General features: G+C 37.3%; 2 protein-coding genes across 6 annotated transcripts; one reads left to right on the forward strand and one right to left on the reverse strand.

The window, feature by feature from the left end:
• The first annotated feature begins 10,913 nt into the window (after positions 1–10,913).
• TRMT10A (tRNA methyltransferase 10A) lies at positions 10,914–33,363 on the forward strand. 3 transcript variants are annotated; one of them, XM_042984138.1, is made up of 9 exons: positions 11,058–11,352; positions 13,899–13,960; positions 17,249–17,454; positions 18,293–18,455; positions 19,410–19,481; positions 26,441–26,515; positions 28,446–28,595; positions 30,485–30,590; positions 31,824–33,363. In XM_042984138.1, the coding sequence occupies exons 3-9, from the start codon at positions 17,270–17,272 to the stop codon at positions 32,087–32,089; spliced, it is 1,017 nt and encodes a 338-aa protein (XP_042840072.1). In that variant the 5' UTR covers positions 11,058–11,352; positions 13,899–13,960; positions 17,249–17,269; the 3' UTR covers positions 32,090–33,363. The 3 variants fall into 3 exon arrangements, with proteins under 3 accessions (XP_007081026.1, XP_042840072.1, XP_007081028.1); XM_007080964.3 differs by lacking the exons at positions 11,058–11,352; positions 13,899–13,960 and adding an exon at positions 10,914–11,035; XM_007080966.3 differs by lacking the exon at positions 13,899–13,960.
• A 10,696-nt stretch (positions 33,364–44,059) lies between these two features.
• On the reverse strand, positions 44,060–85,267 carry CB1H4orf17 (chromosome B1 C4orf17 homolog). 3 transcript variants are annotated; one of them, XM_042982706.1, is made up of 10 exons: positions 85,004–85,267; positions 78,832–79,050; positions 71,663–71,872; positions 69,044–69,108; positions 57,439–57,582; positions 56,823–56,879; positions 48,462–48,543; positions 46,879–47,065; positions 45,898–45,941; positions 44,060–44,434 (listed from the first exon to the last, which is right to left on the reverse strand). In XM_042982706.1, the coding sequence occupies exons 2-10, from the start codon at positions 78,956–78,958 to the stop codon at positions 44,232–44,234; spliced, it is 1,119 nt and encodes a 372-aa protein (XP_042838640.1). In that variant the 5' UTR covers positions 78,959–79,050; positions 85,004–85,267; the 3' UTR covers positions 44,060–44,231. The 3 variants fall into 3 exon arrangements, with proteins under 3 accessions (XP_042838640.1, XP_042838638.1, XP_042838639.1); XM_042982704.1 differs by lacking the exon at positions 85,004–85,267 and adding an exon at positions 83,282–83,304; XM_042982705.1 differs by lacking the exons at positions 56,823–56,879; positions 85,004–85,267 and adding an exon at positions 83,282–83,304.
• Positions 85,268–144,179: the final 58,912 nt, after the last annotated feature.

The following is a 144,179-nucleotide window of genomic DNA, read 5'->3' on the forward strand; positions in this document are numbered from 1 at the left end:
TGCTTTGTTGCTTTACATTTAAATGGATTTCTATGTGCTCCACAATTTCTGCATTACATACATAGTGATATGCAGCCTTTAGACTCACCTAAACTTGCTATGCTTATTTATTTAAATAAAAGACTGGTTTAAATCATATGTGATTCTATGATAACTGTCTTTTGTATTTCCATTTGAGGCTCACAGTTACATAGACCTTTAATGTTCGTGGTTAGACTATGTGATGCATGATACGTGTCTCTTTGGGTAAAGTACCATTTGTTGTCAAATGTTTACCAGAGTCCAACCAATAAAAGACACATCACTATTGCCTAATAAAATAAATGCTGTTTCATTTAAGCCTTTGCTTTGGACTAAAACGCTTCTATGAATCACACTATTAAATAGTCATTTCAGCATAGAATGTTCAAAGAAGCCTGTTTCTGTCGGTAATAAATAATATCATCGTTCTATATTTTGCTTAGAACTTTTACTTTGTACAAAGACATTTGAAAGACTTAAGGTTGTTTCACCAAAAATAAAGTAAGAATGACAAACTCTTTCCATATTTGGTGAATTCTGTATACCGAAGAAGAGGCACACTCCTCTATGGCTCGGTTGATCAAGTAAAGCAAACATAGTATAATATATGTGGAAGATATCTCCCCAAACTCATCTCTTATTTTACATGCATGTGAAGCAGGACCAGAGCATAGCACAGTATAAAAATAACAAGAGCTATCATCTATGAAACAATTACTATGTATAATAAACTCTGCTGAGCACTTTAGATTTTTTATTGTACATCCTAACAATCAATTTACATATTAGAAAAATGAGGCTTGGATTAATTTGGTAAAAATGACTTAAAAAATATGGAAAAACAAACCCTAAAACCTAATCATTATTCTCCTTTACTTTAAAAATATTAAAGATAGGATGTAGAAAACTTGATTTCTTGAGAATGACAGAGAATTATTAATTGGGACTGTCACTAACTTTGGTAAATCCACCACAATTTTGTACAGAGGCTAACAGGGCACTTGATTGTTGTGTTTAAATGTTCCAGGCTGAACATACAGGGGAAAAAACTGATCTGTGCTAACAAGGTCAAAAATCAAACAATAGATTTTAAAACAATTCTCTTGCAATGAAATTCTATTGGTAGTGCTTGACACTGGAATATCTGCTATACACCTATTTTGCAGTGATAAATAAGAAACTATGGCATAAAGATGAATTACTAATTCCAAAGTGCAGTTGTGTTTCTGTTGAGTATCAGAGGTTGTTAGGAGTTAACTCATTTTCATAGATTGGAAGATAAATGAACTTCACACGCTAGAGGTTGGAAGGAAATGTATTACCCTACCAGATATAGATACAGTAAGGCAGACTATACGAAAGCTGTTAGAGGGGGGGAAAGTCTTTATAACATTATAACACTTTACTCTGTTCTTAGAAAAAAACCATGGCATTAATGGGAAAAAAACGTAAAAGGACACTTCAAATACCCCAAAGTGGTCACAATAAAGTCTAACAGCATTTTCAATTCAGTGAGGGAGTTAGAATTTTCAAGATCCTGCATAAAATGATTTTGTTAGATTGAGAATACTCTTTTGATGTGATGATCTCTTTTATACCAATGCGAAATTATAGGAGAGTATATAAACTATTTTAAAAGGTATACTTTAAGAATTCTTTGAAAAAATAAAAACCTAAGTGCCTAATACTAAATGCCTTTCTTTAACAAGAATAAACTTGAGACTTAGGTTTGAAACATTTGAAATCTCCAAAAAGGATAGCAATTTTTCCAAAATGAAGTTATTAAACAAACTTTACCTTCACTCCCACCTCCAGACACACACATATTTGACAACAAAAACAAAATCTTTAAGTGTCAATAACAGTCACCCTGAGGGGAATCTAACTTTACATGATCTTTAGCCACAAAACCCCTGAATTTCTAGCATTTAAAGGAGAGAATTGATGACTCTCTTTCAGTAGACTACTATAAAGACAACAAAATTTATTATTATTTTTAACGTTTTTATTTATTTTTGAAAGACAGAGAGAGACAGAGCACAAGTGAGGAAGGAAGAGAGAGAAGGAGACACAGAACCCGAAGGAGGCTCCAGGCTCTGAGCTGTCAGCCCAAAACCCAACATGGGGCTCGAACTTACAAACTGTGAGATCATGACCTGAGCCAAAGTCGGACGCTTAACCGACTGAGCCAGCCAGGCACCCCAAAAGACAACAAAATTTAAATTTGGATCATGATGACTGATTTTAATTACCAAGACAGTCCAGAGATTTCCCATATAGCCTGTACCAAGGCATCCCTATTATTATCTTACGTTATTGTGGTAGATTTGTTAATTAAAAAAACAATATTGATACATTATTATTAAGATACATACAGGCATACCTCGTTCTATTGCACTTCACCTTACTGTGCTTTGAAGATCAAACTGGTGCCATTTTTCCAGTAGCATTTGCTCACTCTGTGACTTTGTGTCACATTTTGGTAATTCTTGCAGTATTTCAAACTTTTTCATTATTATATTTGTTATGGAGATCTGTGACCAGTGATCTTTGATGTTACTCTTGTAATTGTTTTAGGGCACCACAAACCACATCCATATAAGATGGAGAATTTAATAAATATGTGTGTGTGTGTTCTGAATGCTCCACTGGCCATTCCTCCATCTTTTCCATCTCCTTTGGCCTCCTTATTCCTTGAGTCACAATATTGAAATTAGGTCAGATGATAGCCCTACAATAGCCTCTAAATGTTCAAGTGAAAGGAAGGATCACAAGTCTCTCATGTTAAATAAAAAGCTGAAAATGATTAAGCGTAGTGAGAAACGCATGTTGAAAGTCAAGATAGGCCAAAAGCGAGGACTCTGGTGCCAAACAATTAGCCAACTTGTGAATGCAAAGGCAAAGTTCTTGAAGGAAATTAATATTAAAATTATTTCACTGAACACACAAATGGTAAGAAAGTGAAACAGCCTTCTTGCAGATATGAAGAAAGGTTGAGTGTTCTAGATAGAAGATCAAATCAGCCACAACATTCCCTCATGCTAAAGCTTAATCCAGGGCAAGGCCCTCTTTTTAATTCTCTGAAGGGTGAGAAAGGTGAGGAAGCTGCAGAATTTGAAGCTAAAACAGAAAAATATGAAGAAAAGTTTGAAGCTAGCAGAGGTTGGTTCATGAGGTTTAAAGAAAGGAGTCACCTCCATAACATTAGTGCAAGGTGAAGCAGCAAGTGCTCATGTAGAGCTACAGAAAGTTCTCCAGAAGATGTAGCTAAGATAATTCATGAAGGTGGCTACACTAAATAATAGATTCTCAATGAAGAAAAAACAGAATATGCCATATTAATCATCATCTCAAATGTTCAAAGGACAGGCTGACTGTCTTCTTAAGGGCTAATGCAGCTTGTGACTTTAGGTTGAAGCCAGTGCTCATTTACCATTCAAAAGATCCTGGGGCCCTTAAGAATCATGCTAAAAAAATAAAATAAAAATAAAAAATAAAGAATCATGCTAAATCTCCTCTGCCTGTGCTCTATCAATGAAACAACAAAGTCTGGATAATAGCACATCTGTTTAAAACATGGTATACTAAATAATTTAAGCCCACTATTGTGACTTACTGCTCAGAAGACTTCCTTTCAAAATATTATGGCTCACTGACAATGCACCTGGTCACCCAAGAGCTCTGATGGAGCTGTACAATGAGATTCATGTTGTTTTAATGACCACTAACACAATATCTATTCCACAGCCTATGGATCAAGGAGTAATTTCAACTTTCAAGTCTTATTATTTAAGAAATGCATTTCATAAGGGACACTTGGGTGGCTCAGTCAGTTGAGCGTCCAGCTTTGGCTCAGCTCATGATTCATGGGTTCAAACCCCACGTCAGGCTCTGTGTTGACAGCTCAGAGCCTGGAGCCTGCTTCAGGTTCTATGTCTCCCTCTCTTTCTCCCCCTCCCCCACTCTCTCTCTCTCAAAAATAAACATTAAAAAAAAAAGAAATACATTTCATAAGGCTATAGCTGCCATAGCTCTGATGGATCTGAACAAAGCCAATTAAAAACCTTTTGGAAAGTATTCACCAATCTAGATGGCATTAAGAACATCTGTGATTCATGGGAAGAGATCAAAATATCAACATCAAAAGGAGTTTGGAAGAAGTTGACTCCAATCCTCAGGGAGTACTTTGAAGTGTTTAAGACTTCAGTGAAGGAAGTAAATACAGATATGGTAGAAACAGCAAGAGAACTAGAAGTGGAGCCTGAAGATGTAACTGGATTTGTGACTGGATTGTTGCAATGTCATGATAAAACCATAACAGGTGAAAAGTTGCATTTTATGGGTGAGCAAAGAAAGTGGTTTCCTGAAATGGAATCTACTCCTGGTAAAGATTGTTGAAATGACAATAAAAAATTTAGAATATTACATAAACTTAGTTAACAAAGCAGCAGGGTTTGAGAGGATTGACTCCAATTTCGAAAGAAGTGCTATTGTGGGTAAAATGCTATCAAACAGCATTTGTTGTGCATGAGCTGTAAGGCAATATCTCGTTCCAGTTTGGATTTACCTTTCCCTGATGATTAGTGATGAAAAAGGTCTTCTCATGTGTCTGTTGGCCATCTGTATGTTTTCATGGAAAAAAAAAATGTCTACTCAAGTCTTCTGCTCATTTTTAAACAGGCTGGTTGTTGTTTTTTTTTTTTGATATTAATTTGTGTGTGTTCTTTATATATTTTGGGTATTAACCTCTTATTGGATGTTTGACTTGCAAATATCTTCTCCCACTCAGTAGGTTGCCATTTCATTGTGTTGATGGTTTCCTTCACTGTTACAAAGTTTTTAGTTCAATGTAATCCCCCCCCCTTTTTTTTTTAAAGCTTTTGTTGTCCTTGGACCAGGAGATGGTCCAAAAAAAGTATTGGTAAGATTTATGTTTACAAGCTTCTTGCCTATGTTTTCTTTTAGGAGTTCTATGGTTTCAGGGCTTATATTCCAGCTTTTAATCTATTATTAATTTATCTTGTATACAGTGTAAGATAGTGGTCCAGTTTTCCCAACACCATTGATGGAAGAGACTATCTCTTCCCCAGTGAATATTTTTGTCCCCTTTGTTATAAATTAATTGACCATGTATGTGTGGGTTTATCTCTAGGCTGTATATTAAATTCCATTGATCTATACATCTGTTTCCATGTCAATACCATACTGTTTTGAATATTGTAGCTTTGTACTGTAGTATCAGGTAGTGTGATACTTCTGCCTTTGTTCTCCTTTTCAAGATTGCTTTGGCTATTCAGGATCATTTGTGGTTCCATAAAAATTTTAGAATTATTTGTTCTAGTTCTGTGAAAAATGCCATTGATATTTCAGTGGGGACTGCATTGAATCTGTGGACTGTTTTGGGTAGTATGAACATTTTAACAATATTAATTCTTCCATACCATGAGCATGGCATATCACTCCATTTATCCATGTCATCTTCAATTTCTTTCATCAATGTCTTATAGGGTTCAGAGTATAGGTCTTTCACCTCCTTGGTTAAATTTATGCCTAGGTATCTTTTTTTTTTGGATGCAGTTATAATGAGATTTTCTTAATTCCTCTGATAGTTATTAATGTACAAAATGCAACAGGTTTCTGTATATTAATTTTGTATCCTGTAACTTTACTGAATTTATTAGTTTTAAAAGTTTTTTTTGCTCAAAAAAACTTTTAGCATTTTTTTAATATACGAAATTTATTGTCAAATTGGTTTCCATACAACACCCAGTGCTCATCCCAAAAGATGCCCTCTTCAATGCCCATCACCTACCCTTCCCTCCCTCCCACCCCCCCATCAACCCTCAGTTTGTTCTCAGTTTTTAAGAGTCTCTTATGCTTTGGCTCTCTCCCACTCTAACCTCATTTTTTTTCCTTCCCCTCCCCCATGGGTTTCTGTTAAGTTTCTCAGGAGCCACATAAGAGTGAACACATATGGTATCTGTCTTTCTCTGTATGGCTTATTTCACTTAGCATCACACTCTCCAGTTCCATCCACGTTGCTACAAAGGGCCATATTTCATTCTTTCTCATTGCCACATAGTACTCCATTGTGTATATAAACCACAATTTCTTTATCCATTCATCAGTTGATGGACATTTAGGCTTTTTCCACAATTTGGCTATTGTTGAGAGTGCTAGCATTTTCTATATATAGTAACATGACATCTGCAGGTTGTGACAGTTTTACTTCTTCCTTACCAATTTGGATGCCTTTTCTTTCTTTTTCTTGTCTGATTGCTGTGGCTAGGACTTCCAGTATTATGTTGAATAAAAGTGGTGAGAGTGGCCTTCCTTATCTTGTTCTTGATCTTAGAGGGAAAACTTTTAGTTTTTCACACTAAGTATGATGTTAGCTGTGAGTCTGTCATATGTGGCCTTTATTATATTGAGGCATGTTCCTTCTATATCCACTTTGTTAAACATTTTTATCATAAATTGACATTGAATTTTGTTAATTTCTGCATTTACTGGGATGATAGGATTTTATCTTTTGTTTTATTAATCTAGTATATTCCATTGATTTGTTTGTAGATGTTGGATTATCCTTGCATCTCTAGAATAAATTCCACTTGATCATGAATTATGATCCTTTTAATGTATTATTGAATTTGGTTTACTAATACTTTGTTGAGAATTTTTGCATCTGTTTTGATCAGAAATGTTGGCCTGTATTACTATTATTACTATTATTATTATTATTCTTTTTAACAGTGTCTTCAGTTTTGGTATCAAGGTAATGCTGGCATCATAAAATGAGTTTGAAAGTATTCCTCCCTCTTCAATTTTTTTGGAATAACTTGAGAAGGATTGATACTAACTCTTTTTTAAATGTTTGGTAGAATTCAACTGTGAAGCTGCCTGGTCCTTGTTTTTTAAAGATTTTTTAAATTACTGATTCAATTTCATGACTTGTAATTGGTCTATTCAGATTTTTCTATTTCTTCATGATTCAGTTTTACAAGGTTCTATATTTCTGTGAATCTATCAATTTCTTCTAGGTTCTCCAATTTGTTGGTATAATTGTTCTAGTAGTCTCTAAGAAAAGTTTTTTTCTTTTCTTATTGCACTAACTAGGACTTCCAGTAAGATGGTTGAATACATATGCGTACTTTTAATATTCTGTATTCTTTTCTGAGTTCTGTCACTCTTCACATCTCTTCTCCAATCACTTTATTTCTCAGGGTTTTTTGTTTTGTTTTATGTTGTTTTACCTTTTATCTCTAAAATTTTTTTTCCTGTTTTGAAATATTGGGTTATATTTTTCATATGCTTTTTTCTACTTCATATTCTATGATAATAATTTAAAAAGGATTCAATAATAATCCTTTTGTCATATGTTTTTAAGCTAAGTGAATTATTCTTCACCTTTAAGAAAGAGGGGCAGGTATAATAGCTTTTCTAGCCTCATAGTTCTAAAGCTTCCTTTTCTCCTGTTTTCATAAAATGACACTTATACATCATTGTCATTTCTGAGCTCTGTCTCTTCCCTCTACTTTTATTTTGACCTGCATTTTTCTTTTCCTCTATTGTCCCTGTCCTGTTCAATTTGGATTTTACTCCCAGAAATTTCTTACTGTTGGGTTTTGTCCAAGAATGGACCTCAACTTTATTAAGTTTGATGAGTTCATAAGCTCTATACCCCTCCAGCATTCTCAGACTTTCCTGCTCCTCCCTTTGTTACTCACCCTGAAATTACAGTCAACCAGTTTTGCTTCTGATCTCATACTAGTCTCCCTTGCTTTTCAGTAAATAGCTGTTGGTAGTTTGGGGGTCCTCCCACTCTCAGGGCCTTCAGATGCTCTGTGGTCTTCCCACTGTTTCCTCCTACACAGATGCTGATACTAAGTAGATGGTTTGTTCCCACCTGCTCACATTTTGAGCTTTATAAGGATTCTTTTTCACTTAGTTATGTTATTGCCATGACCTGAATTTGTTGTTGTTTTGCTCTCCAAGACATTCTATCTGTTTTTATGAGTAAATTCAGACTACAATGCCTCCATAGTCATCTTCCTAGAGTTTCACTATTCATGTATTACTTGGGGAGAGGGGATAGGTTTTTTTCGTTTGTTTTGTTGTTGTTGTTGTTTTAAATTTTTTCTGTATTTTCAAAATCAATCAAAATACAAGTTGAAATTATTATAATAGGTTGATTCTGATTTTTAGATAGCTTTCAAGTAATTTAAAAATTAATTTGTTTTGCTTTCTTAGCCTGAAATTAACATACTCCAGAGTGTTACTCTATTCCCATACCTTCCCACTTCCAACTTGCTGAAGAATACTCTCAGACTTAGTGAAATACCAGAACTAGGCTTAAAATAATGGAATTTGTGATGACTGCCCAATGTTTTCAGGCCAAACATTTGGAGGAGCTCATAGCTGTATTTATTACCATTTTGTTATTGTTGTTACAAAATTCTATCTGTAGCCCCCCTCTCACTCTATGGTATACAATCCAATTTAACAAACTGCCAATTATCTGATTGTGGTCCACATGTTCTGTTTAGCCTGCTCACTATTTAAAAAATGAACAAACAAAAGAGTTGCCAACACTTAAAAACCAGATTTCACATAAAAATCCAGTTTCCTGGCTGCTCTTTAAAAATTGAGATCTGGTGTAATTAAGCCCATATTCCTACTTAGAACTTGTGCCCTGACTAAACAGAGAATATTGTCTCCAGTTTGTGACACTTTTCTCCCAGATAGTTTCTCTCATTTGCTACCATCCAGTTCTCATAGACATTATAGATTTGCAACGCATGAACTAGCGTCTCTTTGATTTCAAACTCTTATTTTGGCTTAAGCCACCAGATATGTGCTGTTGATTTCTAAATCTGTTTCTACTTAGACATCCTGTATACTCCCCAGAACCCACATATTCAATATCAAACTATTTTTTTTCAAAATGTAATTTCCTTCCACTATTCTTTAAATGACCCAGTTAACATAATTATATTCCTACAGTTGTCCAAATTAAAAAACCCTTAGGGTTATTCTTTCATCCTTTTTCCTCATCCTACCCACAGCTTCTCAATCATATGCCAAATTATGACATATCTTTGCTTTTATAGCTCCCAATATTTTAAATACCTTTCCCTTCTTTATATCTGGGAAAACCACTTACTTTCCAAGACGAAGCAAAATTATCCAATTTCTAAAACTGCATCCCCTGTGTCCAGGAGCATCTAGTTGCTCTTTTCCATGTATAGCCATCTCAAGTACATTATATGTTGTATGGTATTTATTTACTCTCCCAGTAGTCTATGGAGTCCTTACCAGGGCAGCGATTATGATTTAGTTATCTCTGTATCAACAGTACTAAGACAAAAACATGGAACTCAATAAATGTGTCAAAAAACAAATACATGAATCTTACAAATCAATGAAAATGAGATTATTCCATGTCATGAATTTACCTTCCTGTACTTTCTATATTATGTTTCAATCTTTGGTTAAATTGCCCCCTCCCCCCTTTTTCTTGTTGGTACTTTTTTGGGGGCTTGCTTTGGATTAACAGAATCATTTAAAACTGTGCACCATATGATTGTAACGTTAAATGGCTGTATCAAAAGAAAACTTATTGACTCCACCATGACAATATAAGGGATTTTAAGGTAACTTAAAAGTTATGCTTTAAATAGCTAAGGATGCCAGGTATTAACACTGAAAAAAAATATATAATTACTCATAAACAGAATCCTGAGGGGCACTGAACAGCTGTTGAAAAATTTGGCACATCACTATGCCAGCCTGAGTTTAATGACCTACATGTGAAGGGCTACATATCCGATTACTAATCCTTCCTCAGCTACTCTTTGCCCTGATACAGAGGCAGCTGAAAAAAGATGCCCTACTAACATCAGAAATGGATCCAGACTTTGTTGTCAATGTTCAGTTAAAAGATCTTTTCGATTTAAGATGAGGAACAAACAAGGAATGACCCACAACAGTGTTGCAGCTGACATAGTTTTTCAAGTAAAATTTGAAGGTTGAAAGCAAGAATGACTTCAGTTTTGTGACTAGAAAACTCAAATTCTGAATTTAATTTTCTGGTCATTAAAACCTTTAAACATGTTCAAATATGCTTTCAAATATCAAAAATTATTCACTTCACAATTCTTTCCATACCAATTTGGCAGTCTTCTATTCATCAATTCAAACTTCATTCTTATCTTCAAATTCTGCAATTATCACCTATGAGAAGTAGGCCAAAAGCAAAACTAAATAGAAAATGAGTCTATTAGATTATGTTTCAGTTCTCCCTCTGTTGACTGGGTCTATTTATAGCAAAGAAGATCATATAAGGTCACGTATTATAAACAATGAAATGCCACATGTTTTGCAAAATAGCGTAGGAAAAATAGCTCAAGGAATGAATGGAGACTAAGATTTATGGCTACAATGATGAAAAAAAGTTTAAACATTCTAGATTAAACGCATCTTACTGGGAATTTGACTCACTCTTTAAATGTGATTTTCCATGAGTTGTGTGAAATTATGTGATGCAACCTTCTTCCGTACAAATTATGGCTGAGGCGAGCTACGCTTTCCTTTCATCTCCAGCAGAGAATTAAGAGCCCTCCATCAGTGTTTTCGCATTTAAAATTTGTAACACTAGGTATGCCTTAACACCCCTCCTCCATCCCCATAGGAATACATAAATGGATACATGCCCGCCAAGTACACATTTGCCTTGAGGTGGAAAAACAGACACCACTATAAGCATGTCCCTCTCCAAAAACCCTAACTCTAGACCCCGCCCAACATAAAACTCCCTCCCCCTGTCGTCCACTGCGGGTCCAAAATTGGCGCAGTTCGATGACGCTAAAACGTAAGCGCGCAGCCTCCTACGCGTAGCGACCGTCCCTGCCTCTGGGAGTTGAAGTTTCCCGGGGAAGACTCGCGAGCTGTATCAAGATCATTAAGAGAAGGCTTTGTGTTGGTGTTCCCGGTTCCCTGACAACTCCTGAGCTCGGTAAGTCTCCTGGTACTGCGGCTGGCCCTTGCCTCCCCTCTGGTCTCCTTTGGGCGCAAAAGGGGGCTCTGGTAAGTGCCATCCTCGACTAGCATCAGAGCTTCCGGCAGAGAGGGGAGTGGGGCTGTGGAAGCCGCGCCTGGACCCAATTCCCGAAGGAAGTGATGTCAGATAGAGCGCGTCCCCGGCGCCAAGCAGCTCCCTGATTCGCTGGCTGCAGTTTAATCCCTCCTCGAGTGCGGCCGAAGGCGGGTGGTCTAGAGAGGGAGAGTGGGGTGAGGTTCTGCCCACCCCCTGTAGGGCCACCTACGGCCGAGGTTTGTTTGGGGGTCGGGATCGGGTCCTTAGTACGGGAAGAGTGTGAGCTCCCAAAGAATGAAGGGAGAGGGAAATCTGGACTCTGAAGGGCTGGAAAACGAGTTGTGCTTCTGCCACTTGGTGGCTAGAGACCGTGAGCCGTCGCTTTACCTGTTTAAATCGGCTTTACCTCATTTCTCCAGCGAGGGGCTGACGTGGCGGAGCGCTCTGAAATGTAGAGAGCCCAGGACAGAGTTGCTGCAAGTGCTCTTAAGCCCATGGTGGTGGGCCGAGGATGGTTTTTAAGAAGACTGTGTTAGCTTGATTTCAGTGAAATATTTTCAGTGTTAAAATGCGGGAATTTTTCTGGAGATATAAAGAGGATAGCATCAGATGACTTTCTCACTTTTTGTTTGGGTTGTTTTGTAATTTCTTCCCCAGTCCCTATCCCAGCCAAATCCTCCCAAGGGGCCTGAGAGCTGAACCAAGCGCTTTCGATACTGCCCATCAGGCTGGCGCATTTTAAAAAGGGTATTCTTTCTTTCCCTGTCACTGTCAGGTCATTTAATTTCATTTTGCAGTTCTTCCATATCTTTCAGGAAGGGAGGCAGTGTCATAAATTATGAAGATTGTATTTAGCCCAATCCATGAAAGTTGGTGGGGTTTTTTATTTTTTATTTTTATTTTTTATTTTGGCAATTCACTGATGTGTGATATCTGTGTTCCCTGCTGGAAGCCGTGCTAAGAAGTGGAAATACAAGGAAGATTGAGACGTTTTTCTTTTTCTTTCTTTTTTTTTTTTTTTTTTTTTTTTTTTTTGCTTCTTTGTTTCACACCAAATGGGCTTAGTCATCTTTATCCAGTTCTTAGTTTTATCAGATCACCTGGTAACCTATTTCTGTGACTAAATGAACCAACCTTTTACAACTTCTGTGTTAAACTAACGTTCACACAAATATTTCTATAATGGCTACAATATATTCTTACATATTTGTTGAACGTGGTTGAATAAACGAAAATGTGCTGTGAGTGTCACTTCTCTGGAGGGAAGAACACAAAACTGGTGTGAGGCTTCTAAACGAGCAAAAAAACTTTAAAAAGCGGGTATACGTAGTAAAATGCCATATTTTATCAGCTAACCTGAACAAGCTAGTACATAGTGAAATGCTTATTGTATGGGAAGTGGGAGTTGGTACACATCTTTGTATGTAAAGTGTGATGTAAGCAGTAATATATTGGACCTTAAGCTAGCATCATTACTTTTTTATTTTGTGCCTCTCTATATGTAGCTTATCAAAGCTTAAAAAAATTCATTTGCTGCAGTGCATTTTCTTAATTGCGAATAGCTTTAAAAATAATGATGATAAAGTCGACCAGTTCATGACCTTTCTTTGCATATGATAGCCTGTTTAAAAACATTAGTATGCAATGATAGGCCAAGTTAAAATTAACTTAGACTTCTTAGATAGAAAGGGCAAAAGCTCCCCCTGGTGTACGTGCGAGCTGTAAAACATTGTTATCTATATATTGCTTTTTAAAAATTTTCACATTATAGAGCCAATCTACACTTGCAGCTTTTTTTTTTTTTTTTAACGTTTTTATTTTTGAGACAGAGAGAGACAAAGCATGAACGGGGGAGGGTCAGAGAGAGGGAGACACAGAATCCGAAACAGGCTCCAGGCTCTGAGCTGTCAGCACAGAGCCCCACGCGGGGCTCGAACTCAGGGACCGTGAGATCATGACCTGAGCCAAAGTCGGCGCTTAACCGACTGAGCCACCCAGGCGCCCCCACTTGCAGCTTTTTAACAGAATAAAGAACTAGCACAAAACACAATGCCACTATGAACAGAAATGTTCTCCTTTGGAATATTTTTTTTTAAATGTTAATGTTTACTTATTTTTGAGAGCGCGCGCGCGCGCGCGCGCGCGCGAGAGAGAGAGAGAGAGAGAGAGAGAGAGAGAGAGAGACATGGAGTGTGGGTGGGGGAGGGGCAGAGAGAGAGAAGGACACAGAATCTGAAGCAGGCTCCAGGCTCTGAGCTGTCAGCACAGAGCCTGATGCGGGGCTCAAACTCATGAACTGCAAGATCCTGACCTGAGCTGAAGTTAGATGCTTAACCAACCGAGCCACCCATGTGTCCCCTCCTTTGTAATATTAATCATTGTTTCATGAAGAAAGCAATTTGTCTCCTGTGGATTTTAATTGTGCTTTTAAGTTTACAGGTTTAGCTTACTGGGCAGGTCTAGCTTACGTTTTCTCTACCGTGTATTGTTTTGCATATATGCATTGCTGGCTTTTATTTAATGCACTATGTATGGAAAGGAAGTAAAAATGATTCTGGGAATCACAATATATATTCTAAAATTTTCTTCTAATTTTTTTGAGCTTACTGAGTTTCCCCTGTCTCCTGTTTCTTAAGCTGAATGCTTATTTTACAGCTTTTTAAAAACACTTCAATGAACGCACTCAAGGTTATACATTTATTTTCAGTTAACTTTTTGCTTGTATTTCTCTCATCCTGTTATTCAAGTCTTTTAACTGTTCTGACATATTTTGTCATTCTAGTTCTCTGAATTCTGAGATTGTCATGATGTCTTCTAATTCATCCATTACCTCTTGGATTCCAGGTAATCTGGAGTTTATCTCATCTGTTGAAATTTTTATATCTTCATTTCCTAGTTTCCAAATAGGTTCTTTTTCATGGATTTTGGTTTTGATTTTTTTATGCCTGCTTTTGTGTCCCAATTTCCTGTATTGTTTTTATGATTCTTATTCATCTGACCTCTGAAAGATTCCAACCAGACTTATTTTAAAGTCATTTTCATATTGTGCTATTATTTTCAATTTGTGAAGAGTGAATATGTCTCCTGATGTTGATTTTATTGTTTTTTTTCCTCATCATTTCTCTCTTTTTCTAACTTTGCATAGTTCTCTTGAATGGAATTATCACTTCTCTCCCAACCATCTCTCTATCTACTGGTGATTCTGTGGTTGCTTCTACCCATGGCCCTGTTCAGTGCTTCATTCCACAGCACAGCTTACATAGGTGGGTTAGAATTCCGATCCTGTAGTGTTCTGTTTTTTTTATTTATTTATTTAATTTATTGATTTTGAGAGAGAGAGATTAAGTGTGCACTGGGAAGGGGCAGAGAGAGAAGGAGAGAGAGAATCCCAAGCAGGCTCCACACTGTCAGTGTGGAGCCTGATGCGGGCTCGAACTCATGAGCCGTGAGATCATAACCTGAACCAAAGTCAGATGCTTAACCAACTGAGCCACCCAGGCACCCCCTAATCCTGTAGGGTTCTGAGTTTATATGTCATCGCATGGTTTGGCCCTTGTTGTAGCCAAGAAGCCGTGTCTACTTCCGTCAGATTTCCGCCAAGTATTCAGTGTGGTATAAGCCATTAATAGTCTAAATTTCACCTGTTTTCAGACTTTTTCATGGAAAGAGGAACCCCACCCCCGACACTAGTTTAAGGGTTCATCTTCAACTAGCTCCTGTCTTTCTCCCATCTTCTTTAAATCTAGGAAAACTCCCAGTTGCCTTTACACAGCAGACCCAGCAGGAACAGTATCTGTTCTAGTTCTTGTTTTTGGTTTTGAGAGAGGCTATACCTTTTTTGTCTCCCCTTTTTATATTTTATCTAATATTGTCATGTATTTCAAGATTGTGAGACGGGGTATCTTAAAACATGAACTTCTGGCAACTATCTCTAGGAAGTCTGTCCCATTTTTATATTCAGTGGCATAGGAATAGAACTAGAGCTATTTTTTGTCTTCTTTCAGTGACACAGTGTTCTCAGAGCCCTCCCACAGCAGGGTTGAAACAACACAGCTCTTTTACATTCCTCGGAAACCCTCATTTTCTAAATAAGATTTTGGATTTCTGGGAGAGTAGAGTTGGATGTGGGTTTGGATCTTAGCTCCATCATTTCATTTGTCTATTCATTGTCTATTCATTCAGCAAGTATTTTGAGAACATGCTTTGTCCTAGATTTGTTCTAGGTGCCTTATTTCTTGGGAATTATTTAGTAGTTTTGTAATTTGGGGCATTCTTTCTTTGTAATTTGTAATTCTTTCTTTGTAAAGTAGGCATGATACTATCTACTTCACTGGTTTGTTTTAAGGATTAAATTAGATAATACATTCTTTACTTAGCACAGTATTTAATTAATAAATGTTCATCATAACCACTTTCATTAATTTTTAAAATCCTTTGTGATATAGTCACTCATTTATTTATTCCACAAATTTATAATAAGCATCTACTAAGTGCCAGGCACTGTGTTAGTAATGTAATTAATGTGGCAATGTAATGTTAGGTAAAAGCAGACATCATCCATGCCCATAGGCAGTTTCCAGTGTAAAACCGAATTTGGGTTGTCATTTCTAGGAGATACTTCCCCCAAACTAAGGATACTGTTTGGTTCGTGGTATAAGGAAAACTTGTGAACTCTCACTTGGATTACCAGATGATTCTTTACCTTTAGTAATTTGTGACCTAGCAAAATGTTAGGGCTTTTGCTGTAGCCCCTAAAGCACACATCTTAAAATTCATCTTTCAGTCAAAAGTTGGTAAACTTTGTGTTTGCTTAATTATCCCCAGGTATCCTGTTACAACATTGTACTTTTAAAGAAAGCAAGAACCATATAATAAAGCTACTATTCATATTATGTTCTGCAAAGGTTTAGTCCTTTCCATTTTCTGAATTGTCAGGATTTTTCTCTTAGATACTAGCTTTTCTGCACAGACTTGTTAGCTGTCTCTTTAAGAAAGAATAATCATAGAATTTTCTTTAAGGCCAAGAGAACATTTGCAAGCCTCATGCTTAGTCTTTGCTAGGGACAAGTAAATAAACTTTTAAGCTGTGGCGTTCGTAATCTATTAAAGAAAAGAAATCTCAGTACTTTTAGCCCTTTCCTAATCTAAAGGTAAGTTCATTTCTAGACATAAATATAAAGATGTGGGTTGTTAATCCAATTAAAAATGTTTGAGATGGTTCTAAGTATTCCATGACTGATTATAGGATCATCTTACATATTGTTTTAGCCATAACTAATATGGATATCTATAATTACATATTTACAATGAAATATACTGAGAGGCAACCAAATTTGTTTTTTGCACTGTCCAAAGTATATAAATCTATAGCATATCTTTTGTCAAAAATCATGTGAGTGTACACCCAGATAATGAAAGTAACATGTCTCTTGCACTGTAGCATTAATGACAACTAAAAAAAGTGCTTCCAATCTCTTTTTTAAAAACATTTTTTCTTTTATAAAACAATATATTTTTATTATATAAAATACAGAAAATGCAAAAAACCATTGGTAAGAATTAAACATATTTGTGTGTATTCTCTTTAAAACAAAGTTGGACATAATGTACATATTGTTTCTATTTTTTTACTTAGCCATTTCCTTTTATCACTAAATAATTTTGGGAAACATGCTTAGTATTCCCAGCCCATGTTATAGATGAACTGTAATTTATTTACAGCCACCTTTTGCTAACATTGAAGTAATTTCTAGTATTTCATTGTTAAAAATTACATACCCTTTTGCATTAATTTTGTGTATATTTCTGATCTATTTACAGAGATTTATTCTAAGGAAATAAATTACCAGGTCAAAGGGTATCATGGCATTTTAAAGTCAGATCTGTGTACCTTCTGGAAAAATTGTGCTGTGACCACAAATAGTAAATGCAAACACCCCATTTCATCAAATGATCTTTGCCAGTAAATGACATTCAATTGTCTAAATTTATATTTTTATTCACTGTTGATATGACTTAATTTTAATCACATCTATTGGTCATTTTTTTTTTTTACTTTGTGTGTGTGTGTGTGTGTGTGTGTGTGTGTGTGTGTGTGTAAATCACCTATTCATGTCAAAAGTTGCTTTTCAGTTTTTTCAGAGGCATCACATAATGTCCTCTGAAACATTGCCAGCATTTATTGAGTCTTCTAATGTTGAAAGAAAGCAAAGCTTAAGTGAAGAACAAGAGAAGAGCCAGAAGCCAAGATTAGGTGAAGGATTTGAACCAATATCTAAACGACAAATGAAGAAGCTAATTAAACAGAAACAATGGGAAGAGCAACGAGAACTCCGCAAGTATGTTTCAAAATGCACATATGCAACCCCATTCAGGAATGTTGGACTTTGCACAGTCCTGTGACACATCAAAAGTAATTGTGTTAATTAACATTGGGGCTGTGCATGTTGTTACCCAGCACTGTCCACTGGCTGTTAAAACTGTATGTGTTTCAGTCTTGATGAATTTACACTATAATTTTTCTCACCCAGAACCTATTGTGAGTAGCAGCACAGTTTCTGAAATAACTGACTTAGATGAGGGATATAGTTAGCATCCATGTCCCAGATATAGAACAAAAATAGCCACCTCAGAAAGATCAAATTTGGGCCTAACATTGATTTTGCTAGAAAAGCCATTGTAGGTTTGGGTAAGAGCAGTTGAACTGAAGCTGTTATTGTAGAATGCCAAAATTTATTGAGAGAGAATAAACTATAGTTGATATAGATTATAGAAAAAGCTTTGTAAATTTTTTTTTTAAACAATTTTACTTTGCTTTTTTCTCTATATTCTGTTAATGTTCCTTGAAAATTATGTAGGAGAAGAATGATAAAAGTAAAAATTCATTATAGGCCTAAAGTTCAGTATTTTATAAAGTCTTACATAAAAGTCACAATAATAAGTGAATTATTAGTAGTAAGAGTTTGTGTAGAAAATATTACATTGTCTTCGCAAATTCATTTTCTATCTAAAGCTTTTAGATGGACTATGTAAAATTGCGGATATTTGATTCACAGAAATGGCTGTTTCATGTGGTTCAACCTGCTAATTTAAAAAATAGTTGTTTCTTTGTCAGAAGAGTCTTGTAAATGTCTGAATATACGAATAACAACAAAAAGTTTCAATTCCTAATTTTAGACAAAAACGGAAGGAAAAACGCAAGAGAAAACAATTAGAGCGACAATGTCAACTGGAATCAAACTCAGATGGAAACGACAGAAAACGTATTCGAAGAGATGTTGTTCACAGCACACTCCGCCTTATCATTGACTGCAGTTTTGACAGCTTGATGGTATTAAAGGTATCATGAATCATTGTCAGAAAAATCTTGTAGGTAAAGTAGGCTGAATAATTCTTGTTTTAATAGGGCATATCACTTGGCTATAAATTTATATATTAAAATGCATCTTTTTTCTTTTTAAATTTTTTTCTTTTTTTTTAACTTTATTTTGAGAGAGAGAGAGAGAGAGAGAGAGAGAGCGTGAGCAGAGGAGGGAAGAGAGAGAGAGAGAATCCCAGGCAGGCTTTGCACTATCAGCTTAGAGCCTGACATGGGGCCCGGTCCCTCAACTGCAAGATCATGACCTGAGCTGAAATCAAGAGCCGGATGCTTAACTGACTGAGCTACCCAGGCACCCGTTAAAATGCATCTTAAATAAAGTTTTTCAAGATCGTGCCTCCCTAAGTTAAACTAAGCTAATAAAATTATTCTCATTTATATGTATAGAACAGAGACACCATCATTAGATTACAAGACTCACTAACTGCATATAAATCATAGATCCAGGAGTGTTTTTGTTACTTGTAATCAGAAGAAGAAAGTAAGAAATGTGATTGGTAAATAGAATTATTTCTTATATAATAGTTTGAGAAAACTGGTTGTCTGAACAATGCTGGTGAATGCTTTACTTACTTTCCAAACCATTAGTAAGTTATGCAAATAGCAGTAGTATTGCTCTACCAGTTTTTTTTTCCTTTTGTTGTCTCTTAAGAAGAGTAAATGTCATCATGAATTAGCATTTTAAGTGGATACAGAATTGAAATTATTGGTCACTTATAGGGTATTTACTTCATAGTAATTATTTTGTTAGTATATACAGAAATTGAATAGAAAAGATCAGAAAGGACCTGTATTTCAAGAGAAAAAAAACGTACCTATCGAGTCATCTCTTCGGCTTATTCTATTCCACTAAGATTGTGGTGTGGCCATAGATGATTTTCAAAATGCTGCTTTAAAAATGGCACTTTCTTATAGGACATTAAGAAACTTCATAAGCAGATTCAACGGTGTTATGCAGAAAATCGACGAGCACTGCATCCTGTGCAGGTATGTTTGAAGAATTTAAAACAGATTCCAGTTTCCTTTTTTTTTTTTTTTTCAATATATGAAGTTTATTGTCAAATTGGTTTCCATACAACACCCAGTGCTCATCCCAAAAGGTGCCCTCCTCAATACCCATCACCCACCCCCCATCAACCCTCAGTTTGTTCTCAGTTTTTAAGAGTCTCTTATGCTTTGGCTCTCTCCCACTCTAACCTCATTTTTTTTATTTTTTCCTTCCCCTCCCCCATGGGTTTCTGTTAAGTTTCTCAGGATCCACATAAGAGTGAAAACATATGGTATCTGTCTTTCTCTGTATGGCTTATTTCACTTAGCATAACACTCTCTAGTTCCATCCATGTTGCTACAAAAGGCCATATTTCATTCTTTCTCATTGCCACGTAGTACTCCATTGTGTATATAAACCACAATTTCTTTATCCATTCATCAGTTGATGGACATTTAGGCTCTTTCCATAATTTGGCTATTGTTGAGAGTGCTGCTATAAACATTGGGGTACAAGTGCCCCTATGCATCAGCACTCCTGTATCCCTTGGGTAAATTCCTAGCAGTGCTATTGCTGGGTCATAGGGTAGGTCTATTTTTAATTTTTTGAGGAACCTCCACACTGTTTTCCAGAGTGGCTGCACCAATTTGCATTCCCACCAACAGTGCAAGAGGGTTCCCGTTTCTCCACATCCTCTCCAGCATCTATAGTCTCCTGACTTGTTCATTTTGGCCACTCTGACTGGCGTGAGGTGATATCTGAGTGTGGTTTTGATTTGTATTTCCCTGATGAGGAGTGACGTTGAGCATCTTTTCATGTGCCTGTTGGCCATCCGGATGTCTTCTATTGAGAAGTGTCTATTCATGTTTTCTGCCCATTTCTTCACTGGGTTATTTGTTTTTCAGGTGTGGAGTTCAGTGAGCTCTTTATAGATTTTGGATACTAGCCCTTTGTCCGATATGTCATTTGCAAATATCTTTTCCCATTCCGTTGGTTGCCTTTTAGTTTTGTTGGTTGTTTCCTTTGCTGTGCAGAAGCTTTTTATCTTTATAAGGTCCCAGTAGTTCATTTTTGCTTTTAATTCTCTTGCCTTTGGAGATGTGTCAAGTAAGAAATTGCTACGGCTGAGGTCAGAGAGGTCTTTTCCTGCTTTCTCCTCTAGGGTTTTGATGGTTTCCTGTCTCACATTCAGGTCCTTTATCCATTTTGAGTTTATTATTGTGAACGGTGTGAGAAAGTGGTCTAGTTTCAATCTTCTGCATGTTGCTGTCCAGTTCTCCCAGCACCATTTGTTAAAGAGACTGTCTTTTTTCCATTGGATGTTCTTTCCTGCTTTGTCAAAGATTAGTTGGCCATATGTTTGTGAGTCTAATTCTGGGGTTTCTATTCTATTCCATTGGTCTATGTGTCTGTTTTTGTGCCAATACCATGCTGTCTTGATGATGACAGCTTTGTAGTAGAGGCAAAAGTCTGGGATTGTGATGCCTCCTGCTTTGGTCTTCTTCTTCAAAATTACTTTGGCTATTCGGGGCCTTTTGTGGTTCCATATGAATTTTAGGATTGCTTGTTCTAGTTTCGAGAAGAATGCTGGTGCAATTTTGATTGGGATTACATTGAATGTGTAGATAGCTTTGGGTAGTATTAACATTTTGACAATATTTATTCTTCCAATCCATGAGCATGGAATGTTTTTCCATTTCTTTATATCTTCTTCAATTTCCTTCATAAGCTTTCTATAGTTTTTAGCATACAGATTTTTACATCTTTGGTTAGATTTATTCCTAGGTATTTTATGCTTCTTGGTGCAATTGTGAATGGGATCAGTTTCTTTGTCTTTCTGTTGCTTCATTATTAGTGTATAAGAATGCAACTGATTTCTGTACATTGATTTTGTATCCTGCAACTTTGCTAAATTCATGTATCAGTTCTAGCAGACTTTTGGTGGAGTCTATTGGATTTTCCATGTATAATATCATGTCATCTGCAAAGAGTGAAAGCTTAACTTCATCTTTGCCAACTTTGATGCCTTTGATTTCCTTTTGTTGTCTGATGGCTGATGCTAGCACTTCCAACACTATGTTAAACAACAGCGGTGAGAGTGGACATCCCTGTCGTGTTCCTGATCTCAGGGAGAAAGCTCTCAGTTTTTCCCCATGGAGGATGATGTTAGCTGTGGGCTTTTCATAAATGGCTTTTATGATCTTTAAGTATGTTCCTTCTATCCCGACTTTCTTGAGGGTTTCTATTAAGAAAGGTTGCTGAATTTTGTCAAATGCCGTTTTTGCATCGATTGACAGGATCATATGGTTCTTATCTTTTCTTTTATTAATGTGATGTATCACGTTGATTGATTTGTGAATGTTGAACCAGCCCTGCATCCCAGGAATGAATCCCACTTGATCATGGTGAATAATTCTTTTTATATGCTGTTGAATTCGATTTGCTAGTTATCTTATTGAGAATTTTTGCATCCATATTCATCAGGGATATTGGCCTGTAGTTCTCTTTTTTTACTGGGTCTCTGTCTGGTTTAGGAATCAAAGTAATGCTGGCTTCATAGAATGAGGCTGGAAGTTTTCCTTCCCTTTCTATTTTTTGGAATAGCTTGAGAAGGATAGGTATTATCTCTGCTTTAAACGTCTGGTAGAACTCCCCTGGGAAGCTGTCTGGTCCTGGACTCTTATTTGTTGGGAGATTTTTGATGACTGATTCAATTTCTTTTCTGGTTATGGGTCTGTTCCAGCTTTCTATTTCCTGCTGATTGAGTTTTGGAAGCGTGTGGGTGTTTAGGAATTTGTCCATTTCTTCCAGGTTGTCCAGTTTGTTGGCATGTAATTTTTCATAGTATTCCCTGATAATTGTTTGTATCTCTGAGGGATTGGTTGTAATAATTCATTTTCATTCATGATTTTATCTATTTGGGTCATCTCCCTTTTCTTTTTGAGAAACCTGGCTAGAGGTTTATCAATTTTGTTTATTTTTTGAAAAAACCAACTCTTGGTTTCGTTGATCTGCTCTACAGTTTTTTTTTTACATTCTATATTGTTTATTTCTGCTCTGCTCTTTATTATTTCTCTTCTTCTGCTGGGTTTAGGCTGTCTTTGCTGTTCTGCTTCTATTTCCTTTTAGGTGTGTTCTAATTTTTTAGGTATTTGGGATTTTTCTTGTTTCTTGAGATAGGCCTGGATTGCAATGTATTTTCCTCTCAGGACTGCCTTCGCTGCATCCCAAAGCGTTTGGATTGTTGTATTTTCATTTTCGTTTGTTTCCATAAATTTTTTAGTTTCTTCTCTAATTACCTGGTTGACCCGTTCATTCTTTAGTAGGGTGTTCTTTAACCTCCATGCTTTTGGAGGTTTTCCAGACTTTTTCCTGTGGTTGATTTCAAGCTTCATAGCATTGTGGTCTGAAAGTATGCATGGTATGATTTCAATTCTTGTATACTTATGAAGGGCTGTTTTGTGACCCAGTATATGATCTATCCTGGAGAATGTTCCATGTGCACTCGAGAAGAAAGTATATTCTGTTGCTTTGGGATGCAGAGTTCTAAATATATCTGTCAAGTCCATCTGATCCAGTGTATCAATTCAGGGCCCTTGTTTCTTTATTGACCGTGTGTCTAGATGATCTATCCATTTCTGTAAGTGGAGTGTTAAAGTCCCTGGAAATTACCATATTCTTATCAATAAGATTGCTTCTGTGTGTAATTGTTTTATATATTTGGGGGCTCCTGTATTCAGTGCATAGACATTTATAATTGTTAGCTCTTCCTGATGGATAGACCCTGTGATTATTATATAATGCCCTTCTTCATGTCTTGTTACAGCCTTTAATTTAAAGTCTAGTTTGTCTGATATAAGTGTGGCTACTCCAGCTTTCTTTTGACTTCCAGTGGCATGATAAATAGTTCTCCATCCCCTCACTCTCAATCTGAAGGTGTCCTCAGGTCTAAAATGAGTCTCTTGTACACAGCAAATAGATGGGTCTTGTGTTTATCCATTCTGATACCCTATGTCTTTTGGTTGGAGCATTTAGTCCATTTACATTCAGTGTTATTATAGAAAGATATGGGTTTAGAGTCACTGTGATGTCCATAGGTTTCATGCTTATAGCGATGTCTCTGGTACTTTGTCTCATAGGATCCCCCTTAGGATCTCTTGTAGGGCTGGTTTAGTGGTGACGAATTCCTTCAGTTTTTGTTTTTTGGGAAGACCTTTATCTCTCCTATTCTAAATGACAGACTTGCTGGATAAAGGATTCTTGGCTGCATATTTTTTCTGTTTATCACATTGAAGATCTCCTGCCATTCCTTTCTGGCCTGCCAAGTTTCAGTAGAGAGATCGCTCACGAGTCTTATAGGTCTCCCTTTATATGTTAGAGCACGTTTATCTCTAGCTGCTTTCAGAATTTTCTCTTTATCCTTGTATTTTGCCAGTTTCACCATGATATGTCGTGCAGAAGATCGATTCAAGTTACGTCTGAAGGGAGTTCTCTGTGCCTCTTGGATTTCAATGCCTTTTTCCTTCCCCAGATCAGGGAAGTTCTCAGCTATGATTTCTTCAAGTACCCTTCAGCACCTTTCCCTCTCTCTTCCTCCTCTGGAATACCAATTATGCGTAGATTATTTCTCTTTAGTGCATCACTTAGTTCTCTAATTTTCCCCTCATACTCTCACATTTTTTTATCTCTCTTTTTCTCAGCTTCTTCCTTTTCCATAATTTTATCTTCTAGTTCGCCTATTCTCTCCTCTGCCTCTTTAACCTGAGCCGTGGTTGTGTCCATTTTATTTTGCAGCTCATTGATAGCATTTTTTAGCTCCTCCTGGCTGTTCTTAGTCCCTTGATCTCTGTAGCAATAGATTCTCTGCTGTCCTTTATACTGTTTTCAAGCCCAGCGATTAATTTTATGACTATTATTCTAAATTCACTTTCTGTTATATTGTTTAAATCATATTTGATCAGTTCGTTAGCTGTTGTTATTTCCTGGACATTTTTCTGAGGGGAATTCTTCCGTTTCGTCATTTTGGATAGTCCCTGGAGTGGTGTGGGACTGCTGGGCACTTCCCCTGTGGTGTCTTGAATAACTTGCGTTGGTGGACGGGGCCGAAGTCAGACCTGATGTCTGCCCCCAGCCCACCGCTAGGGCCATAGTCAGACTGGTGTGTGCCTTCTCTTCCCCTCTGCTAGGGGCGGGATTCACTGTGGGGTGGCGTGGCCCGTCTGGGCTACTTGCACACTGCCGGGCTTGTGGTGCTGGGGATCTGGTGTATTAGCTGGGGTGGATAGGCAAGGTGCACAGGGGTTGGAGGGGCAGGCTCAGCTTGCTTTTCCTTTGGAGATCCGCTTCTGGAGGGGCCCTGTGGCACCGGGAGGGAGTCAGACCCGCCGGAGGGATGGATCCTCAGAATCACAGCATTGGGTGTTTGTGGGGAGCAAGCAAGTTCCCTGGCAGGAACTGGCTCCCTTTGGGATTTTGGCTGGGGGATGGGCGGGGGAGATGGCGCTGGCGAGCACCTTTGTTTCCCGCCAAGCTGCGCTCTGTCATCCGGGGCTCAACAGCTCTCCCTCCCATTGTCCTCCAGCCCTCCTGTTCTCTGAGCAGAGCTGTTAGCTTATAACCTTCCAGATGTCAAGTCCTGCTTGCTGTCGGAACACACTCCGTCCGGCCCCTCTGCTTTTGCAAGCCAGTCTCGGGGGCTCTGTTTTGCTGGCAGGCTGCCCCTCCGCCCTGGCTCCGTCCGCCAGTCTGTGTAGCGCGCACCGCCTCTCCGCCCTTCCTACCCTCTTCTGTGGGCCTCTCGTATGCGCTTGGCTCCGGAGACTCCGTTCTGCTAGTCTTCTGGTGGTTTTCTGGGTTATTTAGGCAGGTGTAGGTGGAATCTAAGTGATCAGCAGGACACGCAGTGAGCCCAGCGTCCTCCTACACCGCCATCTTCCCAGGATCCCTCCAGTTTCCTTTTATAACGTCTTGGGAAAAGGCATAGATAATCCCAATTGCCTTTTCAAAAAATCTTACAGATACTTTTCATTAGAGAACAAAATGCCTATTTGAAAAATGTTTTAATTTTCTACAAAACTAAAATAGTTTAAACATTTTTCCACATGTCAGTCTTAGTCACACGACGCACAGTGATGGTGTTTTCTACACATTGACCTCATTCCTATGTAGTTGAACATCTTCATTAAAGGATATATATATTTTTTTCATACCTGTTTCTCCACTCTCAATTCCTTCCCTCTCAGGAAGTGAGGGAACTGTCCGGGTTGATGTGTACCATGGTACCTGTTGGGGAAGTTGCTTCTACCTGAAGGATTTTGAGTCAGTGATTGTTTTGAAAGGTACTTCCTTAGGCTAATTGGCTGCTGTTAAGAGTAGATAGGGTCTTTTTCTTACCCTATCTACTCTTGATTTGAACTCCAGGTGACCTAAATATTAACACTGGCTCACTGATATTAAGAACCAGAAACTCTTAATCTATTTTTGGTTAGATATTTTCTTTCTATCAAATGATAGTGTTTTTATATTTTTACATTTTATATTTTTCACACCCTTGATTAGACTTGAAATAGGTGTCAGGGTTTAGAATCAAAGGGAAACTATGAAGACTTTGGACTCATGAAAAAAACAGTGGTGGCAAAAGAAAGTGAATGAAAACTTGACATGGAAACAGGGAGTTTGCAGAAAGGTGATCATTAAGGGAGAGTCCAAAGATAGCGGTTGGAAAATGGGATAAAAATGTAGGTGGAATACTTAAAGTAGTGGGTTATGAGAAACATAAAACATGTCACTTGTAGCAGACATTTATTCTTATATGTTTAAAGCATGTCACGAGCTAATTTTTTTTCTAGAATGAATATATTTTATGTTTCATCGATGATCAGATGGGTATAGAAGAGAAATAAAATATTGGACTTCAATAGTCATTTGCTCTTTCTTTCTGTGTCTACCAATCTATCAGTTTTACTTGACAAGCCATGGAGGCCAGTTGAAAAAGAACATGGATGAAAATGACAAAGGATGGGTCAACTGGAAGGTGATTAAAATAGATTAACATAATTCTAAGTATTTTTATGCTTAAAGGTCTACATTTTTACCTAAATTCTAAATTCTAAATATTATTCAGCAAATATAGGAGTCAACAAGTCTCCAAAAGCTGTATATCACTGTTGCTAAGTCTAATGTTACTAATGAGAGAAGCTAAAGAAACTGAAATGCCTGTTCGTATCTGTTCTCATTAAATCTCACTTATTTTACCGCCAACTTTAAAACGAATTTTTAAAGCAGGAAGAATTTTAAAGGTCTTTGTACAATCTCTACCTAGCAAACTGGCTATACATTATTTATGAGTGAAGTAACTTTAAAATTTGGGAATGTACTTGTATTCTGTTTCTTCTAACTCTGTGCCATCCCATATGGTGTCCACCATCCACATGTGGATATTGAGCTCTTGAAATGTGACTGGTCTGAATTGAGATGTACTGTAAATGTGAAATATACATTGGATTTAAAAGACAGTACAAAAAAGAGAATTAAAATACCTGCTCAAAATTAATATATATATGTATATTATATTTGTATAATTTGTAAATATTATATTATATTTGTATATATATATTTATATCTCGAAGCAATAACATATTGGCTATATTATGTTAGGTGCAATGTATTAAAATTAATTTCACCTATTTTTGTTTTTTTTAATGTGGCTACTAGAAGATTTAAAATTACATATGTGGCTCACATTTGTTTTTTCTATTGGACTAAACCATTCTCATTTGCAAAGATGACTAATAGATTGGCTTTAGTACCAATCCCTGAGGAACCTTGCCCTATTCAGAGAAGTACTAGGTTATTCCTATTTTTTTTTCTTTCTCAAAACCAGTTTTTACTGTGAAAAACTTTCCCTCTCACACTCACTGATCCCATAATGACTATTTATTTTGATAATAGCCTATAGTGTAAAACATTTTCAGAAGCTTTCTTAAGTTTTAAAGTACAATATATTTACCAAGTTTTATTATATTCATGCCTATTTTCCTAAGAAATAAGATAATTGAAATAGGCATACTTTCACTTATTTTGTGGCTTGTTAAGATTATTATATACACCATCGGTTTTCTAGAGACCTGGGAGATCACTGGTCTCTACTGAGGTCTCTCTAGGGGCCCTTATTAAGCATAGCGATCAAATTTATAATACCATTTTCCAGAAAAGTGGCTATTTATTACCTAGCAGGATATAAATTTTAGGTGAGAAGTATCCTTCATTTTTTCTTTAAAAATTTCAAAATGCCATCTGCATCTGAATTTGGTGATGCATCATCCCTTATTCCATGAATGTAGTTCGCAAAATTTTGACTGCCAACTGTAGTTCAGTCTTGTACTTCTGACCTGATAATTTTGGTGAAGAAGATTTCTACTATGTATCTTTGTAGAAACAGATGCATGGAATTTATTAAATCTATTAGCCATTTCCTTTTGATGATTCATGCAGATGGAGAGGAAGTAATTGGAAAAGGCATTTTTTGGTTGGAGAACAGGTTGAGCAGATATGTGACCAAAAAAATGCATTTGTTTTTTTGGAACAGAAATAAATTGAGAAAGCTAGGTTAGTGCCATATTCAGGAAAGCATCACTAGGTAAAGGGATTTAAGTTTTATCCTATAGGTAATGATAAAACATTGAAAGTAGGGTTTTTAGGAAGTGAGTCTGCCATCACTCACTTATGGAAGTGAATCAGAGGGATCTGAAGCTAGAGACAGGGAACAGTAGGAGCCACCTTAAATAATTGAGATGTAAGGTGGTAAGGAATGGAAGTGGTAGGTTTTCAATAATACATTGTAAAATATTGTTTTATACTTCATATGCTTTTGGGTGACTTTGTCTAAGGAAAAGAAAATAATCTCTTTTAGCCCATTTTCACAAAATCCTATTAATTAATATCTTTATCCTTACATCTTAAAGGATATCCACATCAAACCAGAGCATTATAGTGAATTTATAAGGAAAGAAGACCTAATTTATCTTACATCAGACTCACCTAATGTACTGAAGGAATTAGATGAATCAAAGGCCTATGTGATTGGAGGGTTAGTAGATCACAACCATCACAAGGTACTGTTAAGTTTTTATTTTTGTGTTTGCTTATACTTAAAATTGATACACCAATTCTTGATAGTAACAATAGTACTGATGATGACTGATCATTATTGACTGCCTACTATACATTTCAGTCGTCTTTCGCAAAGAAATCATTTCACATATGTGACTAGTTTGTTTAATCCTCCCTGCAACGCAGTGAGGTCAGTGCTATTCTCTACATTTTACAGATAAGGAACTGGAGGCCCAGAGAAACTAAGTCTAAAATCAATAGTAGGTGATAAAGCAGATATTTGAAACCAGACAGATTGTTCCAGAGCCCACATGCTTAAACAATATGTTGTATTGATAGTAGATGCTGCTACTGATCAATTTCTAGGCCACTGGTAAAATTTATAACAATTTACACCAAAATGTATACCAAAATGGTAATACGAGTTTTTTAATATATAATTTTAATGGGCTGTGTTTTCTTTTCTCTTATATTTGTACTTTTGTCTCTTCCACCACCTCCTTACCCTCATTTGGATGAAAAATCAGAAATATACTTTCTAAAAGAAAACATCATGTTGTACTTTGCCAGCTACTTTGCCGCATGCTAAATTCAGCCCATCTCCAGAAAAGACATGTCCACCAAGTGTCAGGTGAAATACTGTCAGCAGGATAATATGAAGTAATTCATCATTCTTCTATAGTATCACTCTGAGGTAGAACTGTCTGCAACGTTGGAATAGTTTATATCATCTTGTCCAGTATGGTAGCTATGTGGCTGTTGAGCAGAGAGCTTGTGCGTAGAATGATTGAGAAACTAATCAATTTAAACTTAAGTAGTCACAGTTGTGGCCACAGCAGGGCAGTGCAGCTCTATAGCATTACAGGGAGTTTTTATCAGAATGATCTTTAGCTTTTTAAATTTTTTTCTTAGTGGAAAAATTCCATTTTGTTATTTGTGTACAACCATATTTTTTTCTTTGATGTTGTATGTTTCTCTGAACTACAATGATTTTGTTTTAAAAAACACCTACCTCAGGTGCTTTTATTTGTCCCAAAATATGCAAACTACTGGTTAAGAAATTTAGCTCTTCTTTCTCCTGTACTTTTGGCTACTTGAGTTCTGTTTAGAACCAAGCTTTTAAGGATTTTAATTTTGAGGAGAAAATTTATATTCAACATTTTTTTAATTGACAGGAAAAATAAAATTTATAGGCAATTAAAATTTTTTTTTCCATTCAGGTTTTCATTTACTTTGTCTTTACCATTTGTACCTCTTCCTTTTTTTAAGTTTACTTATTTGTTTTGAGAGAGATACGTAGTGGCAGAGGGGCAGAGAGAGGAGAGAGAATCCCACAAACCTGGGGCTCGAACTCACAAACCTGTAGGTCATGATGTAAGCTGAAATCAAGAGTCGGATGCTTAACCGACTGAGCCACCCAGGTGCCCCACCGTTTGTGCCCCTTAATGTTATGTAATTGAAACAAAGTTTTATGTTTATATCTTTTCCATTCACAAAGTGATGGTGCTTCTCTAGGAATTCAATTTCAGTATTTTAAACTGAGAGAAAGGCAGTGTGGAATAGTGAAAAGCTATTTGAGTCAGAAAGCATGAGCCAGGTCTTCCTATGGTTCTGCCACTGAGGAGCTTTGTGATGGGCAGGGAATATAATATCTTTGGTTTTCTCATTTGTAAAGTGGTTAAAGCAAATGCCCTAAACATTCCTATTATACTTATTGTCAAAAGAACATTTCCAAATTAGAAGCTAAACACACACACACACACACACACACACACTTCATCAAATAATGTTCACTGACCTAAAGTCTTTTCTAAAAAGTACTTATTTTGTTGTAGACTTTAAGTTATAATAATCTAATGTTCTAGTCCAAGTTATAGTATCTTTGTTTTAGGGACTCACATATAAACAAGCATCAGATCATGGAATTGATCATGCACAGCTCCCCCTTGGAAATTTTGTGAAGATGAATAGTAGAAAAGTTTTGGCAATTAATCATGGTAAGCTATAAGGGAATTATGAAAATATACCTGAGTAAACAATGTGAAGAATAACATTACCTCTGGATGAGTAGAAAATATACACTTTGCTAGAGACAAAACTGTAAAATGTAATCATTTATAATTTGTTTGAATATAGAAATAATACATGCATATTATAGAACTGAATTAATGTGCATTCATATGGAAATGTAGAAAACTAGAAAGAAAAATAAGCTAGAATTTCACTACCCAGAGATACTTAGTATTAACTTTTTGGTGTATTTCCTTCCAGTTCTTTTCCTATGCGTATATAGTATTTATTACATAATTGGATTTTTACTCTGTTGCATAAAATGCTATAAATTTGGGGTGTTCCCTCCCACACACATTTATATTTTTCTATGTCATTGAATCATTGTTCATGTCTATGTAATATTCTGTCATCTGAATATACAATAATGTAACCATTCTATTATTGTTGATTTTTTTTTTTCCTTTTTCCTTTTGTAAATAACATTATAGTAGTCTCGGACCTGAGTCGTTGCCTGGAGTTTTGCTTTGTAAGCTTTGTTTAGTAGAGATTTTTGTTAGTACACAACTACTTACCACGCTCTTTTTATGTGCTAAACACTTTCTCTATAGCAGGCTCTAGGGAATTCTAGAAATGATTCAAGCCTTGTTGATTCAAGGAATGAACTTCTTCTAAGACCTTTGATAGATAGTAGAAATTACTTTTCCATAAAGTAATGCAAATTAAGACCTTCAGCAATATATTAAAGTAAGAGTACCTTGAAGACAGTATTTATATTCTTTACCTTTAACGTGAAATTTTTAAAAAAGGTAAGAAAAAAAGAAAGCAAGTAAGGTGCTCCCCAGAGTGACTGTAGGAAAGACAGAAGAAATTTAGATTAATGCTGACCTTTTCTCGTTGTTGTTTTAGTTTTTATGTTAGTACATAAAGGATAAAGAAGTGAAAGGGATTAAGAAGAATAGGAAGGAAATGAAAATGGCTCCTGCCTATTGATTATAATTGATGAAAGATAATGGTAAATCTTTGAGTGTTCATGAAGTGAATTAATGAAAAGCTAAAGAAGAGCTAACAGGCCTGAGAGACTTGGGGCAAGGAAGTGATACCAACAAAGTAGTTACCAGGACATTTTAATACTCTTAACACAAAAGCAATGTATTTAAAATACAGTATGCAACATTGTGATGCACCTAAGAAACGTATGGAGTTTGTCTTTGTTGCAGTGTTTGAGATTATTCTGGAATATCTGGAAACCAGAGACTGGCAAGAAGCATTTTTTACTATCTTACCCCAACGGAAAGGAGCTGTTCCCACAGACAAAGCCTGTGCAAGTTCTTCGCATGACAAGAATTCTGCCAGTGTTGAAGGTGGATTAGACAGTGATTCTAGTGACGAGGAAAATAGCAGAAATGAACTAGATTCACAATATGAAGAAAAGCAGGATAAAGAAAATAGCAGTGAATCTACAGTAAACTCTATACCACACTAATGTCATCTGTTGTTTTTTGTTTTGTTTTGTTTTGTTTTTTTAGTTTAAGGAAAACTTAGGAAAAAATGAGGTGCTTCATAGAATACTCTAATTGGAAGAAAATTTTATTTCCTCTTATTTCTGTTGTGAATTTTTAAAACGTTCTTTAGAGCTAAATGATAAAAAGCCCTTATAAGAAAGCATTTTTTGTTTTTGCATAAAATTTAAATGTTTAATTTTTAAAATAGTTTTCTAAGCCTCAAATAACAGTTTCTTGAGAATTTTACTTTTTTGGTAAACCTTCATTCTCTTTTATTTACTGGATTATATTCTTTAGAATGTGCCTTCAAACCTTTCAGGTTTTTTTTTTATGTTTATATCAAGTGTCTCTCTGATTTATTGTCTACTTATTTGTGGAGATAGATATTTATAAATCTCCTGTAAATCTACCAAAATGTTCTAAATGGGAGGTTATCTCCTATTTGCAGCTTTTTTATCCAGTTACTTCAAAGGTACTTCAAAAATAACTCAGTTACTTCAAAGGAATACAGTGATTTAGGAAGAACTATTAGATTGATAAACTCAACAGTTTATTTCTTTTGTACTATGGAGTTCCTCCTCTGTGATGCCTTTTTGTGGCTCTAAAGCAATCACTAAAGAAGTAAGAATCTCTTTAATATGTTTTCTTAATTTCAATAATGGTGGTAAATTATTTCAATTGAAAATTTTAATTTTTCAGGCTAGATTATTTTAAAAGGCTGTTGAGTCTCAATTTTGTTTTATATTTAAAAGGAAATAGCTCTTAGTTATCCTTCCCTTCTATATGTACTTTTATTAAATAAAATATTTGTTGTTCTTAAAGTGAAACAAGTTAACTTATATGTGCATCTGTCTACTAGCATATAATATGCAATCTAATGTAACTGTATGTTTCTACATATAAGCATGTATGAAAAAAATATATAATTGTATGTATATGTATCTGTCTACAATCACGTATGATTCTTAGTTATTAATGATAACAGGACTGAGTTGCCAAATATCCATATTAATTGCATGAATGGTTGTGTTGAACAACACTAAGAATTTGAATTTTAGAAAGTGCAAAAATCTGTAACTAAAAATTTGTATGAGGATATTGGCAAGGGAAGATGGGACTATAAGGAGATGTTTTGTTTTCTACCAGCAAATGTAGAGCAGTTATTTTCAAAGTAGTGATTTTTCTTTGTCACAGCTAAAGTAAGATTTTGGAAGCCTTCCCTGAATTTGAATAAATTAAGTTTCTGTTCTTTTCACCCATTGGCATCTTAAATTATAATTGGCATCTTAAATTATATACACATTTGGTAGAAAGTTCATTGGATTTAGTATCGATGTTCACTGTCTCTTTTGGTTGCTTTAGTTTAGTAATCTGTTGTAGTCATCCATTTAAAATAAGATCTGCGAGCAAGGTATGTAAATAAAGAAAACCCCCTACTAGTCTAGAAGAGCAAAGCTATGTCTTAAGTTGTATTTTTCAAAGGCTCATATTCCTGAGGAAATATGGTTTAGTAGCATGAAATCCATTTGACTCTTGAAAAGTGTGGGGGTTAGGGGCACCAACCCCCTCACACAGTTGAAAATCCATGTATAACTTTGCCTCAAAACTTAATAACCTACCGTTGACTAGAAGTCTCACTGATAACAAAGAGTGTATTAACACATATTTTATATGTTATATGTATTTTATACTATATTCTTACAATATAGTGAGCTAGAGAAAAGAAAATGTTAAAATCATAAGAGAAAATACATTTACAGTACTGTCCTATATCAAAAAAAATTCACATATAAAAGGACCCATGCAGTTCAAACCCATGTTGTTCAAGGGTCAACTGTATTATGCCTTTTACTTAAATTATTTGATATGGAATGGGGCACAGGTTAATTCTGAAAGGGGAAGAATCCCTGCAGGCACTATATAACAATCTTCAGTAATTATGAAAGGTCTGTATTAGTTTCCTAGGGCTGCCATAACAAATTATCACAAACCGAGTGCCTCAAGACACAGACACTCTTCTCTTACAATTATGGAGGCGAAAACTGTAGAATCGAGGTGGGTCCCTATAGCTTCCCTCTGGAGGCTATAGGGAAGAATTGTTCTAGCCTCTTGGCTTTTAGTGCTTCCCAGCAATCTTTACTGTTCTTACAGCTGCATCACTCCAGTATCTGCTTTGTCATCACATGGCTTCTAGCCTCAGTCTTCTTTACCTGTGTCTGTATCCCTCTTATAAGGATACAAATCATTGGATTAGTGTTTGTTGTAATCCAATATGACCTCATATTGAGGTCAATTGATTACATTTGCAAAGAACCTATTTCCAAATAAGGTCACACCCACAGGTACAAGATACTAGGACTTGAACATATGTTCAATGTTCACACGTTCAATATATGTTCATATGTACGCACAATTCTATCCTTACAAGTCCATATCAGGCTGTTGATGACAAGAAGGAGATAAAACCTTCTATTTAAAAAGGGTAAGATTACAATTAGAAATAAGTAATTGCTGAGATATTTTAAAATCTTTTTAAAATAATAGTAATCTCTTTTCTTATTTTAATGTATTTTTGTCTCGCAACATTGTTTTGGTTTATGAAGGTGCCTTATTTAAAACTTCAGTAATATTGAAGTCACCTGTATTGGAAAATAATAAGGGTGGGGAATTCAGTTAGTACTTAAATAAACACATCAAAAGAAGATACGTCTCCTAAAATAAAATTTTCTCTCACTTCTTTAAAAACCCTGCAGTATTAATAAATCAAGCTCATTCTTGAAGGAGCATTCTTCAGATTGATTCTCCAGAAATCAGTGTGTTGCCATCTTGGAGCATTTGAAAATACTTGAGATTGGAAAAGAAAAAAGGAAGCAATTCTGAAGAAATGTTAAGGTGAATGAACAATGATGAGACTCATCAATTACTACCAATTACAAAGGAAAGTGAAAGATCATTTCATGTTATAGATAGGGATATAGATGATACAGTTTAAAAGGCAAGAATTGTCCGTGGAGCACTGAGGACATGTACAGACAATAGTTGTAAAAAGAAAATTTAAAAGACAAAAGAGAAAGCAGAGATTAAATGACAGCAGTAGCCTATGGTGCTCATTAAACTTTGATCTCAGTTGACCTAGAGATGTTTATCTGTTTTTCTTTTTTTTTCAATTTTTTTCTTAATGTTTTAATTTCTTTTTGAGACAGAAACAGAGCATGAGCGGGGGAGGGGCAGAGAGAGAGGGAGACACAGAATCTGAAGCAGGCTCCGGGCTCTGAACTGACAGCACAGAGCCCGACGCGGGGCTTGAACTCACAGACCGTGAGATCATGACCTGAGCCGAAGTTGGACGCCCAACCGACTGAGCCACCCCGGCGCCCCTATCTGTTTTTCTGCCTCCTAGCCAGACACATAGAGTAGGCATTTCATAAACATGAAGGGGAGAACCAGCGTCAGAATGAGGAGATAATGCAATCAGTAGGAAGAGTAGGCTTAAATTTTGGCACTGCCACCTGTTGTGACTTTGGGCAACTTAACGAGCCTTCATAGTCCTTGTGTCCTCATTTGTGAAACAGGAGTTTTATCCCTTTTATCCTGTTTCTTAGGGTTGAGCAATCAATTGGTTTGAAACCAAGCAGCAGTTAATTTCATAATCTTTCTCATATTGACATTTCTTCATTACTTGCCTTGTTTCCCTTGGTTTTCATTCTTTTTGTCATTGCCTGCCCCCCCCCCCCAATAATATGTAAGTATTTGCTTCAGACTCTGATAAGGAACCCAGACTTAGATAAGATTTTTTTAAATGTGAACTTTCTAAATAATCAGAATGTATACATATTAGACAAAATATGGATATCACATCATTTAGTGAGATGTTTTAAAAAGCAGTGAAAACACTGCAAACATAAAACAGTAACTACACAAAACCAAATCTATCAGCAAGTATAAATGTCTAAAATCACCCAAATTGAATTTTAAAAAACCCCAAACCTAAATATATGTTGTATTTAAATAATGTTGCTCAGCAGTGTTGAAAATAATAGAGAAAGGCATATTGGGCTAATAATTTTTTTTAAAAAGTCACAATTTTAACATTGAATTAAGTTCAACACATTACAATTAAGGAACAGAAAGTCATGTTGTAATGTTCAAGAATGCAACCCTTAGTGAAGATTTAATGGTTATGAATATGCACTAAGTAGCATAGTATTAAAATTCATTGAGAAAAGACTTGGAGAATTACGTGAAATAGTGAGAAATACATTAGTATAAGGAGACTTTAATTCACGTTTTCCAACCCACAGTAGCTCAAGTGGACAAAAGATAAATATATGGGAGATGTAAATGCTATAATTAATAAACTTATAATTGATACATATCAAGTCCTACAGGCTGAAGGTAGTTTTCCAGTGCCCATGGAATGTTCATAGAAGTATTTATATATGAGGGCACAAAAGAAAATAAGTTCCAAATGTAAGAAATAAGGAACTTCTCTCATAATATATTATAGTAGGAAATAAACTTGTGAGATAGAAGGAATGCCTTACCACCCAGTACCTTTGTCTTCAATGTTAGATGGTTCTTATTGTAAAAATTAGTGTTGGAGATAGTCATGACTTTATTATAAAATTTTAAACTGTGTTAACACATCACTTCAAAATATATGAATCAAAATGGAAAAATTACAAGGACCAATAGAACTACAAAATATACTCTAAAATAGTTGGAAAATTTTATTACACATCTTTATAATTGATAAATGAAACACTAAGAAAAATTAGGGTATATAAAATTTGAACAGCACAAATAACATGTTTGTCCTAATGAATATATCTGTACATTTGTGTTCAACAATTTTAAAATTCTCATTCTTTTAAAGTCTTATGGGATATTTATGGAATTGACCATGTACTAACCCTCAAAACTACCCCCAAGAAAACAAAAAGATTAAGTCATCTTAAAAAAAAATAAAACTGGTCATTTTTACAGATCACATTATCTGACCACAATGCAATTAAATCATTTAAATATGTAACAAGTTTGAAAAACACTGTATGTTTGAGAATTAAAAAAATAAACAACTTGGTTACAGGAGGAAGTGAAAATTAGAAGATATTTAATTAGAAAATATTTAAAAGTAAATGAAACTATGGATTAAAACTTGTGGAATGTAACTAAAGCAACATTTAGAGGAAAAATTATAGCCTAAAATATTTAAGTCAGATAAGGGAAGGCTAGCATTATTGAGCTATGCATTTAACAAGTTTAAAGGAGGACTGCAGCATAAATTCAAAGTTGAAAGAAATAAAGATAGCAGCAATAAACACAGTAAAGAGGCTCCAGGCAAAAATCAACCCTGCAAAGGTTAACCTCTGGCAAAATTGAACCAAAAAAACCCGAATGTTAAGAGGGAGAGCAAGAAGACACATATAAAGAAATTAATGTGGATATTGGAAACGGATATTACAAAATACTAAATGTCAATGCATTTGAAAGTTCATATGAAATAACTAAGTTCTAAATTAAAATTACCAAAATAATCCTAAAAAAAGTAAAGTTCCAAAGAATTTTTTTGTTTTCAGTTTTTCACTTCAATTCTAGTTAACATATAGTGTAAGATTGGTTTCAGGTGTAGAATTCAGTGATTTATCACTTACATACAACACCCAGTGCTCATTACAAGTGCCCTCCTTAATATCCATCATCCATTTAGCTTATCCCCTGCCCATCTCCCTCCATCAACCCTCAGTCTGTTCTCTACAGTTCAGTCTCTTATTGTTTGCTTCCCTCTCTCTCTCTTTTTCCCTTCCCCTATGTACATCTGTTTTAAAACCCCAAAGAATTTTTAACTCAAACTGGCATAGTATTTCATTTTTTAAAGATTTTATTTTTAATTTTTTTTCTTCTAAGTATAATTTATTGTCAAGTTAGCTAACATGTAGTGTATACAGTGTGCTCTTGGTTTCAGAAGTAGATTCCCATGATTCATTGCTTACATACGACACCCAGTGCTCATCCCAACAAGTGCCCTCCTCAATGCTCATCACCCATTTTTGCCCCCCCAACCCGTCATCAACCCTGTTTGGTCTCTGTATTTAAGAGTGTCTTATGGTTTGCCTCCCTCTCTGTTTGAAACTATTGTTTTCCCCTTCCCTTCCTCCATGGTCTTCTTTTGTTTCTCAAATTCCCCATATGAGTGAAAACATATGTCATCTTTCTCTGACTTATTTTACTTAGCATAATACCGTCCAGTTCCATCTACACTGTTGCAAATGGCAAGATTTCATTCTTTCTCATCACCAAGTAGTATTCCACTGTATATATAAACCACATCTTCTTTATCCATTTATCAGTTCATGGACATTTGTGCTCTTTCTATAATTTGGCTATTGTTGATAGTGCTGCTATAAACATTGGGGTACATATGCCCCTATGAATCAGCACTCCTGGTGTAGTATTTTAAAATCTAGGCCTAAATGTTTTATGGGCATATCTGTGAGACATACCAAAAGCAAAGTAGTCATCTTTTTTTTTAAGTTTATTTTTTTTGAAAAAGAGAGAGAGCATGACCAGGAGAGGGGCATAGAGAGAGCGAAAAAAGAGAATCCTAAGCAGGCTCTGTGCTAACAGCACAGAGAGCAACATGGGGCTTAATCCCACAAATGGTGAGATCATAACCTGATCCGAAATCAAGAGTCAGACGCTTAACCAGCTGAGCCACCCAGGATTCCCAGTAAATTGGACATCTCACAGACTCTTTGTAGGTAATTAAAAATGAGGGAATGCTCATTTTATGAAGCTTGTTAACTGTGCTGTTCAAGGCATATATTTTCCATATATATATATATATCTTTTAGTTATGATAAAACATTACATTTACCATCTTAACTCTTTTTAAGTGTACAGTTTAGTAGTGTTCAGTATATTCATTGTTTTGCAACAGCTCTGTAGAACTTATTTATCATGAAGCGTTGAAATTCTATATCCATTAAAAACCAATTACACCTTCATCCTCCCAGCAGCCCTTGGTAAATACCTTTCTACTTTTGTGATTTTGACTACTTTAGATACTTCATATGGTGGAATTATACAGTATTTGTCCTTTTATGACTGGCTAACTTTCCTTAGCATAATGTCCTCAAGGCTTATCTATGTTGTAGCATGTGACAGGATCTCCCTTTTTTAAGACTGCGTAATATTCCACTGTATGTATGTTCCATATTTTCTTTATCCAGTCATCTGTCAATTGCCATTTGGATTACCTCTACCTCTTGGGTATTTTGAATAATGCTATGAACACAGGTATGCAAATATCTCTTTGAGATTCTGCTTTCCATTCTTTTGGATATATAGACAGAAGTGGGATTGCTGGGTCATACGGTAATTCTATTTTAAAGTTTTTGAGTAGTTTCTGGCGTTTTCCATAATGGCTGTACTATTTTACATTCCCATCAACAATGTCTAAGGGTCCAACTTCTCCACATCCTTGCCAACATTTATTTTCTCTTTTAATAGTAGCCATCCTGATGGATGTGAGGTGGTATCTCATTATGGATTTGATAGCATTTCCTTAATGACTAATGATGTTGAACATGTTTTCATGTGCTTCTTGGCAATTTGCATATCTTCATTAGAGAAATGTCTATTCAAGTCCTTTGCCCATTTTTAAATTGGGTTGTCTTCTGTTATTGATTTATAGAAGTTCCTTATATATTTTAGATATTAACCACTTATCAAATATATGATTTGCAAATATTTTCCCTAATTCCATAGGTTGCCTTTTCACTATATTGTTTCTTTTGACACAAAGTTTTAAAGTTTAGTGAAGTCCTATTTATCTTTTTTTTTTTTGTTTATTTTGTTGCTTGTGTTTTTGGTATCATATCCAAGAAATCATTGCCCAATCCAATGTTCTTAAGTTTTCCCCCTGTATTTTCTTCTAAGAGTTTAATAGTTTTAGGTCTTACATTTATGTCTTTAATCAAATTTGAGTTAATTTTGTATATGGTATACAGTAACTTTATTCTTTTGTATGTGGAATCCAGTTTTCCTAACACCCTTTGTTGAAGACAGTACTTTCCCAATTGTGTAGTCTTGACATATGTGTTGAGAATCACTTGGTCATAAACGCAAGGGTTTATTTCTGAGCTCTCTATTCTGTTCCATTGGCCTATATTTCTGTCTTTATTTCAGAACCTATCTTAATTGCTGTTGCTTTGTAGCATGTTTTGAAATCTGGGAATATGAGGCTTACAACTTTTTTCTTTTTCAAGATTGTTTTGGTTATTTAAGGTCCCTTGAGATTCCATATGAATTTTAGGATTTTTTTTTTCTATTTCTGCAAGAATTGTCTTTGGTATTTTGATAGCAATTGCATTGAATCTGTAGATATTTTTGGATAGTGTGGACTTTTTAGCAATATTGTTTTTCAATCCAATTTCAATTGGATTGAAATTGGATAGTAAATAGGTTTTTTAAATTTTCTTTTTGAATTGGTCATTATTGGTGTACAGGAATGCAATTGATTTTTGTATCATCAACTTTGCTGAATTTGTTTATTAGCTCTAATAGGTGTGTGTGTGTGTGTGTGTGTGTGTGTATATAATCTTTAGTTTTCTACGAATAATAGCATGTCATGTGCAAACAGAGATCATTTTAATTTTCTTCTTTTCCATTTCTTTTTTTTTTTTTTTTGCCTTTCATTTCTTTTTCTTATCTGATTGCTCTGACTAGAAGTGCCAATACTATATTGAATAGAAGTATGGTGAGAGTGGGCATCCCTGACTTATTTCTGATCATATAGCAAAATATTTCAGTGTTTCCCCTATTGAATACAATGTTAGCTGTGGGCTTTTAATATATGGCTCTTTTTATGTCGAGGTAGTTTCCTTCTGTTCCTGGTTTGTTCATTATTTTAATCATGAAGGGTGTTGAGTTTTGTCATCTTAAAAACTTATGCTAATACATGAGAATGAATGAATATACCTATATTAATAACATCCCACTCAAGACATTAGAGTAGTAATTAACCTAAAGAAACTAAAAGAATGAAAGGAGATATTAATGAAATAGATATAGGAACATTGTGAAACAAAGCACTAAATTCATCTGATTTTTTTTGAAAATGACAATAAAATGTGAAAAGTCATTAGCTAACTGAATAAAAAATACAAATACATAAAAGTGAGATTTCAGGGGCGCCTGGGTGGCTCAGTCGGTTAAGCGTCCGACTTCAGCTCAGGTCATGATCTCATGGTCCGTGAGTTCGAGCCCCACGTCAGGCTCTGTGCTGACCGCTCAGAGCCTGGAGCCTGTTTCAGATTCTGTGTCTCCCTCTCTCTCTGCCCCTCCCCTGTTCATGCTCTGTCTCTCTGTCTCAAAAATAAATAAATGTTAAAAAAAAATTTTTTTTTTTTAAAAATGAGATTTCAGAATAAACACAGCAAGGAATTTAGAATTAGGACAAATCTGCCTCAATTCTATGAAGATAAATTTGGAAATGTGGACGAAATGCTTAATTTTCTAAGAAAATTAAAATTTCCAAAACTGGTCCTCCAAAATACAGAAAATATAAACAGACCAGTTACCATAGAAGGAATAAAATTATTAAAGGGCTACCATCCCCCAACACCTGATAGGTCCAATAGGAGAATTTCACTACGTTTTCAAGGAAAAGGAATGTGCAGTGCTATTGAAACCTCTCTATAACAAGAAAAAGAGAAAAAGCTTTGATATTAATTTTATGAAGTGAGTATGGTTTTGATACATATCAGTAGTGCCTAGTGGTTAAGCATACAAGTTCCAGCCACACTCTCAGTCACTAAACCTTTGTGTCAGAGATTTAACTGTCCACCAAAATTCAACTTTCCTTTCCATAGAATATAGTTGTAACTAGACTAGGATTCCTGCTTAAGAATTTTATCAGCCCTCTTTCAGCTAGACTGTTTTCCAACCATGGGATGTGACTAGAAGTGATGTTTGCCATTTCAAGGCCAACACTTTAAGCAGTTGTACTCTCCTTGTGCAAGGCAGAATAATGTCCCGTCACGATCCTAATCCCTGGAACCTACGAAGTTACACGGTAAGGGGAAATTAAATTGCTAATCATTTGACCTTAAATTAAGATTATCTTGGATAAGTTGGATAACTGGCAGGCCCAATGTAATCACAGGGTCCTTAACAGTAGAAGAAGGGGGCGGAAAATCAGTGTCAGAGAGATGTATTGTGAGAAAGACTCAACTGGCCATTGCTGGTGCTAAAGATAGAAGGGATTCAGGAGTCAAGGAATGTTGATAACCTCTAGAAGTTGAAAAACAAAGAAAGAGATTCTCCCCAGGGCGCCTAGGTGGCTCAGTTGGTTGAGCATCTGACTTCAGCTCAGATCAGGCTCTCATGGCTGGTGGGTTTGAGCCCCACACTGGGCTCTGTGCTGACGGCTCAGAACCTGGAGCCTGCTTCAGATTCTGTTTTCCCTCTCTGCTCCTCCCCTGCTCGCATTCTGTCTCTCTCTCTGTCAAAAATAAACAAACACTAAAAAAGTTGAAAAAAAGAAACAGACTCTTCTTAAAGCCTCCAAAAGGAATATAGCCCTGCCAACACCTTGATTTCAGCCCAGTGAGATTCATTTCCGACCTGTGCCCCCAGATTTGTAAGAGATTAAATTTGTATTGATTTAAGCCACGAAGTTTGTGGTAATTTATTTAGTTAGCTAGTTAGTTTAATATGAAATTTATTGTCAAATTGGTTTCCATACAACACCCAGTGCTCATCCCAACAGGTGCCCTCCTCAATGCCCATCACCCACCCTCCCCTGCCTCCCACCCCCCATCAACCCTCAGGTTGTTCTCAGTTTTTAAGAGTCTCTTATGGTTTGGCTCCCTCCCTTTCTCTTTTTTTCTCCCCCTCACCCATGGTCTTCTGTTAAGTTTCTCAGGATCCACATAAGAGTGAAAACCTACAGAGAAAGACAGATACCATATGTGATAATTTATTAAAGCAGCCATAGGAAATTAAAATTCTCCTCCACTCTCCTTTTCCTCCTTTGCTAGTAGGATGCATTTGGCAGTGAAACCCTGGGTGATGGTTGAGCCAAGATGGAAGGATCCTGGGCCCTTGAATCACCAAGTAAAGCAGTCACCTAACAACACACACTTTGAACTCTTATGTGAGAAATAATCCTCTTCTGTATTTTAAAGATGACAATTATTACAACTGTTTACCCTATCCCAATGAGTACAACTCTGCACCTCAGTTTTCTTGTAAAAAAAGAGAGAGAACAGCAATAGTAGCTATCTCAAATAGTTATTGTGAAAAGTAAATGTTACTGTATCTACAGTGTTTAGAATAATTCCTGACACACAATAAATGTGATATAAATGTTGTCATTAAGATTGCACAACACATGCACACATACACAAAATTTATAGTATCTCTTGAATATCTATGCAGCATTCTAAAAGATTGGCTAACTGGTAGATAGAATCCAGTAATACACTGAAAGAATAATAGCTATGGCCCAGGAGTGGTTTATTTTAAAAATGTAAAAAAGTTAAATATTAGTAAATTTGTTAACGTCATTCACAATTAGCAATGAGTAGAAACTAGTTCCTTTCTGGCTCATAAATTAGTGATAATTTTTATGTCTTTTTTGGGAGAAGGTCATTATTTTTTCATAATCACTGTGGAATTCATTCAGTGCTCCAACAACAATGAAACACTATAGATTGTGAAAACTAGCTCAGATGTTAAAATTCTGTTTTTGTTTTTGTTTTTCCTCTATCAAGAGTTCGGAGAATGTGTCAAATTGGAGCTGCCTAATTCTGTTATGGATGTTTTTTTCTAGCATCAGGGCCCTGAGCATATGTATTAATGCAATTAGTGTAAGACTAGAAATATGGTATATAAATAAACATACTTCTTTTACAGATCATGCTAAAATTAACCACAAATAGAAATACTGTCTCCATTAATATTTATTTAGTAGCATTATATACAGGTGCTTTGAACATGTGCCACCAAATAGAGGAGTTATTGATTCTTTGATACCAAAATATTTTTAAAAAATAATTTGATGTTGTAATGGAGTGAAGATCATGTTTGTGAAAGAAATAGCGCAGTCCAGAATTTCTACCTTTGGAATGTTAAAGGATACAATGCTCTCTGGGGAGAGAGAGTGCATCCTTGTTGTATACTTCTTGCTGACATTGGTTTTGTTGATATGCTTTCCTGAGTTTTAGGCCTGGGAGGAGACTTCGGTCTGCTGAAATATTCTGCAATGGGCATTTTCATCTTATTTCTTCTTATAAAAAATGGAGGCCTGTGTTCAGCCTCTGAAATAGAAAAAGTCTAAATAAGGCCAAAATTGAGACATAAATATAGCTTCTGCCATGTTTTAGTAGCAAATGACATAAAAAAAAAAAAAACTATATGAAGTTTAGGCGAATCAAATATACCCAACATTCATAAAAGAACCCAGTCTCATCTTTCTTACTACCTGCTCATTTTTAATGAGTAATATTTTTTGTAACATGCAGGATATGTTATATCCTCTTAAAATCAAACATTATTTTGGTAGGAATTAATTAGAATTAGTGATCTGTAGAGGTGATAGGTAAGAATGGGAACAGCGAGAGGAAGGAAAAGGATCTATGGTTTTGAAAGACAAAAAAGAAAATAGATAAGCAGATTAAAACAAGTCAATTGTATTCATAAGAGCTTCCCAAGACCTATATGGTCAAACCCAAGCCAGAATAAGGATTTGGGGAGATGCTGACTATCACCCCTGGAGACAAGTATGATTGGGGCTTCTATACAAAAGTTTTCCAAATATCTAGATAGGGTAAAATATATTTGGGGCCAACAGGTAAGACGTAAAGCTGAGTAATAGAAACCATCACTGTCATGACTTTGTGGTCTTAGGGTGAGGAGTTTGGTAGGAATCAGATACAATAGACCATCCTTGGCATGTCAGTATAAGGGAGTATTTTCTAACTTCTAAGTTTTATTTCTTATTGCCTATTAACACATTGGCCCTCTTTGGTGTTAACCCTAACAAAAGCTGCTGGGGTTTAGAGTGACCTCAAAGAACTCTGATTACCATATCATTCTTGGTATAAGGGAAACTTGTAGATATAACAGGACAGACTTTTGTTCGAGGCTTATAGACATACTCCTCCTGGTCTTTGCTCTATAGTCATCGTTGCTACACTTGTTTTAAATTAGGAGCTGCCAAACCCACAGGGATGTTTCAGTTGGGCTATTCTGAACCGAAGTAGGACATTCTACAACTCTTGATTCTTGTTGGTCCAAACTGTAGGGTGTGGCTGGGACAGAGAACTACTCCTCTCTATTGTTTTTTAGCTGTCTCATAAAGCATCTGCTTGTGGCTGATTGCCATTTTACTGTTTTCTATGGTTGACTTGGTTTCTAGTTAAAATCACTTAGCTTCACAGTTAACCTATGAAGAAGTAAAACCCTGAGATCATTGTCCTTTTGTTAGGTCAGTGCAGGGCCTCTCCTGGATTGGCCAGACCAAACCTATGTATCCTGCTGTCTTGTTTCTTAGAGTGTCTGTCCCTGATGAGGCACTTTGCCTTTCAAAACAAAGTTAAGTTTATGTCAAATTTATCTCAATGAGAAATTCAGCACACACTGTCCCTTAAGAGTAATTGGAAATCATTATGGTATTGCACTGCTTTTAAAACCATAGGTCCCTGTCCTTGTCTGTGTCCCTAAATAGATAGATACTTATTGGTTTCTCTATACCAACTGAGTATCACAAACTGTACTTAACCTTTTGGTACTTCCTTATTTCCTTCAGATCCTTGACTTGACACTCTAAATCAAATGGAGAAATAGAAAATGAAATTCACAGATACAAACAAGTATTTTCTATAGACTGCACTATGATCAGTAAGCTAAGTATATATGTATCTTAAATATTTTATCCCAATTCTTTGTTTTTCAATGGAGACAGTATTAAAGGTACTTTCCAATGAGAAATTCTTCTGACTTTGAGTCATATCTAAACAGTACATCATATATTATTCACTAAGTTAGAAAGACTGACCCTATTTCCCAGTTTCCAACTCTATGGAAACTTTAAAGTGGAGACAACTTGCAATACAGAACTTTCCCCTGTCTCAAACATTTTTAAAGTGACTTGGGTTTTGAATATTTATTTTTTCTCAGTTTAAGTTTTACCCAACTTTTAATTTTAAAGTAACAAGACTTTCTCTCCCGACTTAAATAACATCTTACCACATTCTTTCACCATGGTATTACACATAAATATGTATTTTCTTCTGTCATTGAAATTATAAGGTTTAAGAAAAATTTCTACTAAAATAATTTACAGTTGCTGTAGTAGTTATTTTTCCCTCTAGTAGCCTCCAGGAGTGTGCCAGAGAAATTAATTGAAGCAATTTATTTTAATCTAGCATTGTTCTACACACACACACAAAAAGTGATACTTGTGTGATATGCATTCAACAAAATATACAATAATAATACAATTTCTGTTTTCTTTATTGCTTCCATTTTTAGGGCAAATAAAAAAACTACATTTTCTTAGATGTCTGGGTGGCTAAAATAGGATTTAGAATAATTCTCATATTACATTTATGAAAATGAAAGAAAATAAATACACATGGTGGTCCCCTGCTGAATAAAGAGGAGACTTAAAACATCAGAATGTTTAGTGTTTTGAAAGGTAACAAAAAGAAAACTGAAAGTCTTTCTGTACCATATCTACTTAGCCATTATATCTAATTACCTGGTTGGTTGCTGTCTTTCCCTCGATTTGGTCAGTACTTTAGATTTTGCAGGTGAATTTGGGGGCGATTTAACTTTGGGTGGCTTCCTACTCTCTGTTGCTAGTTCTGCTGAGATGTTTCTTCGTTGAGTCAACAAATTTATCTCAGCCATTTCAGCATGAATCAAAGCTGAGATCCACTCTTTTTCTGATTTAAAGAACAGGGGTGGGCATAAAGGTTATAATTATCATGTTGACTAGAAACGCAGGATTGGTTCTTTTATCCAGCACTCTAGTGTGAAAGGCTGGTATGGTAATCTGTTTTCCAAGTAGGCATTTATTCATGAGTCAAGGTTTCTGCAGAAAAATTGGTTCACATCAACCTGATTTCTATTGACCTGTGATACTATAGAGTGCCCCGAGCTGTTAGTTCACTGAGGCACTTGTCCCTGAATGGCAGTGGAATTCTTTTTAAATATTGAGTACAAAACCCAGCCTTTCAGGCTGCTGCCAAATAAAAGAAAGCATATCTACACAAAATAATAAGTACAATATAATCTCATTAATGACAGACTAATAGTTAAGTAGTAAATAGTTATGTCTATAAAGATATTTACCAAAGTAGTCACTGAAATAATGTCTGTGATGATTTTATTGATTATTATTCTTCCTTTCTCATATTTTTTTTTTCTGGTTCATTTGGGTTTTTCCCCTCAACAATAAGTACTTAATTACTTGTGTATATTTTTAAGTTACATTCTTAAAAAGAAAAAATAATAATCAAAGACTCCTTGCCCCCAAATACTTCTTAATTGCTTGCCAAGTAGTCTTGAATTCCTGGGTAAAGTACTATTGCCAAAATTCTCCCCATTTAAGGATATTAGTCTATCTCTAACACATCCATATTTCCTAACTTTTATTGGTGCAGATTCTCAAAAAGTAGCCCCCAGACCAGCATTATCAGCACCTAGGAACTTGTTAGAAATGCAAATTCTCAGGCTCTGCCCACCTCAGAAGTTTTGCCTCAATCTGATGACGAGCTAGGTCTGAGGGAAGCCACTCTATGCTATTTATGGCTGGCCCACATGGGACTGGTATATGTTTTCATGGAACAGGCCACACAGGCCCAAAAGGAGGCTGAGAGATGACTGAGTTGATGATTTGGGTGGGGAACTGGCAGAGCTGTTAGAATCTAGAACTTGGAAGGCTGTGCAATAGCCACCCATACCAGAGAAAGGAAACAGGCTCTGTGTTCACGGTTCATGGTAGGCCAGAAAATATACTCAGGGAGACACCTGGGTGTATGGACTTAGGAGAAGAAGCACAAGCCAGCCCTGGACACACGTGTTTCATACCACCCAAAGCAGCTTAATGTGGGGCATACCAAATTTGGGGTCACTGAGTGACCAGTTGCATACAGTCAGTATAGAGGACTGTTATAGAGTTATAGAGGACTACAGAGACTCTGATACCGAAGTACTAGGGAAATAATATTGCAACATTATCTTTGCAAATCCCAGGTAGAACACTTCACATATTGGCACATTCACACTTTCTGACAATAAACTGAGCCCAGTGTTTTCAAATGCTTATTTTAATCTCACCTTTTGTGCTGGCATGAACCAGCCACTGTAGAACTTCCGCCAGGGAATCAGTACGTAAAACGTTACAGAGCTTTGCCAGAATCTGACAGAGAATATTAGAATTACAGAGTGAGCAAATAAATGGTGTAAGTGTTACAAGATTTCCTTTACTGTCTCCACAGTCTTATCACCCAAATGTCACTCTGTACCCACTGCTCAATTAAGTCCATTGGGATTTTAGCCCGGGAACCAGATTTCAAAGAGAAAACAAACAAAAAATCAATACAAGTAATAGTTTGGGTTAGGTAATACAGTGTTCCTTTTGTTTTGTCTGCTCAGTATCCACATCTTCCGGAGGGGCAATTCACTTTCCTTCTTTTTGGGGAATGGATCCTTTCCCACTGCACCATGGGGTTCTAATTGGGATTTTCCAGTCACACAACTGTATCCCTGCTGTACCGTAGTGGGTGAATCTAGCTGGAGTCATTTTTCCTCAGTTCCCTGAACACAGTGGTTGGTCCAATGGGCTAGGAATATAATTCACTTTTGGCAGTCAGTATCCTTCCTTGACGTGTGTGTGTGTGTGTGTGTGTGTGTGTGTGTTTTAAATTCGGAGCTAGGGTCTGAAATGTGGAAGATAGAGGAGATAAATATATGAAATAATTCTAATAAAAATGGACTATAATAAGCATTAAAGTACAAAACTTTAAACACAAGTAATGATGTTTCCAGTTTGATTCTAAATTGTGTCTGTTCTTAGAATTAGACATATCTGAAATTCAGTCCTATGTATCCAGCTGCCTACCAAATGTATCCACCTAGATATACTATAGATACTTTGAACCCAAATTATCTAAAACTAAACCCATCTTCTTCTTTCTAAAACCTGCTCCACACTTGGTTCCTCCTGGTTCCCTTACCTCGATGGACAGCTCTGGCATACACTGAATATATGTCCAAGCCAGACCCTGAGATTCATCCTGGATGACTCCCTTGCATCTACAGTATGCTGCCAGACAACAAGTTCAGTAAATTCTTTCTTCTAAATATTTCTCAAATCTCTCCATTTCTTTTTATCTCCACACCCTTGGCCCAGTCTAAACTATCATCGATTCTTGCTTGAGCTTCTGCAACATCCTTTTCCCTAGCGTGCCTGAAATCTTTCCTTTTTTTAAAATTTATTATTGAAGTATAGTTTACATACAATACAACATGGTGTACAACATAGTGATTTGACAGTTCTATACATTACTCGATGCTCACCAAATTAATGTAGGCACCATGCAACATTATTATAATATTGTTGGCTACAATCCCTATGCTGTACTTTTTATCTCCATGACTTATTTATTTTATAACTGGAAGTCTGTGTTTCTTAATCGTCTTCACCTATTTTGCCCATCCCCTTACCCACTTACCCCCTGGCAACTACTAGTTCTCTGTATTTCAGAGTCTGTTTGGGGGCACCTGGGTGGCTCAGTCAGTTGAGCGTCCGACTTCAGCTCAGGTCATGATCTCACGGTTCCTGAGTTTGAGCCCCGAGTCAGGCTCTGTGCTGACAGCTCAGAGCCTGGAGCCTGATTCAGATTCTGTGTTTCCCCCTCTCTCTGCCCCTCCCCCACTCACACTCCGTCTGTCTCTCTCTCTTAAAAGTAAATAAACATTAAAACATGTTTAACCAAAAAAGAGTCTGTTTTGTTTGTTCATTTGTTTTGTTTTTCATATTCCATATGTAAGTGAAATCATATGGTATTTTCTTTCTTTGTCTGATTTATTCACTTAGCATAATACCGTCTGGGTCCATCCATGTTGTCACAAATGGCACAATCTCACACTTTTTTATGATGAAACAACAGTCCATTGTATATATGTATGTGTATGTACGTATAAGATATGGTGTGTATGTATGTATATATGTATCTTCTTCATCCATTTATCTATCAATGGACACTGGAGTGGCTTCCATATCTTTGTTATGGTGAATAATGCTGCAATGAACATAGGGGTGCGTACATCTTTTTGAATTACTGTTTTCATTTTCTTTGGGTAATGGAATTACTGGATCATATGGTATTTCCAATTTTTAATTTTTTGAGGAAACTCCATACTGTTCTTCACAGTAGCTGCACCAATTTGCATTCCCACTAACAGTGTACAGGCATTCTCTTTTCTCCACATCCTCACCAGCACTTGTTATTATTGCCTTTTTGATACCAGCCATTCTGACAGGTGTGAGGTGATATCTCATTGTGGTTTTGATTTGCATTTCACTGATGATGAGTGATACTGAGCACATTTCCATGTGTCTATTGGCCATCTTTGGAAAAATGTCAATTCAGATCCTCTGACATTTTTTTAAATGTTTATTTATTTTTGAGAGAGAGAGAGAGAGAGAGAGAGTAGGGGAGGGGCAGAGAGAGAGGGAGACAGAATCTGAAGCAGGCTCCAGGCTCTGAGCTGTCAGCACAGAGCCCGATGGGGGGGCTCGAACTCATGAATGTGAGATCATGACCTGAGCTGAAGTCGGATGCTTAAGCAACTGAGCCACCCAGGCACCTCCCTCTGCACATTTTTTTAATAATATATTGTTACCAAATATGTGCCTGACACATTTACATAATACTTTTTCTCCAACATTTTTAAGCCATGTGCTCTTTGTTTTTTTGTTCATTTGTTTTTAATGTTTATTTATTTTTGAGAGAGAGGGAAAGAGAAAGTGGGGGAATGACAGAGACAGACACACACACAACAAACAGAGAGAGAGAGAGAGAGAGAGAGAGAATATCACAAGCAGGCTTCACATGGAGCCTGACATGGGGCTCGATCTCACAACTGTGAGATCTTGACCTGAGCCAAAATCAAGAGTTGGATGATTAACACGTGCCCCTCCTCTGTCAGTTTTGTAACTGCATTGTTTGGCTTTTTGGTGTTGAGTTGTATATGTTCTCTATATATTTTGGATATTAACCCTTTATTGGATATACATTTGCAAATATATTTTCCCATTCATTAGGTTGCCTTTTTGTTTTGTGGATGGTTTCCATTGCTGTGCAAAAGCTTTTTATTTTGGTGTAGCCCCAGTAGCTTATTTTTGCTTTTGTCTTTTGCTTTTGTCCTCCTTCCGTGAGGAGACATATCCATAAATATATTGCTAAAGCCAATGTCCAAGAGATTACGGCCTATGCTTCCTTTTAGGAGTTTTATTATTCCAGGTCTCACATTTTGGTTTTTAATCCATTTTGAGTATATGTTTGTCTGTGGTGTAAGAAAGTGGCCCCGTTTCTCTGTTTTTCATGTTGTTATCCAGTTTTCCCAATACAATTTGTTGAAGAGACTGTCTTGTTCCCATTGTATATTCTTGCCTCCTTGGTCATAGCTTGACTGGCCATATAAGAATGGGTTTATTTCTGAGGCGCCTGGGTGGCGCAGTCGGTTAAGCGTCCGACTTCAGCCAGGTCACGATCTCGCGGTCCGTGAGTTCGAGCCCCGCGTCAGGCTCTGGGCTGATGGCTCGGAGCCTGGAGCCTGTTTCCGATTCTGTGTCTCCCTCTCTCTCTGCCCCTCCCCCGTTCATGCTCTGTCTCTCTCTGTCCCAAAAATAAATAAAAAACGTTAAAAAAAAAAAAAAAAGAATGGGTTTATTTCTGGCTCTCTATCCTGTACCATTGATCTATGTATCTATTTCTGTGCCAGTACCATACTGGTTTGATTACTGTAGCTATGTGATATGTCTTGAAATCTGGGATTGTGTTATACCTCCAGATTAGTTATTTCCCAAGATTGCTTTGACTATGCAGTGTCTTTTGTGGTTCCATAAAATTTTAGTATTATTTGTTCTAGTTCTGTGAAGAATGTTTTTGGTATTTTGATAAGGATTGCAATGAATCTGTAGATTGCTTTAGGTACTATCGACATTTTTAGCAATATTAATTCTTCCAATCCATGAGCATAGAATATCTTTCTATTGTTTTTGTCAATTTCTTTCATCAGTGTCTTATAGTTTCAGAGTATAGCTCTTTCACCTCCTTGGTTAAATTTACCCCTAGGTATTTTATTATTTTTGGTGCAATTATAAATGGGATTGATTTCTTAATTTCTTTTTCTGTACCTTGTTATTAGAGTCACGGGTGATTTTTGTATGTCAATTTTGTATGCTGTGACTCTACTGAATTCATTGATTAGTTCTAATAGTTTTTTGGTGGAGTGTTTAAGGGTATATAGTATCATGCCATCTGCAACTAGTGGAACTTTTACTTTTTCCTTACCAATCTGGATGTGTTTTATTTCACTTCTTGCTGATTGCTGCCACTAGGACTTCCAGCACTACGTTGAGTAAAAGCGGTGAGAGTGGCCATCCTTGTCTTATTCTTGATCTTAGAGGAAAAGTTTCAGTTTTTCACCATTGAGTATTTTGTTAGCTGTGGGTTTTTCATATGTGGCCTTAATTACATTGGGGTATGTTCCCCAATGTAGTTTTGTTGAGAGTTTTTAATCACAGATTGATGCTGTATTTTGTCAAAACCTTTTTCTGAATCTATTGAGATGATCATATGGTTTTTATCCTTACTCTTGTTAATGTAATATATTGCATTGATTTGCAAATATTGAACAACCTTTGCATCTATAGAATAAATCCCACTTGATCATAGTGAATGGTCCTTTCGATGTGTTGTTGAATTTCGTTTGCTAATATTTTGTTGAGGAATTTTACATATGTGTTCACCAAAGATATTGCCTGTAATTTTTTTTTTTTTTTTTTTTTTTTTTTTTTTTTTGTAGTGCCTTTGTCTGATTTTGGCATCAGGGTAATGCTGGCCTCATAAAATGAATTTGGAAATTTTCCTCCCTATTTTATTTTTTGGAATAGTTTAAGAAGAAAAGGTATTAACTCGTCTTTAAATGTTTGGTAGAATTAATCTGTGAAGCCATCTGGTCTTGGACTTTTCATTTGTGGGGAGATTTTTTTATTACGGATTCAATTTTGTTACTAGTAATCAGTCTGTTCAAATTTTCTGTTTTTCTTCCTGGTTCAGTTTTGAAAGATTGTGTGTTTCTAGGAATTTATCCATTTCTTCTACATTATCCAATTTGTTGGCGTATAAATTTTCACAGTATTCTCATATAATTTTTTTGTATTTCTGTGGCGTCAGTTGTTATTTCTTCTCTTTCATTTCTGATTTCACTTATTTGAATCCTTTCTCTTTTTTTCTTGATGAGTCTAGCTAAAGGTTTATCAACTGAAATGTTTCTTGAAGTATTATTAATTCAACAGATATTTGTGTTTGTTATTGATCTAGATGCTGGAGATACAGAATTGAAATTAAAGGGCAGAAAAATCCACTGCCCTATATTGAACTTTGTTATATTATTAAGATTTTTGTCCTCAATAATGCAATATACTAGAAGAGAGTATAAATTGGCTCCTAATTTCACAATAAATCAATGGCCATGGCAAAAAAAGAAAAAAAGCCCTATGGTATTCCCTAGGCCACTCTGCCTCTAATGGGTTTTTCATCAATATGGTGATCGCACATTGCTCCCAGCTTCTTCTAATTTATAGATCTCTCAGTGGTCAACTTTGAGAGAATATAGTTCTCCTTTCAGTGAGAGGAAGTAGAATATGTACTTTACGGAATCCTCCTGATTTCTTTTCATTGAGTTTTTTTCGATGGTACCTAATATATTGGTGGGTGAATTTGGTCTGCTAAATCCTGATTTTAGGATTTGAGGTTATAGATCTAGAGTAGCCCCTACTGAGGGCTAGAGTGCCCTACTCTCTTTTCAGGTGTGACTTTCTGGGGTTTCAGTTGAGTTCCTGGTGTGTTCAGTAAGGTCTCTCCACTCTGGCAGACCAGAACGCCAGCGTCTCTAAGCAATGTCCTACTTCCCACTAGCTCTCTTCTTCCAGGTCTCAGAATATCATCCTGTGCATATGTAACTTATACTGAACTAAAGACTTGTGGAACCCTATACAGATTTCTGGAGCTCATTCTCTCCACAGATTCCTCCTCTTTAGTATCTTATTTGTAAATTCCAGCCACTTCAGAGTCCCCAAGCTCTAAACTCTTTTTTCTCTACCTAGTGAAGCTGTTACTTCTGTTATTGTTCTGTTTAGGCTTCCCCCTCTCTGTGCCATGATTAGGAGTAAGCCCAGGCTGAAATCTAGGTTGAAAGTGGAGATCATCTCAATGGTTTCCCTTCTTTCTATCAACCATCATAAATCTACACTGTCTGTTGCCTAATGCTTGAAAATAGTTTGTTCGTGTATTTTTCCCAGTTATATAGTTGTTTACAGCAGGAAGCTAAGTCTTGGAATTAACCTAACATTTTGGAAGCACAGTACCTCCCTTGCAATTTTGCCTCCCCCTTCCAAATTAATTCTGCATATTGTATCTAGAGTGATTTTTCTAAAGTACAATCTGACCTTTTAATTCTTATACTTACAAAGTAATTTCAGTATAACTCAGTGTTTAAAATTTTACTCTACCTTCCCATAGTACTTCAGATGAATCTGAACATTTCAATATGGCTGATAATAGCCTTTATTTCTGGTCTCTGCATAAGTCTCCAACCTCATCTCTTGCAGCTTTCTCCCTGCACTCTGCATCAGCCATATTGTTTTTAATTCCTTGAATAAACAGTGCTCTCACCTCTTAGCCTTTAGATATGAAGGTCTCTCATCTGAGAATGATCTCTTCCATACTTCTATTCATCTTCTAATTATGTCTTAAACATTCTTTACGTTTCTTTCCCCTTGAAGACTCTCTCAGCTCCAAAATCTCCTCCTATATGTTCTTAACAACACCTGCACAATCTCTCTCATAACCTATGTGAGTGAAGGAATGAGCTATATCCCCAAACTCTAGTATTTTGTCATTGATATTAGATATTTGTAAAGTAAATGAATGTGTTTGGCAGACTTTTTGTGCCAATAGTAAAGAGACTTATTTCTATAAATTCGAGATTTTGAAGAGGAAATCTAAAAACAAGATATGAACAGACACAGAGTTCTGTTTTTCTTTTCCCGTAAAGTAATAATTGTAAAACCGTACAGTCTTTCATACACACGCTTGCACAAACATTTCTTGACTTCACGGCCATTCAGAGTTACCAGCTTGGATAGTAGGAAATTGGAAGATATTTCAGTTTTTTTTTTTTTTTGAAAGCATGGAAGGTTGGAATACCACCAAGATGAGATTTATTTTTAGGACTCATTTATACAAGCCAAAAAACTTGGGTAAGACCTATTTTCTCACTTTACTCCCTCTCTTTTCATTTATTTAACAAATAGCCACGAACTCTTAGATAAAATGCCATGCTGTGTGTGCCAGTTAATAGTTTTCAAGCAAAGTGATGAGTGCTGAGGAATCAGTTGTGAACAAGATAGGATGCCTTCTTTCAAAGAGTACATTTTAGTAGATTTTGTATTAATGTCCAGTTAAGTCAAAATCTGTGAGGTAGAAGATGCATTTGAGAGGAAGGCTTTTTAAATAGATGCCCAAAAGCCCAGTTCTATAAGATCATGTTGCTGGTCTATTATTTGGTGTGCATAAAGAAGGAAGACAGTCTTACTAAAACTGTACTCAGTTTATCATTTGGTTGAGTTGAGGACCTATATAGTTAGCTGATTTTCTATAGTTCCACTTTGATCTTGGTAGAACTTTTCTTTTTAATGTTTATATTCAACATTCAATAAATACTCACTTAATAATTACTAGGTGCCCAGCACTTATCTAGGCACAGAAGATAAAGCAGTAACCAGACAGCTGAGTATGAGATCCATAAGACTTAAATTTTGGTGTGAGTGGAGCAAGGAAGCAGAGACAGTACTGAAACAGATAAATAGAAACATATCACATAGGGCATGCGTTATGCAAAAAATAACAAAGAGTAATAGTATAGAGAGTGACTAGGTAGTGACTTTGGATGGTCAGGGAAAGTATTTTTAAGTGATATTTAAACTGAGACTTTAATGAGTAGAAGGTGACCACTGAGAGGATCAAGGAGAGGGAAAGTCCCTAAGGGTGGAAATGAGCGAATTTTAGAGGATCTATGGTGCCAGACGGTAGTGAGTAGACAGACAGTGATTCTGAAGACTCTATATAAATAGAAAGTCTTTAGCCAGAATCATCAGGAAATCATGTATCACCGCAATGCATGTCTTCAGATACTCTATCCTCTTCTCCTCCCTTCCTTTTATTTTCCTTCCCAATTTTAATCATCAGCATAATTATACCCAATGCCACTGTTATGCTTTATTTTTAAAATAGTTCCTTATCAGGATTATTCAATAATAACCCTAATAACATGCTCTGCTATTTGTAATCGCTACTACAGACTTATTTATAACTGCTATCAAAGTCATCATTACAGTATTTTCACCTTTAATTTATTGTAGTGAGTCTTATGGCGAGGCAATGTGGAGGTTACCAAAAGGATCTAAAGAAGGAAAACAGATACCAGCTGATTGGTTTATTCTTGATTATATGTCATTCTCAGAGATAATTGTGGCTGGAAAGAACCTTCCAGTAGTCTGATATGACATATTACTATAAATATAACTAAGTTTATAACCCCAGGCAGAGTAGGTTTGAGGAAACAGTTTTCCACAGATAAGAGAGAGATGGATGTTGATTGGAGGAATCTCTGCCTTAAAATATATACAGGAAATATATAGCTAATGGCAAGAAGTAGTTCCTTTCAAGCATTGGGAAGATGATAAAGAAAAACATGGGAAGAACAGGGCTGAGCTTGTTCAGCAAATGCCAAGTTCTTCATTATGCCTAAACCAAAGGTTAGGTTTCCATAACAGTGACGGGATTCCAGGGAGAAAACTGGAAATAAAAATAGAAGTAGGCCCTGGATTTCAGGCTAAGTGGTTTTAAATCAATTCAGTTGTCAAGGGGAGCCACTAAAGAGTTTTAAGGATGTTAGTAATGTGACTTTTTGTATGTTCATGCTGTTCCTAAGTTATGGATTTAAAAAATCTGCCTCTTACTTTGATTTCCTGATCCAGATAGTTTGGTATGCAAATGGTGTTCTCTTTGACGTCGGTCTTGGTACTCATCACCTCTGAAGAACAAGAGCCAGCAGTAGAGCATGCCTTTGGAGGTGACAGTGGCTTTTTTACCTTAATTTCTTCCTAAATCAAAGGCATAATATAATCAATATGCATTTGTATCCACTCACATTTTCTATGAAAGTTGAATATAAAATGAATGAGAAATATTGTAGCTAAATAAGAGGCATACATAAAAGTAAAGAGGGGTTAGTTTCAACCTTCCCTTAAAAATCTAACTATCAAATATTTTCATTTAGATACAGAACACATAGTGAGATATTATTTACTTTTGGTGAAGCCATTTTAAACCCTTGGTTTCAACCCTTGGTTAAACAACACGATAATAATTTTTAAATGTTTGATGTGTAACCTTTATTTATCTAGCTGCTCCAGATAACAACAAACTGATACCACATGAGATTTTCCGTTAAGTTAGGAAGATTTCTCTTTCATGACAGGAAGAAGACACTCAAAAGATTTCATGCAGTGTCTGTGAAGACACTACATGTTGTGAACTGCTGTCTCCTTGCTCTGCTGAACAGCAACTGAGAGCTAGAGAATTAGAGGTCAACTAAATTACTTCCCTTGATTAACTGGAAGAGGAAATAGAAAGGCTATTTTCTTGTTCTGGGAAGTAAATGTACTCTGAAATTTAGAATTTTTTAAAAAGGTTAGAAGAGCTTTAAGTTCAAGAAGAGTTATAGAAGCCTTAGATCTGTGTGCTTATTCTAAGAAAGGCTTTTAACCTTCAGAAGTGAGTGATATTTCAGACACAAAGACACAAGTGGCTGAATATGTCAACAACTGGGGTCTGTGATGATTGGAATTGATAGAACAATATTGAACTATTGACATTTAGTGAAAGTAAAGCCATACCGTATGTAGATGCATTCTTCTGTTAAAGTTTATTATATAAAAAGACTTCTTGTTTTAGGGAATAACAATATATATTTTTTTGGTTCAACTCCCACTGGACACAACTAAAAAGGCAGATTAAAATAAAAAAAAAATTAAAGCTGTCAAGGAGTGAATAAAGTAGGAATTAATAGGCCAACATAAAGGGCAAGTGAGAAGCCTGAGTTGTAGGGAGTACAGTAGCCATTTGTGGCCTGAGGTCATTGTCAGATCCTGAAGAGTGAAAACTTTTCTTGTGACAGCTTAAAAGGTCCTGAAAGCCTGAAAGACAAGACTCAAAGCTCAGGACCCAAATAAGGGCCAACACAGGACTACACCCTGAAGGTAAAGGTGACCTAGAAGTGCAATGGTCCTTGAAGAAATACAACCTGAGATCAAGCTTTGAACTTCATTTAAGTTGGTCTAGGGTGGTAAGGCGTCTGGGTTCCTACAGAAGCAAGCACCAAGTTCTCTTTGGAAAAAAGTCCTTTTGTCATAAGCTTCAGATTCCTACAAATAACTTTCATACATAATATCCAGCAGCTAAGTCATGAGGCAAAAAGAAATTATAGTGCAAATTAGAAAAAATTTTAAATTAATGCTGATAGCAAAAATTACAAAAGCAGTGAAAGCAGTCCTCAGAGAGGAATTTATAGCTAAAATATATATATCAGAAAGACCAAAGGTGTCAGATAAAGAACAATAAAATAAAGTACATGCATGGAAAGAAGGAAAAGGTAACATAAATTAACAAAATGGAAAAGAAAGATACAACATAGAGGATCTACAAAACCCCCCAAATTAATTCTTTGATATACTAATAAAATTGATAAACTTCTGTTGAAAAATGAAGACATAGATTAACAAAACTGAAAGGTAAAAGGGTACATCTTACAGATGTTGCATATATTTAAAATATAAGGTTATTATGTATACCATTATCAATAAATCTGAATGTTTCAATGCAATGAATAATTTCATAACCAAAATCACTTCAAGAAGAAATGGAAAACCTGAATAGTTCTATAATGAAATAGATTTCAAATCAAAGAATGTTATGAGGATTGAAATTAGTAATGTTATAATGATAAAAGGGTCATTTGATCAAAAGGACATAACAAACCCAGATAGTTATACTTCTAATAAGAGAGCTTCAAAATACAGGATTAAAAACTGATATAAGTACTGTGTGCTAACCAATTGTGCCACTGGGACTCCAAAAAAACTGATATGCATTAAAAGAGAAATATAGAAATCCACAACTATAGTCAGGGATTTCAACACCTCTTTCTCAATAAGTGATAGAGAAAAGCAGACAGCTAAATCAGTAAGGCTGTCGAAGACCTGAATGAGAGTATCAACCAACATAACTGATACTTATATTACAGTCTACCCAACAACAGCAGAGTGAGCATTCTTTTTATGGGTACATGGAAAATTGAGCTAGATTGACCATATTCTTGACCATATAACAAGGTTCAATAAATTTTAAAAGTTTCAAAGTTTACAAAGTATACTCTCTCACCACAATGGAATTAAATTAGAAACCAATCACATAAAGATATCTGTGACATCTCCAGATATTTGGAAATTAAATAACATAATTTTAAGTAACCAATAGGGAAGAAATTAAAAAGGAAATTAGGAAGTGTTTTAAACAGATTGAAAATGAAAACTCAACATTGTAAAATTTGGGGTATACAGCCAAAGCACTGTTTATTAAAAAAATTATATTAATACATGCTCATATTAGAAAGGAAAAATGTCTGAAATCAATGACCTAAGCTTTCATCTTATATAAAGACACAAATGAAAAATCAATAAAATAAACAAAAAAATCAAAATAAGTATCATCAACAAAATGAAAAGCTTATTCTCTTTAAAAATTTTTTTAAAATGTTTTATTTTATTTTTGAGAGAGAGAAAGAGCATGAGTGAGGGAGGGGAGAAAGAGGGAGACACAGAATCTGAAACAGGCTCCAGGCTCTGAGCTGTCAGCACAGAGCCCGATGCGGGGCTCGAACTCACAAACTTAGAGATCATAACCCGAGCTGAAGTCAGACGCCTAACTGACTGAGCCACCTAGGTGTCCCAAAAGTTTCTTCTTGGTTGGAGGGAAGATGGCGGCGTAGGAGGACGCTGGGCTCACCACACGACCTGCTGATCACTTAGATTCCACCTACACCTGCCTAAAGAACCCAGAAAACCGCCAGAGGATTAGCAGAATGGAGTCTCCGGAGCCAAGCGCAGACGAGAGGCCCACGGAAGAGGGTAGGAAGGGCGGCGAGGCGGTGCGCGCTCCACGGACTGGCGGAGGGAGCCGGGACGGAGGGGCGGCTCGCCGGCCAAGCAGAGCTCCCAAGTCTGGCTGGCAAAAGCGGAGGGGCCAGACGGACTGTGTTCCGACAGCAAGCGCAACTTAGCGTCTGGGAGGTCAGAAGTTAACAGCTCTGCTGGGAAAGCGGGAAGGCTGGAGGACAAAGGGAGGGAGAGCTGCTGAGCCCCCAGACGGCAGAGCTCAGCTTGGCGGGGAACAAAGGCGCTCGCCAGCGCCATCTTCCCCGCCCATCCCCCAGCCAAAATCCCAAAGAGAACCAGTTCCTGCCAGGGAACTTGCTCGCTCCGCGCAAACACCCAACTCTGTGCTTCTGCGGAGCCAAACCTCCGGCAGCGGATCTGACTCCCTCCCGCTGCCACAGGGCCCCTCCTGAAGTGGATCACCTAAGGAGAAGTGAGCTAAGCCTGCCCCTCCTGCCCCCGTGCACCTTGCCTACCCACCCCAGCTAATACGCCAGATCCCCAGCACCACAAGCCTGGCAGTGTGCAAGTAGCCCAGACGGGACACGCCACCCCACAGTGAATCCCGCCCCTAGGAAAGGGGAAGAGAAGGCACACACCAAGTCTGACTGTGGCCCCAGCGGTGGGCTGGGGGCAGACATCAGGTCGGACTGCGGCCCCGCCCACCAACTCCAGTTATACACCACAGCACAGGGGAAGTGCCCTGCAGGTCCTCACCACTCCAGGGACTATCCAAAATGACCAAACGGAAGAATTCCCCTCAGAAGAATCTCCAGGAAATAACAACAGCGAATGAACTGATCAAAAAGGATTTAAATAATATAACAGAAAGTGAATTTAGAATAATAGTCATAAAATCGCTGGGCTTGAAAACAGTATACAGGACAGCAGAGAATCTCTTGCCACAGAGATCAAGGGACTAAGGAACAGTCACGAGGAGCTGAAAAGCGCTTTAAATGAAATGCAAAACAAAATGGAAACGACGACAGCTTGGATTGAAGAGGCAGAGGAGAGAATAGGTGAACTAGAAGATAAAGTTATGGAAAAAGAGGAAGCTGAGAGAAAGAGAGATAAAAAAAATCCAGGAGTATGAGGGAAAAATTAGAGAACTAAGTGATACACTAAAAAGAAATAATATACGCATAATTGGTATCCCAGAGGAGGAAGAGAGAGGGAAAGGTGCTGAAGGGGTACTTGAAGAAATCATAGCTGAGAACTTCCCTGAACTGGGGAAGGAAAAAGGCATTGAAATCCAAGAGGCACAGAGAACTCCCTTCAGACGTAACTTGAATCGATCTTCTGCACGACATATCATAGTGAAACTGGCAAAATACAAGGATAAAGAGAAAATTCTGAAAGCAGCAAGGGATAAACGTGCCCTCACATATAAAGGGAGACCTATAAGACTTGTGACTGATCTCTCCTTTGAAACTTGGCAGGCCAGAAAGGCTTGGCACGATATCTTCAGGGTGCTAAACAGAAAAAATATGCAGCCGAGAATCCTTTATCCAGCAAGTCTGTCATTTAGAATAGAAGGAGAGATAAAGGTCTTCCCAAATAAACAAAAACTGAAGGAATTTGTCACCACTAAACCAGCCCTACAAGAGATCCTAAGGGGGATCCTGTGAGACAAAGTACCAGAGACATCACTACAAGCATAAACCATACAGACATCACAATGACTCTAAATCCGTATCTTTCTATAACACTGAATGTAAATGGATTAAATGCGCCAACCAAAAGACATAGGGTATCAAAATGGATAAAAAAACAAGACCCATCTATTTGCTGTCTACAAGAGACTCATTTTAGATCTGAGGACACCTTTAGATTGAGAGTGAGGGGATGGAGAACTATTTATCATGCTACTGGAAGCCAAAAGAAAGCTGGAGTAGCCACACTTATATCAGACAAACTAGACTTTAAATTAAAGGCTGTAACAAGACATGAAGAAGGGCATTATATAATAATTACAGGGTCTATCCATCAGGAAGTGCTAACAATTATAAATGTCTATGCGCCGTATACTGGAGCCCCCAAATATATAAAACAATTACTCAAAACATAAGCAACCTTATTGATAAGAATGTGGTAATTGCAGGGGACTTTAACACTCCACTTACAGAAATGGATAGATCATCTAGACACACGGTCAATAAAGAAACAAGGGCCCTGAATGATACATTGGATCAGATGGACTTGACAGATATATTTAGACCTCTGCATCCCAAAGCAACAGAATATACTTTCTTCTCGAGTGCACATGGAACATTCTCCAAGATAGATCATATACTGGGTCACAAAACAGCCCTTCATAAGTTTACAAAAATTGAAATCATACCATGCATACTTTCAGACCACAATGCTATGAAGCTTGCAATCAACCACAGGAAAAAGTCTGGAAAACCTCCAAAAGCATGGAGGTTAAAGAACACCCTACTAACGAATGAGTGGGTCAACCAGGTAATTAGAGAAGAAATTAAAAAATATATGGAAACAAACGAAAATGAAAATACAACAATCCAAACGCTTTGGGATGCAGCGAAGGCAGTCCTGAGAGGAAAATACATTGCAATCCAGGCCTATCTCAAGAAACAAGAAAAATCCCAAATACAAAATCTAACAGCACACCTAAAGGAAATAGAAGCAGAACAGCAAAGACACCCCATACCCAGCAGAAGAAGAGAAATAATAAATATCAGAGCAGAAATAAACAATATAGAGTCTTAAAAAACAGTAGAGCAGATCAATGAAACCAAGAGTTGGTTTTTTTTAAACAAAATTGATAAACCTCTAGTCAGGCTTCTCAAAAAGAAAAGGGAGATGACCCAAATAGATAAAATCATGAATGAAAATGGAATTATTAAAACCAATCCCTCAGAGATACAAACAATTATCAGGGAATACTATGAAAAATTATATGCCAACAAACTGGACAACCTGGAAGAAATGGACAAATTCCTAAACACCCACACTCTTCCAAAACTCAACCAGGAGGAAATAGAAAGCTTGAACAGACCCATAACCAGCGAAGAAATTGAATCGGTTATCAAAAATCTCCCAACAATTAAGAGTCCAGGACCAGATGGCTTCCCAGGGGAGTTCTACCAGACGTTTAAAGCAGAGATAATACCTATCCTTCTCAAGCTATTCCAAGAAATAGAAAGGGAAGGAAAACTTCCAGACTCATTCTATGAAGCCAGTATTACTTTGATTCCTAAACCAGACAGAGACCCAGTAAAAAAAGAGAACTACAGGCCAATATCTCTGATGAATATGGATGCAAAAATTCTCAATAAGATACTAGCAAATCGAATTCAACAGCATATAAAAAGAATTATTCACCATGATCAAGCGGGATTCATTCCTGGGATGCAGGGCTGGTTCAACATTCACAAATCAATCAACGTGATACATCACATTAACAAAAAAAAAGATAAGAACCATATGATCCTGTCAATCGATGAAGAAAAGGCCTTTGACAAAATCCAGCACCCTTTCTTAATAAAAACCCTTGAGAAAGTCGGGATAGAAGGAACATACTTAAAGATCATAAAAGCCATTTATGAAAAGCCCACAGCTAACATCATCCTCAACGGGGAAAAACTGAGAGCTTTTTCCCTGAGATCAGGAACACGACAGGGATGCCCACTCTCACCGCTGTTGTTTAACATAGTGTTGGAAGTGCTAGCATCAGCAATCAGACAACAAAAGGAAATCAAAGGCATCCAAATTGGCAAAGATGAAGTCAAGCTTTCGCTTTTTGCAGATGACATGATATTATACATGGAAAATCCGATAGACTCCACCAAAAGTCTGCTAGAACTGATACATGAATTCAGCAAAGTTGCAGGATACAAAATCAATGTACAGAAATCAGTTGCATTCTTATACACTAACAATGAAGCAACAGAAAGACAAATAAAGAAACTGATCCCATTCACAATTGCACCAAGAAGCATAAAATACCTAGGAATAAATCTAACCAAAGATGTACAAGATCTGTATGCTGAAAACTATAGAAAGCTTATGTAGGTAATTGAAGAAGATATAAAGAAATGGAAAAACATTCCATGCTCATGGATTGGAAGAATAAATATTGTCAAAATGTCAATACTACCCAAAGCTATCTACACATTCAATGCAATCCCAATCAAAATTGCACCAGCATTCTTCTCGAAACTAGAACAAGCAATCCTAAAATTCATATGGAACCACAAAAGGCCCCGAATAGCCAAAGTAATTTTGAAGAAGAAGACCAAAGCAGGAGGCATCACAATCCCAGACTTTAGCCTCTACTACAAAGCTGTAATCATCAAGACAGCATGGTATTGGCACAAAAACAGACACATAGACCAATGGAATAGAATAGAAACCCCAGAATTAGACCCACAAACATATGGCCAACTAATCTTTGACAAAGCAGGAAAGAACATCCAATGGAAAAAAGACAGTCTCTTTAACAAATGGTGCTGGGAGAACTGGACAGCAACATGCAGAAGATTGAAACTAGACCACTTTCTCACACCGTTCACAATAATAAACTCAAAATGGATAAAGGACCTGAATGTGAGACAGGAAACCATCAAAACCCTAGAGGAGAAAGCAGGAAAAGACCTCTCTGACCTCAGCCGTAGCAATCTCTTACTCGGCACATCCCCAAAGGCAAGGGAATTAAAAGCAAAAGTGAATTACTGGGACCTTATGAAGATAAAAAGCTTCTGCACAGCAAAGGAAACAACCAACAAAACTAAAAGGCAACCAACGGAATGGGAAAAGATATTTGCAAATGACATATCGGACAAAGGGCTAGTATCCAAAATCTATAAAGAGATCACCAAACTCCACACCCAAAAAACAAATAACCCAGTGAAGAAATGGGCAGAAAACATGAATAGACACTTCTCTAAAGAAGACATCCGGATGGCCAACAGGCTCATGAAAAGATGTTCAACGTCGCTCCTTATCAGGGAAATACAAATCAAAACCACACTCAGATATCACCTCACGCCAGTCAGAGTGGCCAAAATGAAGAAATCAGGAGACTATAGATGCTGGAGAGGATGTGGAGGAACAGGAACCCTCTTGCACTGTTGGTGGGAATGCAAATTGGTGCAGCCGCTCTGGAAAGCAGTGTGGAGGTTCCTCAGAAAATTAAAAATAGACCTACCCTATGACCCAGCAATAGCACTGCTAGGAATTTATCCAAGGGATACAGGAGTACTGATGCATAGGGGCACTTGTACCCCAATGTTTATAGCAGCACTCTCAACAATAGCCAAATTATGGAAAGAGCCTAAATGTCCATCAACTGATGAATGGATAAAGAAATTGTGGTTTATATACACAATGGAGTACTACGTGGCAATGAGAAAAAATGAAATATGGCCTTTTGTAGCAACGTGGATGGAACTGGAGAGTGTGATGGTAAGTGAAATAAGCCATACAGAGAAAGACAGATACCATATGGTTTCACTCTTATGTGGATCCTGAGAAACGTAACAGAAACCCATGGGGGAGGGGAAGGAAAAAAAAAAAAAAAAAAGAGGTTAGAGTGGGAGAGAGCCAAAGCATAAGAGACTCTTAAAAACTGAGAACAAACTGAGGGTTGATGGGGGGTGGGAGGGAGGGGAGGGTGGGTGATGGGTATTGAGGAGGGCACCTTTTGGGATGAGCACTGGGTGTTGTATGGAAACCAATTTGACAGTAAATTTCATATATTAAAAAATAAATAAAAAAAAATTAAAAAAAAATAAAAATAAATAAAAATTTCCAGCCAAAAAAAAAAAAAAAAAAGTTTCTTCTTTTTTTTCATAATTTTTTTTGTAAAAAGCTTAAAAAAAGAACTTTCTTTTTGTAAAAATATTCTTTAAGAAAATCAATAAAAGTAACAAACCTAGCTAGACACATCAGGAAAAAAAGAAAACACAAATTCCCAGTGTCAGGAATGAGACACAAAACATGTCTACTGATCATAGAATCATTAAAAGGATATGTTATGAATGATCTCAGATCAGTAAATTCAACAACTTAGATGAAATGGACGAATTCTATGAACAATATAAACCACCAAAACTCACTAAAGAAACAGATAACCTGAATGGTCTAAATCTGTGAAAATAAGAAACTGAATTTGTAGTTAAAAATCTTGACTCAAAGAAAACTCCAGGCCCAGATGGCTTCACTGATGAATTCTACAAAACTTCTAAGGAAGAAATAACACCAATTCTACATTAAATCTCCCAGAATTTTAAAGAGAAGTTCCCAACTTATTCTAGGAAGCCAGTATATGCTCTATCAAAACCAGAAAAGACATTACAAGTAAACTACAAAATTGTATTCCTTATGAACATAGCCACAAGAATGTTAAACAATGTTTTATGAAATTAAATATATAAAAAGGTAACACATCATGACCAACTGAGTTTTTTTTCCCCTCAGAAATGCCAGGGTAGTTTAACATTTGGAAGTTAACCAAAACAATTCACCATATTAATGGATTAAAAAAGAAAAATATGATCATCTCAAATAGATGCAGAGAAAGCATTTGACAAAATCCAATTCCTATTTCTGATAAAAGCTTCAGGACACTAGAAATGGAAAAGAACTTCCTCAGCCATATAAAGGGCATCTGTAAATAAAGTAAACTGACATCATATTCAATGGTGAAAATATAAGCTTTTCTCCTATGATTAGGTGCAAGACATGGTTATCTGCTTTCATCACTTCTACTCAACATTGGGCTAGAGGTTAGTCTTTGCAATAAGACACAACAGAGAGATAAACATCATGTGGATTTGAAACTATGATAGGCGCGCCTGGGTGGCGCAGTCGGTTAAGCGTCCGACTTCAGCCAGGTCACGATCTTGCGGTCCGTGAGTTCGAGCCCCGCGTCAGGCTCTGGGCTGATGGCTCGGAGCCTGGAACCTGTTTCTGATTCTGTGTCTCCCTCTCTCTCTGCCCCTCCCCCGTTCATGCTCTGTCTCTCTCTGTCCCAAAAGTAAATGAAACTATGATAGAAAAATTTTAAATTTGGGTTTCATCAAACTTCTAAATTTTGGTTCTTCAAAAGTCACTGTTACAAAAAAAAGTAACCATCAGACTAGAAGAAACATTTACAAAATATATATGTGACAAAAGAATTTTTACCTAAAATATATAAAGAACCTTTAAAACTTCATAATAAAAAGTCCAGCAACCCAATTTACAATGTGGGCAAAGATTTGAACACACATTTCTCATAAAAATGCCATATAGGGATGGTAAGTAAGAACATGAAAAGACATCAACCTCACTAGTCATCAGGGAAATGCAAATTAAAACTACAATGAGATACCATTGGCTAATGAGATACCATTAGCCACTAGATTGGCTAAAATTATAAAATACTAACTATACTAAGTGTTGGCAGGATGTGGAGGAAAAGAAACATACACTGCTGGCAGGAATGTAAAATCGTAAAACCACTTTGGAAAAACACATTGGCAATTTCTTAAAAATTTTAACCTACACCTGCTATAAGACCCAATCATTCCACTTCTATGTATTTACCCAAGAGAAAAGAAAATATATATCCATACAAAGACGAGTACACAAATATTCATACAAGCTTCAGCAAAAATTGGAAACAAACTAAATGTCCATCAACGGGTGAACACGTATACAAATTGTGGGATACCCATACAGTTGAATATTTCTCAGCAATAAAAAGGAATGAATTACTGATGAACATAACAACATGGATGAATCTTAAAATATTGATGCTGAGTTAAAGAAACCATTTTTTTTTGTTTTTATTTAAATTCCAGTTAGTTAACATATGGTATAACATTAGTTTCAGGTGTGCAATATAGTGATTCAACACTTCCATAATCACCTGGCACTCATCACAACATATGCACTCCTTAATCCCCATCTCCTTTTTAACCAACCCCCACCCATCAGTTTGTTCTTTAGAGTTAAGAGTCTGAAGAAACCATATTTAAAAAAATAACTCATTATATGATTTCATTATATAAAAGCCTAAAACATTGTATGCTAATTTTGAGCAACAGCAGATAAATATTTGCATGTGGGAGGGCCAGGGCTGGGGTTTTGAGAAAACTTGTGGGAGTGGTTAGTATGTTCATTCTCTTGATTTCAGTGGTGGCTTCCCAGATGTGGATATATATTTGTCAAAATTCATCAAATTGTATACTCTAAATATGTGTATTTTATATTGTGTTAATTACACCTAAATAAAGCTTAAAGATACTATGAAATGTGCCTTTTCAGAAAGTTATGTGAAGAGAAGGAGAGGAAATGACAGAAGTCAAATTAAATAGGTAACTGTAAATAGTTGTTTCTTTACCTTTTTAATTGCTAAGGGATTCTCACTGGAAGTTTTGAAGCACTCCCTGATTTTTCTGCAGGGCTCTGAAATGATGACACAAAAATATATATTTAGATCAAACAGAAGAAAATTCTACCACATAACATATACATCAGTTGCTGAAATAAGTGAGAGTATATCTGGATTTTAATTAAAGTCAACTCAGGGATCTGTTGAAAAACTTGCAGGTAGAGTTATACCAGAATAATATAATAAAAGCATATTAAGGGGCGCCTGGGTGGCTCAGTCGGTTGAGTGTCCGACTTCGGCTCAGATCATGATCTCAGGGTTCGTGAGTTCAGGCCCCACATCAGGCTCTGTGATGACAGCTCAGAACCTGAAGCCTGCTTTGGATTCTGTGTCTCCCTCTCTCTCTGCCCCTTCCCCATATGTGCTCTGTCTCTCTCTGCCTGTCAAAAATAAAAAAAAAAAAACTAATAAAAATTTTTTTAAAGCATATTGATATTTACAAAACTAATTCAATGCCCAGGAAGATGATATAAAGAAAGACTAGAAGAATTTTCTTGATCCGGGTAAACTAATTTTTAAAAGTGCACATTTCATATAAAACATGTTTTTCTCTGTTTCCTGTCCATATAGCTGTCACTTTTCCTAATTAAAGAGATTATAGGTGTGCTGTTTGCCCTGTGGCCACAAGCAGAGGATGTGTATTGAGTTATAATTACATTTTTAATTATATTTCTTATTTCATCAGTCTCTCAACCTTACACATTTCATAGCATCATCTAACTAAATCACTTTAAACCATTTAAATATTTGCTTAATTTCATTTTGCATTAATTTAAATAAAGCTATATTCTCTGTAAATAATGCTATCATTTTACATAGTCAACAGAAACAATTTCTTAAGAGATGCAAAGATTTTGTGCATATTCCCAACAGTAACTGAATTCGTTAGTTCTAGCTGAAGAGAGAAAACCATTGTAAAGTTACCTCTCCAGAAGAGAACAGGAAGTAGGAAGAACAAAGTTATGGGTGGTGGTCTATTAAGGTAGTGTTCACTTCGGGGAAACAGAAACCACTCTATTTTAAGCAAAAATGTAAATAAGACAGGGAATGCGGTATTTGCAACATCACTGGAAGGGCTGGAGCAGTGAACTCTGGCGTTGACCCTCACAAATCACTTCAAGAACGTCTTGCACCTGGCCCACCAGGGGGCACAGCCTTTATGGGGGGGGGAGGGGAGAAGGGGAGTCAGGATGCCACTGACACTTGAGTTGCTGTCACATCACTGAGGCTAAAGATGAGGCACTGGAACATGCTGCAATCTGAAAGCCACCGTATCTGCTGACTTGGCATCTGACACCCATAAATCCAGCATCTGAACACTGGGATATTGCAGCAGGAAAACCCCATGTCTCCAGTCATGCTTGAGAGCAGACAGCAACCAAAACGATGACCTTAGCCCCACATCTGAAATATACATCTGATCAGGTGGCAACACTTAACTCCCATTAGGGGACTCTTGCAAACCTAACTGTTAAGTTTCTGGGTTTTATGGTATAGGAAGGAACACCCGACAGTAGGTGGAATGTGTGGGCTTTATTCTCTACTGCTAGTGGAAAGGAAGAGGAACTCTTTGAAAGGATGAAATGAGTTAGCAAGCGTGAAGACCTTAGAATGGAATCACATAGGAAGTACTCTACTAATGATGCCTCTTATTGTAGCTTTTTGAAAGACAATATTATTTTACCGCACTATACCAAAACAATCTCAGGTGCCCTGAAACTTTTAATAATGGCAGGTAACTGTACAGGACAAGAGAAGGAGAACTGGAAGCAATTTCCAATACCCAGAGTTCCTTCTATTTTACCTAGCCCTTTAGATTTTGCCATGCTGTGCTTTTTAAAATATGATAGTGCAGGATGTACAACACTGTGATTTGATATATGTATATATTGCAAAATGATCACCACAGTTAAGTGTAGTTAACTATCACCTTGCAAAATTATCAATATTTTTCTTGTGCTGAAAAATTTTACATCTACTTTCATAACTTCCAAATATACAAGACAGTATTGTGAACTATAGTCATCACGGTGTTCTGTTGATTAATCCCTTTTCATTTCAATTCAATAAACATTATTTAATTAATTAAAAATTTTTTTACTGAAGATCAAACGCTGTACTGGGACCTGGGGAGATACCAAGGATACCAGAAACACAGAAGGGAATAAGCCTGGTCCCTGACCTTCAGGAGCTGGCCATCCAGCAGGGAGAAATGTAAACATGTAATTCCATCCCTACTGCATTTCCCTGACTCACTTTTTGTCTGCAGTAGGTTCCCTATCATGTTGGGTAAACATTCATTTTCAGTATCTCTTAAGCTACTTTTGTTGGAATTAGAGACTAGAACCACACCAAATATGTCTTGGGCTACTGAAATGAGATTAGAAGAATAAAAAAATTTTATAATGAATAACCTGTTTCACAGTGGGAAATCACTGCAGCTATGTTGGCTGCTATATTTTAAAATCGCTGCAGTTATATTAGCAATCATACAGACTATCCCCCCTACCACCTCTGGTTGTTTGCAGGAGACCTCAGGAAAGATTTCATTAGCCGCAAGGGACTCACCAGAATGAGGCCGAGGGGGCATTTTGATATGGTTTGGGGCCGGTGTGACTTCTCTGACAGGACTCTCCAGGGTCGCAGTGCTGGGTGGGTAACCGCATTTGGCAAATGGTGTCTCATCCTTCTCTAAGTGGTTGAACTGGCCAACACCCCACAATGTTCCCAGTGAGTTCTCATCATCATTCACAGTACAGATGGGAATGTTATTCAAACCTAGTTGAGTAAGGATAAAAAGACCAAAAAAAAAAAAAAACCAGATTAGGTTTCTGGCAGGTTTTCTCTGAATGATCAGTAATTTCCCAATTCTATATTAAGTGTATATAAGATGTCAGACTCCAAATCGTATGAATGAATGCTAGGTGGATATTCTTTGAAAGTCAGTGTAGCAAATTATGTTAGCAATACATGCTTCCTTGAAATGTTCTGCCATCTCGTTAGCCTTGAGAACCAAGCTCACATCTTTGATCTTAGTCTGAGAGTCAAGTGGAATAAATAGATCTGCCTCTATCCCAGACAGACGCTTCATTTCCCAAGTTTTGATAATGACCAAGCGGGATTATGATAGCCCTTTTCATGAACAGTACATTTAGACGTTTGAAAGCATCCAAAATGTCTCAATATAATAAGGCCTCCTAAAAGACATACACTGGCTCTTTTTTCGTACTGGCAAAAGATATAGACAGCTGTGTAAGCTAGGAACAGGAGGCAGGAGGAGGTAGATTATGAGCGAGGTAAGGAAGGAAAAAGCAGTGCAAAGCAAACTCCTTCCTCATGTCCAAGGCTTCTAGGCTCCTTCACTCTCCTGTAACAGCTATTTGCTTCTGGGTCATATATCGAATTATAGACATATCTTCTTTTCCGTGTAAACACTATGTCATGACGTGTCGGACAGTTTAGGAAATGAGGGTGTACAGGACATTGCTCGATGTTAATCCGTGAATTGTGAGAGATAGTAATAGGCAGCTGTCTTGTTTCCAAGAAGTTGCACAAGAAGCTTCTGGATAGTGTTGTTTTTTTGTTTTTTGTTTTGGTTTTTGTGCCCATTTTCTTCTAAATTTCCTTCTAGTACTATCAGTCCCCCCTTCTTACCTATCTGCTCAAATGACATCATAAAGGTCTTTGCTGAAACCCCTGTCTGAAATGCACCCCTTCACACTCTGTTCCGTTATGCCTTTTTATTTTTCTCATAGCATTTGTCCCTTGTCATATCTGTTTGCACATTGCTGGGCTGAGCTGTCCTAGAGTGTAAGCTTCATGAAAGCATGGATTTTGTGCGTTTGGTTTGCTACTCTATTCCCAGTGTCTAGAATAGTGCCTGGCACAAAGTAGGTGCTCTATGATTATTTATCAAATGAATGAATAACACAGCCAAATATAAAGCTTTTATTTAGTCTGATACTTAGAACTTTACTGATAGTAACTGGTTCCATATAGAAATGAGAATAACATTTTTAAAGATAGCATCACATCTTACCATTTTATCTTAAACACCTGAGATAGTGATTGGCCCAGGTGTATGGTGAAAAACTGCCTACCAAATGAAATAAATAAAATATTAACATGAAGACAAATCAAGGGGAAAATCCTTATTTTCTCTGCTATCTCCTTTAATTAAAAAATGGTGATACATAATACGAAAGAATTCAGATTCTATCTATCCAACAGTTGGGAAAGAACTACCCAGAAATGTAGAAAGTGGAAGGGCACTAAAGTGGTTTCAGAGTCAAATGGGACAATATTAAATGATTTAAAGCTAGTCAGGGAAATGTAAAACTCAACCCAGCAGTGAAGAAGATTAGGACAACATTGGTGGGAGTTTCATTAACTGCTTTGAATATACAGGAGAATTAGGTTATGGAGTTTTGGGCCTAGGAATGACCAGCTCCCCCTATAGGGCATCAAATTTCTGTTACCTTTGTAATTATGAGGGACTCACCTTGTGGGAGAGTGTCACCAGAAGATTCAAATATCACATTCCTATCTAATTTTCTAATATGCAGCCCCAGTTTAATGAGAACATACTCTCATTTTATCTTTTTGTCCAAGGTAATTGTTTCCTTAGTTGATGAGTGTGCTCTAATATTGGGTTAAGTTAAATTTTAAATGTTAAAACAAAAAGGTTTAGAATTGTTATTTTAAAATTTGATTTAAAAATAATAAGTAACTGCAATAATCATTATTGTGTACAAAACTTTCCACCAAAGATGCCAAAAATATTTACTATCAGCATAGCTGGTGTTGTAAAAGTATTAGTATTCCATTTCACACCATCCTCTCCAGGCCAAGGATGACCCAGCCTCCACAGACCAGCAGGGGAGTGGGGGTGTGGTCTGTTTTTCCTCCACGTTGCTCTTCCACTCTCCCTTCCCCACTCACTGCTTCCAGCTCCTCTGGAGTTGGGGTGGAAGATGAAGGAATGGTTAAAGGGACACAGAGTCTTACTTGCCGAATGGTTTTAATTTAGTGTTGAGGCATCTATGAAAGTGGATCTGTGAGACAGAGAAGAAATGCTGGCTCTTTCTCTCATGAGGCATTTTTGTGGGTTCTTTGGAGACCCTTGGTTGAGGAAATCTCATGGATAATGTACCTACCAGAAAATTATTAACATCTCTTCCTTCCCACCTTCACACCAGGCAAAATGTCACCAGCCTCTTTTGGCTGGAGTTGTCCTATTATAGTGGTTAGTCCTCTTGGGCTGGGTACCTGTAAGACAGTTCTTGACCAGCTTCCTCCTGAGTGTCCACTCTAGCCCACAGGAAACAAGGCCCTTTGCCTAGTCTTCTGTGGGAGAGCAACTTAATCCCAGTCTTTGTGCCACTGACATAGCTAGCTTCAGGCAGCTCCAGTTGGCTCTTGTCTTTAGATTTTAGAAGAGAATCAGACACCATTCTCTGTCTTCCATAGCATAGAAGATACAGAACAAGTTCACCCCAAGAATAGTCTCCCCATATTCCACTGCAGAAACAGTACAGGGCAGACCAGGAACAGCACAGGCAAGGATCTTGCTAGCCAGTGAGATCTCAGTCTCCTCTCTAGACCCTCCGTTCTCCATAAATGGTCCCCTGGGAAAGCCCTGAAGGTACCGGTGAAGGCAGCTACTACTGTTCATCATGGAGGGGAGGGGGAGTACACAGCACCCCAAAGACTCTTGTCAAAGAAATCCTCACTCTCTTTCCTTTTCATGAACTTTTACTCTTCTCTAAAGCAAAAGAGCCTGGAGATAAGCTACCATGGTAGAGCCAGTTTTTAAATCACCTCTTAGCAAGTCATGCACAAATGATCTTGAAATTTGGCTTTAGCCAAAGTTCTGGAAACAAGAAAAGTCTCATTTAATCCCATGACTAAATATAATGTTTTTTTTCTATGCAGTAGTGACACTCAAATTTCTTTGGCTGTTGTGTCCTTTGTTCAAGCACATTTTACTCCATGTTTGTCTCCTGCACAGATTTCTAAGACTCCAGAACACAGCTCAAAAACCTCTGCCAAGCAAATGTAAGATTTTAATATCCTCAGGTCTATAAATTCAAACTTTCTCTATTCTAGGTGATAGAAGAGGTTGTGGAGATCACTAGTTTGTAAATTAAATGAAAAATTTTCATCTCTTACATGCATTTACCTTTCTATGGATGACCCCATTTACTGTTCCCTCTTTCTTTAAAATCACTTCTTTCCATTTTCAGAGACAACATTTTTCAACCCAGCATCTCTGCCCTTTCTTTTCAGTCTCTTTCTCTGGATTTTCTGTGTCTATACATCCCTGTGTTTTTCAGGGTTTTTTGGCATTTCTTTGCTTTCTTGAGCAATAACATTATAGTTTTAACCTACATGTTCCTGCTTTTCAAATCTACTTTATAGACTCATCCAGTCCTTAGGCTCCAAGTCCTTATATCCGTTTCTCTACTTGGTCATTTGCTCCTGAATGTTCCATTGGCACATCGAGTACAACATGTTTGATATGAAGCTTTTAATCTTACCTCCTATATATGTTCTTCCTCCCATATGCTCAAGACTAATAGTTGGTCCACTATCCACCCAATCAACCAAGCTAAAAAAACTGGTAGTAATTCTAGACTTGTTATTCCATTCCCAAATCCAATAAAGGTCCAACTCCTACTAATTGTTGCTCCTTAATGTTTATCATATGTATCTCTCAATCAAATCTCCGTGAAATGCATTCTTGATACTCCTCCAGTAATTTTCCTATCTCTGTATTACACCTCAACTTTCACCATACTTCTATTATTGCACATAACACACTGTATTATAATTATTTCCTTCTATTTATATCTCCTCCAAACTACACTGTGAGCAGAAACTGGCTTGTGTTGTGTTGTTAGCAGAGTGCCTATATGTATCACAAATAGAGACTTTAACTTGACATTTCTTAGACTGAACAAACTTTTTTAAAAAAATGTTTTTAAATGTTTATTTATTTCTGAGACAGAGAGAGATAGAGCATGAGTGGGGGAGGGGCAGAGAGAAAGGGAGACACAGAATCTAAAGCAGGCTCCAGGCTCTAAGCTGTCAGCACAGAGCCCGTCACGGGGCTCGAACTCACAAACCGTGAGATCATGACCTGAGCCAAAGTCGGTTGCTCAGCCGACTGAGCCACCCAGGCGTCCCTGAACAAACATACTGATGATTTAATTTTTAAAAGATTTATCACTGATAATAACATTAGATCTCAACAGACTAGAACATTTGAATATTGGTAAAATGGACTATAAGAATTATCTTTGGCGTAAAACTAGTGAAACTAGTTGTAGTGTCCTTTTACTCAGTATGGGCTCAAAGCACTGGCTGTTAACGGCCAAAACAAAGCAGTTTGCTGCTCTCCTCTTTCTCATCCAACTCCAGTTACTAGGCTTTCTAGAATTTGCATGGATATCCTTGAAAGATTTCCAATAAAATTTTCTATTCAATTGAACATATATTTATATGTGAACATATATTACTATCAGCAAGGCTTTGTGGTAGGCATTGTAGGGTGTTTGAAGGCATAAAACTCCATCCCTTGCCTGCCAACAGTTTTATGCTGTAATTATAGGTATAAGATATTCAAGGCAGAATGTGAAATAACATATACAAGAATTATATATTATATATCAAGTATCTGAAAGTCAGAAAAAATATTACACTCAATTTGGTAGTATTTGCCTTCATAGAAAAAAAAGTTCCAATTAAATGCAATGGTTTTCTCATGTGGATTTTGAAAAACTCTTTCATCAGATTTTGCCACAACAATAGATTTCGAGGTCATCTATGACTTCTACTGTAATATCTGTTTGCTTTCTCTTGGCTTTCATTTTCCTGATCTTCTCTAGGAATTTGTCTTTGATGATCATCCCCAGCCATTCTCACTGAATCTTGGTTTATCTCATAACCTTCTGATGTTTTGTTTTGTTTTGTTTTCCTCTGTGCTGCTCACCTAAGCTTTTCCTCTTGCTCTGCCCCAAAGTTCAGCCTTCACTTCTCTGCTTACTCTGCCCTGGCCCATTCTCTATCCCTTTCACTTTGATGACTAAGTCCATCTTTTAACTTATCTCCCAACCCCTCGTTAGGCCCCTGCTCCTCTTCCACTTTCTATAATACAGCTAGAATGATTTTTTAAAGAATGAAATCACTTGCTCAAGGACACACAACTAGATAGCTGAGGTAGAACATGAACTCTGTTTAAAAATCTATGAGAGGCTCTAAATTTTACCTGGGTATAATTTAAGCTCCCTTCTTTCCTTACACAAAAATTTACCTAGCACCTCCCATGTGGCAGCCACTCTTTGGGAAATTGAAATAAGTGGTGAGTAAAACAGATATGTCTTCTGTTTTCAAGGAGCTCACAAATTAGCGGAAGGTATTTGACCATAATCAAATAAAAATATTTAGTCACGAGCTGCAATGACTGTGGAGGGGCATCTACCCAAAACCATGCTTTCAGGATGCGCACACTCATCTGTCCACCTGACAGATGTGTCAGCTACTGATGGCTCATGCTGAGTCCCTTCTGGGAATTGCTTCCAGCTGAAGATAGTTCTCGTGCACGATGGGAACTTGACCAATGAGCGTTTGGTGGGGGTTACAAAGGCCTTACCCCCTTTCCTCAAGTTGAGATACCTCTACAAAGCCATCCATGGCTCCTTATGGGGCTGACTGAGACCTCTACTGTATCTGTATCACAGCTCAAGTTCTACTAAATCCTGCTTCCCTTGACTCCTATACATGTTGTTCCTGAGAGCAGCCCCAGTAAATCTCCTTCAAACAGTTCTCCATACTACAGTCTATTTCCAGAGAACCTGACTTAAGACAATTGCTGTGATAGAATACTATGAGAATATAACATAAGGAAATTTAATTTAGATTGAGGATATGGAGCCCAGAATGTCTCTTTTAAGTTACATTTCAAGAAACTTGAAAAATGAGAAACAGCAAGTAATAAGGGAATTTTTGGCAAGAGGAAATAGTATGAGTGAAAATCCAGAGGTTGGAAAAGTCTTATTACGTGTTCAAGGAACTTACGCAAGTCCAGTGTGGTTTATGTACAGTGAAGACGGGTGGGTAGGTATTGATAGGAAATGAGTCAAAAGAGGCAGAGGCCACATACATCATAGGAAACATTTTAGTCTATGTCAAGATAGTCATTATCTTAAGTGCATGTGAAGTCTCTGAAGGATTTTGAGTAGGATATTTAAGCAGTTAAATTTACATTTTAATATGATCTTTCTTGTTGTTCTTAGGAGAGTGGATTGGATGAGGGCAGGGGTGGAAGTAGAGCAGTTAGAAGGCTGCAAATTGCAAAAGTAGTAGTCAGACCAAGGGATAAGAATGGCCTAGAATGGAGCTAGAACCATGGCCATGGGGAGAAGTAGCTTACTTTGCAAAATATTTAGAAAAAAAAGTGATGAGATCAAGGGAAGTATTGCAAGAGGAGAGGAAGGAAGTTCAAGAAGGGACCAAATTTATAGTCCCTTTCCCAACCAAGGGTTAATGCCTGGCACAGAGGATGCCTGTAAGCCTCTGCTCTAACTCCAATGCTGGCATCTGGTCTTAATGTTCAAAACCTGGGCCTCCCTATTGGTTACATATTTTGAACAGTATCCCTGTGCTTACCCACCAGAATCATCAAGTAGCCCAAATGTTGAGAAAGGGAAACATTCTAGGACCTTGAGTCACCTTACCTTTGATGTGGCACACCCTTCTGGGATGAGGGGTGTGCCGGACTAGAAAACAACCTCCATTTCTAGCCATAATATGGCTGCATTTGCTCTCAAACTGAGGAGCAGACATTGGGGACTTGAGGCTCATGTTCTCGGGATGTTGGTTTGCCCCTCTCCACTGTTGCCACAAAATGTCTTGGGGTTCTACCTGGTAACTTCGCTTCCAGAGGTGCTCTGACCCTGAAATCATAAAATGACAATCATTCTGATGAGGGGTTCTTGACATTTCTTACACATCAAATATTTCTTCATTGCTTGCACTGCTGAGTTGTTTCCCTTGTCAAAGCAATGTGAGGCTATTATACTTTCAGATTAAATTTTTGTAAACATTGAAGTGAATTCGGGTATGGGTGGAAGCAAAGAATTTTTCCCTGGAAAATTCAAAACATTTGTGAGAAGCTTAAAATACACTCTATATTTAGTTACATTTAAGGTCACTTTGTTAGCTTACCAACATAAAAATAACAGGTTATCAATTTTGATATAGTAAATGAAAATGATAGCTTTAAAATACAATACCCACAAATATGCTTTACATGAATACACCTTTCATATTATGATATAATATACATATGAAGACCTTTCATATTATACTTTAAGAAAATCAGTTTGTTTGTTTGTTTTTTAAGTAAGCTTCACCCTCAGCACAGAGCTCAATGCTGAGCTTGAACTCACAACCCTGAGATCAGGAGTCCAATGCTTAACCAACTGAGCCACCCAGGTACCCCTAGAAAACCACCTTCTTAAATTTGTATCATCTTCTGAGAGGATGGTAAAACCTAAAAATAAGGGGGGTAAATCTGATAAAAGAATGATATTGTACCTACAATTGATAAACTGGAGAACATTTGACATGTTGTTTGTAATTTTCAGTATTATTTAATGATTTTCTTTCAATCACTCTGGAATTATTTATTAGATAGCTAAAGTGTCATAGGCCTAAGGGATCAAAGATAATGTTATGGCTCTCAGGGAATTTACAATTACGTGGGGGGAAAGTTCTGGATTACTAACATAGGAAAGAGTTAAACAAACTTTCTTAAAGATAACATATTACTAGAGCACCTGAGTGTCTCAGTCAGTTAAGCATCCAACTCTTGATTTCATCTCAGGTCATGATCTCATGGTTTGTGGGATTGAGCCCTACATTGGGCTCTGCACTGGCAGCCTGGAGCCTGCTTGGGATTCTCTCTCTTCCTCTCTCTCTGCCCCTCCCCACTCATGTTCTCTCTCTCTCTCTCAAAATAAATAAACTTTAAAAAAATGGCATGCTATCTTGAAATATAAAGAAGGGTTTTTTTCTGGTGTTTGTTGTATATTTCCTATCTTACGTAGCTATCTTATTCATGATAGCAGGACTAGGAAATTCACATTTTATTTCTAACCACGGCAGGGAGTTTTTCTGGTCAGAATAATTTTCAGCATCAAAATATGTCCATATTCTAGAAATTGCTCTCAAGATTTTGTTGGGGCAGACATTTTTAGTTCATTGACTATTTTTTAGACCAAAGAATCTGTGTTCAAGTTTTCCATGGTATACATTCAGAGTGTATGGTATATGTTATCAGTCCTGTTACCACAAATACCTAACGTTCATAAATTCTAAAACTATTCTAGGCTAAATAAAATATGTTAAAATATTTGAACTCATAAAGTACTATTATCTATCAATAAAAATATTTTCTTATTGTTCCTTATAAATAATGAGTTAATTCCAGCCTCTTTGTGTAACCCAAACTATAGCCTTACTCATTCTTTCTGTGTGGGACCTTTTGCACAATTAAGTCAGTAAATTCATTTTTTATCTGTATTGGAGGAAAAGGGTACAATAGACAGTTTGGAGAGTGGAACTTTCAAGTTAACTTTCAAGTTAAAGTGAACTGAAACTTTAAAATGAGATGTATGGTCCCAGCTTTTCCATTAACAAGCTAAGTCACCATGGATCAATTATTTTATTTCCTAGATTTTTATTTTTTCATCTGAAACCTGATGAGATTGACTGAGACATCAGCTAGAATGTTCAGCTATTCTACTGGGTGTGTCTTACCCTCATTAATCCTTTCTTAGGTTAATTTGAAGGGTAATGACATACTTCAAATTCTGGTATTAAAGGTCAATAAACAATGAAGAAAACTCTTTCTCCTCTTATAAAAAAAACAGTGCCTTCAAGAAGTCTGGAATTCATCTTGCTTTTATATTTTAAAAGATGCTATAGGGCTTTCTTTTGTATTACAGAAAATTTAATTACCTGATGTTGTGGCTTTTATTGTTTCTTTTGGAGGTTTTGAAATAATGTCAAAGGGATTCAGGCAATATGTAAATATTTTATCCACATATATCATTAAAAATTTTACAAAATCCAATATACATTATGTACTGTTGAAAGTCTGACTTACACTTAAGTTTTCAGAAATTAGATAAATGAAAAAGTCTGGACAAAGTTGTACTTTGAATTGTTCTAGCAAGTGATCTAATAATGAAAAAATAAAGCTATCTCAAACCTGAAGAAAAGTGAAACTATATTTTTCCCTGCAAAAGTTCTTAAAACAATGTCTCCCACAGACTGGGAGAAAATATTCTGAAACACATATATGATAAAGGACTTGTATCCAGAGTAACAAAGAACACTTAAAACTCAACATTAAGAAAACAAATAGCCAAATTAATAACTAGGTGAAAAAGGTGAATAAACACCTCATCAAAGAAGATTATCAGATGAAAAATAAGCACGCATATAAAAAGATACTCAACATCACTTATCATTAGGGAATTGCAAATTAAAATAATGACATAGCACTACTCACTTATTAGAATGGCTAAAGTCCAAAATACTGACAATGCTGGCAGGAATGTGGAGCAACGGGAACTCTCACTCATTGCCAGTGGGAACACAAAATGGTACAGCCACTTTGGAAGACAGGTTGGAAGTTTCTTTCAAAACTACACATACTCTTACCATAGATCCAGCAATTGTACTCCTAGGTGTTTACCCAAAAGGATTTGAACTCATGTCCACAGAGAAACCTACACATGAATGTTTATTCATAATTGTCAAAAAATGGAAGCAACCAGGGTGTCCTTCAATAGGTGAATGGATAAATTGTAGTACCTCCATACAGTGTAATACTATTCAGTAATAAAAAGAAATGAGCTACCAAGTCATGAAAAGACATGGAAGAATGTATGTTGTTAGAATGTATGTTGTTAGAAGCCAGTTTGAAAAGCCTACACACTGAGTGATTCCCACTACATAACATTCTGGAAGAAGCAAAACTATGGAGACAGTAAAAAGATCAGTGGTTGCCAGAAGTTCTAGAGGGACAGTGGGGGAATAATGAATAGATGGAGATCAGGGGATTTTTAGCACAGTGAAACCAGCCTGTAGTATACTGTTCTATACTGTAGTTGTGGATATATGACATCATGCATTTGTTGAAAGCTACAGAACTGTACAACACAGAGTGAATGGTAATGTAAACTATGGACTTTAGTTAATAATAATGTATGGTTTTTGTTCATAAATTGTGACAAATGTAACACACTAGTGAAGATGTGAATAATAGGGGAGACTGGGCAGGGGCGATATATGGAACTCCCTGTACTTTCTGCTTAATTTTTCTGCAAGCTTAAAAACTACTGTAAAAAATAAAGTCTATTAATGTAAAAAACAAAAAAAGAAACTAACTCAAGCCTGAAGAAAAGCAAAACTATTTTAGTTGCTATTAATGATGGCCCACATCTTTCTCTTCCACTTGTTGCCTATATAGATTTTAACACTCCTTAACTGACTGATAATACATTTTGCATTGATTTTAGTGGATATCTTTCCAAAGTTCATGAATTGGCTTAAAATAATATTTCTCTATTTAAAGATTTCTCTTTATTATAAGCATTGATTTGGGGCTATAATTTTTTTAAGACATAAACTCTAAACAAATGAATCATTCATTCTTCTACAAAAGGTTAGATTTTTTCCCCCCAAAGGCAAGAGAAACATGAAAAGAACATGTTATTAAAATAAGGAATTAATAGAGGACCAGAAAATAATTTACTTGTTGATAAACAAGCATAATCTTTGTTAGAGAATCAGAAATCTCATTTATTTTATAATGAAGTGACTAAACATTTTCCTGAACCAATATTAGAGCATCCCATCAATGCAAAATTGGTCAATACATATCATGGACGGACTCTGTAGACGAAATCAGTTATAATAACTTCTGTCATGTGCCATGAATTATTTACAGTTTTGTGATAAATAATAGGTATTTTTTAACTCCAAAACAAACAAAAAACACCACAAAGAAAACAACACACACACACACACACACACACACTGTTTCCACTATTTTAGCTTAGTAGGTATTTGCTGTATAATATGGGGCAGCAGTTCTCAGCCTTCTTTCCCCACCTGATGCACATGACAGGTGATGTTCGGAAGAAAGACATCGCCATCCCATGTTCAGATTTTAAAGAATGAATTCCACAGTTGTGGTAGAGCAAAGTACTAAAAAAAAAAAAAAAAATCAATCACCCCAACTATGGTGTGTCAGTAACTGTTGCTCACAGGAGCTGTATAAACAGGTTTTAACTCCAATCTTTCCAAACAGGTAGGCACATGTCATCGCAACTAAACGCCAACAGGTGTGTTAGAAAACTTACCCTTCTTTTATTAATTCCTTTTAAAAGCTAAACAATTTCTAAACATGAGCGTTTTAGTTATTATCAGTAAGTATGTTGGGTCTCGCCTCACTGTCTGTGTTGCAAAACCTCGGTGGAGCCCTCCTGGCTATGTCCAAAAAGATGTGCTGAGTGAAAGTAGCCAAGTTCCATTTATAATTCTATTCTACTTGTGATGCCAGCATTGTGCTTTTGCCTTGAAGAGGAAGAGAAAAACCTGTACAGTGGTAACTGATGGAAAATCTAATTAAAATTACCCTTTGTCATTCAGGGAATCGTGCAAGCACTTCTGGGAGCAGTATTTCCTTTTCTATAGCCTCTTGAATCTACCTATATATTAGCAAGTCACTGAATTTTATTTAGACTAACATGACAAAAAATCTTCAAAATCTAGAGTTTCAGAGGTATGATTAATCATGTAGTTCTAAATCTGGTCATCGTTACTTTTAAAATATGTAAATCTAGGGGCGCCTGGGTAGCTCAGTCAGTTGAACATTCACTTTGGCTTAGGTCATGATCTTGCGGTCTGTGGGTTGGAACCCCGCGTCCGGCCCAGTGCTGACAGCTCAGAGCCTGGAGCCTGCTTCGGATTCTGTGTCTCCCTCTCTCTCTACCTCTCCTCCGCTTGTGTTCTGTCTCTCTCACTCTCAAAAATGAATAAATGCTAAAAAAAAATTTTAACAAACATAAAATATGCCAATCTGTATTAAATATTAATAATCTTAGTCCAAAGTAACACTTATGTAAGATGTATGTTTAAAACAAGAGGATACGACATCTGATCAACAAACAGCTGTAAGTTACAAAGAATTCCTAGAGATGTAAAGATTGTTATTTAGGTGACGAATGCTGAACCATTTTGCAGGTCACCTCGCCTAAAAGGCATGCCCCTAAGATCTTCACTGCATTCATTGCTCTGCCTACAGGAGACTTTCTCCTAAGGCTAAGGCTTCCTTACCCTTCTCTAAAGTAGTTCCCACCATCTTCCCTGCCTGGATCACTGTCTATCCCTAACTCTCCTTAGGCGATCTCCATAAGTGCATGTTATTCCCTGGCTTTTTTTTTTTTTTTTTCATTTCTGTGTTTATTTTCCGCTTCTCTCCATAGGATATCATAATCAAGCAGGCAATGGTCTAGTCTAAGTTCTGTATTCCCAATACCTGTCACATAGTATATGTTCAGTATTTGTTAAATGAAGTTGAATGTTATCCACAGAACAAATGTCTTTATCCCACAAACTTAGCTTATTTTATTTGTATGATCTCCTCAAAGACAGGTGGTTTACTTTATTTTTTTTTTAGGTGGTTTACTTTAAAAGATAATACCTCATTACCACAAAACAGATTTATTTGGCCTTCACATAGTCTTGAAAAGAGGATGAACCTGAGATCCATTAACTAAATCATACCCAAATTTTTTGAAAATTATTTTAATGATGAATTTAAAATTATACCTGAGGACAGTTTTTAAAGAAGGTGATCTTGCTCACAGGAACTCAAGGCTATTGATACACTCCAAGCCTCATAATGGGTCTATGCTGAGTTGTCACTGATTTCTTTAAATCTTTGCACTTGAGCTGGGAATTTTTAATTGGCAGAGACAGCCTAATGTCTAATGCATCCAGTAGAATATCACTGTCTCCCTCCAGTTTCTCCCACTGTTGCTACAAAGAGCCCAGGAGGCTCCCTGGTTGTTAAGATACACTGCAAAGCTTAGCAACGTGGTAACATTCCTTAGGGAAATCTGAGTTCCAGAACCTCTTCACCCCATGTTCTCAGAGCTCCACAGCTTGACAAAACCACATGGTAGCAGTGACTTTTCTCAGTTTCAGACATATAATAGTGTTGAATCGAATGAAAGAGAAAGAGAAAAAAGAAAGAGCAATTTTAATGGTATTGATACTTTTCTCCATAATTCTGCTTGAAGAATACATACTACCCAAAACTAGGGGGAGAAAATGTGGGTGATTTTAAGATATCCCAGTCATTCTGCTTGGTAGTCAGCATGTCCATGGCAACGACTTGCTCAATAGTATTGAAAAAAAATTGAAATGTTAATTAAAAGTCATAAAGAAACATTAAATAATACAGTTAAAGTCATAGGGTTCCCTGTGAAAAGGGAAGGTGGAATCATACATAGTAATTCCATACATGCACATACACATATACACATACATACATGTGTCCTTCAGCTCTCCGGATTATATATACTAGTGCTTCCTAATATTTTTCTTTTCAGACCACGTATGGTTTTTAATTTCTAAATCAGTCTCTGAAATCAATGTAGATAGTTTCTAAAGGGCAAATACTAGTTTAAAACAATGCAAGGATACAGTCTAATTCGGTCTGGATTTTTTTTGTTGTTTTGGCCCCAAGAATTAAAGGCTAAATATCTCCTCTTGCCTATAACCCATTCAGGACTTGTACCACACTATTTTTCTGTATTTTATGGAAGATTCAAACAATTTTCTAATGTAATTTTGACATTTTGAAATGTTCATGCTACATTTTGTATCAGGAATTTGCTTTCCACAGCTAGTCATAGAGACTTATTTCTCCTTCACATGAGAGAGTCCAAGAGTCCAAGATTGGTATGGAAGCTCCATGGTGTCATTTGGAGCCTAGACTTGTTCCACATTTTGGTCCATCTTCCTTGATATGTGGCTTCCCTCCTTGAAGCTAACTCTTATCCAAGATGGTTCCTGAAGTTCCAGTCATCCGAATGGCTACTATATTACAGACGTCAAATGCACAGTGCCGGCAGAAAAGAAAAGGAAAGAGGGGTGAGTGCAGACAAGGACATGATGGCTATGTGCTCCCTCCATAAAAGCCTTTTCATGAGTCCCAGACAATAATCTAGGTGCCTTGATCACTTCTAGCTGCAAGGTGGGGATAGAAAGTGTAGCTTCTTCACAGGGCATATTGCCACTGATTTCTCAAAGAGGGGCTCAGTTACCAAAAGAAGAGTGAGATAAGGTATATTGGGTTATAAACAGTTTCTACCACATATCCTGACATTATACCTGACCCCTGTGGAAGAGGTTTTGACACTCTACACAGTTGCACCTTTCATTAGAGAGGGCGAAGCGTCCATCAGAGGGAGACATACCCCTGGCTATGTAACCATGGTTCTGTTGTATTTTCTTTATAGGAAGACCTATGAGACCTTCCTTGTCTCATTATTGGGAAAAATGATACAACTGGTTTGTTTGGGCATGGTTGGCAGTAATTCTGTCAGAACCGCGGGACAGAGGTTGCTCTGCTGCCCTTGCTCAGGGCACACATGTATCTTTGTTGCCTTGGAAACAAACTGCTAGTCAAGACACTCAAAGACAGAAAATGGATGGAGAGATTTCTTGGAATATGTGCATATTTGAATGGTGATTAGTGATTTAAAAACACCTTCTGTAGTAGTCATAAACAGGAAATCTCCCAGGTTGTTCACTGTCCACAGATATTTTGAGTATTGTTATGGACTGAATGGTGTCCCCCTAAATTCATATGTTGAAGCCCCAACCCCCAATGTGACCATATTTGGTGATAGGACCTTTAAGGAGGTAATGAAGGCTAAAGGAGGTCCTAAGGGTGAGTCCAAATCTAATAGGACAGGTGTTCTTTTAAGAAGAGGAAGAGACCCCAGAACACACACACACACACACACACACACACTCTCTCTCTCTCTCTCTCTCTCTCCCTCTCCCTCTCCCTCTTCCTCTCTCTCTCTCTCTCCATACATACATGGAAGAAAGGTCATGTGAAGTCACAGCAAGGAGGGGTCCGTCTACTAGCCAGGAAGAGAGGCTTTACCTGAAACCAACCTTGCCAGAACCTTGACCTTGGAATTCCAGCCTCCAGAATTATGAAAAGATGAACTTCTGTTGTGTAAGCCACCCTATCTGTGGTATTCTGTTATGGCAGCCCTAGCACATTAATACACATGTGAATATGCAGAACGCTCCATCAGGTGCATTTTCTCCATATACAAGCAGTGTGGCCACATCTTGGAGCTGTGAATGGATTAGACCTATTGATTTTTATCCTCATTTTGCATTTTTTATAAAAATCCCACTGGTGTCTGCTTAACATATAAGAAAGTAATGTAAATTATTTATGAAAGGCAAAAATGTAATTGAAAACAACACAAGAATAAAACTTATTTCATCTGGTGTCTTGCCCACCGTGTACTTTGTTCTGTCAATTTTGGAAGCACATGATTCAGCCCTAAATTTGCAACAAGTATCTGCATTCATAGAAAAGAGTACTTTGTGATCGCCAGAGCATAACAAAAGTACTGATGTAAGTATAATAGAAAGAATTCTAAATTAGCCTCTACATTTCCTCACCACTACTGTTCATACCCTGTATAACCCCCTTCCCTTGATTGTGAGCACATCTGTGAATACAATGGATGTCACTCTTGTGATTAGGTGACATTCTATGGCAAAGATGAAGAGGTTCTGCAGATATAATTCAAATCCCTAATCAGAATTGCTATGAGTTCATCAAAAGGAGATTGTTTGGGGGTGGATCTGACCTAAGTTTTTTAATGTTTATTTATTTTTGACAGAGAGAGAGAGACAGAGCGTGAGCAGGGCAGGGGCAGAGAGAGAAGGAGATACAGAATCTGAAGCAGGTTCCAGGCTCTGAGCTGTCAGCACAGAGTCAATGTGGGACTCAAACCCAGGAACCATGAGATCATGACCTGAGACGAAGTTGGACTCTTTACTGACTGAGCCACCTACGCATCCCTGACCTAATTTTTAAAGGAGATTTAGGCCTTCCCTAAGATCAGACAAGCTTTCCTGCTAGCCTTAAAGAAGCAAGCTATCATGAGTTCTACAGCTGCAAGGAAATGAATCTGTCAACAACCCTGAGAGCTTGGGAGACGACCCCAAGCCACAGATGAGACCCCAAACTCAGCTGTTACCTGGACTGCAGTCTTATAAGACCCTGTTTTGAGGACCCAGCTAAAGCTAAGCCATGCCTACAGTCCTGGCACATGGAAACTGTGAGATAACAACTTTGCATTGTTTTAAGTTGCTAAGTTTGTAGCAATGTATTAGGCAGCAAAAGAAAAATTAATACAGTAAAATGAAACTTAGGAAGCATATTCATAGTCCATACTCAATTATAAAAACAGTATCTGTTTCATGTATCAGATTGTGATCTCTTCAAGTGAGGCAGGTTGTGGAGACAGTTCACAGGATTCCATTCTAAATTGTATCCATGACTTCTCAGGGTTGTGTTACAGTTCTCAGCTGTGTGTGTGTGCTTGGGCAGCAAGCCAAGCAGGTTGAAATGCAGCTGGTGTGCCCTAAACAGGAGTACTGATTGTTACCAGCTGTGTCCCTCCCAGTTGGTTGGTATCCATGCCATAGTAGTTGTTTGATATTTTGAATATCATCTCTCATTATCAGACAATTCCTGTCTTCTTAATTTTGAGAGATTATCTACAATTGCCCAAGCAAACCAGTTCCTTGGGAGAAGTGATTACTGCCTCCACTTGAAATTTAAAATGTCTCAGATGGCAGCTCATTGGGAGAGCACGGATGGTCCAGTGAGAAGGACAGGAAGTAGAGACAGGACACAAGTTAGGCAGGTGCAGCACTTCACAGGGTTTTTACAGCTTTGAAATCATTCCAAGACCCATGACAAAACCTGTTACAATTCCAGGACCTTTGAGTTTCAACACACTACTGGTAACATCAGTGGTGCAAGCCAGAGGCTGGGTTTTCTTAAGACCTGTCTGATAGAGGGGTGCCTGGGTGGCTCAGTCAGTTAAGTGTCTGACTTTGGCTCAGGTCATGATCTTGTGGTGGGTGAATTCAAGCCTTGCATTGGGCTCTGCACTGACTGTGTGTAGCCTGCTTGGGATTCTCTTTCTCTCCTTCTCTTTCTCTGCCTCTCCCCCACTTGTTCTCTCTCTCTCTCTCTCTCTCTCTCTCTCTCTCTCTCTCTCTCTCTCTCCCTCTGTCTCTCTCAAAATAAATAGATAAACTTTAAAAAGAAAGTGAAATGGAAGAGCTGTCTGAAAGAAAGGAGCCTTAGCAGGAGCATAGCACAGACCATAGGATCAAACTCTTGAGAGTCAGAGATGACTGTCTAAAGAGGGGTCATGCAGAAGCCTTTTCTTTTCACTGTTTTTGCCAAGATCTGTGTGTGTGTGTGTGTGTGTGTGCACGTAGGGGGTGTGCAGGAAGAAAAGACAGGTGTCCACCATTATCATGTCACTCTTTTGACCTTGCATGTATTTTGTGTGTGCCATACGCCCCGCAAGGACATTTTGAAAATAAGTCACTTTTATTGCCCTTATACTAAAAGAACATCACTGGGCAGAATCTGAGTGATAAGACAGTTTACAGAGAGAGAAGATGGAGAGAACTCAGGCTTCTGCTTCCTTCTCAGTATCTGTCTCAGTGTCTCTGCCTCACTCTTAGCTTTATTCTCACGGTAACTGAGGCCTCTGTGTTGCTGCATTTTACTTTCTCTCTTACCTTTCAGCTAAAATGGTTTTGTTTTAATAAATGTCTCACTCCACAATGCTGCATATCATTCATTCTTTTCCAGAATCTCCTTTGAAAATCTATGCACCAGACATTGTGCAAGGTGCTGGGTACACAGTCATGAACAAAAAAACCTGGATGGTCTGTTTCTTCATAAAGTTCACAGTCTAGTGAAGAAGACAGGCACTGATGACCGAAATGCATAAACATATATGTACAATTTTTGTTGTTGTTGTTGCTAACGTTAGGTAGGGAACCTTGGGTTAAAGCAGAGAGATGTCATGGGACACAGGCTCTTTCCTTTTCCCCTCTTCCTGCTCCAGCAGTCCTTGCCTGTATCTTTTGTTCTTGTGGTCCGAGGGGGCTGTTGCCCTTCCAAGCCTGGCATCTGCATTCCATAAAGAAGGAAGCAACCTGGAGTCAGCAATGATGGGGAGAAAGCAGCCATTTCCCAGCCATCCTCAGCAGCTTCTGCCTATGCTCCTGGGCCACGACACTGTCACACTGCTGTCTCTGTCCCAGGGAAGGTTGATAATTGTTGCGTTTTAGCCAGACACATCACTGCCTTGAACAACTACTGGGGGTTGGTTAAAAAGGCAGGCGGTAGGTAGCATCATGTGCCGCAGCCCTGAAGGACAAGAGTGGGGTCCTGTAAGGAAGACAGGACAGCCAGGTCGAGCCCCTCTGAGAAGGTGATATTTAAGTTGAGACCCTCAGCAAGGCACAAAGTTAGGAGGGAGGGCACTCCAGTAGAGAACAATCAATACTTTAACTTGAAATGCAAAATTTACTGTTGTCTCCTATGTTTTTCATTATACTGGAAATTGATTATCTATTACAAACTTAGTTCCAGATGCCATTCCAGCTAGTTTAATCCTGAGAAAAGGGATCTAGGATATTATTCTGTCATTGTGTCTCCTTGTAAAGAAAATATTTCAAAGCTCCAGGCAGCAATACCTGCCCAATCCTAACTTGAGCATAATTCAAACAAGGAGACAGTCCCAGGTTTGGTTGCCAAAATCTACTTTCACTTGATTCAGATCAGCATGTTTGTAAGTATACGCTTTAGATGAAAAGATCTTAATCCCTCTTTTAACTTCTATACATTTATATCTCAAACAGATTCAAACACATAATAAACCTATACATCATCTTTCAGGTTGTCCATCAAATATTAACTGTCCTAAATGCGTGTCCCCAGAAGAATTAAGATTTTTCCATCAAGGTCAACTCTGGAGAAGATGGTGGAGGAGGAGTACCCTAAGCTCTCCTTGGCACATAGATACACCCAGATAACACCCACATCAGTGTAAATAACCCAGAAAACAACCCAAAGAGTGGGGAGACTTTCCACAGCTAAATGTAGAGAAGAGGCCACATTGAAGAGGGTGGGAAGGGCAGAGAGACATGGTCAGGAGCCAAACTGACCAGCAAGAATGTTGTGGGAGGGAGGGACACCATGAGCACAAAGGAGAGAGGAGCAAACCCCACCCCAGGCACCCCAGGCATGGGGGACCCACATTGGGAAGACAAATCTTCATAGAATTTGGCTTTGAAAACCACAGGGTTTGACTTCCTGAACTTTTACAATCAGTGGAGCTTAACACCTGGAATTTTAATATTTAAAGTTCAGGAGACTCAGCCAGAGGGCAATAGGAAACTGAGTCCCTACCCTGAAATAGACAGCACAACAAACATCCCTGCCAAGAGACACCATAGAAAGAGCAGTTTGAAAAATGTCTGGGGTTTAAGGGAGGGAGATTTGTTTACTAATCTAGAAAGTATGCTGGAGGGATAGGGATCTTTGGGAGACTTCTGCAAGAACAAAAGAGCTGGTGAGAGTAGCCCAGATACACAGACACCTGCAGGAACCAGCGCAGTGCAAACATTCTCTACCTAATTTGCTAACACTGTGCCCCACGCAATCCCCACTCCCACGTTCTCCTGCAGACCCACCCCTCCAACTTGGCCTGGATAAGAGTTCTCCAAAGTGGCTACAAGTCCCTTCCCACATCGGACCAGCACAAACCTGTGCCTATCACCATGTGCATCGCCTCTGAGTTCTCCTGTGGACCTATCACCCCAACACACCCTTGGCAGGGGTCCATCCAGTGTGGGACCACAAATGAGGCAGTGTGCAAAGCAGCCCCAACAGGGGCCAATATCACTCCGAAGTGATTCCTGCGCTGGGGAGAGGAGAAGATAACCACATGTAATAGTCTGACTGCGGCCCCAGCAGTGAGCTGGGGGCAGACACCTGGTGTTACCCCAGGCCTCACCCACCAACAAAAGCTTCTCATGGGAAAATACAGGGAAAGTGCCCTACAGCCTGCTGTTACTGCATTTCTAGCAAACACCTGGTCTGACCCCAACTCAAGCACAAGGTGGTCCCAGATTGGCCCACCAACAACACAGGGATCAAACACTGCCCACAACAAAGAAAGCAAGTGCAGATGACTGGACCGAAGGCAAATGTGATTCAGCCACAACAGTAGTGTGCACACAACACACATAGGAGACGTCCTGAAACGCCAGGTTCTGGTGAACAGAGGATATTGCACTGTAGGGCACTACAGGACCTCTTCATAAGGCCACTACTTAGCAGGAGATGTAGCTGACTTTCCTAAAATATAGAAAACAGAGTTTGACAAAACGAGGAGATAGAGGATTGTCCCAAATGAAAGAAAAGGACAAAAATCACAGCAAAAAACTAAATGAAATGGAGATAAGTGATATGCCTGTTAGAGATTTAAAGTAATAGTCATAAAGATACTCATTGGACTTGAGAAAAGAGTGGAGGACCTCAGTGAGACCCTCAACAAAAAGACAGAAAACATACAGAGATAAAGTTTCCCAGACAAACAAAAGTTAAAGGAATTCATCACCACTAACCCAGCCCTACAAGAAACGTCAAAGGGGACTCTGAGTGGAAAGGAAAGGCCATAAGTAGGAGTAAAAAAGGAAGGAACCAAAAAAGCACTAAAATCAAGTATATCTATGAAAATCAGTCAAATGACCCATAAACTAAAAGGATGTAAATATGACACTATATACCTAAAATATGGGGGGAGAGTGGAGAGGAGTAAAAAATCAGGTGCTTTTAGAATCAGTTCAAATTTAAACAACCGTCAACTTAATATACAAACCTAATGATAACCACAAATCAAAAACCAGTAATAGATATGCAAAAAATAAAGAGAAAGGTATCCAAGCATATCACTAAAGAAAGCCAGCTCAAGCACTTGGGTGGCTCAATTGGTTAAGCATCCACTTCAGCTCAGGTCATGATCTCACAGTTTGTGAGCCCATGTTGGGCTCTGTGCTGACAGCTCAGAGCCTGAAGCCTGCTTCAGGCTCTGTGTTTCCCTCTCTCTCTCTGCCTCTCCCCCACTTGCTCTCTCTCTCTCTCTCTGTCAAAAATAAATTTAAAAAATAAATAAATAAATTGAAAAAAGAAAGAAGAATAAAATAGAAGAAAGGAACAGAGAAGAACTACAAAAAATAACCATAAAACAATGAACCAAATGGTAAAAAGTACACACCTATCAATAATTACTTGGAATTTAAATGGAAAAAATACTCCAATCAAAAGACACAGGGTGACAGAATGGATAAAAAAGCAAGACCCATCAATAAGCTGCCTGCAAGAGACTAATTTCAGACCTAAAGACATATGCACATTGAAAGTGGAGGAATGGAAAAGCATTCATCATGCAAATGGCAGTGAAAAGAAAGATGGGATAGCAATACCTGTATCAGACAAAATAGACTTCAAAACAAAGACTGTAACAAGAGACAACACTATTTAATCATAAAGGGAACAATCCAATAAGAAGATATACCTAGTATAAATATTCATGCACCCAACATAGAAGCACCCAAATACATAAAGCAACTATTAAAAAAGATAAAGGAAGTAATAAGTAGTAATACAATAACAGTAGGGGACTTTAACACCCCACTTATACAATGGACAGATCATCCAAACAGAAAATCAACAAGGAAACAGTAGCTTTGAATGACACATTGGAACAGATGGATCTAACAGATATATTCAGAACATTCCATCCAACAACAGCAGAATACACACTTTTTTCAAGTGCACACGGAAGATTCTCCAGATTACATTACATATTAGGCCACAACACAAGTCTCAACAAATTCAGAAAGATTGAAGTCATACTGTGCATCTTTTCTGACCACAACAATATAAAACTAGAAATCAACCACAAGAAAAAAAAATCTGAAAGAGTACAAATATATGGCAGTTAAATAACATGCTACTAAACAATCATTAAATCAGCCAAGAAACTAAAGAGAACATCAAAAAATACACAGAAAGAAGTGAAAATGAAAACACAACAGTCCCAAATCTTTGGGATCGGCAAAAGCTATTCTGAGAGGAAGTTTATACAACACAGGCCTACTTCAAGAAGCAAGAAAAATCTCAAAAAAAAAAAAACCTGACCTTACACCTAAAGGAGCTGGAAAAATAAGGGGAAAAAATCCAAAACCAGTAGAAGGAGGGAAATAATAAAGATTAGAGCAGAATTAAATGAAATAGAACCTAAAAAAAAACAATAAAACAGATCAATGAAACCAGGAGCTGTTTCCTTCATAAGATCAACAAAATTGATAAAACTTTAGAAAGACTCATAAAAAAAAAAAAAAAGAAGAGAGAGAGACAGAGATGGGGTGCCTGGGTGGCCCAGTCAGCTGAGAGTCTGACTTCAGCTTAGGTCACAACCTCATGTTTCAAGAGTTCAAGCCTTGCTTCAGGCTCACGGCTGTCAGTGTGGAGCCCACTTTAGATCTTCTGTCCCCCTCTCTGCATCTCCCTTGCTTGTGCTCTCTCTTTCAAAAATAAATAAATGTTACAAAAAAGACAGAGGACTCAAATAAACAAAATCAGAAATGAAAGATGAGAAATAACAATCAACACCATAAAAATACAAAGGATTATAAAAGAATATCATAAAACATTATATGCCAACAAATTGGATAACCTAACAGAAATGGATAAATTCCTAGAAACATATAAACTATCAAAATGGAATCAGGAAATAATAGAAAATTTGAATAGACTGACTAGTAGCAATGAAATTGAATCAGAAATCAAAAATCCCCTAACAAACAAAAAGTCTAGGACCAGAGGGCTACAAGTGAATTCTACCAATCATTTAAAGAAGAATTAATACCTACTTTTCTCAAACTCTTCCAAAAAGTACAAGAGGAAGGAAAAACAAAACTGGAGGTATCAAAATCCCAGATTTGAAATTATATTACAGAGCGGTAGTAACCAAAACAGTATGGTACTGTCACAAAAACGGAAACTAGATCAATAGAACAGAATAGAGAGCCCAGAAATAAACCATGATTATATGGTAAATTAATCTTTGACAAAGCTGGAAAGAACAGGCAGTGGAGAAAAGGACAGTCTCTTCAATAAATGGTGTTGGGAAAACTGGGCCACTTTATTACAGCACACACAAAAATAAACTCAAAATGGATTAAAGACCTAAATGTGAAACTTGAAACCATGAAAATTCTAGAAGAGAACACAGGCAGTAATTTCTCTGACATTGGTCCTGGCAACATTTTTCTAGATATGTCTCCTGAGGCAAGGGAAACAAAAGCAAAATTAACTATTGGGACTACATCAAAATAAAAAGCTTCTGCACAGCAAAAAAACACCACTGACAAAACTAAAAGACAGCCAACTGACTGGGAGAACATATTTGCAAATGACATATCTGATAAAAGATTAGTATCCAAAATATATAAAGAACTTACCAAATTCAACACCAAGGAAACAAATAATCCAATTAAAAATTGGCAGAAGATTGGGGCTCCACTCATGAAGCCGTGAGATCATGACCTGAGCTGAAACCACGAATTGGATGCTTGACTGACTTGAGCCACCCAGGCGCCCCTCACTTAGTAATATGTATTTAAGTTTCCCACATATCTTTTCATGGTTTGATTTACTCATTTTTTTTTAGTGCTGAGTAATAGTCAATTGTCTGGATGTACCACAGTTTATCCATTTACCCGTGGAAAAACATCTTGGTTGCTTCCATGTTTTGGCAAGTATAAATAAAGCTGCTATAACATCTGAAAAAAAAAAAAAAAAGGCAGAAGATATGAACAGACATCTTCCCAAAGAAGACATACAGATGGCCCACAGACACATGGAAAAATGCTCAACATCATTCATCATCAAGGAAATGCAAATCAAAACCACAATGAGATATCACCTCACACCTGTCACAATGGCTAAAATCAAAAACAAAAGAAACAAGTGTTGGTGACGATGCAAAGAAAAAGGAACCCTTGTACACTGTTGGTGGGAATGCAAACTGCTGCAACCCCTGTGGAAAACAGTATGGAAGTTCCCAAAAACTTAAAAATAGAATTCCCATATAATCCAGTAATTCCACCACTGGGTATTTGCCTAAAGAATACAAAAACACTGGGGCGCCTGGGTGGCGCAGTCGGTTAAGCGTCCGACTTCAGCCAGGTCACGATCTCGCGGTCTGTGAGTTCGAGCCCCGCGTCAGGCTCTGGGCTGATGGCTCGGAGCCTGGAGCCTGTTTCCGATTCTGTGTCTCCCTCTCTCTCTGCCCCTCCCCCATTCATGCTCTGTCTCTCTCTGTCCCAAAAATAAATTAAAAAAAAAAAAAGAATACAAAAACACTAACTCTAAAAGATATATTCTCCCCTATGTTTATTGCAACATTATTTACAATAGCCAAATTATGAAAGTAGCTCAGTGTTCATCAACAGATGAATGGATAAACAAGTAGTATCTATACCATTTATATATGTATATATTGCAACAACATGGATGAACGTAGAGGCTATCATCCTAAGTGAAACAAGTCAGTCAGAGAAAGTCAAGCACCATATGATTTCACCCACATGTGGAACTTAAGAAAACAAATGAAGAAAGAAAGAAACAAAAAAGATAAACAGATTCTTAACTATAGAGAACAAACTGGTGGTTATCAGAAGGGAGGTGGGTGTGAGAATGGGTGAAATAGGAGAAGGGGATTAAAGAGTGTATTTATCATGATGAGCACTGTGTAATGTAATTGTTGAATCACTATGTTGTACAACTGAAACTAATGTAACACTATATATTAACTGTACTGGAATTAAAATTTAAAAAAAGGTTATCCATCAAATATTAATTGTCCTAAGTGCAATATGGTATCTTACACTGGATACTTGAGTAGAATAAAAGGCCTAGAATGCATCTTCTATGGGGATTATCCCACTCTTGCTTTTTTTTCCTTTATGCTTAACTGTCTACTGGATACGTCCACTTAGAAGTCTTACAGACACTTGAGAAAATGGTTTGTACTCAGCCAAATAATAATAACATAGTAGTATTATGTATCAAATGCTTGTTTTCAAATCAGAGTCAGTGTTGTGTTGAGTACTTTACATGGATTATCTCAATTTTTACAACTCTTTGAAGTAGATATTATTCTTATTAGATATTATTATTCTCATTTTATATGGGACAAAACTTAGGTTTGGAGAGGTTAAATAATGTTCTCAAGGACATGCGGTCATGGTCTAACTCAAGTTGGCCTGCCTAACACAACTACTGATTACCTCTAGAGCTATTTAAAGCCCTGTGCACTATGATTAACTTGGAAATGTAATGCAAACACTTAGAAATGCGTTCTACCATTCTAATTCTGTTCTGGCGGTTTTTAACATCTAATATCTTTAAGGAAGCCCTTTGCGCCAGGCTTAAACACTTGAAATATGCCTAGTCCTCAATGAGATGTGTTCTAAGTATAAAATATATATGGAATATTGAAGACTTATTAGAAAAATAAAATAAAATAATTAATAACTTTTAGTATTCATTATACTTTTAAATGATAACATTTTGAAAAGATCAGTTTCAGTAAAATGTTGTTAATATCCATTTCACCCATTTATTTATACTCTTTTTAATGTGGCTACCAGGAAACTTAAAATTGCATGTGTGGTTCACATTACAGTTCTATTGGACAGCACTCTTTCACCTTGCCCCAGATGCAAAAACATTCTGCTTCTCACATGGATTCTCTTTGACAGGTATTGACCCTTAATATTTCAAAACTGAACACAAACAAAGAGTCCTCTTCACCGATACCAGACTTCAAGCTGATCTTTGGAGTATAAATAAATTATTTGATAACTGTTACAACAGATCCTTAGCATACTGTAGGCTTGATAAAGGCTTTCTAAATTTCCTAGGAAAAGAAGCTGAGCTAAGGATCAAGGAGGCATGTCTCCAAGCATTCAATTCAATACCAGCTAAATAATTAGGATTCTGCATTGCATAAAGGAGAGCTGGAAAATAACAACATACCTTTAGACTGGCTGATGTCTAGTGATTTGGAGACAGCATGGACATTGCAGGAAAAGTCCATTTTTAGTTTTCTTTATCTTTTAAAGACAATTGCAAGTCAGTGCTCTTGTTTTATTGGATGAATGAGGGAGCCATTCATTCATGTTCACAACTTCTTATGTTTTTTTTCATAACGAGGGGAGATGTGAAGAATACTTGCAGGATTTCCCGTGGGTCAGGCTTCTTCTCTGCACCACAAACGTAGATGACCCTGCACAAGGGGATGCAGAGGAGGCTCAGATGAAGCACTGAGGTTGGCAAAGGAGAAACGGTAGATTACTATGTTGTTGTGAGCTCTCATGCTTGCAACTCTATTATCTTTACCATAGTTTTCATCTGAGAGTAAGGAAATAGTGAGTTAACTTTTAAAGGTTTCATAATTTTAATAACTCTTATTAATTTTTATTTTGGAATAATTTATTTTACTTATTTGTTTTATTTTTTAAATGCTTATTGTATTTTTGAGACAGAAAGAGACAGCACATAAGCGGGGGAGGGGCAGAGAGGGAGACACACACACAGAATCCGAAGCAGGCTCCAGGCTCCGAGCTGTCGGCACAGAGCCCGACGTGAGGCTCTAACTCGTCAACCATGAGATCACGACCTGAGCCGAAGTCGGACACTCAACCTACTGAGCTACCCAGGCGCCCCTGGAATAATTTTAGATACATAGAATAATTGCAAAGATAGCACATAATGTTCCTGTATAGCCTTCATCCAGTTTCCCCTAATCTTCCACGACTGTGGTACATTTGTTAGAACCAAGAAACCAACATTAGTACATTACTATTAACTGAACTTCAGATTTCACTTGTATTTCAACAGTTTTCCCACTAATATCCTCTTGTTCTGTTTCAATATTCAACACAAGATGTCATATTGCATTTGGCACAAGCTGGGATATGACTTGCCCAAGGTAGGGATTATGGATTTTTATGACAGCTCTGTTGAAGTATAATTGATATACAAAAAGCCTGCACATATATAATGTATATAATCTGAAGAGTCTGGACATAACACAGATACCCATTAAACCATCATCACAATTAGAGTACCAGACGTATCCATCACCCCCAAAAGTTTCCTCATTCCATTTTTGTGGTTGTTGTTTTCATGGTACGAACATTTAATATGAGAAATACACTTTTAACAGATTTTTAAGTGCACAATATAGTAGTATTATTAACCACAGGCACCATGTTGTACAGAAGTTCTCTAGAACTTACTTGTCTTTCGTAACTGAAGTTTTATACCCACTGAGTAACAACTCCTCACTCATTCCTCCCTGCAGCTCCTGGCAACCACCCTTCTACTCTGCTTCTGTCAGTTTGATTTTTTAAGAGACCTCACAGAGTGGAACAGCAATATTTGTCCTTCTGTGACTGACTTATTTTACTTTTAATGATGTCCTCTAGTCTCATCCACAATGTTGCATATAGCAGGATATCTCTTATTAAGGTTGAATAGGGGCATCTGGGTGACTCAGTCGGTTAAGTGTCCAACCTCAGCTCAGGTCATGAGCTCACAGTTCGTCAGTTCAAGCCCCTCATAGGGCTCTGTGCTGACAGCTCAGAGCCTAGAGCCTGCTTTGGATTCTGTGTCTCCATCTCTCTGCCTCTCTCTCTCTCTCTCTCTCTCTCTCTCTCTCAAAAGTAATTAAACATTTAAAAAATTTAAGGATGAATAATATTCCCTTGTATAAAAATATATAATCCCTACCTTGGACAAATGGGAAGATTCCAGAGAAGATGGGTCCTCTCATTTCACCCTGTCTTGGGAGCACACTACAGAAAATTATCTCATTAGATTAGCTAGTTAAGATCTTGGAAGCTAGTTAAGGTCTTGGGTGGCTCAGTGGGTTAAGCGTCCAACTCTTGATTTTGGCTCAGGTCATGATCTCACAGTTCATGGGATGGAGCCCCATATTGAGCTCCATGCTGACAGTGCAGAGCCTACTTGGGATTCTCTTGCTCCTTCGCTCTCTGCCCCTCTCCCACGCTCTCTCTCAAAATAAATAAATAAAACTTAAAAAAAAGGCCTTGGAAGGGATAAAAAGTTAATGTGACATAGAACAGGTATGTTTTGAACAGTCATGTGACAAAGGGGAAAGAGACTGGACAGAATGACATATAACCTGCTGACCAGGAGAGAGTGAAGGAGTTGCCTGAGGAGGGCAGTAGGCCCCAGAGTGAGTGGGTGGGTGGGCCAGGCTGGGGCAGGCTGGAGTGTGCATCTCTCTTCCACACTAGATGGGAGCCTCTGAGCACTGGGGCCTGTGTCCTCCTCATCTTCCTACTCCTCCCTGTGATTTGCACACAGCAGCTCAGCACATACTGCATGGTGGTTGGTTGAAAAGGGAACGTCCTAGAGAAAAATCTGATAATAGCATAAAGGTGGGTGAAGTCTGAGAAAGGCAGGACAGGGGAAAAGGGAGGAAAGGCCTGAACAGGAGAATGAAAGAGACAGCAAAAGAACAGGCAGTTACAGAAACAGAGGCAGAGAGGAGACAGAGAGGGGGGAGAGCCAATTAGTAACAGACAAGGAGAAACGAAGCAAGGAAAAGCGCAGAGGTTTTTGCCGGGGGAGCGTGCCGCTCTTGGTTCAGACTGAGGAAGTCTGCTTTCTCAGAGCAAGTGGAGGAGAGAGAACAAAATGCACGGTGAATAGCCGCCATTTATGATCCTCAATTTGTGCCAAACTTTTCATCTCCATCATGGCATCTAATCTTTAAGATACTTTATGAAATAAGTATTACTATGTACATTGTAGACAATAGGAAACTGACACCCAGAGAGATGAAATTATTTGCCCTGATAGCAAACATGTTAAAGTGAGGCTTATCAGATTCCAAAACCAGTGTTGTTACTCCTGACTAGTGGACACTGAGCCACTGCCAGACCATGGGGTCTTGCCTCTGCTCAGGTAGTAAGAATCGATAAAGCTGTGTGCCTGTAGCTCTGAAAGTGCCTCCTGAGGGCGGTGCAGGGTTTTGTGTGACTCATAGCTGTCTCTGTATACTGAGAATTCCACATAGTAAAGAGCAGGGCCATTGGGTCTTGCACAGGAGCTCTGACCGCCAGCTATATGCGACTTTGGGCTTAGGCACTTTGCCACTCGATGTTGATGTTTTGTGTGTAAGTTAGTATATTAAATAATGTCTATTTATTAGACCACAACCTTCTTCCCCCAAGGTCTACTCCATAAGTTTTGAGACTGCATTGATCTTGTTAAAGCCGTGGGCAGAGGTTTCTCCCAATCCCAAATGTCTCCTGCTCTAGCTACTTTGGTGGAGACGGGGGACGGGAAGGACAGGGCAGGGTACAGTAGAAAATAGGGACAGGGAACCTGAGCAAAAACCTTGCTGAGCAAACATCTGAGTTAAAGTCAGAACTAAGTATATCACATGCACGCATTATTTAATATACCAGCTTACTGGGACATCTATGACCCAGGGGCGCCTGGGTGGCTCAGTTGGTTGAGTGCCCGACTTCAGCTCAGGTCATGATCTCACAGTTCGTGAGTTTGAGTCCCGCGTCGGGCTCTGTGCTGACAGCTCAGAGCCTGGAGCCTGTTTTGGATTTTGTGTCTCCCTCTCTCTCTGCCCCTTCCCTGCTCATGCTCTGTCTCTCTCTGTCTCTCAAAAATGAATAAACACTAAGAAAAATTTATTAAAAAGAAAGACGTCTGTGACCCAGACAAATTCAGAGAGTTGGACGAGGTCACACAGACCTTGTCAGAGTTGGCATTCTAACTCAGACTTATTGAACTAACACTCATATTCACAGCTTCTGGTTCATGCAGGAAGTAAATGTTGCTCAGGTCCCTGCAGAGTGATTCACGGTATCAGCCAAAATAAGTGATGGATGTGAAAATGTTCCACAGACAGTAAAGCAGTATGCAAGATTAGGTGTTACTATGACGTGCTGAATTTGATTCAAGGCTGCAGATGATACAATTCAACAGGCTTAGCTACAGGCCAGAATAAGAGCTGTGAGAAAGAAGCATATTTAGTAATTAATAGCATGGGTTTTGTAGTCAGGTAAATGTTAATTTGAATCCTAGCTCTGCCTTGTACTAGACGTTTGGCCTTATAAAATTATATAACTTCTCTTTGCATTAGACCTTCATTGGATAAAGGATAATAAAACCTACTAGATAAGGTTTCCATGAAGACTGAAAGAAACAGTGTTCAAGAAATAGAAAAAAGCGATCTTAAAATTTGTATGGAACGACAAAAAAACCTTAGATAGCCAAAGCAATCCTGCAGAACAATAACAAACAAAGAGGTATCCCACTACTGACTTCAAACTATACTACAAAGCTTTACTAATAAAAATAGTATGGTGCTAGTGTAAAAATAGACACATAAACCAAGGGAACAGAAGAGAGTGCCCAGAATTAAACTCCCACATATACGATCATCTAATATTTGACAAAGAAGTCAAACACACCAAATGGGGAAAGGATGGTCTCTTGAACAGATGGTGCTGGAAAACTTGGATAAATACATGTATGACAATTAAATTGGACCCCTGTCTTACATGACTCACAAAAATTAACTCAAAATGGGTCAATGACTTAAACATAAGAACTGATACCATAAAACTCCTACAAGATAATATAGGGAAGAAACTCGTCAACATTGGCCTTGGCAATGATTTTCTGGATATGACGCCAAAATCAAAGGCCAAAAAAGCAAAAATAGACAAATGAGACTACATCAAACTAAAACGCTTCTGCACAGTAAAGGAAACCATCAAAAAATTAAAAGAAAAAATTAAAACTTACAGAATGGGAGATTATATTGCAAGTCATATGCCTGATAATGGATTCAGATCCAAAATACACAAAGAACTCAATAGCAAAAAAACCCAAACACTCCAATTAAAAATGAGCAGAGGATCTGAGCGGACATTTTTCCAAAAGAAGACATACATACTTACATGAAATGCTGTTCAACATCACTAATCAGGGAAATGCAAATCAAAACCATGATGAGATATAACCTCAAATCTGTAGCATGGCTATTATAAAAAATACAAGGACAAGTATTGGCAAGGATGTGTAGAAAAGGGAACTTTGTGCATTGTTGGTAGAAAGGTAAATTGGTGTAGTCACTATGGAAAGCAGTATGGAGGCTTCTCCAAAAATTAAAAATAGAACTTCTGTATGATCCAGAAAGTCTACTTTTGGGTATTTATGCAAAGGAAACTAAAAAATTAACTCAAAAAAGATTATATATATACAATTATTTTTTTTGAGTCAAAAAAGATTATATATATATATATATATGTATAATTATATATATATAAAACCTTTTTTGAGTTAATTTTTTATTTAATTAATATTTGCATATATAATCAAAAGTTATTAAAGATTAAAAATTTTCTTCAATTCTATGTTTAGTCTTGGAACTCATAAAATGTCAATACTGATGAAAAAAAAGATATATACACACACATATTCATTATTTACAATAAGTATTTACCACTATTTACAATAGCCAAGACATCGAAGCAACCCAATGGTCTATTAATGAATGACTATATAAAGAAAGTAAGGTATATAGATAGAATGGAATATAATTCAGCCATAAAAAAGAAGGAAATTCTGCCATTTGCAACAACATGGCTGGAATTTGAGGGCATTATGCTAAATGAAATGTCAGAAAAAGACAAATACTGTATGATCTCACTTATATGTGGAATCTTAAAAAAAAATAACTGAACTCATAGATAACCAAGAACAGATTGGTGGTAGCCAGAGGCAGGTGGAGGGGTAGGAATCATATTATAAATACTGTTGTGCAATTTGCTTTCTGCACTTACTATCACATGTGTTAGCATGTGTTTCACTTGTTTACCGCTGCTTAAGAAACTACCCTAAAACTTTAGGGCTAAAAGCAACAACAAGTTATTTTTTTCTCATAATCCTGTAGGTCGACTAGGAGGTTCTGCCAGTTTCACCTGGGCTCACTCATGTGGCTACATCCAGCTCAAAGCTGGGCTGGACTAGAAGATCCCTCAGGGCCTCGCCCTGATTTCTAGAGACTAGGAGTTGGCTGATGAGTGGATGTTTTGGTTCTAGACCACATGGCCTCTTGCCGTCTGGTGAGCTACAAACAGCTCCTTTACATGGCAGTTTAAAAAATAATGGTTCAATAAATTACATTGCAAATAAGCACTTACTATGGTAGTTGCAAACTCTTTTTAATGCTATTTGCTTTTCTATATTGATATCTTGTCTATCCAACTAGATTATAAATTTCTTCAGGAAGGAGACTTTTTAGATTATTTCTTTGAAGATCAAGAGGCACTTAGCATACAAAGTGTCTTGCACATAGATTTATTTATTTATTCATTCATGCATGCATGCATGCATGCATGCATTTATTCATTTATGTATTTATTTTGGTAGGCTTCATGCCCAGCACAGAGCCCAACGTGGGGCTTGAACTCATTACCCTGAAATCAAGACCTGAGCTGAGATCAATAGTCGGACACTTAACTGACAGAGCCACCCATGCACTCCTGCACACAGATGCTTTTAAATTAATAGCTTGTTGATTGATTCATAATGTCTTCAAGATTTAACCTTAAAATGGCTATGTGAGCTGGGCTGGCAATATAAATGTGTGAACAAACCATGTAGAACACAAAATGAGACGGAGTGGTGTGGGCCACAGTAAACTCAAGAATGCAAGACTGGTCTTTAGAGAAAAAATGTAGGCAAAAAAATCATATCTGTTAGCCCCATTCAGCCTAATATGTGACAGCTAGATAAGTGTGTTTCAAAGTTCACACGCCCTCCACATCAGAATCAAGTGGGAGGGGAGTGTGTTAACAATGCAGTTTCTTTTACACAATCACTAGAATAGCTAAAATGAAAAAAGTAGATAATACCTAGTGTTGGTGAGGATGTGGAATAACTCTCATACTCTCTGGTGGGAATATAAATTGGTATAACCACTTTGGAGAATTTTCTAGTAGTATCTACTAAATGTGAAATTTTGATTATCTCCGTGACTCAGAAATTCTACTCCAAGGTATATCTCCAAAGAAAGGCACTCAAATCTACCAAAAGATTCAAACAGCAATGTCTATAGCAGTACCAGTTTTAATAGCCCAAACTGGAAACTACCCAAATACCTAACAAAAATAAATGAATATGTAAATTGTGGTATGGTCACACAATGGAATACCATACAGCAAGGCAAATGAATGGCCTACGATTATACACAACAATATGGATGACTCTCATGGACATAATGTTGACTGAGAGAAGTCAGAATCAAAAGAATATAAATTATACAGTCTTCCATTTGCGTGAAATACAAGAACTAAACAGACAAAGCTAATGGACAAAACTAATCTAACAAGTCAGAAGTGAGCATAACAGTTATTCCTGTGAGGGGAGAGCAAGAGAAAGAAGCACAAGAAGGCTTCTACGTACTGGAACATTCTGGTTGTTGAACTGAGTGCTGGTTACAAGTGTGGGTTCAGTTTGTGAAAATTCTCTGAGCTATACCCCAATGATACAGGCATTTTTCTATCTGCATAGTATAGTTCAATTAAAGCTTTTAAAAATGTAGTTTTCTAGGTCCCACTCCTCAGACTTACTGAGTCAAAATTCCTGGGAACAGAGCCTTGAAATCTCCATTTTAAGCAGGATTCACCCAATCCCAGGAGATTTTTAATGCTCACTAATGTTTGAGAGCCAACTGTCTATTAATCTTTTAAACACAACCAGAAATGTAATTAAACTTATTTTTCCAGCATAAGTAAATGTGTCTAAAACTAAAAACATCTTAGCAGCCTTATTAGTAACTAGTCTTCCTGGAAATGTAAAAATGTAACCCAATACAAAATCTCATCTTTTTGCACATGTTTTTTTTTTTTAATTTTTTGTTTAAGTTTCAAGAGCAAAGATAGTAACCTTACACTTGTGTCTGACTGTATGGCCTACAAGATTAATCTGGACCCACTGAGAACTCATGTTTTGGACACAGGAAAAAAAAATAGGAAGGAATTGACTTGCATCATTCAGGAAAGAGATGTGTATTGATAGGATACATTTTATTTCTAAACAAGAAGAAGGGGCTGCAGTGTGTACTGAAATTAAAATAACAATATATAATCAGTGTTATTTTCTTAGATAACTTCTATTCTTATATTTCTAACCTATGGATACTCTATTCCTAAATTATCACAAAGTTAGTTTCCATTTTGTTACCATTTTATACTTGAATCAAGTATTTTTCTATTTCCTCCAGATTTGTGTCTTTCTAATACAGAATGTTCAAATTAGGGGGTCTAAGCCTAATAAATCTTCAAGCAAAAATGTTTGTATTTTCCATTTTCCCCATAAAATTACATAAGCAATGATTAGGTACTCTCTTCTAATCACTCACTTCTTTAGTGTCTTGAGATATTCCCTTTACATTGTTTTCCTTATCATCTAGGAAAAAGGGGAGGGGTGTAATTAAGTCTAGAATGCAGAAGTCTTCATTTCCAGGCATATCTTCCTGAACCATAGCTCCAAGGATTTTTTTTCATGTTTATTCACTTTTGAGACACAGAGAGAGAGGAAGACACAGAATTCAAAGCAGGCTCCATGCTCTGAGCTATCAGCTCAGATCCCAATGTGGGGCCCAAATCTATGAACCATGAGACCATGACCTGAGCTGAAGTTGGATGCTTAACTGACTGAGCCAGCCAGGTACCCCTACAAGGACTTTTTTTCTTTAATGTTTACTTATTTTGAGATTGAGAGAGAGAGAGAGACAGACAGACAGACAGACAGACAGACTCTCAAGCAGGCTCCAGGCTGTTAGCACAGAGCCCCATGTGGGCTTAAACTCACCAACCTTGAGATCATGACTTGAGCCGAAATCAAGAATCAGACCCTTAATCGACCGAGCCACCCAGGTGCCCCTCCAAGGATTTTTAAACTGCATTAAAACTTGAGGACACCTGTTTTGAAATTTTCTATGATTGATTTGATGTGCAAGAATGCCTTCACAACTCCTTGAGTGACAAGTGCTAAGGGAAGGGAAGACTTAAAGAATGAGTCAATATCCATTTTAGGCCTTAGGAGGTAGGGACTATTAATTTTGTGATTATTGTAGCAGTCTTAGGCAAAAGAAGAGAAGTTCTGTAAAAATAGGGCATGACAAGTCTATCTTTCTACCTTGAGATTCTTCTGCTTTCTCTGATGCTGGTATCACTGACCAAGGGCAGGCCCATGTGCAATTAGGGAAAACAACCAGATGTAGGATACATATCCAGTTGTGGAAACTGAAGAGTTATGTGATACTCACATCCAGGCAGCAGGCCACCCATCCCTTAGTTGAGGTGACTCATAGGAATAAATGGTCAAAGCCAGAATTTTCCTCAGGAAGAAACTTTGGTCCTGCTCCAGCATACAAATAATGGTCAATTGTGTGTGTTGGGGGGCTGGGGATGTATATGTATGTATTTGTGTATGTGTATATATGACACATAGAAATACAAATATAAAATTTTACAAATGCTGTGAAGAAATGAAAAGGGTAAGGTGATCAAGAATAATAAATGTAGGGTCTATAACTTATAAATGTCTGAAAAATTATAATCTAGGAGGTGCTTGGTAGGATTGTGTAATGGAAAAAGTAAAAGCTCTCTGGATTCAGGACACTTGGATTCAACTCCTGGATTCAAATCCCAGCTTCGTCATTCACTATGTTATGAGCTATTTTCCTAACCTCCCTGAACCTGTTTCCCCATCTGTAAAGTAGGGATACTATTTATTACATTAGGCCATTGTCTCAAATTAGATATAAAACCAATCTATTAGATATAGGATGAATCTACAAAGAGTCTTAGAAAATAGTACAGCTTTGGGGCACCTGGGTGGCTCAGTCAGTTGAGCATCTGACTTCGGCTCAGGTCATGATCTCATGGTTTGTGAGTTCAAGCCCTGCATCGGGCTCTGTACTGACAGCTTGAAGCCTGAAGCCTGCTTCAGATTCTGTGTCTCCCTCTCTCTCTGCCCCTCTCCTGCTCTTACTCTGTCTCTCTCTGTCTCTCTCTCTGTCTCTCTCTCTCTCTCTCTCTCAAAAATGAATAAACATTAAAAATACTTTTCAAAAGAAAACACAAACAAACAAAAGAAGAAAATAGTACAGCTTAACTCTGTCCATATCATAATGCACTGGCTATTGAAATGTTGTTCAGGAAGCTTTATGTACTAATTGTCTCCATTTTTATATTACAATGGTAAAATTGTATTTCTGCTTTCAAAATCTTGATGACAAGGAACATGAAGTCTTTCAAGAAAACTATCTGGGATTTGTTCATTGTCATGGCACTATTTGCCAATTACAATTAATTTTTTTCTATTCCTCTGTGTAAACCAAATCTGAATTATTCTCAACAGGGTTCACAATAATTCAACCTATCACTCATATCGTCAGCCCCGTCCTGATTATACAAACTTTCTACTCAACTGGAGCCCATGTTTAGCCATATCCATCAACGCCATATTTACCACATGCTAAAATTCTTCCCACCCATCAGCAGCCTCAGATCCTAGTATAGCTTCTCCACACTTGGCCACCCTAGATTCCTTTCCCTGTGTGCCCTCTCTAACTGGCATTGGCCTCTGAAAAATAGCATACTTTAATTGAGGTTACTAAATAAAGAGATTTATTGCATTCTTTCATGCTATTGATATCTATAATTATAATGACATTACACATTTCTTCACAGCATTCAGAAAATGACTTGATAAAAATGAAAATTTGCAGATGGGTGAAAGATGGAAAAAAGAAATACATCTCACAGAATAAGCTTGTTCTATATAGTTTCTAATCTGATCTATGTCTTAAGAATATAGTTCTTTAAAGTTATTAAAGAAGAAATCTAAAATCAGCAGATGCAAAAATTATGCTATGCAGCCAATAAGTTTTCAGGTATACCCCATTGCAAGATAAACAATTATAAAATAATTATTCATTAATTCAACAAACACTGGACATCTATTGTACCTACTCTGCAGAGTCATTCCTATTGTAAGACGGCACACCCTTGGATTAGAAGCAAGAAGTTTTCTACAGAAGAAGATTTCTAGGGTGCCTCAGTCAGTTAAGTGTCCGACTCTTGATTTCAGCTCAGGTTATGATCTCACAGCTGGGGGACTGAGGCCCATATTGGGTTCCACACTGAGTGTGGATATTCTCAGTACTGCTTAAAAAGTGATCACTATCACACTTTCTAGGGATCAACTTCTATCCTAAGTACTTTATATTTATTCTTCACAGAGCCATAGGAGGATGGCATTTTTTTTTACATTGTTTTACAGAGGAGAAAACTGAGGCAGCAAAAGTTTAGGTAATTTTGTCACACAGCTAGAAAGTATCTACATCAGAATTCATTCCCAGGTATCCTGGCTCAAAGGCTTTGCTTTTGTCTAAGAAGCTATCACATCTTCACCAATTCCCCAGTGCACAGAAAGTAAGGGGTAACATTCAACAAAACATGACTCAAGGGTGGGGAAGAACAGGAGAGTTGAAATGAGGAAAACATGAAACTGAATTTGGCATTTCCTGGCTCCTTGATGACCAGTATAATCCTTACCCTACACCCTCCTGATATGTCCCAGCACCTTATCTACATGTATCTACCCACTCCTACACACACACACACACACACACACACACACACGCATGCATGCATGCCAGAGGTCACTGTGCTGACCATCTGTCCCGTATCCTCAGTCCAGGTCCTACCGACCTTCATTGGGGCCAGACAGAAGGTGGCTTCCCTATTAATACTTCAGATTCACACATTCTCAACATTAGAATTACCTGGAAGAAGAGTCTTTCTTTGCCTCTTTCAGCTTTTAGTGGCCTTAGCTTGTATTCCTTAGCTTGTACTTCTGAGGCGATTTGTTATTGGATTTAGGACAGCTTTGCTGACAGCTTTGCAAAATTATCATGAGATACTTAAGTTAATTATACATGTAAAGACCCTTTCCCAAATAAGAATACATACACAGGTTCCCAGGGAATAGTATAAGGACACATCTTTCAGGGGGCCACCACTTAACCCAGTACAAGGTGATCCTAGGGCCACAGATCTTTTCAACAAGATACAGTAGCAAGGGAATCAATGGTTGTGCATGTGTGTGTGTGTGTGTGTGTGTAAATTAGAAGCAATCTTAGTGTCCGTTTCAAGTGTTTCCAATAGAAACACAGCTTTGGTGAGCATGTTCCACAGAGAGCTAGTGGCAGAAATGATCCCATGTGTAGAAGAACTAAAAGAAATGCTGTGTTTTCAGCTTGAGAATGCTGACAGCTTTGCAAAATTCAGACTTACATGAATGAGCTATTTGTCACATTTCTGTCTCCTTATTTGAATAAAAGGGAAAGACAGTAGAAATGTTTATTGAGTTCCTTGGGAAATTTAGGATAGATAATCTCACTCCAGATCATCAATCAACAAAACAGAAAAGGGGAGATGACAAATTTATCTTTTCCAGCTTGTGGTTTTAATTACTATCAACTCCTATCACGTGATCTCTCTAAAGGTGAGATCTGGCTCTGTAAGAACCCAAAATAGAGTGCTTCAGAATTGTTCTTCTGGCTCTGAGAAGAAAGATTGCATTCATTGGGAGAAGTGCTACACATCAGATGTATAAGTATTCATAAAAAAGGATGAAAGAGCATTCTCTATCATTTGCATATTCACATTAGCTATTTCACAAATGTGGAGAGGTTAAGGTGATAGTTTGTTTCTGTTTAAAAAAAAAGGAAAAATTATAGGATGTGAATAGAGGAAACGAAACGGGAGCACTGGTGTGCCAATGTTAAAAAATAGCTGATTATATAATATGTAAACTTATCAGAAAGATATATCAGGGTGTTTTTGTTTGGAGGGCCAGAGGAGAATTCTAGATTGTTTTCAAAGTGAGCTTGAGAATCCAACTTTACTTATTGTCCTTTCTTCAAGAGATTTTTTATTCCATTAACAATGGTTAAATGCCATCTTCACCACTAGGTGGCGGCAACACGCTATACTGTACACGGACTTGTCTGTGCCCAGGTCCGCCAGGGTAGGGAGGAGACTTGGAGGCAGCAACCATTCAGTTCCCTAAACTAATAAACCCCTCAAACAGTTAAAAAAAAAAAAAAATTAACGAAAGCTTATGTATTGACCTTTCAATAAGTTCGTCTTGATAAATCAGCACATCTGCAATATTGCTTCCACTAGTGGAATTCACATTCTACATCTCCGCATGGCGATTTACCAGCAAATGATCTTCCGTTTTCTCTTCATCAGAGTTAAGCTATAAATACTTACAATATTACATCCTAGGATAAACAGAGTCGACAATTAACATAACTGTTACAAAAATGTAACTCAAAAAGTACTAGAGAAATATGGGCTACCATTGACTATTATCATTCCAGGATGAAAAATCGCCGAGGAGCCAGGGCTCAGCCAAGACTTGCTCTGCAGCCAGAGGACACTGATGCCCCTCCAGCCCCCAGCTGTCCTGTTCCCCCTTCACATTGGGTTCACACAATGCCTGATGTCTCCATACCTCCACGTGGCCTGAAATGTTACAGTATTGAAGGCACACTTGATCATTCAGCTGCTCATTTATGATGGACTGGTCATCCTTTACTTATTCTGGCATATTAGTAACTAACATTAATTGAACTAGCTACTTCTCTCAGTCCTGGCTCTGTATCAATCTACCAGGAAAGGCTTTTCAAAACACAAATTTCAGTCCCTATTTCAGAGCTCCAGAACTTTTGCAAAGCTCCTCAGGTACTTCTGGTATCAGTGTTGTCTTTGCAGTATAAGAGGTATATAGCCAAGAAACTCCAGGGATTGCCAGCAATCTCCAGAAGCTACAAGAGAGGCAGGGGACAGATTCTGCTTGAGAGATTCCAGAAAGACCCAACCCTGCCAACATTTTGATTCTGAACTTCTGGTTTTGAGAAATGATCAAGTTTGTGTAATTTGTTAGGGTAACCCCCAGAAACTAATACATGAGGGACCTCTAGCCAAAAGTGCAATAAGGGTTACACATCTCTTCTCTCCAGGCCGAGGCAGCAAGGAATGGTGCCATATCTTTGGCTATATACTTAAAAGGAGTTAATGTTGCCTGAGACGCCCCAGCCTCTGAATCTGTCTGGTAGGTCACCCTTGAGTATTGGCGTAGCCCAATCTCTGCATATCAATGTGGTTCTACTTCCTTGCCCTTTTGTGCCCTGGCACCCACTCCAAATGGCACAGAACTACCCTCAGTTGCCTAAGGGGCCACTGATATAACAGAACATGCACCTACCGTTGCTGTGTCTTCTGGGGCCCACTTTTGGAGGTCTTATGTTTGTCCGGATACATTCAGGACCCCCAAATATACATCCTCTGCACCACTCCTTGCTGCCTCTGCCTGGAGAGAAGAGATGTGTAACCCTTATTGCACTTTTGGCTAGAGGTCCCTCATGTATTAGTTTCTGGGGGTTACCCTAACAAATTACACAAACTTGATCATTTCTCAAAACCAGAAGTTCAGAATCAAAATGTTGGCAGGGTTGGGTCTTTCTGGAATCTCTCAAGCAGAATCTGTCCCCTGCCTCTCTTGTAGCTTCTGGAGATTGCTGGCAATCCCTGGTGTTCCTTGGCTTATAGAAGCACTGCTCCAATCTCTGTTTCTGTGGTCGCATGGCCTTCTTATAAAGACCCTAGTCATTAGATTTAGGGAGTACCCTAATTCAATATAACCTTATATTAACTACTTACATCATCCCTGCAAAGACTCTGCTTTCAGATAAGGTCATGTTCTGAGGTTCTGGTGGACATGAATTCCGAGGGGACGAAAATCAACCCACTCCTCTCTTCCCAGCCAGATCTTATAGGAGTACAAGGCAGCATTTGGGCTTGCTTGAGATGTTACCCACACCACGAGTCTATATCTCTAGATAGAGGTTTGTTTATCAACAGAGAAAATAACTAGAAAGCCAGCCTTTCATCACTGAATACATACTTAAGAGTGGCAGTTTGGGGAAAATAATGTGCAATATAAATTATTCAAAGCTTGCCATGTGTATCCTAATAAGGCTAGTTAGCATGCATCGGTCAGCTACACTGTGGCAGGCTTATCACTGATCTCCAGTAATAATAATAAAAGCCAATATTTGTTGATCACTATTTGTCAGGGAATATGTCAAGTGTTTCATATATAGTATCTCATTCGATTCTTTTAACAATTCTGTGACATAAGTGCTATTAGCCTTATCCTCATTTTACAGACAATGAAATTAAGCCTTGCTGAAATTAGGTAATTTACCAAAGGTGGAAACATTCTCAAATGGATGTCAGAGTCCAGTGACTGAACTTTTAAACACTGTTCAATGTGGTATCCCTATAAAAAAGACATTATCTTCTCCATTTGGCAGATAAGATCATTATTAGTATAAGAAGTCATCTGCTTGAAGTCTCTTAGCCAGTAAATCTGAAATGCAAATCCTAGTGTATTTTGCCTTCAGGCTAAATTCTGTTTATAACACTTGAATGGCATCTGGGGCTCTTCAGGAGCCTAAGTAATGATGGCAATGGAGAATAGAGGGTAGGATTTGAGGATTCAGCTGATCAAAATAAATAAATAAAGAGGCAGTACAACTATGGATAATGACCTGGATATGTTTACCCAAGAGTTTGTTAAAATGATGCTAGCCTGGCTGTGCCTAGAAGTTTGTATACAAGAGACTATTCTTCCTTCTTGAAGCTGGTTCTATGTGTGGGTGAGCAAGACAATAAAAGTTTCACACTACTCTCTGCTCCTTGGATATAGGGCTGTGGGGGCTATCATACAGGATGCTTCAAGCTGAGAATAATGGCTCAATGTAGATTTTGGGCATAGGATTCAGATCATGTGTCTGCTTCTAGCTCATTTCCTTTCCATTTTTTCCCCTCCTCTTCTTCTTCCTCCTCTTTATTCAGCTATGTTGTAAACACTTCTGTAACCCATCCATAGTTTTCATGTCACTCAAGTAGCATTTTCTCTTTGAGATTACCTTTGAGGCTTGTTTCAAATTGTGTTCAGTCCCTCATCTCTAAAATGGAATTACCCAGGAGTGCCTAGGTGGCTCAGTTGGGTAAGCACCCAATTTCGGCTCAGGTCATGATGTCGCAGTCTGTGAGTTCAAGCCCCGCATCAGGCTCTGTGCTGACAGCTCAGAGCCTGGATCCTGCTTCTGATTCTGTGTCTCCCTCTCTCTCTGCCCCTCCCCTGCTCTCTCTCTCTATCTCAAAAATAAATAAACATTAAAAAATTTTAATGGACTTATTCATGATGAATACCCTCAACAAAATAGGTTTACAGGGAACATATCTCAACATAATAAAGACCGTATATGAAAAACCCACAGCTGATATCATCCTTAATGGGGAAAACTGAGAGCTTTTCCTCTATAGTCAGGAACAAGACAGGGATATCCACTCTCACCACTGTTATTTAACATAGGACTGGAAGTCCTAGGCACAGTAATCAGACAACAAAAAGAAATAAAAGTCATCCAAATCAGCAAGACAGAAATCAAACTTTCACTATTTGCAGTTGACATGATACTATATATAGAAAATCCGAAAGATTCCATCAAAAAACTGCTAGAACTGATAAATGAATTCAGTGAAGTCACAGGATACATAATCAATGTACAGAGATCTGTTGCATTTTTATACACCAATAATGAAGCAGCAGAAAGAGAAATTAAGGAATTGGTCCCATTTACAACCGCAACAAAAACCATGAGATACCTAGGTCCCCACCTAACTAAGGAGGGGAAAGACCTGTCCTCTGAAAACTATAAAACATTAATGAAAGAAATTGAAGATAATAGAAAAAAATGGAAAAGCATTCTAGGCTCATGGATCAGAAAAACAAACATTGTTAGAATGTCTATACTACCCAAAGCATTCTACACATTTAATGGTATCCTTATCAAAATATCAACAGCACTTTTCACAGAGCCAGAACAGACACTCCTAAAATTTGTATGGAACCACAAAAGACCCTGAATAGCCAAAGCAACCTTGAAAAAGAAAAGTGAAGTTGGAGGCATAACAATTCCGGACTTCAAGTTGTATTACAATGCTGTAGTGATCAAAACAGTATGGTACTGGGACAAAAACAGGCACATAGATCAATAGAACAGAATAGAAAATCTGTAAATAAACCCACATTACATGGTCAATTGATTTTCAACGAAGCAGGAAAGAATATCTAATGGGAAAAAGTCTCTTCAACAAATGGTGTTGGAAAAACTGGACAGCAGCATGCAAAAGAATGAAACTGGACCACTTTCTTATACCATATGCAAAAATTAATTCAAAATGGATGAAAGACCTACCTGTGAGACTTGAAACCATAAAAATCCTAGAAGAGAACACAAGCAGTAACCTCCTTGACCTCAGCTGCAGCAACTTCTTCCTAGATATGTCTCCAGAGGCAAGAGAAACAAAAGCAAAAATAAACTATTGGGACTATAACAAAATAAAAAAATTCTGCACAGTGAAGGAAACCATCAACAAAGCTAAAAGGCAACAGACAAAATGGGAGAAGATGTTTGTCAATGACATATCTGATAAGGGGTAGTATCCAAAATATATAAAGAACTGATAAAACTCAACACTCAAAAAACAAATAACCCAATTTAAAAAATGGCCAGAAGACATGAATAAACATTTTTCCAAAGACATACAGATGGCCAACATGAAAAGATGCTCAATATCACTCATCATCAGGAAAATATAAAACAAGTCACAATGAGATATCATGTTATACCTGTCAGAATGGCTGAAATAAACAACACAAGATACAACAGGCGCTGGCGAGGATGTGGAGAAAGGGGAACCCTATTATACCATTGGTGGGAATGTAAACTGGTGCAGCCACTCCGGAAAACAATATGGAGGTTCCTCAAAAAGGTAAAAATAGAACTATCCTACAACCCAGCAATTGTAGTACTAGGTATTTACCCAAAGAATACAAAAACACTAATTCAAAGGGAAACATGTACTCAATGTTTATAGCCCCATTATTTAAAAGAGCCAAATTATGGAAACAAATCCATCCAACATATGATTAATGGAATTTAAGAAACAAAACAAATGAGCAAAGGAGAAAAAAAAGAGAGGGAGGAAAACCAAGAAACAGACTCTTAACTGTAGAGAACAAACAGATGGTTACTAGAAGGGAGGTGGGTGGGAAGATGGGTAAAATAGGTGATGGGGATTAAGGAGTGCACTTGTGATGAGCACTGGGTGTTGTATGGAAGTGTTAAATCACTATATTGTACACCTGAAACTAATAATACACTGTATGTTAGCTAACTGGAATTTATTATTTTTTAAATATAATTTATTGTCAAATTGGCTTCCATACAACACCTAGGGCTCATCCCAACAGGTGCCCTCCTCAATGTCCATCACCCACTTTCCCCTCTCCCCCACCCCCCATCAACCCTCAGTTTGTTCTCTGTATTTAAGAGTCTCTTATGGTTTGCCTCCCTCCCTCTCTGTTTGTAACTATTTTTCCCCCTTCCCTTCCCCCATGGTCTTCTGTTAAGTTTCTCAAGATCCATGTATGAGTGAAAACATATGATATCTGTCTTTCTGTGACTGACTTATTTCACTTAGCATATTACCCTCCAGTTCCCTCCATGTTGCTGCAAATAGCAGGATTTCATTCTTCCTCATTGCCAAGTAGTAATCCATTGTATATATAAACCACATCTTCTTTATCCGTTCATCAGTTGATGGACATTTAGGCTCTTTCCATAATTTGGCTGCCTATTGTTGAAAGTACTGCTATACACATTGGAAAACAGTGTGGAGGTTCCTCAAAAAATTAAAAATAGATCTACCCTATGACACAGCAATAGCACTGCTAGGAATTTACCCAAGGGATACAGGAGTGCTGATGCATAGAGGCACATGTACCCCAATGTTTAACTAACTGGAATTTAAATAAAACTTTAAAAAAATAATAAAGTGGACTTACTATCATCTGCTTTATAGGGGTTTTATGAAAATTAAATCAGGTATTGACTTAATGAGCTAATAAACATTAGCTATATTAATTGAAGGAACACTCACTTATAAAGAGAAAGATACAGAGCATGATTTGACCAAAGTAATTTCTAGGAAATTTCAGACTATAATTTCAGATGGAAGAAGGTCATCTATTTTTCTTCTTTCACATTGGCAGAATTTTGGCAATTTTTCTGCTTTTGAAGCATATTCTGATATAAAATATTCTGCTCCATTTTCCCTATAAAGCATTGAAATGTTTCAGAAAATTCCTCCATTTGAGTATCCAAATTATATTTCTTAGACTAAGTCTCAAATATGGAAGTGACATCAAAACATGAAAGCCAAAAAACCCTTTATTAGACTCTACATTGGTTTTTATTTATTTTTACTTTTTGCATTAATTTTTAATTAGGAAAATAACTCTTTTAGACACAATTAAACCTTTTTATTTTTAAATTGGAAGTTCTTTGTTTTGAAATAATAAACCAAGTCACAGACTGGTCAGTTTAGTCCTCTCCTATAAGATAATAGCTGAGACCTCAATTTAGCAGCTAACTTTTCCATGATTATGCAATCCTGGGTCTTGTCCTCAGAGAGAACTGCCATATGGCTCCATCTTGTCACATAACTTCATTCCTAGGGCCAGAAAAAAAAAAAAGAGGGGGCTATGAATCTGCCTGCCCTCAGGTCTTGCACAAGGCCTGGGGCTCTCTCCTCCGGGAGTGTGTTTGGCTAAGAAGCCTCAGGTTTGCTTATGAGACAGTCACCTAACTGCTTTATCTCAAAGTGCTATTGAGTTCTCCCTGTTGCTTTCATCACTTAGAAGTAATTTGCATTTTATACTCATACATTTCCATTTCTTTTCCAGGCACCCTAGAAGTGACAGTGCTGATCTATGTTCTCTGAGAGAAACTGGCAAAGGTAAGCCAACTCTTGAAGATGCTGTACTTGATCCTGCTGATGAAACACAAAATGGTAAAGGATCCTACTCCTTGTTTTCCTGAGACAGACCCTCAGGGGAACTCGCAATAGATGAAAAGAGAGAACAAATAGTAGCTTGACTTAATGATATGCAATACCCCCCAGAGTCACGGCTGCCTCCTTCCCAAGGCCATGCCTCCTGCCTTCCAGCCCTTTCCAGTTTCTATGATGATTTGTGGCCTGTCCCTCCCTGTAAGAAACAACCTGTAGGCTCACATCTGTAAAGAACTGCCAGGCTTTGTGGCCTTGGAGTTATGTTTAACTTGTTATCAGCCAGATATACAGCCAAACTGATTTTTCTGGGTGTTTTTCAAAAAGGGGGAGATCGTGGCAGGGGAGTGGGGTGGGAGGAGAGGGACAAAACAACTTGGATTATTTTTTTACTCAATTCCTGACCTCTTCGAATGGAAATTCTCATCAGCAGCACACTCGGTGAGTTGAACCCAATAGAGAGTTTATGCTTAGAGAATGTGAAGCTCTTGCCTTGTTATAAAAAAACCTGCTTTGGATTCTTCTCTTCGGCAAGGTGTGCCTACAGAAGAAAATTTCACCAACACTGCCAAGCACTGTCTCACACAGCAGTTCTGAAAGCTGCCACAGTGTGCCTGAAGAAGGGATTGGAGAAATTTTTACCTACCAGGTTAGAGCTGCAGAAACCCCATCCTGGCCCTGGTGGCAGCACGGACGCACCCTCACATGGCCGGGCAGAGTGGGAGGATGAAAGGTTTCTGCTTTCTTGTGGCTGTCTGACCACCTCTGAGTTTGCAGTTCTGGAGAGAGGAAATTTTAGGAACAAAGGCCAGAATCAAATCCCATCCTGAAGGTTTGGCATTTGCTAAAGCAGAGCGGAAGTAAGCAGTGTTCACTGCGATCCTGGGTGACCAGCAGCCGTGTGCTTACTAGAAGCTGTATGCTTCTCTATATTACGATTGTGCAAGTCCTCCTGCCATGAAGAATGATTTGGCAATAAGCTGGGTCCATTTGCCTGTGTGCACAAAGACCCTTTTCTTACTCTCTTAACCTTATCACTTATAGTAATTTTCTTTTACCGACTGTTTGACAGTTGAATAAGCATTTCCACATGCACTACCTCACTTAGACTTCACGACAAGCCCGGAAGTAGGTATAATTCCCTCTCATTTGGAAAGCCAGAGCATGTAGTGTCTTGCCAGAAGCACTTACCAGTCACCGTTGGAGCTGATACTTGAACCCAGTTCTCCTGACCCTGGTGACTGTTTTCACTTCCATGCTGTCATTCTGAGACTGGGGTGATCAGAGACTTGTTTGGGGTCTGAAGGCAGAAGGATCAGGGCTGTGAGGGAGGGGGGCTGAAACCCAAGGCTAACATGCCCCCGCACACCGCACACACTCAAGGACCCTGAGGTGACTCAGAGCGAGCATAGGGTAACCAATATGTCTCTATTTGCAGCACTGAAAATCCTGCAGCCTGGGAACCTGCCCAAACCTGGGCAAACCAGGATGTTTGGTCTCCCCATGTGTGGATCATATTTTGCCTTTGTCTCCACTTGAATTTCTGGTAGCACTTCCAGGTTCAGAAGATTCTTAGCCTCATACTCTTAGGAAATTCTGGAGGTTTCTGAGACTCCACAATTGATCTCCACAAAAACAGTTTTTACCGAACCTGGACTCCTGGCTATTTTGTCTCAAGTGTCCCAATATTTTAAAAATCCAAGCCCTTGGTTACCAATGGGAATCAAGGTAATCAAAAATGATGACTTTTGGCTACTGATTATGAACCAGTCAATGTAGGAAGGGCTTTAAGAGCCTTACCACTAATCCTCAGCACATCATGCAATGCAGTTCTTATTATGCCCAGTTTACGAACACGGCAGCTGAGGTCATACATGTTCAAGCAAGGCTCCAGGCCCTGAACTAGCTGTTTCTGACTCCAGCCCTTACTCCCTCCTGTGGCACACTTCTCAAAGTTCTTCCAGATCCCCTATAACTTATCCTGAGCAAATTAGAGTTGCCTGGGTATTTTGAGATTAGCACCTTTCTTTAGAGGCTCTTAGGAACTTTCTGCAGTGGAGCAAGGTTCACAGCAGTTAGGAGATTCAGTACCACGAGAGATTTGGCCCCAGAATTTCATACAATACTGTGAAGGGGTTTATAAGAGAGATTCAGCTGCTAACTTCTCCAAACCTAAATCTAGGACTGATGTGATATATTGTCCAACATGATTGTGAACTTTTTTAACTCGCCTTTTTATTTTTCTTTAATAGGTTACCTTCTGAGTTTCAGCTTTTGACATTTTATCACCAATCAATTCTCCTAGTAAAGGGATTAGGACGATAAAGATATATACAGATATTAAACCTCACTCAACACACTATTTTTTAGATGAACGTGCTGTAAGATTTTGCCAAGGCCTTAAGAGGGAATTGACTCAATGGAGCATTTTTCCGTCTATACTGGCACCTCCCATGTTAGTACTCTTTTGCCTTTGTTCATAAGTAAACAACTTTTCGTTGCTAAGATAAAGTTTGTTTACTTTGGTTTGTAGTGTGAGAGTCAGAATAGCTGTTTGACTAGACCTTCTTGAGTTTTTCCGATAATACCTCCAAGATATGCTGGTTTTCTTCAGCATTTTGCTGCTAAAACAATGGCATTCACATTCAGGCCTGGTCAGCTGGTAGCATGCTTTTATACGGTAGATTTAATTTGGCTGATGAGATCATATATTACATAGTATATCAAGAGAGATATTCGTGGCAAAGCTTATATCAGTTTTTCAGAAGAAAGTATTATTCGTACTTGTTGTCTGAAAAATATCTCATGGTGTTAACAGCTTCATCTGAAGACTTAGAAAACCTGCCTCCATGATTCAGTCCCTAAGAGTAAAATCTCCTTTTTGTGGAACAAATTTACTTGGAGGTGAGTGTGTCAGTGTCACTACTAAAGACTATAAAAAGTAAAATATATCTTGGGCACCCTGATACCAATACAGTCAGAAGATCCATAAGATTATAGCATCATTACATCTTATATTAAGAAACCGTGGCCTTGGACGCCTGGGTGGCTCAGTCGGTTAAGTGTCTGACTTTGGCTCAGGTCAGGATCTTGCGGTTTGTGAGTTCAAGTCCCACAGCATGGAACCTGCTTCAGATCCTCTGTCTCCTCCTTCTCTGCCCCTGCTCCTTTCATTCTCTCTCTCTCCCAAAATAAATAAATAAACTTTAAAAAAAAAAAAGAAAAGAAAAAAGAGTGGCCTGAAATGGTTAAGTAGCTACTTCAGAAAAACTAAGCGTTTGTCCAAGTAAATGAAAGCCCTTTGAAAAAATAAAAAATAAAATATATGAAAGCCTGTTGACATTTGAAAGCCTGGATTTGTTTCCCTTCTGTCCTGCACTGTGCACCTTTGTGCACACACTGCTAGAACATTGCCAATGATGCAGAACTCAGTAGCCTCAAGGCAGCACTTGGTAGGTATAATGAATGATACAGTATATAACTTAAGATACAGCATAAGAGCCACATAATTTTAATATAAAGATAGCCATGCAATAGTGTGGTCTGCATAAGTGTTATATATATATATATATATATATATATATATATATATATATCCCAAGTTGCTCTAGTGTTTCAGTGTAGCTCATGAAAGGAAGGGTTCTCTTTACACTGGGGATTATTCTTTTTCTTTATTAAATAAATATTGTCTTTTTAATTAAAAAAGTAAAAGGTGATTGTTCAGTTTGCTAGAGTTGTCATAACCAAGTATCATAGACTGAGTGGCTTAAACAACAGAAATTGATTTTCCCACAGTTCTGAGAGCTAGAAGTCTGAGATTAAGGTGTTGGCAAGGTTGGGTTCTGGTGGAGGCTCTCTCTTTGGTTTGCAAATGGAGTCTTTTCTCTGTTTTCATGTGGTCTTCTCTCAGTACATTTCTGTGTCCTAACTCCTCTGTTTATATAGGGTGGATTAAGGACCATCCTAATGACCTAATCACTTCATTTTAACTTAATTACCTCTTAAAACACTATCTCCCAATACAGAGACATTCCAAGGGACTTGGGATTGGGACTTCAACACACGCATTTTAGGGGAATATAATTTAGCACATAACCATAATCATTCTATAAAATATGAACAGTCAGAAAATTTGAAGGAGAAAAATAATCAACTATTGTCTTATGACCTAAAGACTACCTTTGATTTATTTCTTGTTTGTATTTTCCTCGTCCATAATTTGTACTCACACAATATATAAGTATTTTCATCCTATTTTTCTAACCTAATATAATATGCATTTTCCAAATTTATTATGATTTATAAACATTTTTAAATGACTCTAATTTCTACATTTACCACAATTTATTTCATCATTTCTCTCTACTGTTTACATATTTCTTTAAACATACTGTTTATATATTTTCCTTTATAATGAGTGCTGTGATGACCCCTAATATATATTAAGATTTTTCTGAATTTAACATTTCCTTAGGGAAGATTTTAAAATAGAATTATAGGATGAAAGGACCAGAATCCTCCTAAGTAGGGTACAAAGTTTTGGTTATGCAAGAGGAATGAGTTCTGGAAATGTAATATACAGCTTGGTGATGGTAGTTAACAATACTATACTGCATATGTGAAATTTGCTAACAGAATACACCTTAAATTATATCTTCTCAACACAAACACGCATACTAGTAACAATGTAGAGGTAAAGGATAAGTTATTTAGCTTGACTGGTCATCTTTTCACAATGCATACATATATCAAAACATCAAGTTATATTTCTTAAACATATATAAATTTCGCATGGCAAAGATATCTTAGTAAAGTTGCTAGAAGAAATAAAATGTGACCATCTACAAAAAAATAAAACATTCTTAAGTATCCTGGTGTATATATATTGCAAGTTATTTTATAAAGGTAGTGATATAAATGACATTATTCATTGCACCACCCCTTTGACGATATTGTGTTTTCTCATTAAGTAAAAAGTCATTGCCTATATGACCCAAAGCAATCTACAGATTCAATGCAGTCCTTATGAAAATATCAACAGCATTTTTCACAGGACTAGAACAAACAGTCCTAAAATTTTATAGACCCACAGAAGACCTCGGATAGCCAAAGCAATCTTGAGGAAGAACAAAGCTGGAAGTATCACAATATGAGATTTCAAGATATACTACAAATCTGTAGTGATCAAAATAGTATGGTACTGGCACAAAATACACACACAGATCAATGGAACAGAATAAAGACTCTACAAATAAGTCCATAAGGATATGGTCAATTAGTCTATGACAAAGGAGGCAAGAATATACAATGGGGAAAAGACAGTCTCTTCAACAAATGATGTATGGAAAACTGGACAGCTACATGCAAATGAATGAAATGGGACCAATTTCTAACACCATACACAAAAATAAACTCAAAATTGATTAAATACCTAAATGCGAGACCTGAAGCCATAAAAATCCTAGAAGAGAGAATAGGCAGTAATTTCTCTGACATCAGCCATAACAACAGTTATCTAGACAGTCTCCTGAGGCAAGGGAAACAAAAGCAAAAATAAACTAACTAAAAAGCTTCTGCACAGCAAAGAAAACCATCAATAAACTAAAAGACAACCTACGGAAGGGGAGAATATGTTTGCAAATGACAGATCCAATAAAGGGTTATCCAAAATATGTAAAGACTTTATAGAATTCAATACCAAAAAAAAAAGCAATCTGATTAAAAAATGGGCAATGGATCTGAATAGACATTTTTCCAGAGAAGACATACAAATTGTCAAGACAGATGAAAAATGATCAACATCACTAGTCATCAGGGAAATTCAAATCAAAACCACAATGAGATATCACCTTACATCAGTCAGAATGGCTAAAATCAAAATTTTTGGTGATAAGAATAACAAGTGTTGACAACAAAGTGGAGATAAAGGACCCTTCGTGCACGTTGGTGGGAATGCAAATTGGTGCAGCCAGTGTGAAAGATAGTGTGGAGGTTCCTCAAAATGTTAAAAATAGAAATACCATATGATCCAATAATTCCAACACTAATTCAAAAAGGTATACGCACCCCTATGTTTATTGCAGCATTATTTACAATAGCCAAGATATGGAAGCCACCTAAGTCAAATGGATAAGGAAGTGATGGCACACACATACACACACACACACACACACACATGGAAAGAAAGAGAGAGAGAGAGAGAGAGAAATATTATGTAGCCATAAAAATGGATGAGATTGTGCCAGTTGAGACAACATGGATGGACCCAGAGGGTATTATACTAAGTAAAATAATTCAGACTGAAAAAGAAAAATATCACATGACTGCACTCATAAGTGGAATCTTAAAAAAAAATGAATAAACAAACAAAAAACAGAATCAGACCTATAAATACAGAGAACATAAGGGACGTGTGGGGATTGAGCTAAACGGGTGAAGGGGAGTGGGAGATATGGAATGAATATCTCCAGTTATAGAATGAACAGGTCACAGGAATAAAAGGTACAGCATAAGAAATATACCCAGTGATACTATAGTAGCAACATAACAGGACAAATAGTAGCTACACTTGCGGTGAGCACAGCATAATGTATAAACGTGTCAAATCACTAAGTCCTATACCTTAAACTAATGTAACACTGTGTCAACTATACTCAAAAAAAAAAAAAAAAAAAGTCATTGTCCACTTAATAGACAATTATATCTCACTATTTTTATTTAGAAAAGAAGCCTTTTATAACCAAGGAGAACAAACTACATATTTATTAACCTATATTTTCCTCCTTACATCTTTCACATCTATCTCCAGATGTGAGTAGGATATGTGGGAGGACAGGAGTGGTAGGAGGGGAACTCTTGATGTTTTCCTTATAAATTTGATTAAGCATTGTATATATAAAAAATGTTAACATTTGTGCTAACTTGGATATAAATTATAAAAAATAAATAAATTATAGAAAAAAATGTTAACTTTTGTCATTTTTGTTTTAATCATTTTTTTCCGACTACTTGCTTTAACTACTTATTTGGAAGATTTATTTACTGTTTCTCAACACAAAATTTTCATTCTTAGAAGTTTTCTTTAAGAATTTTTTTTATCAATCAAATCTTAAGGATAAAAGTTCCCCCAATTCTCCATATATTTGACATTTACATTTTTACTGATTGATAAAATAGTTTGATTTTAAAAATAAATCTCAACTATTAATCCAGCAAGAATTTGTGTGGGATTGTGGTGTGAGATTTCTAACTTCCACATTGGGCCACATTACAGTATGACCCATAACATTTTTCTTAGAGAGGATGAATATTAATTTGAGTCACTGATGGCTTTCAACCACCCATCTATTTCCAGCATTTAACTCTGCCAAAGAACCATATAGCCAACTAAAAAAACTCTCTAGCAGTGTTGCATTAGTTGACAAGCAAGATGAGGAATAAATCATTTTGTATCTAAACAAATAATTAAAATATTTTATAGGATTCCTAAACAGATTTGGGGGTGGGGGAATCAGGAAGATTTTCCCTTTCTCTGTCTCTCTCTCTCAATCTCTCCCTCTCTCACTCTATTTCTCTCCCTCCCCTCCTCCTTTCCCTCTCTCCCTCACCCACCCCCCAGATTTCAATAATCTCAGCAAAACTACTTAATTGAATAACTAACTACAGCAAAACCAGTTGGACAGATGGAGGCTTGTCACTGAGTATGTCCACACCTTACTTTCCACTTTTTATAAGATGAGAAGTCTTAACTAGCCTATCAGGACCCACAAAATGCAAAAAAAAAAAAAAAAAAAAAAAATGGCTAGAAGAAAAAAAGAAAGAAAAAGATGCCAAGTCACAGACTGAGTCGATCAGTAACTCCCAGTCTATATATTTCATGATGCTCATGATTCCCTTCATCTCTAACCATACTAATTTTCTAATTTCTTCACCATTGCTACATGATTATACAGCAATTAAATACTGGCTTAAATTCTTGCAGACAAGTCAGCAGCATTTTCTATTTTATAAATTTGCCCTTGTGGATAAATGATACACAAATGCCAGTTTTGTTAATTTGAAATTATAGTACAGAAACTTAGTTTAGTGAAATATTGTGTGACCACAAGCAAAAACTGCCAAGATCTAGATCTAGTCCAGCCCTACTTCTCATGTGTTGTGTGACCACAGAACAATCATTTAGCCTCCGCAGGCTGCATTTCTCATATATCAAACACGGGCATACATGAGATGATCTCTAAGAGTTACAATTCCAATTTTCAATGAAAATCATCCTAGGCAAATTAGAATATTAGATGAAATCTTCTGTCCATATCTATATTATTTGGGGAATCTGTATTTGTGAAGACATAATTAGGATCCATTGTAACTCTCACCAATTTCTTAGACTGCTAAATGCAAAGTACCTATGTTATGGAAACAGAAGAAACCCTTTTCCATTGAGGAACTAGAAGTTGCCCTACCAATGGCTAAAGAAGTTCATATTAAGGAGCTTTGGAGTGTGTATGCCTAAAATGTTATCACACCCATACTGAGTATATCATTGTTGTAAGGTTGGAATGTGAAATAAGCAGATGGTTCTCAAATTTCAGTTATTAATTTTCTTTACCAGTTCTTGTTTAATGTTAAGGATCTTGTCACACTCAGGGCACCTGGGTGGCTCAGTTGTTTAAACATCTGACTCTTGATGTCAGCTCAGGTCATGTCACAGTTCTGAGATGAAATTCATGTTGGGCTCTGCACTGGGCACGAAGCCTGCTTAAGATTCTCTCTCCCTCTGGCCCTTTCCCACATGCACATGCACATGCTTGCTCGCTCTCTCTCTCTCTCTCTCTCTCTCTCTCTCTCTTTCTCTCTCCCAAAAGCAACAACAAAAAGTTTTGAAAACATATTTCACATGCAGGTTGTTTCCACACACTGCCAAATCAACCAGAAGAAAAAATGAAAAATTCAGATTAGAAATTTTATTTCTAAATAAGTGGAAATGAAATGTCTAGATTTAATTTTGTTCCTGCTGAATTGCCTTCAGGTTCATTTCTAAATTTTAGGTTCAGAAATTTAGATCTAAAATCCATCTTTCTTCTTCTGCAAAATATGTGTTAGTTGACTAGGGCTGTCATAGCAAAGTACCACAGCCTGGGTGGCTTAAATAGAAATCTGTTGTCTCACATTCTGGAGAGTAAAGCCCCAAATCAAGGTGTTAGCAGCACTGGCTCCTTGAGAGCTGTGAGGGAAGGGCGTGTTCCAGGGCTCCCCCTGGCTGTCTTCCCCTTATGTACCTTCACATCATCTCTCAATGCCAGTCTTTGCATCCAAATTTCCCCTGTGTAAGGACACCAGTCATATTGGATTAGGACTCACCCTGGTAACCTCATTGTAACTTGATTATCTCTGCAAAGAGCCTGTCTCCGAATAGGATCACATTTTGAGGTACTGGGGCTTAAGACTTCAGATGCAAATTTGGAGGGGGGATGCCATTCAACCCACAGTAGCTGGTATAAAACATGAACACATGAATGAGGTTTTAAGAATGATTATTTGGACTCAATTTATGTTACTCTTATTGAGTCAAAGAAGTAAACAGAATACAATTCATAAGTAGTAAAGCCATTCCCACAAGCAATCCCCATACTGTAGTGGTCTCATCCAACTCCAAAGTCTTAAAAAAATTCACCTATGTGTTAGTTGGTTTCAGATTTATAACTCAAACTCACCCCAAACTTTTTTATCCAGCTCCCTACCTGACATCTCCAGTTGGATGCCTCATACATATGTCAAACTGAATACACATAAAACTGAATTCTTGATTTTCTTCCTTCCTTCCCCTGAACCATATTTATGCCCACTTCAATTTTCCTCATCCTTGAAATTCCCCAATGCCTTATATGTAATCCAGCAGCAAGTTCTGTTAACGTTACTTGTAGGCTATATATCAAATCTCTTCATTTTCTTCAACTCACCATCATCATCACGTCTTGACTGGACAGATGCAATGCCTCCCTTCTGTTGTCCTCATTACTCTTCCTGAACATCTCCAATAACTTTCCATTTATGACCCAGAGTAATTTTATAAAACATAAATTGGACTAATTACCTTTTTCACCAAAAATCAGTAACTTCTATATTTGGAATAATCTCATCTCTCCCATGATGAACCAGCCACACTTGCCTCTTTTGAGATCCTCAAGCCTACTGAGCTATTCCTGCATGAAGGCCTTTAATGTGCTATTTGTATTGTTTGTGATTGGGTTTTTTAAAAAATATTTATTTATGAGAGAGAGAGAGAAAGTGCAAGTAGACAGGAATAGATTGCAAGCAGGCTCCACGCTGCCAGTGCAGAGCCCAATGTGGGGCTCAAACCCACAAACCATAAGACCATGACCTGAGCTGAAATTAAGAGTTAGATGCTTAACTGATTGAGCCACTCAGGAGCATCCTGAAAGAATGATAAGAGCCAAGGTAGGGGAGCCACACAACACCCAAGCTATATGACTACACAGGGCAAAACTCACTTTCTATATCTTTATTAACAACCAACTATGGAAATACCTATAAAACTAGTAACCATGAAACAATTTTGCCTAAAAAGCCAAAAGCTTATGAGCAGGTCTCCTGACCATAAGTATCACATGACTCCACTTTCACGCGACCAGAGTGCAAGGCAATCAAATACCCAAACAAATTTTTGTGTTATCTTTCTTGTATATATGGATTTTTTGGCAAAGGTGATTACATCTCTCATACTTTAGCAAGACAAATATCACAAAGTGACCCTCTGAGGATAGATAAGGAGATCCAGGGCAAAAAGGGACTATTCCAAATTTGGCAGGCTCTTCCTCAAAGTCCATGATGTAGCCGATCTCACTCTTTACACCTGAGCTCCCATATGTGAACTCCTTTAGAATAGAAGGCTTCAATTTTCCAAAACATGCCTCAATGCAGCAGCCAGCAGTACCAGACCCCCACTTAGATCTGAGAAGCAAATCCAGAGCTCCTGGGGTAGGGTAAGGAAACTTGAAAATAAGGGACAAGGTCAATATTGCTCATGATTGAGTAGATTTAATTCACTTCAATACTTCTGGTAATTTATGAATAACTAGCCTTTAATTTACCATTGCTGTCATACAGTGCCTTCTGAAGTGCTACTTAGAATTATTCCATGACAATAAATAGCATTCTATGTTGTATGTTTACAGAGCCAATATGCAATGTTAGGCATACTATTAGGGCCTATTGATTTCTAGATGATTCTTTGATGAACACTTGTCTCTGAAAAATGCCAACATCCATTGCTACAATCTACCAGCTATTCAAAAAATTATTAATAGAAAGCCAGATGGGTTTTAGGGCAAATGACCCAAAATGTGGAGTTAGTCTCCTAGATGCCACCAAAAAAAGAAACTCCTTTGTCTCACATTTTAGTATTTTATTTGATTTTCATACTAAGCTTTAAAAAAAAAAAAAGACTAGGTCAATTGGTTTAGTATAGTTAATTCAATTTAGCTGAGTTCAAGTGACTTTTCAAGGCTTATCTAAAGCAGTGATACTGTTCTGAAAATATCATAGGAATTTCCTCTTGAATTTTGGTCCATGATATGCTGAAATGTCATGAACAGTGACCACAATAATTTTTGCTTTCTGCCTTGAAGAGCAAATGTATGAAAAAGTTAAATTAAGACTACAGTTATGTTGAGAGTTTTGCTTTTTTGAGAGAGAGCAAGCACACAAGCAGGGGAGGGGCAGAGGGAGAGGCAGAGAGAGAATCTTAAGCAGGCTCTACACCCAGCGTGTGGTTTGAACCCACGACCATAAGATCATGACCTTGGTCAAAATCAAGAGTCAGATGTTTAACCTACTGAGCCACCCAGATGCCCTTAGAATTTTATTTAAGCAAGCAGAAAACAAAAAGCATGTGGATCTAATTTAGCATCATAACTTGGAAACTGAACTACTGGAGCCACAATAATATATAGGGCATTTCTGAGTCCGTGAGATATTATAAAACATACAGAACAAACAGTCCCCTTCATTTTAAATTCACATTGATGCCCATGCATCCTGCTATAGAACAAACATGGTGGTAGGTGCTCCTCCATGAGCCAACATGCTTGCCTAGGACCTTATGCTGCTTTTCACTTGGCACACATGGAGGGGATATTGTAGGGAGTAAAGACAGTAGAGCCTCTATCATGAGAATGGTGTCTTTAACTCTGGGGCTTCGACAAGTAAGAGAAGCCTATTGTCTTATTATATCTCCCTTAAAGGACTTCCAAGGATGGGTATAAAGTGATCTAAAATGAAACTGACCATTATGATACAAGAAGTAATTACCCACCCCTCACCTTGATTTAGAGAACATGTTTAATACTAGCATTTGCAACTCAAGTTCCTCAAAGGCCTGAATAAGAAGCACTAGCACTGTCTCTGTTGGAATGATTTTATGGGACAGGAAGTTCTGATTTAATGGATTATTCTCAATATGCACAAGAACATGTGTGAAAGTAGAACGTACTCAAGTCACAAGAGCATCAGAAAAAAAATTCTGAACCCTAAGCCAAAATATACAAAGAAGGTGTGTTACATTTTATAGGGACAATTGAGATTCACACTGAAATGACTGACATAGACAATGGGCAGTTCTCAGTCCTTGTCTTGTTTGAACTATCAGCAGGATTTGATACGGCTGGTGGCTCCTTTTTTCTCACTTTGGTTCACTCGGCTTCTAGATACTACTTTGTTGTTGTTGCTCTTCTTCTCTTTTTTTATTCTCCTTCTCACTGGTCACTCCTTCCAGGAAATCTATACTGGATCCTCTACATCCCTCAGACATCTAACTTTGGGGTATCCTGGGGCTCAGTCCTCACACTTCCTCCTCTTTACTTACTTCCAAGGCGATCTCCTCTGGTCTCATGGCTTTAAACACACTGTTTATAACACTTAAGGTTTATTTTCAGCCTAGGCCTCCACCTGAGCTACAGATCCATATATCCAATTACCTACCCGACACCCCCACTTGGATATTTGATAGGCATGCAAACTTAACCTGGCCACAACCATGCCTGATTCCACCAATGCTACCCTAGCCCCCAACCTACTCTTCCCAGTCTTCCCACCTCAATAAATGAGAGCTCCATCACTCCTGTTGGTCAGGCCTCAAATCTTGGGTTATGCTCTTTCTCTCAAACAATGAATATTTCAGCAAGTCCTTTTGGCTCTATCTTCAAAGTATACCCAGGATCTGACCATTTCTCACCAACACCATCACTTGTACAAACCACTATCATTTCCTTCCTGCATTATAATAGCTTCTTAAACAGTCTCCCTGCTGTTGCTCTTTGGCGCCATAGAGAATATTCTCCTTAGCAGCCAGAGCGAAGCTGTCAAAAATGGAAGTCAGATCAGGTCACGCCTCTCTCAAAACCCTCTGATGGCTTCCTTTTTCACTTAGAATATAATCTCCAAATACGCAATGGCCAAAAGGCCCCAGAAGATCTGACCCTCTGGCCCTAGGTGCTACTATTCTTCTGTTCTCACTCTGTTCTAACAACACTAGACTCCTCCTCCCTGTTCTCACAGGCCAACACTACTTTGTTGGCCTTTGTATTTACTATGCCCTCTCCCTGAAATATTCTTTCCCAAGATTTCTGGCTAGCTCATTTCCCTTCTGTTTTTGCTTAAATGTCACTTTATCAGGCAGGCCTTCCCTCAGCTTTAGAAAGTAGCATTCCTTCCCTACCTCCCCATCTTCACTCCCCGGCACCCTCTATTGACCTTACTGTATTTTTCTCTTTTGTGCTTGTTACTAATGACTTGTTTGCTAGTGTCTCTGTACTAAAATGAGAGGATTCGCATGCTTCCTGAGAGCAGGGACTTGGTATGTTTTGCCTCTGCTATATTCCCAGATCTGAAATGGTGCCTGATACTTAGCACATACTTAATCAATATTTACTGAACAACAGAATTTGACTTCTAATTTTCCTGAATAATCCATAATCTCCCTACATCACACAAATAGTCAAAGTGAGGAGGTTAACTAATATCTCTTATTGTTTGTTCCTTAATTCAAGTCTTATTTCCCCTAAGGAGGCTTCTCTAAAGAACCCCATCCATACCAACCAGTCCCTTATTCTTGTACCCTCGTTACTGTGGAAAGAAAACAAATTTTGGCCTCACATTGAGCACTGTCTTGTATGTCATGGGTGACCCTGACAAAAACTGTAATAGCAGAGTGCTGAGTGGGTTCCAGAAAGCATGGGAAGAAAGAAAGTGAAATCTAAAACAATGAACTAGAAACAATACTTTCTTTACAGAAGGTACAAGGAACAGATATAGGGCAATAAAAAGAAGATGTGGGCATCAAGAAAGGGTTTTTGCCTTTGTTTCTTAAGATAAGTGAAATACAGCTTATTTGTATGCTCTTGAGAATAGTCCAATATGGGGAGAAAGGTAATAATAATTCAGGAGAGAAAAAGGTAGATATAACAAGATATAAAGATCATTTAGTAAAATCTGAAGAGAAAATATGTACTTATTTATAGGTTGGAGAAGCAGAGATAGTGTTCCAAAACTAGTGACTGATTTCCTCCCAAAGAAATTTGACCTGGACCAGTTGATTACCTGTGTTTTACCTTCTAAAATAAAACTGATGAAGAATTTGAACTCCTCTACTCAGGGTAAAGGTCTCTCTCTGTGTGTATGATGATCTTGATTCCTCCTCACAGACTGCTTTTAAAATTAATATTTATAAATGTATCTATTTCCTTCATATTTTACTTCTAATTATTTAATCTAGCAAGATTGATATCGCTGATTACTTCTTCATAGACTTGGTATATCATTGTCCTATTTATATTAACCATTTTTTTTTTGCTGTTGAAGTCATTGTTTATTACAGAAAAAATGAGCAAGCAACACTGGCATTTCAAGAATAATGGGTATTTCACTCACAACAAGAAAGAGGGTTCAACAGATCCGCTGGACTGATCTGGTGTGAAATAATTGCATTGATGACTTTCTTTAAGTTGTGATCATCAGATGTCGCCTGGCAATTATTTTGAACAGTTGGCTGGTATTGTGCATCTACGTATAAAACCAAAGCTGGGGTCTTTGTTTTTATTTTTATTTTTGCATCGATTTCATCTTGGATATTTTTGTTTCACCATAAAGATGCTCATTGCTTCAAGTCATGCCACAAAATCTTCCTTCACAGTTTTCAAAGTGCTTTCTCGAATGTACTTTCTTCTGGCCATTTTATTATTGTTGCTGTGGTGGTTGTTGTTAACCATTTCCAGTTGAAGAAACTAAGACTGAATGGCAAGTAAATAACCCGGCAGACCTCATGGGGGCAGCACCAGGAGGCAAACTCGGTGCAAAGCCTGGGCTCTTTCCACCACTCCTGAGCTCCCTTGACAGCTAGTGAGCTCCTGGTGAACACGGGCGTTCTTGTCACCCCTCTTATTGCTTCTCAGGGTTGGGCAAGGGTACAGGCAGAATCTAGAATATGAACAATTCACACACATGTCAACTACAAACATGTCAACTATCCATGCCTCTTGGATATCTGAAACAGCAATCAGAGAACCTGTCCACAAGATGAAATGGATTTCATTCCTTGTGTCTCTAAATATTTTTTGAACATCCACTATGTGCCAAGAATTTGGGTTTCATTAGCAAAAGGAACTGTACAGTAATCTGAGATCTACATTCTCACTAATTTTTCCCCTGCATGTTTTCAGTGTTTTCTCTAGTCTCTACATCTGGTCTAGATTACTAGATCATTGTATCATGAATATTCAAACTGCCTGTAGTTAAAAAAAAAAAAAAAAAAAAAAGAAAACATTGGGATTGGGTTTAACTGTCACTATCACCCATACAACCCTTACTCAGTTAAGCAAAAGTAATGGCTTAATATGGCCAGTTTAAAGAATAATTACTAATTATTGTCCAAAGAAACAAATTCTGCTTTCAGGAATTTTACTTCAAACATCCCACCTTATGCAGTGACTTCCAAATGGATGTTTATAAACCCAACTCTTCAATTTCCACCTACTTCCTGCTCTCCACCTTAATGTGCCGCTTGAATCAACTTTGTCCCAAATAATTCTTTCATGAGTACCTTCTATCTCAGCCCAAAATGCTACTTTTTCACTAAGCTGCTAAAATAAAAGTTGTCCCAAAATGCCAATGCCTTAGCATAGTTTTGAAAGTCTTTACTATTGGACCACAACTTATTTTATTTGCTAATGTAGCCAGTCGTTCAACAACTAAGAATTTTGCACCCACTTTACTGCAGCCTCTGTGCTAAGCTCTGGGGATACAATAAGGGAGGAGGTCTCATCTACTTTTACAAGTCTGCTAGGCTTCCAGAAGTCTAACTGGATTACCCTTCCTGTTCACACCTCTCTAGCCTTAAACATGCTTTCTCTTCAGCCAGCAAAATTCATTTTTTCTTGTCAGCCTGTGCAATTGTACTGAGGCTTCAAGAATCAGCTCAGATATCCTTATCAAAGACCCACAAGAAAGAAATTAATTGGTGAGGACCTCAGGCCGAGGATTTCCAATAACAGAATTTACCTCAAGTTTCCTATAACAGGGAAGACAATTGCTTAAACTGTCATTTGGAAGGTACAGAAACAAATTACCAAAAACTATCATTTTACCTTTCAGCTTCTGAACTGCCCAGACATTTTGAGAGTCTAAGTGGCAGGTGGTCTGTGTTATGCGATGGTGACCTGGGGCCTCCCTTTTCACACTTTCTTCCACTGCGGTCATGGATTTGTTTCAAAATATAAGCAGACATTGAAGATTTGGTGAAGGTATATAATCTTTATGAAATAAATATTTAGAGGCTTCCAAGCAGGAATTAGCAGGGGGCGTGGGTCAACAATATTAAAATTTTAAATTTACATTTTCTAAGGCTGTAATTATGCTTAGATATTTAGGTTGAAATAGTTTTTAAAAGACATTTAATCAGCTGCCACCACTTAGAGCAGATTGGGCATCTAACCATAATGGTTTATATATTTCCTAAAGTAATAGTCATTTTATGGATGGTCTTTAACACATGGTAACCATTCTTTTGTGGATTCAAATGGAAATTTTTTTAAACTTCAAGTTATAAATTAACTTTGAATAGCACAAGCTATTGATTAGATTAGGAAAGAGCTGGAGACATTTAAGAACAGGGTACAATTTTTAATGATTAACTTTAAGAATCATCATTATATAACTAGGTAAAGCTGAAAAGCACAATAAAATGCATGAGGCTATTTACCAGCACATATTAATGTTTCAGAAAATATGCCTTTTTGTAATATTACCTAAATATAAAAGTACAGCTAGAATCACATTGTAATGTATAGCCTAATGTTGGGCTCAGTAATAGTAGAATTATAAGTCCCCAAGTCCCTGTTTACTCAGTAATGACTTGTCTTAACAAAAAATGTTTTCAATTTGGTACAATTGCACTGGTATATCTACCTGTCTGTCTATCTATCTTTATCTATCTCTATATGTATAATATACTAAAATTTCTTAACAAAAATTGAATATTTTACAAAATGTTTTGTGGTAATATATTTTGTTTGAAGAGGTCAGTTTTATTTTCTTATTAAGCTTTTATTGGCTGTGGATAAAGTATTAAAACTTGAGAACATTATTAAAGTATTAAAGTATTAACGTATTAAAGAAAGTATTAAAACATTAAAACTTGAAAAACATATGAGATGCTCTATAAGAAAAATAAGTACGGTGGGTATAGCAGAAATTGGGGATTTTAATACAAGAATGTAATATAGCTTGGACAGACCTGCCTTGGCAGATTGTAAAATCTCCAAATAATCTTGAGCCACTTTTACACAATGAATATCTGCCAATGAAAAGTGGCTTGAACCCAAGGAGTAAAAGTTCTCTTTCCTTTTACTAGTTTGTTAATCTAAATTTAATCTAGATTAAAAAAAAAATAGCTGAAATACCTAAAAAGTATATGGAGTTCCTTTATGAGGTACCTTCATCATCAGATAAGTTTGGCTACAGCAATTTTCAAAGCACTTGTCATAGTCCCAGTTTATAAATTTATAATATATATGTAATACTTATATAAACACATGTATTTATTTGCATAATGTATATATACAATCTCCACCGAAGAATCATTTAGAGACATTTCTTTCATCCGATAGCAATGTCTATAGTTAGAACCCTATGATCTAATTAATGAAGTAAAACCTGCCCCCAGAAAAGCATTTTTAACCAGAAAGCTATGTAAAATGAATTGTCTCTTTTCTCAAACTTAAAAAAAAAAAAATGAAGGATATCTAAAGGTATATTCAAGTATAGTTACTTGAGCAAAAGAAATAAATCCGATAAGAAATAAACATTTATAGTGTCAGATCAGTTTCTGAAATAAACTCCATTTTAAGCCTAGAGCTTCCTATCAATTATATTTTCACAACTGTTTCATATGTCACAATTTTACATATTTAATATTTATTATGAAACTTTATGAAATCATTTTTTACTTCTGAACTTGTCATGGCCAAAGGGTGAAGAGAAAAACCTTCTACTGTCTTACCAGGAAAACCTGCCTATGAAACACTAGCTCTAAGGTGAGATCAGGAAATTGATAGCTTTTGTATACTTTTCACTATTAGTCAATGAAGCCATGAAGCAATGTCAAACTGAGTTATTGGATGTTAAATCAAAGGGTAAATGAGCAAGAGATACCTAGAAGAGTATTAAAAGAAATACCTTTCTTATTAAAGCTTCTTATTTAAATAATCTAAAATTTTAATCACAAATAATGTGTGAAGGATATTCATTCATTTGGCAATTTTTCCCCCGCTTCAACCATGTACCAAGTACTAAGTAGTAAACACCTCGGTCCCAGCAGTGAATAAAACAGACATGGTTTCTGCACTTAGAGATCATATAGTGTAGTAAGAGAATATTTAATAAGAAAAGTAAATAAACATATAAATCTATCACATAAATTTGTGATAAATGCTAAATAGGAGAATGACCAAGGTACTGTGTTAGAGGGAAAAAAAAAATGGTAGAAAGAGAAGGAACTTCCAGTGTTCTATAATGCGTTGTAGAAGGCCTTGCTGACAAGATCACTTTAAGCTCACATATGAAGGATAAGCTGGTCAGCCTTGTGGAGAGAAAGGCAAAATCCTCCCACTGAAGGAAACATGTGGCCAAAGGCCAGTAATTTGGAAAAGCTGACAGTTTCCTACTGGGAATTATTAAAAGGCCAGCACAGCTAGTACTTGCCTCAAAATGTTAACAATATTATCTAGGTTCATAAAGTTGAAAAATGCTAATTTCTTAAAGATACTTTTATATATTTATTTATCTCAATAGTTTCCTTATCCACTTGTCCAGAAAAGAACATGCCTTAGCTTTCGCCAAGATTGATATGAAAATATTTTTACTTAGAGGAAGAAAAAGACCATATATAGCTTTCCCAGAAATACCCTTTCCTCCATGATCTCAACTCTATTCTGCAAGATTCCTTCCACCTGCACTTAGCATTTGCTTTCTTGTTTCTCATTCCTCTTTACGTCTAAAATTTTGTGTATCCCTTTATAATAATTAGCTAACTGAGGCCTCATAAACTAGTTTATAGTGTAGTCTTCTTCATACATTTGTCCATCTTTCTGTTCTTCAGTTCATCACAGACCTGGATCCACTTCATGAAGGAAAGTGAAAATCCCTGTTACACCAGGAAACCAGCCTAAGGTTCCAGTGGTTCTTTCCACCTCCTTGCTGATTTTGCCAGTTACCTCAAAGCTATAGGGAAATGACTGATGCCTTTCCTGAGAGCTCAACCCATTATGCATGTAGTTTCAGAAGACACAGACTATGTTCCAAGTTCTTTCTTTAAACAGTATCTAGTAGAACACCCTGTGCCCAATGGACATTGCATTCTTGACTGAGTCAACAAATGAATTGAGAGGATTATATACTTCTGGCTCTACCAAGCATCCAACACACTAAATACATCATCATATTAGCCAAAGAGTTGAATGAAGTAGCAAAACATGTTCTTGGCCACTTCTCTTTCAGGCAGTCAAATTTCAAATTTAGATTTATTTTTCTCTACAGTGAATGAACAAGACTCACTTAAAAAACATTTTAATTAAAAATAATGTTTACTTGAACTTGCAATTATACATTTGGGAAGAGAAACCACAATGTTCTAACTTCACTAGCAATTTATAAATTTCATTGCAAGTTTTGGCAAAGAACCATACACTTACATAACTATCTGGCATGCCTCAAATGTAGTACTATTCATTCAGCAAAGCAACTGTAAAACAAACTTGGATACAAAAAAATCGTGAAGTGCAAACATCATACTGTGATTGTGGATTATAACTTTAGTCAAAAGCATGATGTGATAGCCTGATTCAGAGGCCTGGGTTCAAACTCTCAAAATCTGAGGTTCCATCTTGTTCTAACTTTCATAGGCTGTAACCAGAAATAGGGCTCTTGGTTTCTTTGTACTTAATAAAAGAATACTGAGAGGTGTCCCCCTAGGAATAAAAGGTGGTAAAGCACTTCTACTTTATTTTTACAAAATAGGGAACCCATGCTTTAGTCCTGGCAAAAGAGAATCATAGAAATGGGCTCTCCCCAGGAAGCCATGAAGATCATGGAAAGCAAGAATTCTAAAGAAACTCTCGAGTGAGTCGCCTTGGTCAAGGAGTAATAACTCAGAAAGAGAAGGACTGGGTTCCAGGATCTCAGCCTTAGCAGTATCAGAGGCCCTATTTCATTCCTACCTGATTCTAGGATGCTTGGTATGACAAATCTAACCTAATTTGGACTGTTGTCAGTTTGAAACTTAAACAAATTATTATAACATTGGTCATTTTTTATTTTTATTTTTTAATTTTTTTTTAGTTTAAACAATATAGATTTTATTTTTATTTTTTTTATTACCTTGTTTTACTTTTTTTTAATTTACATCCAAATTAGTTAGCACCTAGTGCAACAATGATTTCAGGAGTAGATTCCTTAGTGCCCCTTACCCATTTAGCCCATCCCCCCTCCCACAATCCCTCCATGTAACCCTCAGTTTGTTCTCCATATTTATGAGTCTCTTCTGTTTTGTCCCCCTCCCTGTTTTTATATTATTTTTGTTTCCCTTCCCTTATGTTCACCTGTTTTGTCTCCTAAAGTCCTCATATGAGTGAAGTCATATGATTTTTGTCTTTCTCTGACTAATTTCACTTAACATAATACCCTCCAGTTCCATCCATGTAGTTGCAAATGGCAAGATTTCATTCTTTTTGATTGCCAAGTAATACCCCATTGTATATATATACCACTTCTTCTTTATCCATTCATCCATCAATGGACATTTAGGCTCTTTCCATACTTTGGCTATTGTGGATAGTGCTGCTATAAACATGGGGGTACATGTATCCCTTCGAAACAGCACACCTGTATCCTTTGGATAAATGCGTAGCAGTGCAATTGCTGGGTCACAGGGTAGTTCTATTTTTGTTTTTTTGAGGAACCTCCATACTGTTTTCCAGAGTGGTTGCACCAGCTTGCATTCCCACCAACAATGCAAAAGAGATCCTCTGTCTCCACATTCTCGCCAACATCTGTTGTTGCCTGAGTTGTTAATGTTAGCCATTCTGACAGGTGTGAGGTGGTATCTCATGGTGGTTTTGATTTGTATTTCCCTGGTGATGAGTGATGTTGAGCACTTTTTCATGTGTCGGTTGGCCATCTGGATGTCTTCTTTGGAGAAGTGTCTATTCATGTCTTTTGCCCATTTCTTCACTGAGTTATTTGTTTTTGGGGTGTTGAGTTTGAGAAGTTCTTTATAGATTTGGGATACTAACCCTTTATCTGATATGTCATTTGCAAATATCTTCTCCCATTCTGTCCGTTGCCTTTTAGTTTTGTTGATTGTTTCCTTTGATGTGCAGAAGCTTTTTATCTTGATGAGGTCCCAATAGTTCATTTTTGCTTTTGTTTCCCTTGCCTCCAGAGACGTGTTGAGTAAGAAGTTGCTGCGGGCAAGATCAAAGAGGTTTTTGCCTGCTTTCTCCTTGAGGATTTTGATGGCTTCCTGTCTTACATTCAGGCCTTTCATCCATTTTGAGTTTATTTTTGGGTTTGGTGTAAGAAAGTGGTCTAGGTTCATTCTTCTGCAATGTTGCTGCCCAGTTTTCCCAGCACCACTTGCTGAAGAGACTGTCTTTATTCCATTGGATATTCTTTCCTGCTTTGTCAAAGATTAGTTGGCCATACATTTGTGGGTCCATTTCCGGGTTCTCTATTCTGTTCCATTGATCCGAGTGTCTGTTCTTGTGCCAGTACCATACTGTCTTGATGATTACAGCTCTGTAGTGTAGCTTGAAGTCTGAGATTGTGATGCCTCCGGCTTTGGTTTTCTTTTTCAAGATCGTTTTGGCTACTTGGGGTCTTTTCTGGTTCCATACAAATTTTAGGATTACTTGTTCTAGCTCTGTGAAGAATGCTGGTGTTTTTTTGATAGGGATTGCATTGAATATGTAGATTGCTTTGGGTAGTATTGACATTTTAACAATATTTGTTCTTCCTATCCAGGAGCATGGAATCTTTTTCCATTTGTGTGTGTGTGTGTGTCTGTGTGTTTTCTTCAATTTCTTTCATAAACTTTCTATAGTTTTCAGTATACAGATTTTTTCACCTCTTTGGTTAGATTTATTCCTAGGTATTTTATGGGTTTTTTGTATAACTGTAAATGGGATCGATTCCTTCATTTCTCTTTCTGTCACTTCATTGTTGGTGTATAGGAATGCAACCGATTTCTGTGCGTTGATTTTATATCCTGCAACTTTGCTGAATTCATGAATCAATTCTAGCAGTTTTTTGGTGGAATCTTTTGGGTTTTCCATATAGAATATCATGTCATCTGCGAAGAGTGAAAGTTTGACCTCCTCCTGGCCGATTTGGATGCTTTTTATTTCTTTGTGTTGTCTGACTGCAGAGGCTAAGACTTCCAATACTATGTTGAATAACAGTGGTGAGAGTGTACATCCTTGTCTTGTTCCTGACCTGAGGGGGATAGCTCTCAGTTTTTCCCCATTGAGGATGATATTAGCATTAGGTCATTCATATAGGGCTTTTATGATCTCGAGGTATGCTCCTTCTATCCCTACTTTCTTGAGGGTTTTTATCAAGAAAGGATGCTGTATTTTGTCAAATGCTTTCTCTGCATCTATTGAGAGGATCATGTGGTTGTTGTCCTTTCTTTTATTAATGTGATGAATCATGTTAATTGTTTTGTGGATATTGAACCAGCGCTGCATCCCAGGTATAAATCCCACTTGGTCATGGTGAATAATTTTTTTAATGTATTGTTGGAGCCGGTTGGCTAATATCCTGTTGAGGATTTTTGCATCCATGTTCATCAGGGAAATTGGTCTATAGTTCTCCTTTTTAGTGGGGTCTCTGTCTGGTTTTGGAATCAAGGTAATGCTGGCTTCATAGAAAGAGTTTGGAAGTTTTCCTTCCATTTCTATTTTTTGAGACACCTTCAAGAGAATAGGTGTTAACTCTTCCTTAAGTGTTTGGTAGAATTCCCCTGGAAAGCCCTGGACTCTTGTTTTTTGGGAGATTTTTGATTACTAATTCGATTTTCTTACTGGTTATGGGTCTGTTCAAATTTTTCATTTCTTCCTGTTTCAGTTTTGATAGTGTATATGTTTCTAGGAATTTGTCCATTTCTTCCAGATTGCCCATTTCATTGGCATATAATTGCTCATAATATTCTCTTATTGTTTTTATTTCTGCTGTGTTGTTTATGATCTCTCCTCTTTCATTCTCAATTTTATTTATTTGGGTCCTTTCCTTTTTCTTTTTGATCGAACTGGCTAGTGGTTTATCAATTTTGTTAATTCTTTCAAAGAACCAGCTTCTGGTTTCATTGATCTATTCTGCTGTTTTTTTTGGTTTCGATAGCATTAATTTCTCTTCTAATCTTTATTCATTCCTGTGTTTTGCTGTTTTGGGGTTTTATTTGCTGTTCTTTTTCCAGATCTTTAAGGCATAAGGTTAGGTTGTGTATCTGAGATCTTTCTTCCTTCTTTAGGAAGGCCTGGATTGCTATATACTTTCCTCTTATGACCGCCTTTGCTGCATCCCAGAGGTTTTGGGTTGTGGTGTTATCATTTTCATTGACTTCCATATATTTTTTAATTTCCTCTTTAACTGCTTGGATAACCCATTCATTCTTTAGTAGGATGTTCTTCAGTCTCCAAGTATTTGTTACCTTTCCAAATTATTTCTTGTAGTTGATTTTGAGTTTCATAGCATTGTGTTCTGAAAATATGCACGGTATGATCTCGATCTTTTTGTACCTACTTAGGGCTGATTTGTGTCCCAGTATATGGTCTATTGGAGAACGTTCCATGTGCACTGGAGAAAAAATGTATATTCTGCTGCTTTAGGATGAAATGTTCTGAATATATCTGTTAAGTCCATCTGGTCCAGTGTGTCATTCAAAGCCATTGTTTCCTTGTTGACTTTTTGATTAGATGATCTGCCCATTACTGTGAGTGGGGTGTTGAAGTGTCCTACTATTATGGTATTACTATCGATGAGTTTCTTTATGTTTGTGATTAATTGATTTATATATTTGGGTGCTGCCACATTTGGCACATAAATGTTTACAATTGTTAGGTCTTCTTGATGGATAGACCCCTTGATTATGATATAATGCCCTTCTGTATCTCTTGATACAGTCTTTATTTTAAAGTCTAGATTGTCTGATATAAGTATGGCTACTCCAGCTTTCTTTTGTTGACCATTAGCATGATAGATGGCTCTCCATTCTCTTAGTTTCAATCTGAAGGTGTCTTTAGGTCTAAACTGGGTCTCTTGTAAATAGCATATAGATGGATCTTGTTTTCTTATCCATTCTGTTACCTTATGTCTTTTGATTGTAGCATTCAGTCCATTGAAGTTTAGAGTGAGTACTGAAAGATATGAATTTATTGCCATTATGATGCTTGTAGAGTTGGAGTTTCTGGTGGTCTTCTCTGGTCCTTTCTAATCTTTGTTGCTTTTGGGATTTGTAGATATATATATTTTTTCATCTTTTCTCCGTTCAGAGAGTCCCCCTTAAAATTTCTTGCAGGGCTGGTTTAGTGGTCACAAACTCCTTTAATTTTTGTTTGTCTGGGAAACTTTTTATCTCTCCTTCTATTTTGAATGACAGCCTTGCTGGATAAAGAATTCTTGGCTGCATATTTTTCTGATTCAGCATACTGAATATATCCTGCCACTCCTTTCTGGCCTGCCAAGTTTCTGTGGATAGGTCTGCTGCAAACCTGATCTGTCTTCCCTTGTAGGTTAGGGACTTTTTTTCCCTTGCTGCTTTCATGATTCTCTCCTTGCCTGAGTATTTTGTGAATTTAACTATGATATGCCTTTTTGATGGTTGTTTTTTGTTGAATCTAATGGGGGTTCTCTGTGATTCCTGGATTTTGATGTCTGTGTCTTTCCCCAGGTTAGGAAAGTTTTCTGCTATGATTTCTCACATAACCCTTCTACCCCTATTTCTCTCTCTTCCTCTTCTGGGACCCTTATGATTCTGATGTTGTTCCTTTTTAATGAGTCACTGATTTCTCTAATTCTTAAATCATGCTCT

Source organism: Panthera tigris, chromosome B1 (genome assembly GCF_018350195.1).
Source record: "Panthera tigris isolate Pti1 chromosome B1, P.tigris_Pti1_mat1.1, whole genome shotgun sequence".
NCBI lineage: Eukaryota > Metazoa > Chordata > Mammalia > Carnivora > Felidae > Panthera > Panthera tigris.

Coding starts and splice junctions, on each gene's coding strand:
- TRMT10A (XM_007080964.3), top strand. CDS start 17,270: ATGTCCTCTGAAACATTGCCAGCATTTATTGAGTCTTCTAATGTTGAA. Junction 19,482..26,440: donor GAGCACTGCATCCTGTGCAG/GTATGTTTGAAG, acceptor CCAATCTATCAG/TTTTACTTGACAAGCCATGG. Junction 26,516..28,445: donor AAGGATGGGTCAACTGGAAG/GTGATTAAAATA, acceptor TACATCTTAAAG/GATATCCACATCAAACCAGA.
- CB1H4orf17 (XM_042982706.1), bottom strand. CDS start 78,958: ATGAGCCTCAAGTCCCCAATGTCTGCTCCTCAGTTTGAGAGCAAATGC. Junction 56,880..57,438: donor ATCTGGATCAGGAAATCAAA/GTAAGAGGCAGA, acceptor TTCCTTCTTTAG/ATCCTTTTGGTAACCTCCAC. Junction 48,544..56,822: donor CTCACTACAATAAATTAAAG/GTGAAAATACTG, acceptor ATTCTCTGTCAG/ATTCTGGCAAAGCTCTGTAA.